This window comes from Haemaphysalis longicornis, unplaced genomic scaffold (genome assembly GCF_048455015.1).
Source record: "Haemaphysalis longicornis isolate Haplotype H1 unplaced genomic scaffold, Haemaphysalis longicornis Haplotype H1 scaffold_8, whole genome shotgun sequence".
Taxonomy (NCBI): Eukaryota; Metazoa; Arthropoda; class Arachnida; order Ixodida; family Ixodidae; genus Haemaphysalis; species Haemaphysalis longicornis.
This window is the reverse complement of record NW_027526445.1, coordinates 140,879,913-141,024,091: the sequence shown is the minus strand read 5'-3', so window position 1 is coordinate 141,024,091 and position 144,179 is coordinate 140,879,913. Positions and strand designations below refer to the sequence as shown.

Sequence of the window (144,179 nt, the reverse complement as noted above, 5' to 3'; positions counted from 1 at the left end):
GACTCCATACTACAATTTGCGCTAGTAATTCCTCAATGTTTACAAATCACTTTCAGTTTTGGTTTAGGTTCTGGGAAATAACATGTTTGGCACCCGACGTTATCGTTGGATGAGCATTCCCTATATCTCAGTAATCGGTATACCACGCTTCTGCCATGTTTTCGGCTGTGAAATGCGTCAAGTAAGCCTGACAGCATGGCTTGGAATCATAACAATCCCTAGCTGAGGCGTACGCAGTAGATAAACGCCCCTTGCTTCCCCGCTGGCGCTCAAATGCGATGTGCCTTTCCGCCCTCTTTGGAGCTTGCCTGACTCGTGCCTATATCGTGAGAGGCGTGTTCGCACCACGCCAATGTTCGGCTGATTCGGGCCTTTGCCCGCGAGCACTCTGTGCTTCTGGCAATACCACGCCAATGAGAACTCGCCAGTGCGCCGGTGTCAGTCTGCACCCGTTCTGCGAACTCTCTCGTGGAGCAATAAACGTTAAAGCGCAAAAATGGTGATTTCAGTGTAGAGACAATTGCCCAAAAGCAAATAAATCAAATTAAAATAACTGCACTATCGGAGATTCGAACTTGCGAATTTCAATATAAACGCATTGCTCCAGGCCAGTCGGCCACACGCCAGGGATGCCAGGACCGCAAATAAAAGGTATATGATGTAAAGCCAGTTTACATTTTCATTCAGTTTTAGCGTTCCAGGCAGCTTACTTGATTATTTCTTGTATGGCGCTCGTGCAGTAAGCGTCCTCCAAATTTACACAATATTTAATGTCTAGCGACTGCATCCCTGCGACGAAAAGCGTTCTTAGATGTGTGGTCGTGCTGCTGAGCGCTGTGCTAGTTCACCGAGGGCAAAAAAGTGCTTTCTGCCCCCTGGTTTTAAGTTATACGTTAAAGGTTCCGGTTGATTTCAATTCCTTAGTATCTATATTAACTTCGCTGACTCTTCTCCCGCCTTCAATTGGCCTAGATTTTTCTACTAGCGTACCAGTCAGCGAAGCGTCGCATGTACGCTTCTGTGGAGCGACTTGGACTAAGAACTTGATATAGTCTACAAACTAATAAACTAAAGGCCCATTCTTCTTGGCTTAGTTTTAACTGAGTGAACGATTTACGGCGACCCGCCGGGCCGCCTGCCGAGACCGACTGAACGCTGGGAATTCCGTCTAAGGGTCGGCAAGTCGTGCTGTAGCCCGGTCAGGCGAAGCCATCTTTTTGTGACGTCCACGAAATTTCAGAAAATCCGCGAGAATGCAGACAGGAGGACCGCATTTTTTAATAGATTTTCCTACTGAATAAACTTGCGTGGGCCCAGCGGGAGCGGTCGAAAAATGGCCTAGAGACTCCAGAATACAATTTGCGCTAGTAATTCCGCAATGTCTACAAATCACTTCACCGTCCCTTTAGTCTTCACAGCAATTCACACCGCAATAAAAGACATAAGGAGAGTCGTTTCAGCGGCCTTTTTGCGTTAGATGTAACACCTAGAAGGTTTTTAATCACGAAATTGTTTTATGCCTGGGTACAGAAAGATCTTGGTGACGTGATATCCGTCACGGAAGTGACGTTGGAAGTCGGAAGTTGGAAGTTTATTCATCATGGTTTCAAACATACATCACTTATCCAGAGGTTGAATGGAAAGGGGTGGTGAAAAGGTAACTGAATGCCTGACAATGCACCGATCCCAGCCCAGACCACAATAATGCACAGCACTCAGTATGTTTGTCTAAAGCATGAATACATAGATTCAATAAAGTGAAATATACTAAGTGAAAATATATAGCGAAGAAAAGATAAGAAATAATTACACATCTATAAATGCACTCTTTACACATAAAAGCCATTTAAAAAGCCTATAAAAACAAAACCGTAGTTGTGAACAGTAGTGAGGAAGTGAAAAATTTACAGTCCGTTTCAGCAAAGGTACACGAGTAGCACATTTCAAAAACAGACAAAAAACATATCACGTTTGCAGCGTGAGTAGATAAGCGTGTATCTTTTTTTGAAAATTGCTGATGATTGACTTTCATTCAGTATGGTGGTGGCCATGGTGTTTGAGTTTAAAAACGAAGGAATAAGGTGCGCTATCTTTTGTCTACCGTAGTTGGTCCGAGTCCTCTCACTGTAATAGGTGGTTCTTCTAAAGCTATACATTGGTAGTTTCCGAGAGTAAGCATCATGAAATGTAACTGCGTTTGATTTGATTTGATCGTAGATGACTGTCGCTAGCTTTTTATGAAAGATATTTTCAATTGTTAGGATTCCATGCTTAAGGAAAAGGGGAGCAGAAGGCGTTCGACGCGGAACATTCTCGATTATACGTAGCATTCTTTTTTGCAGTCTGTGAATACTGATTATTTGTTTTTGTTGTCGAGCCCCAGATTAACCGGCAGTATTGTATGCGGGAATAAACTACAGCGTAGTAAAGTTGCTTTGTCACCCAAAGGGGTAGAAAGCACCTAATTTTTCCAATCACACCAATGGACCGTGATACCTGGGTACGTGATACTGGTCCTGGGTCACAGGAAAAAGTGCTATTGACGAGGCAGCCCCAGGTTTCGTGCCCACGACTCTCTGGTCGCAACGGGAGGTACGTGGCGCTCTTCCCACTGCGCTACGAACCGAGACGTGAGCAACTGTACGAACGCGCCTTATGTCCTTCCCTATGACTCACTCAGATGCTGCGCGCCCTTTAGAAGAGGCGAAGCGAAGTAGCACATCATGATACTAATGAGCGCCGACAGTTGGCGCCTCGATGCCAGCGCCTTCGTGTACGAGGGACCCGCGTGAATTGAGGCACCCTCCGGTATTTTTTCTTTCTTGCGTGCCGGCGTCACTTCCTCTGGCGGAGTCTGGCTTGCGAACCCTCCGCACAAAAAGGGGGTTCCTTTAACATTCAACTGCTCGAGTGAAGTCCCCTTTCACTTTCGTGTTCTGCCGATTCGTATGCAAGAGGGATCAACTACATTTTTTAGAAATGTTTGAAGTACTTACCAACATAGTGAGGGTCTTGAAAGAGAAACACGGAATGGAGAAACAACGGAGAGACATCAACATTAGTTTTGGCTCAATCTTAGTCAAGTTACAGATTACTCAGCACAGAATTCTACCCAAACGTAACGGGCCAACAGTGACTGCTCTTGCAGTGAGCCCACCTGAATTTCCCCATGGGAAGCCTGTTTGATAAGTGTTATATTAAAGCGACGAACAGGAACCAGACAACCCGCGAGATCATTGAGGCCAATGAAATAGCACGTGCTGGCGACTGCTGTGTAAGAATTCCCTCCCTCGCACTTACGGAAAAGCAGATGCACTTCCTTCGGCAAGACAGTGGTTTATCGTGAAACTGCAATCGCAGAGGCATGTGCCCTAAAAGTGTAGTAATCCAAAGAAGGTAGAAGGTGTTTTTTTCTTGTTTTTTGGATGAGTGTGTATGAGAGACAGTGGGCAATGTAAATCTGTGATTCCTTCTTAATAAAGTTTGTTGAAAGTGCACTCTGTCTGGTGTCGTCTCTCTTCAGTCTTCGTTCCTTTTCTGCGCAATTAAAGTATAGCTGTCAGCCTCCTTTGGAGCTTGGCCGCCTGGGGCGTAGCTAGGGGGTGTTTGGGTGTCTGAAAACCAACCAAATTTTATTCACAGCCAAAACTGACACATTGTTCAGGCGGACTGCGCAGTCAGTGTTCCTTTGTCTTTTTATTTTCTCTGTGGCAAGACAACGGTAATACTACAAACTCGATTGAAGACTTTGTTCTGACGCGTCCCACGCCCTTTTTCAAGCGCGAAGCCAGCGGTGGTGTGGCACATACATCGAGTTATCTGTGATGTAGCTTGCTCACAATCGAATTAGCGGGCTTTTTATGCGAAAGCGTCAGTAGATCTAGACAGTACAAAATTTTCTAGTTCTAAATTCAATATATATATATATATATATATATATATATATAGTATAAGTAAAGAGTCGGATACACAGCAAGAACAATAACAAACAATGTTTACTTACGTAGCGGCAACGGGACTTGCCTTCATCAGAGTAAAGTTACATGATTTTGCTGTCGCAAACATTTTAACACATTTCTTATATAGGTTTGCATAAAACTGTGAGAAGGAGCGGAAAATGTTTCGGAAAAGGAGACTGGGCATACAGTCAGACAACGCCTATGTTAGAACATCAACCAACAAATAAACAAAAAAACAAAAGGGGGGGGAGCGAGAGAGAGAAAAAGGGGTCGTGTTAACAATGCAGCGTTCAAGGTTGCACCATGACGGGTCAACGTATGCCGCGCGGGCTGCAAGTTCAGACAATGGGGGAAACTGGACAACTGCGGTTTGAAAAGAAAGGGAAGAGTATACACTGAGGTATTCAGTGACTGCTGAGACTGGTTCGGGGGGAAGCGAAGATGGGTGTGCCCCCCGCTGGTCAAGAGAATAGATAGGGGGCTCAAAAGAGCATTTCACAGAAGCTAGCAATTTAACAGGAAATAGGGTCACAAAAGGTTAAACATGTATAGATCACAAAGAGATCACAAACATGAATAGATCACAAACATTTTGAACACATTTCTTATATAGGTTTGCATAAAACTGTGAGAAAGAGCGGAAAATGTTTCGGAAATGGGGAGTGTGCATACAGTCAGGCTACGCCTATGTTACAACATCAACAAACAAACAAGAAAAATAAAAGGGGGGGGGGGAAGCGAGAGAGAGAAAAAGGGGTCGTGTTAAAGCAGCGTTCAAGGTTGCACCATGACGGGTCAACGTATGCCGCGCGGGCTGCAAGTTCAGACAATGGGGGAAACTGGACAACCGCGGTTTGAAAAGAAAGGGAAGAGTATACACTGAGGTATTCAGTGACTGCTGAGACTGGTTCGGGGGGAAGCGAAGATGGGTGTGCCCCGCGCGGGTCAAGAGAATAGATAGGGGGCACAAAAGAGCATTTCACAGAAGCTAGCAATTTAACAGGAAATAGGTAGGGTCACAAAAGGTTAAACATGAATAGATCACAAAGAGTTAAACATTCTTAAGTGATGGTGGGAACGAGGCCTCCCTCCCCAGGACAAATGGCATTGTTGAGCCGCATTAGGCTAATAAAGCTGCTGTATTAGGAGAGTTTCTGCGAATTCTGATGGCAAACTTGAGGGTAGGAATAATAAAGCTGCTGTATTAGGAGAGTTTCTGCGAATTCTGATGGCAATCTCGAGGGTAGGAATAATGAACATAGTGATAAAAATTATGAAGCCACTAATTTTAATCGAGGGATAAGCACGTTAGTTTTCCGTAACTTTCATTAATTCCAAGCGTGGCTGACCCAAACTTATAAATGAGATAAGATTCCCGAACCTCGCGATCGTGGTGCGTTTTGAAGGCGGATTCTAAAATCGTTGCTTTAAGATGTTCAAATGCATGCCCGGGACTGTTCACATGTCTTGACAGGGGCAAATAAGGGCAGCTTTTTGCATGAGAGCGGTGATTATTGAACCGTATACGGAAGGGCGTTTCAGTTTGGCCGATATATTGTTGCCTACAAACAGTTACGGAAAACTAACGTGCTTATCCCTCGACTAAAATTAGCGGCTTCATAATTTTTATCACTATGTTCATTATTCCTACCCTCGAGATTGCCATCAGAATTCGCAGAAACTCTCCTAATACAGCAGCTTTATTATTCCTACCCTCAAGTTTGCCATCAGAATTCGCAGAAACTCTCCTAATACAGCAGCTTTATTAGCCTAATGCGGCTCAACAATGCCATTTGTCCTGGGGAGGGAGGCCTCGTTCCCACCATCACTTAAGAATGTTTACTCTTTGTGATCTATTCATCTTTAACCTTTTGTGACCCTACCTATTTCCTGTTAAATTGCTAGCTTCTGTGAAATGCTCTTTTGTGCCCCCTATCTATTCTCTTGACCCGCGGGGGGCACGCCCATCTTCGCTTCCCCCCGAACCAGTCTCAGCAGTCACTGAATACCTCAGTGTATACTCTTCCCTTTCTTTTCAAACCGCGGTTGTCCAGTTTCCCCCATTATCTAAACTTGCAGCCCGCGCGGCATACGTTGACCCGTCATGGTGCAACCTTGAACGCTGCTTTGTTAACACGACCCCTTTTTCTCTCTCTCGCTTCCCCCCCCCCTTTTATTTTTCTTGTTTGTTTGTTGATGTTGTAACATAGGCGTAGCCTGACTGTATGCACACTCCCCATTTCCGAAACATTTTCCGCTCTTTCTCACAGTTTTATGCAAACCTATATAAAAAATGTGTTCAAAATGTTTGTGATCTATTCATGTTTGTGATCTCTTTGTGATCTATACATGTTTAACCTTTTGTGACCCTACCTATTTCCTGTTAAATTGCTAGCTTCTCTGAAATGCTCTTTTGAGCCCCCTATCTATTCTCTTGACCAGCGGGGGGCACACCCATCTTCGCTTCCCCCCGAACCAGTCTCAGCAGTCACTGAATACCTCAGTGTATACTCTTCCCTTTCTTTTCAAACCGCAGTTGTCCAGTTTCCCCCATTGTCTGAACTTGCAGCCCGCGCGGCATACGTTGACCCGTCATGGTGCAACCTTGAACGCTGCATTGTTAACACGACCCCTTTTTCTCTCTCTCGCTCCCCCCCCCCCCCTTTTGTTTTTTTGTTTGTTTGTTTGTTGATGTTGTAACATAGGCGTTGTCTGACTGTATGCCCAGTCTCCTTTTCCGAAACATTTTCCGCTCCTTCTCACAGTTTTATGCAAACCTATATAAGAAATGTGTTAAAATGTTTGCGACATCAAAATCATGTAACTTTACTCTGATGAAGGCAAGTCCCGTTGCCGCTACGTGAGTAAACATTGTTTGTTATTGTTCTTGCTGTGTATCCGACTCTTTACTTATACTATTTCTGCGCGCTTTGTGAGTTTATCTTTTTCTAGATTTATATATATATATATATATATATATATATATATATATATATATATATATATATATATATATATATATATATATATATATATAGACGGAAACAAGAATTGGCAGTCAAGAAACCCTTGCAAAACAAAGGGGAGGATGTAGTAGGTCATTGAAACAGATACAGAATTTGGAAAATAAGAAAGTGGAGAAAAAATGCCCGCCAGGTGGGATCCGAACCCACGACGTCCAGAATACCGGTCTGGTGCGATGACCACTACGCTACCGGCGGGGCTGCTTTAGCCTCCACTTTCTGGGGTATGTGATGGAACATACCCGCGAAGGGGACTGACGCCGTATTCTACGCGAGAAAGACGAAGTGCAAGGCCAAGCGCCTGCTGAGTAGTTGGGAGAAGAAGAGGTGAAGGAGGCACGGGCGCAGAGAGCGAGACCCCAGGCAGAGAGCGAGACCCCAGGCAGAGAGCGAGACCCCAGCCAGGGAACGAGGCGGACTGAACGGGGCACGGCTCTGTGCGACCTCAGGGCGAGACGTCTGGTCTATGCGCCACAGTGAGGCAAGGCCGTCGCGAGTCTCTGCTACGGTTCCGGGCGTCGCCGCCAAGGCCCGGGACATCGTCGCCAGCACGGGCCACCATCGACCGGGCTCCGGCGTTCCGAACAGCGCGTGACCGGGCTCGAGGCGGGAGCAGGGCCGTCAGCGGACCCGGCGGAAAGTCTTCTGGCTACGGAACCTGGGCATCCAACCTCAACGACGCGGACACCGCTACGAGGGCGACGTCGGCACCCGCGTCCCATACAACCGATGTGAGCGTTTCCTGCCCCGGGACGTTTACGCGGGGACGGTGCGCGGACTTTGTAGTTGCGGGCGCTGCAGCGGACCGCGTGGGCTGTTTTATCATCTGAGTTTCCCCTAACGCTTTGAGAATTCCCTTTGTCATTAATTCAACCCTCTGTGCTGTCCAGTCTAAATACAATGTCATCTCCTCATCCGCACTAAGAGCGTTCCCTCCGTTTTGTGTGATCCGGCCCATTTCATTACAAAAAGTGGCGAGCCTGCCAGGATCCTATCATTAACATCTGCGGAAATTGGTTGAACGCTGTGTGCGGACGAGTGATCTGACAGTTTGAAGATGGATTTGGAAAAGTTAATGGCAATAGGGTCACAGTTAGGCTTGACGGGACCCGAACTTCGGGAGTGGATTGAAAGCAAGCGTGCGGAGGAGAGGGCTCAGAGGGCAGCTGAGAGAGAAGCCCTTAGAGAAGCAGCGGAAAGGAAAAAGGAAGCTGACGAAAGAGAGTTGGCACTCCTCCAACTTAGGCTGCGCATCCAGGAAGGGGCGCAAAACACTCCAGCAGTTACTGGAGAGAGTAGCGCTGGCCCCAACACGCTTGTTATCAACCCACAGAAGTTGCTACCCTTGTTCGACGAGAGGCGAGACGATTTGCACGCCTATTTGCAAAGGTTCGAACGCGTAGCAACGGGTCAGGGTTGGCCCCAAGACAAATGGGCTGTTGCCATTAGTATGTGTTTGTCAGGGGAGGCACTTTCAGTTATCGGCCGGATGACTGCAACAGAGTCGTTGGACTATGCGAAAGTCAAGAACGCTCTGCTGCAACGGTTTAAGTTTACTGCCCAAGGCTATCAGGACAAGTTTCGCAAAGCACGAGCTGAGGATGGCGAAACAGGGAGGCAGCTAGCAGCAAGGATATCCGGTTATTTCGATCATTGGATTGAAATGACCGGGATACCAAAAACATTTGAGGGTCTCCGCGATCACGTCATTGCCGAGCAGTTCCTCCGCTGTTGCCATCCGAAGCTCGTAGTCTTTTTAAAAGAGCGCCAGTGCAAAACTCTGGATAACTTGGCAGATTACACCGACCGGTTTCTGGAGGCGCAAAACCTCCCAAATCTTGGGAAAGGCCCAGATGACGCAGATCAACCGCAGAAGGATGCGCAAGACGCGCAGAAGAAGCAAGCTCCCAAGTGCTTCTTGTGCAACCGGCCGGGCCACCGCGCTTCGGACTGCCGCAGCACCGCAAGGGATCCACCGAAGTGCAGCGCCTGTGTACGTGTCGGACACAAAACAGAGGACTGCCAACCTGGGTCAGACGGTGAAGAGCAGTTTGCTGCTTGCGCACTGACCATGGCCTCTCCAAATCATCCGGTGTGTAGCCAGCGGAGTGCTTCCGGAGCAAAAGGTTATCCTTTCGGCCACGACCGCGGTCAAGGCACTGGAAAGGGCGCGTTTTGCGTGAATGGCATGCCTGTCGTGGAAGGCCGTGTTCAAGGGAAGCCTGCTACAGTGCTTCGGGATACTGGAAGCAATACCGCCATCGTTCGGAGAGATTTGGTTGAAGATGGTTGCTTAACCGGAAGAACAACCCGTGTATCACTTATAGACGGCTCCATGAAGCAATTAGCCCAGGCGAGGATCCATGTCGACACTCCGTACTTCGTAGGTGAACTCACCGTATCGTGTATGGAGCGGCCGATCTACGATCTCGTCCTCGGGAACCTTCCAGGTGTCAGAGCGGTGGGCAACCCGGATCCTCACTGGAAAGGTCCAGGCGGGCGTTCACTCAATCTAGTGGAGGGTATCACCAAGGAGCTTGTCTATCCGAGCAAGAACGTTTTGGTGTCGGCCGTCGCACAGGTGACCTCATCAAACATCAAGGCCTGGAAAGCGCTTGTGATTCCGACCACGGACACAGAAAGAGAACAGCTCGCCCGGGAGCAGCAAAGCGATCCTTCGCTCAGAAGCTGCTTCCGCAAGGTTGGACAAACGGTCTCATCAGGGAAAGGCGGGAGCTACCGTTTCGTCAAGACCAGCGACGTCTTACATCGTCACTTCCACCTTTCAACGGGTAGAAGATGCACACAGGTCGTTGTGCCCAAGTCGAAAAGGGAACCTATCCTTCGATTTGCACACGAAGGCTTCGGCGCAATTCATCAGGGCTTACGAAAAACCGTCTACCGCATCTTGGACGAGTTTTACTGGCCGGGTCTGCGCGGAGACGTCAAACGCTTCGTCAGGTCATGCGACGGTTGCAAGAAAACATGTACGGACAGGGTGAATGTGTCCAAGCAAGGAAAGTGTGACTTCATAGAAACGAATGGGTCTTCCCTAAACCACGGTATAAAGGGCTCGAACCTACCTCGTCCACAGACCTTAAGGAAGATCGTGAACTTTGAAAGACCTACAACGAAACGGGGCCTCCAGTATTTTCTCAACTTGACTTGGCGCTACCGGAAGTACATCCCGAATTACGCTGCAATCGCCAAACCCCTCACTGACCTGATGGACACAACAGAGAGAAACAGGGTTGCTTGGGACCAGTCTCAGGAGGCAGCGTTCAGCATATTGAAGCAAAAGCTTTCGTCGCACTTTTGCTCTGACGACAATCCTTTGCAACCTGTCTCTCCGACTCTTACCAAAACAAAAGAGCGGGAATAACCTATTTTTGACAATTCCTACAATCGGCTAAGCATGTCCACAGTTTTGCACTGTCGCTTTCCATTGTACGAGAATATTTTGTGTTAATCCTGCCAAGAACTTTTTTACTGTATGAGCTTACCGTTCTATTTGACGTGCCTTAGCAACTTGCATGCTTCCGTAGGACACAATTTTTGTGAGGACAATGTTTTTGTGTACCTGTTGGACTTTTTGGGACTTTGCTTTGGACTGTAGAATAGTTGTTCCCCGAACAACTTTCTTAAGCGGGGGGTAATGTGATGGAACATACCCGCGAAGGGGACTGACGCCGTATTCTACGCGAGAAAGACGAAGTGCAAGGCCAAGCGCCTGCTGAGTAGTTGGGAGAAGAAGAGGTGAAGGAGGCACGGGCGCAGAGAGCGAGACCCCAGGCAGAGAGCGAGACCCCAGGCAGAGAGCGAGACCCCAGCCAGGGAACGAGGCGGACTGAACGGGGCACGGCTCTGTGCGACCTCAGGGCGAGACGTCTGGTCTATGCGCCACAGTGAGGCAAGGCCGTCGCGAGTCTCTGCTACGGTTCCGGGCGTCGCCGCCAAGGCCCGGGACATCGTCGCCAGCACGGGCCACCATCGACCGGGCTCCGGCGTTCCGAACAGCGCGTGACCGGGCTCGAGGCGGGAGCAGGGCCGTCAGCGGACCCGGCGGAAAGTCTTCTGGCTACGGAACCTGGGCATCCAACCTCAACGACGCGGACACCGCTACGAGGGCGACGTCGGCACCCGCGTCCCATACAACCGATGTGAGCGTTTCCTGCCCCGGGACGTTTACGCGGGGACGGTGCGCGGACTTTGTAGTTGCGGGCGCTGCAGCGGACCGCGTGGGCTGTTTTATCATCTGAGTTTCCCCTAACGCTTTGAGAATTCCCTTTGTCATTAATTCAACCCTCTGTGCTGTCCAGTCTAAATACAATGTCATCTCCTCATCCGCACTAAGAGCGTTCCCTCCGTTTTGTGTGATCCGGCCCATTTCATTACAGGGTATTTATGTTCAGGCATTTTTGTTTCCTGCGCTTGGGGGTGGTAGCCAGCGCCACTCGGACTACTCGGGGTGAAGGGGACCTTCTTTTTAACCCCCGGGCCGTGACTCGAGCGTCTACGACATTCAGAATTAACGAGCTTTTACTCGACTATCATCGTGGGTGACCAGGGATTAGCGATTTAGCGTGAATCAACGAGGACCTTTTCTGGCCAGGCACGTATAGCGAAGTTAGACGCTACAATGTTGGCTGAGAATATTGGTTGACAGACAAACTACGGAGACTGTTTCATACACCCAAGACACTCGAAAGCTCTCAGGGCACGAAAGAGCTACGGAGCATGAAAGACGCTTAAAAAACGAACAAGGCCTCTGACACAGCATAAGCACAATGAAAATAGCACGAAAAATGCAGAAAAGGACAACACTTGCCCAGCCTCTAAGACAGATGCGCCCGAAATCCGAACTCTAGTTATATTGGTGAAGGGACTTTATTGTTCCATTACATCTAATAAAACCTCTGTTTTGAGCATATACCTAAGAAAAGAACCTGAACATTCGCTTCATAAGCAATCTGGTGTTCTCTACACATGTACCAGTCGCAGTAATTGAGTTCAAGGATGTGGCACCAAGAACCTTTACCACCAAAGGTGGGGCCAGTTCCTACGGCCGGAGTTACAGTCTAGAAATGGATTACATAAAAATTAGGAATCAGTAAAATTGGAACGTGGAACTGGTATAATATTAGTGCGGGATGTGTGTGGTCTTCAGGAGTTAGCCATTATTAAATTGGAGAATAAACGCGATAGAGAAATTGGTTTTGTGGGATGCGGTTGTGTGGGGAAATTTTATGAAATGTTCGAAGTTCGAAGCTTGGGTTGTTGATTACCAAAGAATAAGGAGTGGAAACTACCTTCATTGCTTACTCTAGAACGTTATAATGGGAACGGTGATATGTGTAGTGGTGTACGGCTAGTACGCTTGACTGACAGCTGTAGAAGTATCAAGTAGTGATCCTCGAACGGCAAAATACTTACCTGGGGTAAAAGTCCTCACGGATTGAGTTTAGATTCTTGGTGAAGTGGGAACTCGGCATGCTAAGTGCTGATCATGGATAGTGTAATAGGAGGGGTATAAAACTTTTAGTGTCAAAGTACATCAGAAGCATACAGCAGCTTTATCATTTAAAACTTCTTCGGTGGTGGGGGTAATACCATGTGGAGAATAAGGAGATAAATAAGCAACCCGAAGGAGAAACAAAATATTTTAATAGCCCTAGGGTGACTGCCAAAATGAATAATTGATCTGGCGAGACTGAAAGAGAAGAAAACCCAACCACTAATGCGATGCCCCGGCGCGAAATGCAAATATTATGACCAATGAATTCCAGCTGCCATAGTGGGAAACAAATTTTGTACGAATCAGTTCGAGACACGCTGAAATGGGAACTGAAGAGGTCGAAGACGAGGGAGGAGTGCAGAGAGTGGGACGGGATCAAAAAGACAACATTTGCAGGTTCGAAACGTGTGTCAAGGATCCAGTACCGATGTTACAAATGCTCCAGCATTTACAGCACCTGTTCCTGCAAATGTACAGCCGATTCAGACCGCTCGCTTCAAGCTGTTGTGTGGCCCTGTGCACCAGTGGATTGGAACCCTCGGTTTCCTGTGGCTCCGCACCCCCAACGGCCCCAGCACCATCAGTAATGGTTGCCTCAGGAGCGATAGAGACAAGCCAGCTTATCACACCATGACATCAAACCCAGGGCCACTTGCAATCGACACACGTCGCACGGTTCCCTCAATGCACTGTACCACAAACCACCAAATTGAGAGAGTCACCCACATTAAACGGTTCTCCCATACCTCGGCGGCGGAACACATACTGTTGTTTCTTGCACAGAGCCGACGGCTATCACATACAGTTGTCTCTCGAATAGGAAAGTGCGACTAATGCTCAATTTATGCGTGCATTTTTCCTTTCGAGCCCACTACCTTAGTGCCGGTATATTCTAACCGTTTTAAATATCATCTCGTAAATACCATGATGCGTTTTTATGGAGTTTCCAGAATCGAGCCTTATATCTCGGCCCAGTAAGACGTCTGACACACAGACAATAGCTGAACCTGTATTTATCATTTTCTCTAAGTTTTTAAGTTTTGCTCGGGTTCATGACGCGACCCCTGAGCAGCAATACGGAGTGACCTGTACAGATATGAACGAATAATTGCTGCGCACAGTATACATGTTCCTTCACTCTGTACCGCCTGCTTCACTACGCAATATTCCGTGAAACTCAGTGACATCTGAGTGGCGTAATCCCACGTAGGTTCTGCCACCTCAACTCAAGGCTTCATATGCCGCGTGTCGTGTAACTGAACTTCAAGAATTATTCTCGGGTCACAAGAAATTTAACGCTATAGTAAAGCACAACCAATACTTACCCCTAGGGCTTGCTCCTTGAAAAAATACGGAAATGGCAGAGAAATAAAGCACTCAGGGATATCTTCTTGCAGAAACGGGCTCAAGTTAAGGATTACGAAACTACCCCGATTTCTGCCGATACTCTTGATACGCTTGTGTGCCCTATGTAAACAAACAGAGCGTTTGGAAATTCGCTTCCTTTAGGCTTCGGAATATAAGCTACACAAACCCTTACTTTAGGATAAGACTGTCTGCAATAAAAAGGAAGCTTGTTACAGAGCGATGAAATCTTTCGCTCCCACGAAATTTTGCCCCTACGCAAGTGGTGTTGTGACCGGGCGGGGGCACCCGATCCTTGTTCCGTGGCCTCCAACATACGATGGGTAGCGTGTATGATGCGAGCGGCCAGCCGCTGTTGCAGCCGTGAAGAAGTCCAGAGCAATAGGATAACGTAACTGTTTACTTCATAGCGAGAGGTGAGCCGAAGCCAAAAAAAAACATACAATGCCCTGACGGGCGAGGTTACAATACAGGACACGAGCAGAGCGACCGCATGGATTCGCTGCTCAGACAGGAATGAATTTCAGCGGTTGTGCTGCTTCTATTTATACCCAAAAAACTCCCCCAAGAGTAACACGCCACGAACATCACAGACACACACACACACACTCCATAGTTCGCGAGTCATGGCTTCGCCCCTCGTGGCGTCCGAGAGAGGGGAGAGAGTGTCCTTGAAAGGTGCCGGGGTCGCGCTATCTAAAGGTTGATCGTGCCGATAGCGAAACGTCTGAGCCGGGTATGTCGGGGCGTGACTCACCGACGTGCAGGTGCTTGAAGGGTGTGGCGAACGTCGTGGCTTCGCACGTGGAAGCTGATGCGGGAAACACGCGGCGGCCGATTCGGGAAAAACGTGGCGTTGGCCGATCGTAACAGCTAAACACGTGGCGTTGGCCGATTCGTAACAGTGGCTACTGTATTGGGACTGTATTGGCTCAAGGCCAAGGTGGTGGTCGAGTGACGCGTACAGCGGCTGCCTCTGCTATCTATCGGAGCGAATTACTCTTTCACTAAGCGCGAATGCCTTGCTCTAGTGTGGGTCATATGCAACTCCGATCCCTACGTTTACAGCAGGCACATCGCAGTCGTGACTAACCATCACGCAATGTTCTGGCTGCTCTCCTTGAATGACCCTACTGGTCGCCTTAGTCGCTGGCTGTTTCGCCTTCAGCCATACTCCTTTTCCGTCATTCACCTCTACGGATGCCTACATGCGGACTCCGACGGTTGCTCCCGATACCCGGTAAGCCCTCCGGAACAATCTGGGGCTGACACTGACGCTGATCTCCTACTGTTCTCCGACTCCCCCAATGCTGAGGAGAAGATAGACGGAACCCTTCGCTGCGCTCCATCAAAGGGCGGCATTCACTTTGGTTGAGCCGACTTCCGTTTCCACGAGAGGTTGAGCCTTACATCGCCGAAACGTTCGCACAGACGATCCTTACAACCTACACGTCGTTCCGGTGCACCTGCATCCGACTGTGCATGATGCACCCATGCCCGGCCGTTTCGAAGTCACCGGCACTTATGACCGCATGTGATATCGTTCTTTTCTGGCCAGGACTCTACCAGTCACTGCAGTGTTACGTGCTTGAATGTCGCCTGAGTCAACATCATGAACAAACCATCAAGCTACGACCGGGATAGATACAACTAAATGACATTCCTGCAGAACGTTTCTTTCGAATAGGGCCTGATTTCCTCGGCCCTTTGTCTTTGTCTACGTCCCGGAAGAAAAGGATTTCGGTCACTAGAGAATGCGCTACCCGTTTTGTCATCAGTGCTTCTCGAGCTGTGCAGCTGACGCAGCTGACTTTCTCTTTACAATGTCATTTTAATCACTGTACTCTTGAGCAGCTCCTCACAGATGGCGGTCGGTATTTCCTGCCCTAAGTCATTGCCAACATACTTTGCTGTGCTCGATTCGCCTCAAGCTCACTGCAGATTACATCCCACAAACGGTATTACTGAGCGCTATAATAGGGCCCTTGCGGGCATGCCTGCGATGTACGTGCGAGGGAACCGGCCATGCCTCTAGATACCTTTTTTGCCATCTGACACACACCCATGCACCTAATATGGCCACGACGCCCTCACCCAGGCCAATTAAGCACGTCAGATTGCCCATTCCCACCTTCGCAAGTCAGCGAGAAGAACTGCTATGATGAACGTCACCGCGTCATGCACTTTTCGCCGGTGTCCCTCGTCCTGCTGTGGTGCCCATTCGTCGCGTGAGACTCTGAGATGCTTATTTCTTGATGTTCTGGGTCTTGATGGGTCTTGATGTTCTGGACGGAGCACTCAGTGCTCCTTCATGTCACGGACATTACCTATGAGATCACCCATCCGTCCCTTCTAGCTCTCAATCAACTCTTTGAAGTGAAATCATCCATGTCGTCCGCCTGAAACCGTACTACCAACTTGACTCGGCTTCATCGCCATTACCACAAAGCACGCGTCCGGGGGTTGCTCCTTGGAAAAAAACACGGAAACTACAGAAAACTGAAATACTCAGCAACATCTTTTTGCACAAAGGTGCTCAATTTAGGCCTTATCGAAATTCCCAAAATTGGCCCGATACTGCGAATACGCGTGTGGGCCCAATGTATACAAACCGAGCTTTTTGCATTTCGCTTTCCTTACGCTTCGGAATATAAGCTAAAAAAACTGTCTGTACACCAGGACTCTGCTGAAGAAAAAGGAATCTCGCTCACGATCGGTGAAGGCCCTGGTGTTGAAAGCTTAGTAAGGCTAAATGTAGGAGTATTTGTGGCGGACGTCGCGTGCTACCCGTGGGCGGACTCAGGTGCATCCCCTTCCGCGCATGCGCACTTGTGTCTCGTCGGTCCCCAAAGCACCGCATGGCTCAACATTACTTATCATGAATTGCATAACAGGTTTTGCGGTGCCTGCTAGGGATATGAAACGAGTCGATGCCCAGCAGTGCAGGCCACTATACCAGAAGCCAGAATATGACATTGCCGTGCCCAGTGACTCAACGGCTAAGGCCTTCTGAGGGTGAGCTGCACGTTGGTGGGGACAAAAGATCGGCCGCGGGTTCCTCCTGGATGCATGCGAAAAACTGGACACATGTGTCGCAAAATTAACCTGTATCAACATGATTAAAAAATGACTCCCTCTACCAACCTGATATAAAAATGGCTCCCCAAAGGACCCATGGTCCTCTGGAGTCTTCCAGATGCTTTGTTGCTGGCTACCCCACCCCAACCGTGTAAAGAATTCTGCCTGTGTTACGTAACATTCCAAATGTATTCACACATTTTTGTGTCTTCGTTTACGCAGACGGTTGTTTACTGTTTTCACTGTTTTTTACACGTTTCCTATTGTAATACTCAAACATTTGTATACCCACCCCTCACGTAATGTCCCGTTCAGGGACCCTTGATGAAAAAAAAATAAAAGAAAATACATAAATAAATTCGACTCAACCTGGTTGTTATCTGCGCCTCTTCGCACACACCATTATATTGTACGGCTTTATACTGAGTGCATCCTGCCTAACAGGCTGTAGGTTAGGGCGCGTTAGTACTCCATGCTGCACTTCATGAAAAAGTGTCGGGTCGTCTCTCCTCAGTCTTCGTCTTTTTTTGCGAGTACTGCTTCCTGCCCCCTCATCTGGCGTCCTCATATTCCCGCGCGTCACCATAGTTCGAATTCAAGGATTAGTTTTATATAAAAAGGGCCGAAACGTAACACTTACCAGCGGAATGTGAATCTTTAAAGCAGAAACACGGAAGTAAAAGAGAACAATTACTTGTTGTGCAGTCTTATAGCAGTTTAGGATTGCCAAAGTACCCAAACTTAACAAAAATCAACCATGGACCCCATCTGAAGCCCCCGTAAAAATACGGTGAACCTTTCTGGGAGGTTGTGACGGACTGCTGGGCAGGTGCCCTTAACTTTTATTTATTACCAGACCACAGAGAAAAGTGGAAAAACTGGATTTTCCTCAGAAGGACAATAAACCTGCTTAAGTGAAGATGTTTTGGAACGCACTGATAACTAACAATTGCATCGGCCACGTCCAACCCAACATTCTGCATCCCCTTGTAAGCTTAATTTGTATATACAGTCGAGACTCGTTACAACGAAGCAGTACTGCGACAGCAAATTAGGTTCGTTTGGCAGATATTCGTTATAACAGTAGAGGTACAAATCGGCTATAACAAATCGACAGCCTGGCTCCCGCAAAAATACTTGATACGAAAATGCATTTTTTTGGGCTTCCAATTCACTGTAAACAAGGTAACCCTTACCTTTCTCCTTGTTGCATTTCAAGCTTAATGAGCCAGAGCATGAGTACGTCAAATTACAACAAAACAGGGCTCACTTGAAAAAACGGCTCATTCTATATATCTGATGAGGGATGTGATCGTCTGGTGGCTACTCAACACCGAGCAGGATAGAGGTTTCGACAGTGTCCATGAACAAAACTGCCTTTACATTTCTGCAGTTTCGAGTGTCGGAGGGTTTTTCCAACTAGCTGCTCAGCCTCCTTGTGAAATATTTCTTCGTTACATCGATATCGCGCTACACCAAACGGATAAAATTGGGAGAACAAAGTTCGCATGGAAGGCAGTGTATTCAGGCTATGCACGGTAATGGTGTGCTGCCCACAGCGGCACCTGCCCAGTGGGACGCATGTGAACTCTCCTCCGCCTACTCCTCGTAATAGTAGTCACCATCATTTTCCCGCTGCGATACTTTGCCACCCTTTCACTTCCAGTAACTCAAAGGCATGGCCAATCGCCGTGTTTTGCATACAGCGCAAACAGAGGAAACGTGCTGTTTGTCTAAACCTAGTCGCTGTTGTTGTAATTACCACCATCAAGTTACTTGCGCAGTACTGAGTACAAGTCTCCAACTCACTCTTGTAACTGTACGCCCGCCATCGCTTTTCTAGGTTTCATTTTTGCAATCCAAAATCATCGACCTGTGAGGGATGGTCCAGATTTTCGTGGACTGTTGGGATGGGATGTTACATTGGGACGTTTTGCAGAGCACACTAAAAAAGATTTGATTTCCCATTTAATGGCCACGACACCAGGTTCTTTGCCGTTGAAAACGAAGGCAGCGTCCTGTATCATCTTTTTATGTTGCATAGCACACAGAAATTTGAAATACCAGTTCGGCAAAATGATGCTAATATGTGGCCGAGCAGACAGTTGTTCTGCCAAAGTGTACAGAATATATTGTAAGTACACAAAGCACAGCATTGCCCACCCGATTGGTTGAACAAGTTTTAAATGGTGGCAAGGCTTCGGCCTTGACTGGTTGAACAAGGTTTAAAGGGTGGCAATGCTTCGGCCTTATTAACAATAACACATCAGCAAGTGATGTGCCAGTGCTTTCGCAAACTTTGTAATCGTTTTCTCTTTCTTTTGTAACTTGTAACCAAAGACAGGCAATATAAAAAAGCTGCGATGGTCCAGGGGTTCCAAGGTCATCTCGTTGGACCATGGATCGAATGACATCCAGTGCTGCATTTACCCATTTGTTTCTAACTCAATTAGTGACTTTCTTTAGAGACGCGTTCCTTAGAAACAGAACGTCACTATGAGATTTCGTTGACATGTTTCCTTTCCTTTGAGGAGTCAGACACCTACCATAGGTCCACAGTTTGTGTGCTGTGTACTTCGAAATTTCGCTGAAATAAATTGTACTATCGCATATTAATATTACATTTTATTAATACCTCACACTGTCCGTGTTGGCACGTCTGGTTTGTGGTAGAGCCTGACTTTACCCCGGCAGCTGCGGTACCATTCGCTTACAATATTGGATAAGTTCAGTTTGGCATAGACGCTCTGACCTTACTAAATGCTTTTGTGACAAGTGAGCTTGCTACCTTTTTCGGAGCTTATTTGAAAGTAAAAAGAAAGTTACAGCTATACGGAAGACGCTCTTTCACTCCATGCGTATACGGCACCTTCTCCTCGGGACACTTATGTACATTGATGGCAGACTTCGCTAGTGCCACATCGCATTTGTACCCCCTTCTTCGCTTTCATTTCTTTCCCTTTTGTCAGAAATTACCCCAACCAGTTTGTTTGGAACAATGTGTATGCGTCTTTTCCCTCGCTATTGTTTCTTCGTCATACGGCACGAACTACGTCAGCAAGCACAGTGGCGCACTCCACAGGTTCCCTGGAATCTCGGTTCTGGGTGGCTGCTGTCACTTGCTCTACTCATGTGACATCACGTTCAGGTGCCAGGTGGCATGCACTGTTCTACTTTTACATTTCCAGTTCATTGTTTTGTGAATTTTGTGAAGCGGGCACACTGCTCCTGAAAGCTCTGTTCTTGACCAATCACCCAAGTGTGCATTTCCCACGAAGGAAGGAACAACCTGTGTTCTACGTTTGGAACCAGCAGAGATAGCAGTTCGCAGACGCTCGGGTTGCTACTGTGCATACTCTACTCGGGGTCGATTATCATTGGCTCACATTTGCTTGTTTACTTTTTGCAGCGGTGGCCATTTTATTGACCGGACAACAACAACAACGGCGTTTGTTTTTGTTTTTTTTTTTGCAGAATAGGGCACCTAAGACATTCCAAGGACTCTAAAAATCGTCACGACTAAACATTACACTCAAAATATTTTTAAAATTCAATACTTCCCGGACGTCTATTTTCATCAAATGACCCCTTGGCGGCAAAAAGCACGGGCTTATGCCGACATAAGCCATTATAGCTGCTCTCAGTAGCCAGTATCCTCCTTTCCCTTCCAACTGATTAGCTGCTGGTTTCCAACGTCATGTGTGTCTCCTCGCACACACCTTTCTATAGTACGCTGCAATACCAAGAGAATCTGCCGCTTAATCTGGCGGCCTCATGTTTGTGTGAGTGTCCCTTCAAAATCATTTTTAGATTTAAAGATCGCAAGGTTACTGTGAAGTAGAATAAATACTTACCCACGTAATGTTGAGCTTTTAAAAAGTGGAACATGCATGTGAGAAAAGCCAATAACACATCGCCATTTCTTTTCGCGCAAACGTAGTCAAGTTAGAGATAACTGAACCTACCAGAAGTCTTCCGGAACTTAACATGCTGTGAATTATGTATCCAGCACAAAGACTACCTTAATTTTTTTACCGCTACAAAGCGAAAAAATCAACAACAAACAAAAAAAACACACGAGAAGCGCTCAATTCCACGTGGGAGGCGGGTCAACGCTCGTGGGAGGTGAAACATTATTGCCGAACAAGTGACCACACTCCTAGTTTGACTACCCTACATGGCCGAGGGGCAAATCCTACTGGCTGCCGGAAACCTCTCCCGGTGCGCTCGATTTCTTCTGCGGTCTCGCGCGATTCTCGCCCGGGTAGTTTTTCGAGGTGCTTGCGGGCGTTCAGCAACCGGAAGAAGACAAACAGGGTCACGGGAGACAATGTCGCTTACGCCTATCGACCCGTATCGTGTGAGACAACTCCAAAGCGCCAGACTGCTGTGCTGCTACAACAAGCATAGTGCGCGCAGAACCAACAGTACGCATTGGTACTTCTATGTTTATGTGTACTTTCGTAACTTCCATTGTTTGCGCTGCTGAGCACGAGGTCGTGGGTTCGATTCCTGGCCGCGGCGGCCGCTTTTCTGGTGGAGGCGAAAAGCAAAAACGCCCGTGTGTTCGAGATTTCGGCGCACGTTAAAGATCCCCAGGGGGTCAAAATTAATCCGGAGCACTCCACTACGGCGCGCCTCATCGCCTGCGTTGCGTCGGCGCGTTAAACCCTACAATCAATCAATCAACTTCCATTGTTTACCCCACCATTCTCACTGCTATCAAAAGAATACGCATTACATTTTGTGAGGTGAGGTTCCCGTTGGAACGACAACGACGACAACCTCGCGGGAACGTACCCACGGAGTACTTGTGCGGGGATTTCCCTTGGTGTGACTGCGCGAAGAAGTGGCAAGCCACACCAGAGGCTGACGTGGGCCAATGGGAAGTGGCCCCAACCGAGGAGATAGGGAGGCCAGGGGAGAACAGAGGAGAATGCCGGGAGGAGTGGATGGAGCAGGTTGGAGGAGCGCGACGTCCAGGTGGAAGACTCCAAGCTCGTCGGGTTTTCGGGACCCGAACTCGAGAGGGGTCTACCTAGCGCATTGGCATCCTGGAGCCCACGCGCGACTCCTGACTCGTGGAGGCGCGCAACCTTGGCGTGCTCCACCCCTGGGACGACCCGCCGCCTGCTGCCCGTCGGCGACCGGCAGTGCACGGCTGCACCCTGCCCGCTGCTACCGGGCGCCATATCATGAGCGGCTGCCAAGCAGACCATTGTTTACGAGGACAACGGTGCTTCTTCCTCGTCGACGCTCCGGCGTGTGCGACGCCGTCGTCACAGCTTCGCAACGCTTCATCCCGCCTTCTCCCCAGCACCCACGACGCCCTGCGGACGGTGCCTCATCGCCCTGAACGTTTGGTGGCGACTTTTCTTTGTATTCTCTTTATAACTGGTGGTTCTCGGAGTTATGTACATTTGGCAGACCCTTGAATTGTAATTGGCTTTTCGGTGCAATATTTTGCAGTTTGATGTTTATCGTGTTTTCCTAATATATTTTTCCTTTTGCCGTTGTCAAGCGCCCTCGTATAATTATTGGCTCTGTGGCAGGTCCCAGTCGCCACAGAATACCTGAAAAGAACTTGCGAGGGAGTTTCCCCTCACCACACATTTAAGAGAGAATAGCTTCTCCTGCAAGCATATAAGCTTCGCCTAACCTGCGTTTGCTTTTGCGGGCCTCAGCCAACCGCACGACTGTGCTTGTGACGTCGTATGTTCTAGTGCAGGAAATGAGCTAGTGATTCGAATCACCATGCGTTTTTTTTTCTGATAACGTAGCTTATTTGAGTGACTGTTACGTTAAACGTGGTGCAAGTATGAATCTAACGAGGCAATCTTTCGAATGAACGAAACGTGTTTTATCTGCATGGCGCCTGTAAGCGCCCACTCCTGTGGTTTTGCGTCGTCTCTCACCGTCGTCCCTCGTAGTAAGCGATCGAACGAGGACACCGTAGCGAGAGCGAGGGGAAAGCGGCGAAGGAGAGAATGGCGAAAGTGTGAGGAGGAAGGAGGTATGCCGAGGGTGCCGCACAAGACGCGCTCCGCGTCGACGACCCGCTACGAGATAACGCCTGGGTAGCGTTCGCCGTCGTGCGTTCGCCGATGACGCGATCACTTCCTGAGTCGAAGGGAGGGCTTTCTGAGCAGGGGCTCAGCTTCACCGACGCCAGAAACCAATGGTGCACGCCGCAGCAGCGGCAATTATGCGCCCTCGTGGAGGGGACTGCAGCTCGCGCCTCCGACGCACAGGCTTACCGTCGTGGCCCGTACAAATATGTTTGCCAGAAATTCTCCGCCTCAACATATTTTGCAAAGTCGAACCAGCTAAACAGCCGCGCTTAGATTTCCCATTATGGAGTATCGTAATAGTCAGCAATTTTGTCCTTTATATTCATGTACAATTAAAACTCTTAATACGCGTTTTAATGTAAACATGATCAGGCAACCCGCCTGTATGTAATGCTTGTTGTCAAATTTTCTCATCTGCGACCGTCCTCTTTCCCTGTACAAGACCGCTTATATTGCCCCTGAAATTGTTTTTCGACACGCCCTTGTGTCACGGTGAAGCCGACTTTAAACAAGCTCAGTGTACAGAGTTAAGTATGCACATAGGGTTTTCTGGATGCACTTTATATGGGAGCTCAGTGCCGTTATTGGGCATATCAGACCTCTTATTATTTCCCCTGAAATAAAATTTCATGCAGGCCCCAGTGCAAGTTCTGGGGCAAACGGATAAACCAGGATTTTTAAATTAGCCTTCAAAACTATGCATGATGACAATGATGTACGAACATTTTCGGGCCAAGTATGCTCAGTCGAATACCAACCAAAAAATACCTAGGCCCCGTTCATACATACATCAAGACTCCTTATGGAGCATTACATAACAGCCCTTATTGTCGGCTTTACTGCTCACAGAAACCCTTTGCTGGGGAGACATTTCTCAGAAGCGTTGCAAACTGGGCTGGTTGGAGAGACATTCGTGGATGTAACAAGCGCGAACGTAAACGAAGGCTACAGTAAGATGAACACAAGGACGGCCGCTGGTCTAACAACTAAAGTTCAATATCAAGAAGCGTGAATATAGAAACACAACACAAAACAATAAAACCACTAGGAATGAGAGAAAGAAGTTGACAAATACCCCGGTTAGGAGTCAACACCGGCTACTGTCAAGGCACGCATCGATGGGCAACCCCTTTTTGGGGGAGAAACACACTCCCTCGGGAAACACACTTTTCTTTCCGCAACATGGAGCGCTTCCAAATTTTCGCCGGGAATTTGTTGATGGTGCACAATAAAATTCACTGGCAGAAAAATTCGGTTTACAGCCGCTACACTTAGTACAGTGTGACGAAAGGTGGGATAATGAGCGGCTTTTTAATGAGACCTCATGCTCTCTCAAACGCAAATTGGTGCAACATCCACTTTGCTTCGGCCACAAGCTAAAGGAATGCTACGCACAACACCCATTGCTCAGGCGACGCAAGCGGTTCTCATGCTTGACACCACAACCAAACCCCTGCTTATCACTTCCACGCTTCATCTTTTCAACAAGCCTGCCACATACAGAACGAACTTGTTGCGAGCCATAATAGCCACTTGCACTCCATAGCGCCGGTCGTATTTTCTAGACGTTGCGTGATAGTTCAATGTATGGGACGATGGCAACTTTTCGGGGATTTTGTGTATCCTCTGTTACATCACAAAAGCCGGCATTTTATTTAGCATCGTAAACAAGTGCCCCGTGAAAAAATGGAAGCGTTCCACAGTACAGAAAGAGGTCACAATTGTGCTGCCCAGGCGAGTGTGCATCTCAATAAAAGATATTGCCTATCTGCATGGGACTTCATTGAAGCCGGTGTTTACCTAGTTGACTCCTCATCTTGTCTGTCAACTTGTTTCGCTTATGCGCAGTGCTTTGTATTGCTTTGTGTTGTGTGTTTATGTTCAGCTTTCTTCATATTAAACTTGAGTTGTTCGACCCTCAGAGTGACCAACCCAAATTTCGGCCCTCATTCCCCAGCAGGTGGAGAACACCTGACCACGGCGGCGGTCAGGCCAGGGTCCGGACAGGCCGCCTCTGGGGCTTCAACTTGCCAACGTTCAAAGCACGAAACCTGTCTAGCAAGGGTAGCGTATCGAAAAATAAGATATCATTGGGCTGAGTGACTGACGTTAGAAGAACACGAGAAGGCTTCATAGAACTGGCTAGCGGACATATTCTGTGCATTGGGGGCCTCACGAAAAGAAAGAGCATGGGATAGCATATTTGCTCAACAGCGAAATAGCAGGAAATGTGGGAGAATTATTCAGTGTTAACGAAAGGGTCGGAGTCGTTGTGATCAAGCTTGACAAGCGGTACAGGGTAAAGATAATACAAGTGTATGCACCAACAGCTAGTTACGAGGATGAGAGAGTAGATAGTTTCTACGAAGACGTCGAGTCAGCAATGAATAACGGAACTGCACAGTTCACAAATGTAACGGGAGACTTTAACGCGAAAGTAGGTGCAAAGACAGAAGGTGAAATATCAGGTGGAAATTTTTGAATAGGCACTGGCAACTTTCGAGGTGACACACTGGTTGGATTTGCAGAGAGAAATAACCTCAAACTACTGGACACATTCTTCCGGAAACGCAAGAATAGGAAATGGGCTTGGAAAAGTCCTGACGGGATTAAAAAAAAACGAAATTGACTTCATTCTGAGTGACAATCCAGGTATTGTGCAAGACGTGGCGGTACTAAGCAAGATTCGGTGATGTGATCATAGGATGGTAGGGTGTAAATAAAGCTAAATCTCAAAAAGGAAAGCAGGAAGCTCGCAAAAAGTAAGAAGCGCAGCATACGTCAGTCCAAGACAGGATGCAGGAGTTTAAACTAACCCTTCAGGGCAAATTCGCGCTTTCAGACCGTCAGAACCAGCACAGTGTTGGCACCCTAAATAATAACCTAACTCCAATCACTGAGTCAGCAGTGACTAATTGAAAATCAGCCTGTAGGAAACAAACTGGAAAACTATCTCAGCAAACAAAGGAGCTCATTTGGAAGCGTCAGGACATGAAATTGTCGAATACGGTGGATGAAACTTAACTAGCGGAGCTGTCAAAATTGATAAACAGAAGTACGACAAATGACATTCCTGCGTACAACATGGCGGTCACCGAGAAAACGTTTGAAAAAGGAGGAATCTTGAAGGCAACAAGAAGGATGCTGGCTGTTGGCAGAGACAAAATGTACGCACTTGGAGATAAACAGGGTACCATTACGCACACTATCGACGAGATGAAGGAAGCTCACATTAACGCGTAACACTTGAAGGTAGGGAAGCTGTACGCAACCTTCACGACTATCACGAAGGTTTAGGTCTACGATTGCAGCTGATTTGCTTCTTCCCTGCCGCAACGTACTTACTCCATTATTGCGGCTTTAAGTGTGAGCTTGCTTCATTTTTTTGTAAGTGATCATCATTGAAAATCACCATGGAGGGGCGTACGCTAAATGACGTTTCATTCTCGTTCCAAGCAAATGTTGCTGCAATTACGGTGAACGCTGGCCCTCTTTCTCGCTCCGAGCAAGTGTGGCCATGATTACGGCGAACACTGCAGTTTTTTTCTTTATCATGGCCAATCCCCTTGTGTGGGTATGCTTGGCTTGACAAACGTGCACCGGGGACGCTGGGCGGTAGCCGCGAATCCCGCACACCCGAGGGCTTGGCATTTTCTATGTTTTTTTAACTGCCGGGCGGTCACCGCAATCTTAGCCGATCTCCCTAAGTGTGCATGCTTGGCTTGACAAAGATGCGCAGTGGACGCTGGGCTCTCGTCGCGACGCACGTACACACGAACGCTAGGAATTTTCTTGGTTTGTTGGATATCGGACGGTCGTCGCTAGGCCCGCGCTCACATGCGCGCACTCGGACAAGAAAAATTACGATTTGCTAAACAGCTTCGATGTTAAAAATCTCAGAACGATTCTACATCAGGCTATATGCCAGCGACGCTAGAGCGAGGGAAACTGCCTAGCCTACAAGCTATGCTTGCGATGTTCCACCAGTAGCGAAAGAGGAAGTAGAAAAGACACTGGAGGGCATGAATAAAAAGGAAAGCTGCAGGCGACGGCGGCATAATCATAGACATTCTCAAAGAAGTTGGAGATATAATACTGGAAAAGCTTGCTAAACTATTCTGAGAATGTTTAAGGACTTTAAAAGTACCAAAAACCTGGGAAAACGCCACCATAATCTCAATTTATAACAAGGGAGATAACAAAGATCTTAAGAACTACAGACACATCAGCCTTCTGTTGGCTGTATACAAGCTGTTTACCAAGATAGCAGTTATCCGCATAATCACCAGCCTAGTCTTCCAACAACCCAGGGAACAGGCCGGGTTCCGAAAGGACACTTTACAATGGATCACATCCATGTCATCAAACAAGTAATAGAAAAAAACGCAGAGTGTAATAAACTTCGATTCATCAAGCACCGCCGCAGTCATGGACTCCTTGAAGGACCAGGAATAGAGAAGAACTGCCTAGTACTCCTAGACGACACATATGAGAAATGCATGGGCAGAATTACCCTTCATAAGGAAAGCGATACATTTCATAGAGAGTGCCACAACCACGCCAAAATTCTTCGCAGCATGTCTGGAAAGTGTATTTAGGAGGCTTGACTGGGAAAACTTAGGCTTACGGAAAAACGGCGAATACTTGATACATTTAAGGTTCGCAGACGACAGTTTTGCTGTGTGAGTCTACAGTGTAACCCCAAAGCACGATTGAGGAACTACAATCAGCGAGCTTCGCTGTGCGGGTAAACATAATTACGAATAAAACTGAAGTAATGACAAAGATGCTTAACGTGCCTATTTAGCATAGGTGACGAAACACTGGAACAACTACAAGAATATACCTACATTGGACCGGTGGTCAGTGCTGACCCACACCACGAGAACGAAATCAGGCGCAGAATCGCACTGGGACGGGGTGCATTGGGCAGTGAAACATGGTTAAGTAGCGCGGTAGGGACGGGACAAAAGTAATGACCACAGACTAGCGCTACCGTTTCACAGTTCGAACCAACTAGCCCACATTTACGCATTGACATGCATTGGGCAAGCACTCGCAAGTAATGAAAGTAAGATACCTCTATCACTAAAAAGAAAGGTATTCAACCAATGCGTCCTGCCGGTGATGACATGCGGAGCGGAAACTTGCGCCTTACCAAACAATTAGAAAGCAAACTTAGGGTCGCCCAACGTGCCATGGAGCGAATAATGTTAGTAGTAACGCTTAAGGACAGAAAACGAGCTACCTGGATTAGCGAACAAACTCGGATATATGATATAAAAGGACTTGGACTGGCCACGTGGTACGACGAACTGACAACAGGTGAACCAGAAAGACAACAGAATGGACACCGACAGACGGGACTAGAAGAAGAGGAAGGCTATTTTACTCGATGGAGAGATCAAATATTAAAATTCGGAGGCAAAGAGAGGACCTGGGCATTGGGCAGCACAGGACTGAATCGGGTGGAGGTCAGTTTTGGAGGCCTTCGCCCTGCAGTGAACCTAAAAAGGCTGTTGGTGACGTCGATTATGATGTTAGACCTGCGGCCGTCCTTGTCTTCTACTTCCTCTTGACTTTCGCTTAAGTTCGGGCTGGTTCTATCCACGAATATTTCACAGGGAAATCTCAGCTATCTGATAGCAAAGTATTAATGTCTGACCGCCTTTTAACACGTACCGCCATCAGGCACCATTTGCCCGAAGAACACCCTACACAGGTCCCCTTAAGACGCGCTTCACTCCTTTACACACATGCATTGCTCGCAACAAATGTTTTCAGGGGTAGCGAAAGGAACTGGTATGAAAATATCGCCTCTTAATATTGAGGACTCAGGCACAAGGTTTGCTCGACGGCAAGAAGGCCCTTTATTCGGTGAGCAGAAACCAGAACCTAGACAAATAGATGTCCTGATGTTTTGGCAAAAGGATGCAGTGAGGCGATGAAGGTAATCAACTGGTGAGGAATACAGGGTGATGCTCCAAGTACGTTGGCGCTAAGTTCTTTGTTACTTGTTATAATAAATATATTCGTCAAGGGCGAAGATGTGCAAAAACTAGCGTTACAGACAGGCAGTCTGGCTTTTACGCCGGAGCTGTGACATAAAGCTAAAGGGCTATAATATAAAATAAAAGCCCACCCCGTACCACATACGTATCACGGGTGACGCCAATTAAAAATAAACAAACTGGACCGAGGTCAACTAGAGTTTTGACGAGGAGGAAATACCCACCGAAGTGGAAAATAAAAGGGAAAAATGCTACACAGCAACACCACAGCCAGGAGAGCGGGCCCGGGGAGACTCCCCTGATCTCACCTGGGACGGTAGCAGGAAAGGTTGGGATAAGGGATGTGGATGGTTGTGATAAGGAATGGGTTATGGGGAAGCTGTGACAGGCTACTTCCTCCGTTTCCTGAGTCGATAGACGAGGAGTAGCCCCTCCCCTTCTCCTCACTTCGTCGCGCCCTCTCCCTTCGGCCGCCTGTTCCCCTCCGTCGCTTCATACTTTGACATGGCATGTATATTGCCCCCGGAAGACTGTTTACCCAGCACGCATTTGTGTTTACAGGAGAAGCAGACTTCAGAAAAATCGGCATAAAGTAGGTGTTCGTAAGCCGTCTTTCACACATTCAGCATTGCAACGTGGAGCCTACACGTCAAAAAAAAACTGCGAACTTGGCGTAAGGAGGTCACCAACGACTATCGGGCCTCTGACGCCAAGTGTAACCGAGATACCCTTCGGTACATGGAATGCCACGAGGCAGGGAACGCAAGACGTCGGTGTGGCTACGATCTCACTGAACTCCTCCCCAGCGCGACGGCGCGGTTTGAGCGGGAGTTTGTGACCAACGAAACACCCACAAATAGAGTTGAACCTCGTTATAATGAACACTGATATGGCAAATTATTGGTTATAGCGAACTAAATGCGAACTTTGGTTGGCCACGCTTTATTTCAGTGACACTTATTCTGTTTATAACGAAACCGAAACCGGCAGAGTCGCGAGCGATGTCGGCTTAGCGAAGAAAGATTTTAGGAAGGCTCATAAGCTACTTGGAAAACCTCCCGATGTCCAAAAATGCGGAAGTAGAAAATGCCCTTTCGTGTGTGGACAATGTGGAAAGCTTCACCCTGATCGGTGCTGTGCAAAGCCAACTGACGATGATCACATCCTACAACCAATAAATAAGAACGCACGTCTGTTTTGTCGAACGCACTCTGTTGTATTGTAACTTCACTTTCTCGCGTTCCGGTCCACCTACTTCGAAATGCCACGAGGAGGCAGGGGACGATTACCACGTTTACAGTGGGTTCGAATCCTAGCGTATGTAAGATTTTTACGCTACCCAGATTGCTCATTTGTTTAAGCCGATTTTTACTCATATCGTTACAACGAATATTGGATATAACAAACTGACTTACTGCCCCATACTACTTTGTTATAACGAGGTTCGACTGTAGCTCCACTGTCCATCAACGCTCACGGAGTGCAACTGACACTGAATTTTTCTTCAATCATATAGAAATGCTTAAATAAGCATCTACAATTTTCTCAGTAGAACGGAGAGTTGAGCTAGTTGGACCTGATTCATATTTAAAGCGCACAGATGATACAGAAGAAGAGGACAACACGAGCGCTTTCTATCAACTCTTTATTTAATAAAACGGCGCATTCACAATTATACTCGATCGTTCAGTCCGGACACATGTGCAAGGAACATGAAGACAGCTTTTGTTTTTTTTTTTTGTTTTTTTGCCTTGCCATCCCGCGTGACCCTCCATTGTTCCATCCAAAAATTGAGCTTTATTCTCGTGTAGTGAAACCTATGGTTGGACGGAATCCCGTATGGTCGGGGTGGGTCCCGTGTGGGAGCCGAAACGTCTTTTATTTTACGAAATATATTTTTTGGTCGCTGTTTTTATTCCTCGTTGTATCACTCTCCTGTAGTGTTATCGACGTATGGGCGACGCACGTGTCTCCTGATTTCCTTGTTTTGTAGGTTTCCACGATGAGTCGGCACATCTCATCTTCGTGCGCATATTCTGCTGTCGCACTCCTACAAGCTGGTTGACACCCTTTGCAGGGTTTACAGTGAAGTGCGAGATTCGATTTCGGCGTTCCTTTCGTGAAATTCTCATGCTCGCGCAGTCTCACACCCAAGCAGCGACCGGTTTGACCGATGTAGTGCTTTCCACAGTCTAACGGAATGTTGTGCACATCCCCTTTTTTGCACTCTACATACGGGTCCCGGTGCTTGAGGACGCATTCGTCGGAATCTCTGCACTCACCACCCATTCTCCAGGCAACGCTTCCACTGATCCTCCCGAGCTTGTTCCGAGAAAAAAAATTACACCATCTTCCCGAGGGGAACCCTGAGGTGATGCGAAGCATCGCAGAGTTCCAATACAATCCAATCCAACCCAAGCCAAGCCAATCCAAGCCAATCCAATCGAATCCAATCCAATGCCCCTCGCGACAGAGTGTTCGCTATCGGAGAGGAGAGGGGGTGAGCGGCGGAGCGCGCAGCTGGCGCGGCGAGGAGAATGGGGGAGGGGTGGACGTCGACAACGCCGACAACAACGCCGGATGGATGCAGGGACAAGGCGAGTGAATGAGATGCGTTGCATCTAAAAAGGTTACTGCGGGCTATGGCGTCAACGTTGTGTTTACGGCTCGGAACAAGCTTGGGAGGATCTGCGGAAGCGTTGCCAGGAGATTGGGTGGTGAGTGCAGAGATTCTGGCGAACGCGTCCTGACGAATGAGTCTGACGAATGCGTCTGACGAACGCTGTGCACTTACTAAATGCTTTGGGGACAAGTGACCTTGCTACCCTTTATGGAGCTTATTTAAAAGTAAAAACAAAGTTACAGCTACATGGAAGATGCTCTTTCATTCCACGCGTATATGGAACCTTCTCCTCGGGGCACTTACGTGCTTCGAAGTCAAAACAAAATAAAACAACATTCAGGTAAATTTTCATCATGGCACTTGCAGGTGTGGCTCAAAGCCACCAGTAAATAAACTATTATAATATGCTCTGTATTAATTGTAGCAGTTTTGCGGACATTCAGTGCCGCTGGTCATCAGTTGAAAGTACTTGACTAGGTCCGGTACGGTTGATAAAGTCAAGCGCTCAAAGGCAACATCAATAACTTGATGAAAGTGGGCTCAGGAGAGTATCATTTTTTACTAAAGCCTGATTTGTTGGGTGTTAAGACACCCCGTTTATTGGGGAGTGCGATTTTAACGCGACCCCTGTGCAACAACACGTCTAGAATACCAGAGAATTTTAAGTACAGCAGCTCTGCCCGCGAAAGTTTTTGGTGAAAAGTGGGTTTGTCACACACTTCGTCACTCATTTAAGTTTGAAAACAAACTAGCGGTTATCTATTAGATGCCACCTCCTTCCACGCGTTTACGCAGTTTTCTTTAAAACATGCCAAAGGTAATAAAAAGCGTTCAACCTGAACACCACCTTAGAAAATATTAAAAGCAATAATTTTCCACCAGGTCTGGTTAGTTTCCCGAAGCAGCCACCTTTCATTATCTATTCATACATGAGCGTAATTAGGCACTGAAGGATCTCCTATAAACTAACTTTTTTTATTGTTTGCAGCGTTGTTCTCTTTTTAACACGAATGTGTTTTATTCCCGAGTGCACGAAGATTTCATTGACGTCATATCCGACACGGAAATGCTGCAGTAGAACGAAACAAGTGGCTTGTAAAGCGTGCACGCCTGCACACAGATCTTCTTGCTGGAAAGCAACCTTTAGTACTTAAGAGTACATTATACTTAGGGTTGTTATTTTTCGGGTTTTATATTTTAAAACGAAAGTGTTTTATACCGGGATACACGAAGATTTCACTGACGTCATATCCGTCACGGAAATGACTTACCGGGATACACGAAGATTTCACTGACGTCATATACGTCACGGAAATGACGCCAGTACACCTTTGCCGAAGCGACCCGCCAGCAGGACGTCGCTCGCTTAGCACACCCACAAGGTAGCCGCCGAAAGCAAATCATGCTCAGCTGCACATTTTGCTGTACATTTCACATTCGTGTTTTACCGATTCCTGTTACAGAGGAATCAACCAATTTGTTTATCCCACCTCTCTCTGTAACGCCCTTGGCCGTGCGGGTAAGATAGGTAACTAAAATAAAACATGAAATAAGCGATTTTTGTCTCGACTCTGCCCTATTCTTGGCTTCTGGCTTTTTGTTGCAAGCGAGCATTACCTAGGTCTCTTACTACACGACTTCCTATTATGCGACCTCATAGAAAGTATTTTCTGCCACCTTATCTGGGCGCATATTACTCCTCCAGTTCCCCCTATGTCAAAAATCGATCGATAAAAAGAAGTAAACGTTACCGTAAAATTACTTACACATGGTTGGCAATTGCTATAACGTGGCGATTATGCAGAGACCAAGAAGAAATGCCGGGTGCGAGACGGCAGTCTTGAGCTGTAGAACAAATAATAGTGCCAGGGTTTAGTAAGCTTATTGTATTTCAATAATCACTGCGGGGGAATGAGGGTGACGCAGAAATGTACGCCGTGGCGGACAATCCCCATAGTTGGCATTTATAGTGAAGGGAAAGAAAGTGCGTGGGAACGGAACCAGTCGTTTTAGAGAATTCAATAGAAATCTCGAAGAAAATTCCAGTAGTTTTAACCAACTAACATAAACAGTGAAACATGGCTAAGTAGCGCGCCATAGACAAGACAAAAAGGCAGCGCGACCACACAGGCCTAGCGCTGGTCCTGTCTACACCACACTTCTTAACCATATTGAACTGTTCGAACTAGTCGACATTTATGCATTCACAGCATAAACAGTCACCACACCAACCTAGTGCACGTAAGACAGGGTAACTCGGGTTGCCTAGAGCCCCTACTTCAAAAACGGAATAAAGACCACCTGGCACCCTTCCTTCCCCCACTCCTAGGCATGGTTAATGAGCTACATAACGCACAAGAAACTACACCTGCCACTTAGCAATTCCAGTGAGGTGTTAACCCCCAACTCGTGCATATACTACTAGATAACGCGTGACTGGCTTCTGAACTCGAGTGATACGTAAAACATTTGGCTCCAATCCACGCTGTGAAGGTTGGTGGAAAGCAAAGCTGTAAACGGCACTCGCAACAATTACCCATGCGACGCCACTGGAATTCACACACATGGCTCCACAGAGTGAAACCATAGATTCTGCCAGCCTTTACCGGGGTTTCACTAGGGCAGCGTCCCCAACGCAGCAGCGTCGGCCACGGCCGGGCTAGAGTGGCGGATGCTGCCGCTGTAGCCCGGCCGTGTGTCGGCAGAAATAAAACGAAGAGGAGCGTCTTTCGAAGAGGGAGACAGCGGAACCTGGCAATCCTGATACGCTAGCTCGGGGCGACACCCCCGCGCGACAGAAGCGCAGACACCGGAACAATTTGGCATGTGAGCTTAGCGATTCCCATTTATACCGTTTTAAACTAGTCAGAAAGCTGAGGGAACTTTTATAATCGCGATTTATCGGAACCAGTTGCTCCTTTCGCTTTTTGTAATGCCTTTTAAAACACAACTGAATTGGTATTCAGCAATATAGGAAACGAAGTCCCATTCGTGACCAGCAGTGCGCAAAAGGTAGCGTTTCTCTAGAGGCCAGATGTCTGTGTGTGAACCAATCCCTAACGTATCCTTGCCGTACGACCACTCAATTCCGTCGGATCCGGGGTACCCACGTGGCGCTTTCGAACAAATTAATCAAGTCGTGCGAAGGAACCGCGCAATGGACGCGAATCTGCGCCAAAACAGGCCCAAAACCACCGTATCTAAAGCAGGCGACAAAGCCGAGAGAATGGGTTTCGCCGTCGCGCCCGCCGGCACGAGCAGGCTCCGGTCCGCGGGGAACGCTGAATAATAGCGCCCATTCTCCGTGCCGTCTAAACTGCGCTCCGTGAATGAGGGACATTAAAGGGACACTGAAGTGAATTTGTCAAGCTCCCGTTTTTGCTTGCACTGCGTAGACTGGCTCAAATTAGCACACTTTTCATCGTTTATCCGGTCGACAAATCGGTAATTATTTTACAAAGCGCGAAAGAAGAAAAACTACCATGCGCGGTTTGCGGCGGACGCACCAACTAAGGCTGTGACGTTGGGAGGAGGGGCGCCGTGATTGGACAATGCCCAAGGTTAGCAATCAAACAAGTTTCGGTTTCGGTTCTGTAAAACATAACCAATGGCGTTGTTGGATGGGCATTCTCAATATCTCAGTAATCATCGTACCGCGCTTCTGCCATGTTGTCGGCTGTAAAATGCACAAGATAAGCCTCCCAGGACGGCTTGTAGTCGTAGCATTCACTAGCCGAGACCTACGCAGTGCATGAACGCCATCCGCGTACCCGCAGACGCTCAAATGCATGCGCTTTTCCCCCATATTTGGAGCTTGCCTCCCTCATGCCTGTATCGTAAAAAGCGTGTTTGCACCAGGCCAAGGGTCTGTTCATTCTGGCCTGTGCCCACTGCCTGCAAGCAGTCGGTGCTTATGGCAACAGCACGCCAACGAGAAGTCGCTAGCGCGCCAGTGCCAGCCTGCGCGTGTTTTGTGAACTAGTTCGTGTAGACATGAACGTTGCGGCCCAAAAAAAGGTGAACTCAATATAGAAAACATCGGCGGAAAACAAAAAAGTTAACTTACAAAAAAAAGCACGTACCCGCGGGGATTCGAACTCGTGACTTGCAAAACACTTGCGGTGACATACCCAGCGCCTCAGACCACTGAGCCACGGAGCGGGATGCGAAAGCCTTGCTAATATAGAGTATATATTGTATAACCGGTTTACACTTATTTAGTTTTGGCATTTCAAGCAGCTTAGGTGACTATTTGTTGTACTACGCTCGTGCAGTAAGCGTCGCCCGAGTTTCCACAGTAGCTCACGTCTAGCAATTGCATTTCGTAGACGGAAAAGCGTTTGCAGATGCGTAGTCGTGCTGCTGACCGCTGTGCTTGTTTACCCGGCGCAAAAAAGTGCTTCCCGCACCCTATTTTTACGCTGTACGGTAAAAATATCAGTTGATTTTATTTCCTTAGTACCTATATTGACTTCGCTGACTCTTTTCCCGCCTTCAAGAGGCCTTATATTTTCCTACTGGCGTACCAGTCAGCGAAGCGTCGCATGTGCGCTTGTGCAGCGCTTGTGTGAAGCGACCTTGACTTGGAGCTAGATACAGTGTACAAACAAATCAAGTAAAGAAAGGCACATTCTTCCATTCACAAACGTGTCCTGGCTTCGTTTCAACTAAGCGAACGAATTGCGACCAAGCTATTTTTTTTAACCTCCTTGATTGCGACGACCCGCCGGCGGCCGGCGGACGAAACGCTGGGCCGACTGACTCTGTCTGAAGGCCGGGGAGCCGTGCGATAGCGCAGCCAATTGCCAGCTCATCCCCTCCTGACGTCACACGAAAACGCCACAGAAAATGGGCGAGCGTGAAGAGAGGAGGACAGCATTTTCGAATTAGTTTTTCTACTAAATAAAATCGCGTAAACGCGCCTAGAGTGGTCGAAACATGGCCTGGGGACTCCGGACTACAATTTGCGCTAGTAATCCCGCAATGTTTACATATCACTTCAGTGTCCCTTTAAAGGCCCGTTATAGAGAGCGAAGTCGAGCAGTTCTTTATCGTACTCCAAAAAGCGTGCTCCCTCGCCCTAGCCGCTGAATCAAAACCGGCGTCTGCCTTCTCGTCTCCACGTGTTCTTGCATAGCTTTGTTGCTAAGCCGACCTGATCTCGCCGCGCTTCTCTTGAGGTTCAGGTTCGATCCCTGGAGGTGCCAGTAGTTTTATTTAGCCTAGTTTGGAGTTTCTTGCGGTGCACACAACGACGAAACCATTGGCTGCAGAAAGCTTTGCTTTCAGAAGCTTCGTCGAAGGAAAAAGTTACCTTCGCAGAGAAATGGGGATTTCTGTAAGTACGAGACCACGCTATTATTTAGATGTCGCTGCTGAAGCTTGAGTCATGTTAGATGGATTAACAATTGCGGCCTCGCGACGGAGCGACAATGCTGGAGTAACCACAAGCCTCGATGGGGACTGGGAACGCTTCCTCCAAGCCGGAAGTTAACAACCGGAAGGTAATAAAGTATACACAGGTATTCATTGACTTCCTTTCATTTACCATCGATTGCCATTGACAAAAGGCCACTCTTCCACCTGTCCTACGCGAAAGAAAGCGAAACCTTATGTTACCATACATTTTTTTATGTGCGTATACTGTTATCCTTCTGCACGCCTATCCACAGCCTTGCGCCACATTTACCTCATCTGCCCTTCTCGGGTGCTCCCATCACGAAATACCCGTGCAAGCATCTACCCTACAGTTGCGGCATCCTGCAACTTAAGCAAGCCCTACAGCTCAATAAGAACCACTATCTGGCTATTTTTTCTCCATACCAACGCGCCATCGGTGTGTCTACTATCTGTATTCACAAAGGCAGCTTACGCCAATTTTTTTTCAACTTTTTTTGCATTCACAATATTTTTTTTTCTAATCGGTGCCCATTTGCTAAAGTAAGATTCTTCCACACACAACTCTTGGTTCAAATGGTGAGCCAATACCAACTCGCCGCAGCCCGTTTCGAACACGCTTCGTGCGCGTCATCCACTGAACGAACAATTTTCGGGAAGGTGCAGCGCCTGTCTACTGCTTTGAAGATGCACTTAGTAGCCTTGGTTGCCTTGTGCCTCTGTGTATGTGTGTGCGCCCGCATGTGTGAGCGTGCCCGTGCGTATGTGTATGTGTGTGAGAGTACCTGCGTGCGTGCCTGCGACTGCATGTACCTGAGTGCATGTGCATGTGTGTGCGTGTGCGTGTTCGCGCGTGTCTGCACCTGCGTCCGCGTGTCTGTGCGCGTGTCTGTGCGCGTGTATGTGCTTGTGTGTTCGCATGCGAGTGTGTGTATGCGTGCGTCTGCGCCTGCGTTCATGTCTGCACGCGTACGCGTGCCTGTCTGTGCGAGTGAATCTGCGTACGTGTGCATGCGCGTGCATGTCCACGTGAGTGCACGTGCATGCGTCTGTGTCGACGTGCGTGTACATGTGCGTGCACCTGTGCGTGCGAGTGTATGTGTACGTGCGCATGCGTGTGAATATGTGCGTGCGAGTGTGCGCGTGCGTGCGCCTGTGGGTACACGTGCGCGTATGTGCGTGCGTCTCCACCTGCGTCCGTGTGTACCCGCATGCGTGTGCCTGTGTGTGCGCGTGCATGTGTGTATGTGCGTGCGTCTGCGCCTGTGGGTGGGTGGGTGAGTGTACACGGCATGTGCCTGTGTGTGCGCATGCCTTTGTGCCCACTTGCATGTATGTGCGTGTGTGTATGTGCTTGCGTCTGCACCAGCATATCTGTGTGCGCCCATGCGCGTGCCTGTGTGTGCACGTAATGTATGCGTGCGCGTGTGTATGTGCGTGCGTGCATCTGCGCCTACATGGGTGTGCCTGTGTGTGTGCATGCATGTGTGCGTGTGCGTGTGAAAGCATATAAGCATGCGTCTGCACCAGCGTGTGTGTGTCCATGTGTGTGCGTGCATCTTCGCCTGCGTGTGTTCGTGTGCGCGCATGCGTTTGGCTTTGTGTTTGTGCGTCAGCACGCGTGTGTGTATGTGCATGCCTATGCACCTGCATCCGTGAGCGTGAGTGTTTCCGCGTGTCTGCCCCTGCATGCGAGTGTGCGCGTGTTCAAGCGTGTGTGTAAGTGCGCGCGTCTGCATCTGCGTGTGTATGTGTGTGCACGTGCGTGGACCTGTGTGTGCACGTGCTTGTGTGTGCGTGTGCGAGCGTGTGTATGCTTGGTTCTCCACCGGTGAGCGTGTGTCTGCACGCGTGCATGCGCCTGCATGTGCACACCATGTGCGCGTGCCTGTGTGCACGCGTGTGTGCCTGTTTGTTGCATACATGTGCGTCATTCTGCGTTTGCGTTTGCCGGTGTGTGCGTGTGCATAGGTGTACGTAGGCGGCCGTGAGTGCCTGGCGTGTGTCTGCGCCTGCGTGCGTATGTGTGCGGGCGTGCGTGTGCCTATATGTGCGCTTGTATGTGTGTCCGTATGTGCGTGCATATGTGCGTGTTTGTGCGTGAGCTATGTGCGTGAGTCTGCACCTGCATGCGTGTATGAGCACGGGTGGTGCCTATGTCAACGTGAACATGCTTGCGCATGGATGTGCATCTGCCCTCGTGTGTGTGCGCGCGTGTGGGAAACTCTGTGCGCATGCATGTGTGTGCATCTGTGTCAGTATGTGTATGTTCGCTCGTCCCCACCTGCATGCGTGTGTGCACACGTGCGTGTGCCAGTGTGTGCGCGTACATGTGATCGTTTACCTGTGTGTGCGTGCGTCTACTGTTGCGTGCGTGTGCGCACGTGCGTGCATATGCCTGTGTGTGCATGGGCTTGTGCGTGTTTATGTGCGTCTATCTGCGCCTGCGTGTGTGTGCGCGTGCATGCCTGCGTCTGCGTGTGCCTGTGTGTGTGCCTGCAAGTGTGTGCGTGTGCGCGCGTGTGTATTTGTGCTTGTGTCTGCCCATAAGTGGCTGCACTTGTTTGTGCGTGTGCGTCTGTGTGTGTATTTGCGTGCTTCTGAACCGGAGTGAGTGTGTACACGTGCATGTGCCTGTGTGTGGGAGCGCGTGTATGGGTGTGTGCGTGCGAGTGTATGTGTGTGCGCACGGACACAGTGTACAGGCGTCCCTGGTCGAGTGCAGACCCTTGAAAGGGGAACTCCCGCCTGAAACGCTACCTTCAACATGGCGAGGGCTTTTGAACCTTGTCCACCTGGCGGGGCCACCCGCCCATCATGCGACGTTGCCGCATTGCCGGGGGTGAACGAGTCTAGCAGCATGCACTGCCAAAGATGGGTCACCTAGTTGAGCATTCCCCGTGGCTGTGGAAGTCACCATGTGCATTCGCGTATCTTAGTGGCGCAGGGCACCTACCGGCCTGGCGCTCGGCCCTTGTGTGGGTCTATATACAGCGCTTGGTATGTTTACCTGGCTTGTACGCGAAATCGCCCCTATGGAATGCCCCGGGCGGCTGCCAAAATGCAGGGACCTTTTTGTGCGCGTGCTTGTAATGTGTGTCCATGTGCTTGCGTGTGTGCGCCTTCCCCTAAGTGGGTGCACTTATTTGTGTGAGTGCCTGTACACACATGTGTGCACCTGTTTTTACGTGCGCCTGCACCTTAGTGTGTGTGCGCGTACATGTGTGTGCGTGTACATGTCTGTGCGTGTGCGTGCGAGTGTGTATGTGCGTGCGCCTGCACCTGCGTGCGTGTGTGTATGCACATGCATGTGCCGGTACCGTCGCGTACATGTGTGCGTGTGTATACGTGCGTGCGCCTGCGTGCGCGCATGTGTGTGTTCGTGTGTGCCTGTCTGCGCGCATGAAAGTGAGCGCGTGCGTGTGCCCGTGTTCACGTGTATGTGGGTAGATCTGCACGCGGGCGTGTATGTTCGTGCATCTGCACCTGCGTTCATATGCATGTGCTCGCGTGTGTGTGCGCGCGTGAATGTCTGTTAGTGTGTGATCGTGTGTATGTGCGTGCATCTATGCCTTCCTGAGTCTGTGTGTGCATGTGCGTGTGTCTGTGTATACGTGCATGTGTGTAAGTTAGCCTGTGTGTGTGCGTGCATGTGTGCGTGTGCGGGCGTGTGTGTATTTGCTTGCTTCTGCGCCTGTATGCAAGTGTGCGCGCGTGCGTGTGCGTGTGTCCATGTGTGTGTGTGTGCCTCTGTACGCGCGGGAATGTGTGTGCACGTGCGTGTTTATGTGGGTGAGTGCGTGCGTGTACGTGCCAGCACCTGCGCGTGCGTTTATGAGTGTGTACGCGTGCATGTGCCTGTGTATGCGCGTGCTTGTGCCTGTGTATGCGAGTGCGTATGTGTGCGTATGCATGCATGTGTGTGAGTGTGTTCGTCTGCACCTACGTGCATGGCCTGTTTGTAGGTATGGGCGCGTGTGTGTGTGTCGGTTTGCGCCTGCATCCATGTGTGCGTTAGCATCTGTGTGTGCATGCGCGTGTGCCTGCTCCTGCCTGAGTGTGTGTGCGCGCGTGCATGTGTCTGTGTGCGCGTAATTTGTGTGCGTCTGCGCCAGCGTGGGTGTTGCTGTATATACGTGTGCTGAGTTTGCGCATGCATGTGTGTGCGCTGGCGTACGTGCGTATGTGTACGTGCCTGCGTAATCGCCTGCGTGGGTGTTTGTGTGCTGTTGAGTGTGCCTGTGGGTGGGTGTATTTGCGTTGGTCTGCAACTGCGTGCCTGTGTGTGCGCGCATGCGTGTGCCTGCTCGTGTGTGTGCATGTCTGTGCGTGCGTGTGTATACCTGAGTGCGTCTGCGAATGCGTGCATGTGTGCGCGCATGAGTGCCTTTGTGAGTCCAGCGTGTGTGTATGTGCTTGCGTCTGTGCCTGCGTCCGTGTATGTGCAGGTTGTAAGGGCTTGTGTGTGTTTGCGCGCTCCTGTGCATGCGTGCGTGCGCGTGCGCGCGTGCGTATGCCTGCGTGCGTGCATTTTTGGGCATTCATCTGCCTGTACGTGTGTGCGCGTGCATGCTTTTGCGTGTGCTGCGTGTATGTAATGCGAGAGTTTGTGCCTGTGTGATTGTGAGTACGCACCTACGCGTGCTTGGGTGTGGGCGTGCATGTGTGTGCGCGTGCGTTCGTTTGTGTATGTGCGTGCGTCTGTGACTGCCTACGTGTGTACGTGTGCACTTGCGTGTGCCTTTGTGAGTGCTTGCATGTGTGTGTGTGCGTTCGTGGGGGTAAATGCGTGCTTCTATGTCTGGGACGTGTGCCTGTGTGTGCCTGTTTCTGGGTGTGCGCGTGGATGTTTGCATGTGCGTGCGTGCGTGTATGTCCGTGCATCTGCACCTGCGTGCGGGTGTGTGCGCGTGCACGTGTATGCAAGTGAATGTGTGTGCGTTAGTGTGCGTGTGTAGGCGTGTGCGTGCATCTGAATCTGCATGTTTGTGGGTGTGCGCATGCATGTGCCTGTGTGCACGTATAAATTTGTGTGTCCGTGCATGTGTGCGTTTCCGTGCGTGTGTGTATGTTCGTGCGTCTGCACCTAGGTGCGTATGTGTGGGCGCGTGCATGTGTGTGCGGGGGCGGATGTGTGTATGTCCGTGCATCTGGGTCTACCTGCGTCGGTGCGCACGCGTGCTTGTGCCCCTGTGTGCGCGGGCATGTATGTGTGTGCGTGTGTACGTGTGTGCACGAGCATCAGTGTGCGTGTGCGGGAGTTTGTGTATTATTGTGCTTATGCGCATACTTTGTGTGCGTGTACCTGTGTGCACTCGCGTGTGCCTGTGTGTGCACCTACATGTGTGTGCATGTGCGTGTGCCTCTGTTTGCGCGTCAATGGTTGTGCGCGTGCGGGCGTGAGTGATGTGCGTGCTTCTGCGCCTGCTTGCGTTTGTACGTGCATGGATGTGGCTGTGTGTCCGCATGTGTGTGTGAGAGTATGTGGGAGTGCCTGCGCCTGCGTGCGTGTATGTGTGCGCGCGTGCGGGTGGCTTGGTTTGCGCTTGCATATGTTTGCGTCTATGTAGTGCGTGCGTCTGCACCTGCGTGTGTCTGCGCCGACATGTGCCTGTGTGTGCGTGTAATGTTGTCTGCGTGTGCGTGCGTCTGCGCCCACGCCCGTGTGCCTCTGTTTGCATGTGCCTTTGTGTGCGCGTGCAGGTGTGTTCATGGGTGTGGGTCCGCCCCTGAGTGCGTGCGTGTAAGCGCATGTGAGCGCATGTGTGTGCGTGAGCATTTCTTTGCGTGTGTGTGTGCGTGTGCCTGCGTGTGTGTGCGTGTCTGTGTGTGCGCGTGCATGTTGTGTGCGCGCATTTGTGTGCGTGTGTGTATGTGTGCGTCTGCTCCTGCGTGCACGTGTGTGCCAGTGTGTGCGCGTTCATTCATTTGCTTGTGTGTGCATGTGTGTATGTGCATGCGTTAGCACCTGCATGCGTCTGTGTTCATGCATTAGTGCCTGCTTGCGTGTTTATGTATGTGCGTGTGCTTATGGGAGTGTGTGCGTGTGCGTGCGTGAGTTTTTAAACTCGCATTTAGTCTTCCTTCTACCAATCAATCATGAAGAAAATGACAAAACCGGCAGTATGTACAGGGCTTAGTCAAAATTTTCCAACTATATACATTGAGCTGAATCGTGGTTGCGGCGGGGCTATATGTCCCTGCAGCAAGATTTAGCCTCTTGTGTTAGCTGACCTCGGAAGTCGTTCGATGGGATCTTTCGCATATAGCCCGCAACCAGTGTCACTTTTTTTTCTTACAGTACAATAAAGTTTTTACATCCCGCTTTATTCCTACCATAATATTATCGAATTCCTCTTGTAATACTTCTCGCATCACGTGACATAGTTATAGGCCCCCGCTTAACGTCTAGCTCGGGCAAAGCGTCAAGCACAAACAGCTTCGCTAGTGCAGAAAGGTTTTAGTAAAATCTCCCTAATACATTCGGGCTTTATTGCATCCACATCAACAAAAAGTACGCCTGCATAGTTTTGATACATATGTATATCTGCGAATAGGAAGCACAAATTCTCGCATTTCAACTCGTGCCCAAAGGTTAATAAACGTAAATTTATCACTGTGCATTGCGGCCATCACGGTTATGCTGCACGTCGCTATCAATGGCATCCGATTTTTCCGCGGGTAGCGCAGAAAAACGAATCCAGGACAGTTTTCTTCCCGACCGTTCGCCGTCGTCAGATGAATGCCCCCTGCCGGCAAAGAACTCTGGGGCGAACCCTCACCCCTCTGCTACTTTGAACCAGGGGGCGGAGGGGGACAGCCTCCCCTTCTGAGGCTATGAGCTTAGGTGTGGCAGTGGCCGTGCACGTTGCTTTTCTACGGTAGGAAGTGTATGTTTGAACCACTTTGTTTAATCTCGTTCAGAAAAGCATTGACGGTGGACTCTGGTAAAGTTTAGGTTTAAACTCATCGGTTCGTCCCGTTAACTGCCAGGATGCCAGGCGTGTTTGGTGTAAGTCGAGCGTTCCCGGTAGGACCTGCACAGGCCTTGACAAAATTGTTAAAATTTGCATGCATGGCTTTTTGCTAGGAAAAGGGGGCTGCTGTTAAATACCGAAATAATTTGGCCTTTTACTATTCAAGGTGTTACAGTGCCGCCATTATAAACCGAATATTTGAGAACGTAGCAGTCATTAGCGTATCGTAAATGAAGCAGGTGGCGGGACTGCAGCGACGCGGTCAACAAATTGTTATATCTTTATCGTACAATAGTTCAGAAAGTATTGCTAAAACAAAAAGCGATGCCTCTGGAGTGCCATCCGACGATACTATAGGCGAGCCACGAAAGTGACGTCCAGTGACGTTTTTGTTTGGAAAAGCACATCTAAAACTACTTCGCTCTGTTAACTTACCGTAACTTAGACTAATGGGGCAGAAACCGAACATTTAAAACGCCGAATACTAATCCCTGCTGCCAAAGTGAAATTGAAAACAATACAAGAAAAAAAGTTGCAAACTTGGGAATCGAACCACCGCCATTCGCATTCGGGAGATGAGGCGTTACCCTTACACCGTTTAGCTAACGTTTCGATACATGCAGCCATGCCTCAAATTTCCACACTATTGTATGCCACACTATAGCGAAGCCTTAACGCTTAGCGCCGTCAGAGGCGCTCCAGACACTTATAAAAAAGGTGCCTCTTACTCTGTGCATAGAAATTCTCGTCTAGAACTCGCCCACGTTAGAAAACTGGGCCTTCAGAATAAATTCTGAATGAGAATGTTCCCAATACTTTTGTCATTTTCGTGAATTCTACGAATAGAAGAGCAATGTTTACGTCTAGCGTTAATAAAAAAAACATGGCTGCGGCTTAGCTCAGCGAACCCTGAATATGCAAAACGAGAGCTCGGCTTAGCCTGGTCAAGTCTTGCTTTTACTTGGTTAACCTTTGACTTAGCAGTAATTATTATACTATTTCGGATGTCGATTTTTATTTCTTGGCAACACCAAGGGGAAGCCTGCCTTTGTTTACGGTTGTGGCGCCGCTTCGGGCGTTTTTCGAGCCGAACAGCTCGCTCTTCCACAGTCACGGACGCTAGGTTGGTGCGCTTGGCATAAAGCAGCTCGCCGGGCGATATCCGCGGGGTGGTCATGCGCTAACTTGCCGGCGACGGCTCAAAGCCTCCCGCTACCACACACGCTCAGAGAAGATGGGCGGACTTCTCTCTCAGCCACGGCCAAGCTCGCATGCACGCAGCGAGTCACGCAGTCAGGCGGAAACCCACCTACCCCACTTGAGAGTTGCGCATGCGCCAAGCCCTAAGCGGCGACGGCGGCCGCTTGCGAACACAGCCGTCGGCAGATATCGACATGGCTAGTCTAGTGATTCGTTGCTAAGGGTACGGCACAGCTGCGGTCAAATGAAGGTCTTATTCCCTGCCACGGTGAAACGGTTCGACGGGATTGGCAAAGCTTTGCTTTAAAATTTTCGCAACGGTTGAACGCGGTAAAACCAAGTTGTCAACTGACAGCTCTGTTTTCGCGCTGAGCGCGCACAGCGAACGCGCACAGAATTTCACCGCAAGAGAACACCGATGCCACTCGGCGCAGTAGGCATGCACGCGTTAGCGAACTTGGATGCCGCCAACGCGCCCTTACCCTTCCCACCATCTTCTTTTTGCACACCCCTCCCCTTGACACAAACGAGCGCTTAGACGGCTTCGTTGCGGGACCGCATGATGCACTGGCTTGACTTTGACCGAGTCAGATTGGCGGTTTGGGAAACGGGCAGTTTTCTAGGTTGCTACCAGTAGCAATAACTAGCTTGCACTGACGTCACTGTAACTGCCTTTTTGGAGCACTGGCACGATGGAAGGCTGCGAACTTATCTGCCGCTGGTTATCTCGAGCAGCTCTGGGAAAGCTCAGATACGCGAGCTCCAGTAATGGGTCACGAGAAAGCTCTGTACAGAGCTTGTGCTCTGAACTTCCACTGTACAGAACCGAGCGTCGAGAAAGAAGCCCAGGCGGTATACACTCACCGTAAAGCAGTCAGCAGTGGCGATTAACTGCGTTGCTTGGTGCAAGGGCCGAACGAGAACTCATGCCGGGGTCAGTTGGACGTCCCGTAGGAGATGCGACGATGCGACGGCGTTCCGAGCGCGCCGTTACGGCTTCGGAGAGGATGCGGGGGAAGAAAGCACCGAAGCCGTGGTAGAACTGCGGGCGTCGAGAACCAGCTGCAGCTCCGCGAGACACGTTGTTGTTGTTGTTGGTCCAAAAAAAATGGCTCGTACCCAATCAGGGGGATTGGCCAGGAAATGGGCACTAACTGAGAGAAGAGGAAAAACTAATTTGGATTAAAAGAAGAAACCTGAATAAATACAGAAAAAAGTGAGTATAAACGGGAGTAAAAAGATAATAAGTAAACTGCCAGGAAATAAGGTGCGGTAGCAGATAGAGCTCACAAACTACAAAATCAGCACAAATGACGAGCGCTCGGGTGATAATCTTCTTCTTCTCCGCCTTACTGTATTGGCTTTTGCTAGATTAGCCAGGGCATGTGGGCGGGTATTGTGGGCGGGTATGGAAGTTATAAAAGGGTAAATATAGAATGAACAAATCAAGAATTACCTGACCCACACTGTAAGGGGGGGGGGATGAAAATATAAATTTAACAAAGGAGGCTTCCGGTGGTCGAAATAAAGTCAAGTAAAAGTTATACATTTCTTTTCTTCTTTTTCCCTGGCTGCTAGCACCGAAGGAAAGCAGCGCTGCAGTTTCTAGCTCGAGGTCGAGTCCTTTAAAGGGGATAGTGCGATACGTTTTTCTCAGCTAAGCGAAGCGGCGGCATCCGAAAAACTAATGTTCTTATGAAGCTGTTTGATGGCAAGTCACGCAAGCGTCCATTGGTGCCAGGCTAGACCTGCTCAAATACAATTTTAACTCAGGAAATCGGCATCTCGGGGCTGTGAAGAACACTTCACATTGATGATGGTGATGGCCCCGAAGGGCGCGATACTAAAGCCCTGGAAGAAGACTGGGACTGTCTTTGTAGGCTACCGTACCCCGGTTAGTGTACATAAATGGCGTTTGTTCAAGTTGAACAAGAACAGCAGGAATAAACTTTTATTGTGCACACCGCGATGTGCTCAGCCTCCCAAGTCCAGGAGGACGCGAGTCCGAGCTGCGTCCAGAGCTCGTGGCACCAGGGCTTGCTGTCGCTCTGGTGCTGAGCTGGTCAGCTCGGCCTCCCACTGCTCAGGCTTGGGCGATGGGATGGAGTTAGGATGGTGAGCAAAAGAGAAAACAAGGTGGTAAGTGGTGAGAGGTATGTGACAGTGCGGGCAGTTGTAGGGAAAAAGGGACAGCGGGATGTGGTGTAGGATGGGGTGATTATAGAAGATTTCCGTCTGGAGGTGGCGGTAACGGCTGGCGTGTTGTGTTGGGAGGGAGGGAAGGGTGGGGCGGGGGTTTATTCTTCATGTGTGTCTGTAGTGGGACAGTATGGAACAGAAGGTGGAATCAAGGGGAGGGAGCGTGTCTTCAGTGGTGGGAAGGTAGCACCTGGTGTCGGTCCTCGAGATTGATAGTGCCCGGCAGTGCAGATCGCGGGCTGCGGAATGAGCCGCTTCATTCCCAATCATGCCGGCATGGCCAGGAGTCCAGACAATGTTCACTTCTAGATCCGGAGGCAGGCAGCGTAGCTACACGGACAAAATTATCATCATCAATATTAACGTCGTCGTCGTCGATTGTCTTGAGCCCCTTTGTTTTATTTTTTACATACTTTTCAGGATTTTTTTTCGCTATATTTTTGTAAGTGTTGATTTCTATTGGTTTCAACGCTTTCCTGTGCTCCATCTCATGTTCGGGCAGTTTTATTTTTATTTTTATATTCCCCCCTTAACGCCTATTTTAAATCCAATTGTTAAACGTATTTCTTCAATTACTGAGTATATACAGTTTATCTCGGAGCGCCCCTTTCATGGCCAATCCCCCTGTGTGGATATGAGCCATATCTTCTAGCACCACCACTACCATCACCTTCGAAGCACCTCGGAATCTCAGGCGACAACTGTCATCAGAAACACCAGTGAGAGAAATTTCGCAAAGTACTCTAAAATGTGGTTGATCCTTCTTTCATAGGAATCGGTAAAACAGGAAAGTGACATGTGCTTTAAAGGGACACTGAAGTGATATGTAAACATTGCGGGATTACTAGCGCAAATTGTAGTCCGGAGTCCCCAGGCCATGTTTCGACCACTCTAGACGCGTTTACGCGATTTTATTTAGTAGAAAAACTAATTCGAAAATGCTGTCCTCCTCTCTTTACGCTCGCCCATTTTCTGTGGCGTTTTCGTGTGACGTCAGGAGGGGATGAGCTGGCAATTGGCTGCGCCACGGCTGCGCTACTGCACGGCTCCCCGGCCGAGAGAGTCAGTCGGCCCAGCGTTTCGTCCGCCGGCCGCCGGCGGGTCGTCGCAGTCCAGGAGGTTAAAAAAAATTGCTTGGTCGCAATTCGTTCGCTTAGTTGAAACGAAGCCAGGACACGTTTGTGAATGGAAGAATGTGCCTTTATTTACTTGGTTTGTTTGTACACTGTATCTAGCTCCACTTCAATCACACAAGCGCACATGCGACGCTTCGCTGACTGGTACGCCAGTAGGAAAACATAAGGCCTCTTGAAGGCGGGAGAACAGTCAGCGAAGTCAACATAGCTACTAACGAAATAAATTCAACTGATATTTTTACCGTACAGCGTAAAACTAGGGCGCGGGAAGCACTTTTTTGCGCTGGGCGAACAAGCACAGCGGTCAGCAGCACGACTACGCATTTGCGAACGCTTTTCCGTCTACGAAATGCAATCGCTAGACGTGAGCTACAGTGGAAACTCGGGCAACGCTTACTGCACGAGCGCAGTACAACAAATAGTCACCTAAGCTGCTTGAAATGCCAAAACTAAATAAAAGTGTAAACCGGTTGTACAATATATACCCTATATTAGCGGCGCCATCGCATCCCGCTTCGTGGCTCAGTTGTCTGAGGTGCTAGGTATGTCACCGCAAGTGTTTTGCAAGTCACGAGTTCAAATCCCCGCGGGTACGTGCTTTTTTTTTTTGTAAGTTAACTTTTTTGTTTGCCGCCGATGTTTTCTATATTGAGTTCACCTTTTTTTCGGCCGCAACGTTCATGGCTACACGAACTAGTTCACAAAACGCGCGCAGGCTGGCACTGCCGCGCTAGCGAGTTCTCGTTGGCGTGCTGTTGCCATAAGCACCGACTGCTTGCAGGCAGTGGGCACATGCCAGAATGAACAAACCCTTGGCCTGGTGCGAACACACTTTTTACGATACAGGCATGAGGGAGGCAAGCTCCAAATATGGGGGAAAAGCGCACGACATTTGGGCGTCTGCGGGTACGCGGAGGGCGTTCATGCACTGCGTAGGTCTCGCCTAGTGAATGCTACGACTACAAGCCGTCCTGGGAGGCTTATCTTGTGCATTTTACAGCCGACAACATGGCTGAAGCGCGGTACGATGATTACTGAGATATTGAGAATACCCATCCAACAACGCCATTGGTTATGTTTTACAGAACCGAAACCGAAACCGAAACTTGTTTGATTGCTAACCTTGGGCATCGTCCAATCACGGCGCCCCTCCTCTCAACGTCACAGCCTTAGTTGGTGCGGCCGCCGCAAACCGCGCATGGTAGTTTTTCTTCTTTCGCGCTTTGTAAAATAATTACCGATTTGTCAACCGGATAAACGATGAAAAGTGTGCTAATTTGAGCCAGTCTACGCAGTACAAGCAAAAACGGGAGCTTGAGAAATTCACTTCAGTGTCCCTTTAACAGGAGCAGGTGAATGTTTATAGAGCATCGATATGAATTTGCACATCCCTATTTATATTTCGCCGGTATGGCACCGTTACACGCATCAACATTAGGCACTGGGTTACATGCGCTGGAGCATCGCGTAAATCCGATTGAAACACCAAGTGCTTGGAAACCATGCTTACGAAACCGGACGGGTTGTCAGCGAATCGTTTTGTGAAGTGACGGTCTGCTACAGCGAAATAAGCATGATTTGCGGGTGTGTTTGGCGAGCGACGACCTGCTAGCGGGTAGCTTCGGCAAAGGTACCACAACATTGGTCCTGCTCCGTGGCGTGTACGGCAGACGATTGCGTTGCGACGTGCACAGCTTGTGGAACGCGAGAACCAGAGTTCGTACACGTTCGTATACGGGCGGATAAACACAGCAGCTTCCGCTGCTATACGCTTCCCTGTCGAGGCGCCAACTATCGGCGCTCATTATCGTCAATTTCGCACTACTTAGCGCCACCTCTCCTAGACGGCACCACAATCTGAATGGACAAGTGAGAGGAAAGGACATAAGGCGCGTCCGTGGAGCTACCCGGGCGCGACCAGACGTGATTTCGTGGCTCAGTCGGTACAGCGTTTCACACCTCCCATTGCGTCCGGAATTACTGTGCACGGCCGGACTGGAGGAGCGGCGAGCGCGCCCTTTCATACGGCCTGCGCACCCAACAAGGAAACAATACAGATTCTTGGCAGAGTGAGGGCGCTTCGAACCAACCCTCTACCCTCCCAACCCTCTTTTTTCTTAGTCGACGCATCGCCTCTGGCCGAGGGAGCCGATAACGCTTGCCGCACGTGTTTTGGATCTGCCGCGGAATATCACCGGTACCAATGAATGCCATCGCCACTATATCTCACCAAAAAGAAGACTCGTTGTGCACTTCAATTGCATGATTAAGAGTTTTAGCTGTATGTTCTTGACAGTGCGCTCGCTGCCAGCGGTCCGCTCAGCCAGATCGGAGCGTGAGCAGCAGAAACACGCTTAGCTAAGCGATAACCGTATCTCCCTCGGCGGGAAATCATTCGCGTCACGGGTCGTGCCCTGTGCGCGTGCAAACCAAGGCATCATCCGAAAGGAAAAATGAGAACTGATATTTCAATCACGGAAAATGGCGCGTTTATTGCCTGCCTCACCATTTTCATATAATACAGTCGCTGATAAGATATGAAGGCCTCGCATATTTTTCTTCATGAGCCCTGAGTTAAAATGTTTCTTTCAATTTTTTGATTAGGCGCTTCCGAGTGACAATGTTAGGCTGTTTACCCTATTAGACCGAAAATTCAGAAGGGGGAAGGAGTCGCCTATTTTAATGACGCACATGTAAATTTACACGGACAGGTATCACGTGTAGCCACGGCATGGCTGGGGCAGTGGCAAATGCTTGCGCGCCGCCGCTCTACCCCGCCGTGCTGTAGGTCAACCGGCGAGGGTTGGTCCGCAGCGCCACGAACTAGCGGCGGTGAAAGGTGGGAACTATACACGAAGCGCAGGCCGTATGAAAGTGCGCGCCCGCCGCTCCTCCAGCCCGGCCGTGTATTGTGCATAGAGTTTCTCACTAGCTTACCTAGAGTGGAATCTGGCGCTAGCGTCAACGTGATTCGGCGAAAGCGCTCCACGCCTCCATGGGTGCCGCCATAGTGTGTAGTTCGGCCGGAAGTTTGTCGCGGCATGGCCGGCAACGACTTTGTGGCTACGCAAATTGAGTTTTTGTTTTAAAAAATTGCTGCCAAAAGTACCGCCGTCAACAAATTTTATTTTGTATAGAGACCGGGCAGCTGGACGGGTAGCGCCACCACTCGGCGCTCCCTTCGTTAGTGCAATGAGCCGGTGCATTGGCTACGCAGCCTCCCGCTGTTTTTGTCGTCTTTACCTCGGTGCTTTGCACGTTTTGGTGGTGTTGTGAGCGGAAATGTGCGGTGAAATGATGTTTAGACCGATGTGTTGAGTTCTTAGATGTAATAACGGCTACGTAAACTTGTCAGACGCTTTTAAATTTGGGAATGGGCTACAATGACATGAGCACTTTTTGCAGTGATCTACGCTTGGCTCCATCCGTTCTGAGTACGAATAAAACTACTATTATTTGTATTCATTTCTTCTTAAATGCACTAACTGCTACGTAAACTTCTTTGAAGTGTCTTAGTTTGGGAATGGGCTACATTGACATGAGCGCTTTTTCCAGCGCTCTGCACCTGGCTCCGCGCGATCTGAGTAGGATTAAAACTATTAATATTAGTATTTACTCCTACTATTTTAAATTATGTTCACGGGTTTCAATGTTTACTGTTTCCACTCCAGCCTTAACGCTGGAATACCTGGATACGTGGGCTTTGAAGAGAAAGGCACCTACGTACGAGATCGATTACCGTGTGGCCATGAAAACGTTGTCGCAGTTTACACTTCCTTTCTGTAACCGTGAGCTTTGTGCCTTCGGTTTTGGTGAGCGACACTGTCACAGCATGGGAGCCTGAGAGCCGAAGCGGAACTCCCACGTTTGTAGCGGTCATTCTATCAGGAGCCAAAGTTATTCAACCACCCAACAGCCCAAGCTACAAACCATGCCTCCTTCCCTTCCCGTTTTACAATTTGCGTGGAATAAAGGCTGGAACCGATAGAGTTTTAAAAATGTGGCAGTGTTAACTTAAGCCCGTGTTTTTTAATGCTCAAGTATTCTTTACTGAGCACCTAAAAATTGTGTAATGCCTTGTGAAGAAACCAAAAACGCGCGATTAGTTGCCTCAAATATAAATGCATCAACCCTAACCCGCAGCTGTCCCGGAGTCTACTCAAGTAGACATGGGTTTCTACAGAACTTCACCCAGGATTCACGCCTGCAATTTCATGGTTGCATTGTTTGGGCAAGTGCCGCAACAGATAAGTAAAAAGAGGAAAAAATGAATCAATTCAAAAGAAAGCGGCGTCAGTAAGTAAAAACACATAGCAGGAAAGATGTAGCAGCAGCGCAGCACAGAGCAGCACAACGCAGAACTGTGATGGAAAGATTGCTTGCGCATGCAAGCGCGGGAAGCAACGATCACTACAAGCGTTGTACGCAATAGAGAAGGCACTGAAAATAGAAAATTAAAGCGAATCGTTTGAATATGAGTGGCGCACAAAACTTGCGCTACTGGAATACGCTGAGAAGTCCTAGAGTATTTGACACCACTTGCTCCGAGCCAAACCTGAGGGGAAATCAAGCGATAACTGTGGCATAACATAATGCTTTAGACCCGTGTTTTTTAAGCACCATGACGTCCCCTTACACAACCCCCCGTGCCCGTATTAACAGTACTATAGTTTTTTTGTGGAAGTTTGCTATTTAGAATAAGGAAAAATAAATATACACATACACCCCGAATTTGCCAAGGAATCGGAGCAGGGGGCCATGATGTCGTCCTTGTATCCACGCCATGAAATCTGGCGGACGTGCGGGCGCTGGCCGCAGGTGGCGGTGTGCACAGCCCATAGGCTTCGCAGAGCAGGGCAACTCCATACCACGTGTTCTGCTGTAGCCTGTTCAACTGGAGCGGGGCAAAAGAGCGCAAGTGGAGTTGAACGGGGCACGGTATTGAGGTGGCCAGGACCTCGTCAGAGCGGGCGTGAGGGCGACTCCCAGCCGAAGACGTCTTAGCAGGACATCATCTTGGCGAGACAAGCCGCAGGGAGATTCGTTCCGCGCGGGGGTATGAGAGCGTACGCGGTGCTTCGTAGACGTTCTTTTTCACTGGCAAGGCGAACACCGTTTGACGAAGGTGCAAGAGGAGCTGGATATTGCACACGCACGGGGTGTGTTCCCGCATCTGCAGCCTGCATTGCGGGGTGGCTGTTCCGTTGGCGCCATGACACGCGCACACTACGTGGATAAGTGTCCATTATGTCATGGATTTCTAGCAGAAGTACGCTGGACGTGAGTTTTACGAAGCTCTCTTACAGCTGCCGACGAATCAGTGCAAATTGTACACTGTGGTGAAGCGTGTTTAATTATTAACGATGTGTATAGCAGAGCATCCCGCACTGCAAGGAGTTCTGCCTGCGTTGATGGCCACTTCTCCGTTGTTATGTAAGTGCAGGTCACTGGATCGGGATCCACAGTCGGGCAGAGTACAGCGGTATGAAGTAAGGTATCGGAAGCACTGGCGTCGACAAACATCAGCGTAGGGGAAAGGCTAGCAATGTTCATTAAAGGCGGAATCGGAGTATCAACTGCCCGGGAATGAATACGGGCAACAGGACGTGTATCCGTTAATTGGTGGAACTTTTATGGGGGCCGTATATTGGTGTTTGATAGTGGTGTGGCTGGTGAACCAGTCATGTACGCTGCAAGAGCGGCGGAATCAGGGTCAAGGGCTTGTTTTTGGAGGCGGGTTTGTCGACGCTGATGCACTAGCTCATCAAACGTGTTGAGCTGCGCTTCCTGTTGCAGAATAGGGACGGGGGTGAGGGCTGGCAGACCAGTTATAGCTCGCATAGCCGAATTGTTTATTGATTCAAGTAGTGCCCAGTCTGCCTTTCTAAGAAAGTGGAATTGCGCTTGATAAACTATGCGAGGCTGAAGAATGGCTCGGACAAGCATGCGGGCCATCTTGGAGGCTGCACCACCGGCTTTTTGAGACATGCGACGTAACAGATGCAGCGATTCTGAAGCTTGATGCTTTGCAGAGCGAATCCAAGGTTTTGCAGAACCAGTGGCCGTAATATCCAAGCCCAACACCCGTAGGGTAGATGCTGTTGGTATAGCCGTGCCTTGAACCGAAACACGGATAGGGGAGGTTGCCAGGCGCCGACGGCCCCATGCGTTGGCCACGGTGAGAAGGGCTATTTTGTTTGGAGACAGCGTGACGCCAAGATACCTGCACCAAGAACTGGTTTCATCTAGAGCTTGTTGCAGGCGGACACTTTGGACGCGAAGGTCCTGGTGAACATACCATACCGTGATGTCGTCTGCATTTATGATACTATATACGTGTGGAACCGCCCCAAGTCGCCAGGCAAGAGGTATCATGGCCATGTTAAAAAGCAAGGGGGCCAGGACAGATCCCTGAGGCACACCACGGCGGGGCTGGAAGGAACCTAAGGGGGATCTGTTGAGGCGTATGGAGAATGTGCGGTTTCGTAGGTAGAAGGAAATGAAATCACATAGGCGGGATGGAAGGTGAAGGAAATGAAGCACCGCAATAACGGCGGCGTGGCCAAGGTGATCGTACGCTTTGTGAACGTCCATGCCCAGCACAGATCGAACACGGTGGGATCGACCGCCAATAAGGATCATCGAGAGGTGGCCCAGACCATCCTCTGCACCAAGGTGGGGATGAAATCCAATATGGCATGGGTGGTATAGACGGTGCTCGTCGAGCCACCACTGAAGGCGTGTGGCAATCATCCGTCCCAACAGCTTCCAAATGGTCGCCGTAAGCGCTATTGGTCGGAGGTTGCGGATGTCTGTACTCGATTTACCGGATTTCGGGATAGTGATAACATCCGCTTGAAGCCAGGCCGGGGGATTGTACACGTGAGCCAAACCCAGTTGTACACTTCTAGGAGTTCTTCCAGAGAAGAATCGTCGAGGTTCTTGAAAGATTCAAATGTTAATCCGTCAGAGCCGGGCGCTTTGCGGAGTGCAGGCTTGTCAATGGCCGCGGTTAGTTCCGCAATTGTAAATGGTGAGAGTATATCCTGGGTTGCTACTTCCGGTGGCGGAGTACCAGCACCGGACGGAAGTGTGAACTGAGGGTGCATGATGGCTGGGTCCAAGTCAAAATCGGGGTATAAAGTATGGGCCAGCGTATCTGCAAATTGCAACCAACTCTGGTTGGACGTAAGGAACGCTGACGCAGCAGAATCTGGGGATTGTGGTGATCGCTCAAAAGAATGAAAAATGCGCCATATGGAGTGTAGTCCAGACTTAGGCCCTAACGAAGCGCACATGTCAAGCCAGCGCTGGCGGGACAGCCGGCATTCATGGTGATGAGCCGCGGCTGTGAGCTGTTTAAGGCGGATTTGGCAAGTCGGAGAGTTGGGATTGCGACAAACACTTCCGCCTGGCGGCGCTGCGCCCACAGCTGAAGGAGGCGCAAATCAGGGTTAGGGCGGCTCTCGTCAACCCAGTTTACAGTTGTAGAATCTTCAAGACCCCTTTGTATGGATGATAAAGGGTCCTCTTTGAATGCTGATATCTGCCTAATCGACTTCCGAAACTCGTCCCACTTGATAATATGGCATTTACGACGTAGGCGACGAGAGGGCGAAGATGATATATCTAGGTAAATGGGATGATGGTCGCTACCCCCAGCAGTCTGGCTCCCGCCGCCAAGTAACTGCCGATGGGCCAAGCCACCAAACTAGGTCTGGGGAACGTGGAGGCATACGAGAATACGTGGAGCGGCGAGTTGACTGGGACCTGTCATTAAGTAGAGTGAAGTGAGCATGCTCCATAATCTTGAGGAGATCTGAACCTCGTGCACTCGCCATGACATAGCCCCAGGCTGGGTGCGGAGCATTAAAGTCACCGGCGATTAGGATGGGACAACCGGGATGTTGTGCTCGTATATGCGAAATCCACCCAAGCCGAACACGCGGGGCATGACCACTGCGAGGACGCACATAGCAGGATACGAGGATCACTGCATAGTGACTCAGTTGAACTTTCACCGCAACAGTTTCTTGCCACGGGGAGCACCAACTTTGAAGGTCAGTGGCTTGCTGGAGAAGGCGCGTGAGGGCATACCCCGCTTTACCCCATGGCGTTGGTGGGGCGTTACGGTGGTCAGTGATTGTTGCAGACGATAGCCTGTAAAAAAGGGGATACGGGGTAGGCCATTCGCTTCCTGAAGCAGTAGCGCCCATGCACGAAGTGAGCCTAGGCGAAGGCGTTCCTTAATAAAGGAGCCAGGAAGACAAAATACAAGTTGGGTTTATTAGAAAGACTGCTTAGTCCCGATAACAATGATACCAATATCATCGCAGTCTTCGAACAAATAACGGAGATATGAAAGAAAACGTGTGAAGCAATCGCGACCCCCTAGCCAATTTCCCACAACTTTTCTATGACATCACGGAACCTTATTTGTGCGAGTGGCGGCCGCCTAACTGACCTGTCGCGACGACACATGACTGGACGTCTGTAATGGGGCCTCTAGTTCCATTTGACCGCATCACTTGAATGCTAACGTGCAGTTAACGCACTGAAAATTGTGTTTTATTCTTGACCCGTATAACGTCATTCTTGCTCATAACACGTCACTGTGGCGCAAAATTTGAAAGTTTTTAGCTACTTCTTGCATTTTTTTCGTTAAAAAACATCTTTTTGGCTGTAATGGAGCTGAGTGAGATACTGAATCCTAGTTCTTTCTAATTAAACGAAGTTGTATTTTCTCTTCATGGCTCCTTTAAAGTCACCAACTTTTTGAGGCAGACCCCGACAGTTCCATTGTAGTATAGTGTCCTTGCGTGTGGTTGCAGGTACAGCAGGTGCATAATTTAGTGGAGGCATGCTGCAAGAGTCGTGGTTAATATGTTTAGCTGCTGCACCATGTAGTTGAGAATGAAGCGAGTGTCGGATGCTGATGATATCGAAGCTGCTGCTGGTAATGATGCCGGAGGAGGTGAAGGTAAGGGAGAAGTTGACAGTGGAGGTATAGCTTCACATGAGCTTTCTTTTGCAGCAGCACGCTTTAAGCGTCTCTGTGCCAGCAACTGGGCACGACGAGCGGTAAAATTCGCAAGCTCCGTTTGTAATGCCTGGAGGCGAAGATCTACCTCTTCTAGGGCCGGGGAATTCTGCTCGGCCTCTTGAAGACTGACGATGTCGACGCAGTCGCACCACCTGGCTGTATGAAACCGAATTCATAGGTTGTGTGGTGGAGAACGGTTCTGGTACGTGATCTGCAATATCGTCGTCCTCATTGGAAGCTAGGAGTTTGTACCGGTTTGAAAGCGGGAGCCGTTGATCAATCTGGGACCTCGGGCAGCTCTTCACACGCGTACGTGGCTTGGCGTTAAGCTTCGTCGGGCGCTTCCTGTGTGTGATATCGTGATCATCAGGCTTGCACAGCCCACAACGAAATTTAGGGGCATTTTCATTTCCAGCAGTCGCGTTCGGAGACGCCGAGGTTTGAGCAGGCGGTGGATTTTGGCAAGAGGTGCGCATGTGACCCTGTTGCAAGCAGTGATAACAAAATACGGGTCTCGTCTTGTAAGGCCGGGGGCGAAAGATGCATTCATTGTATATGAATCGCACCGGTGGTTCCGGAGGACCAAGAACAGTCACGAGGCATGTACGACGACTGCCAAGATACCGGGCTAGGAGCACTTGGTGCGTCTCGCATCGGATGGTGTCCCGGAGCGCGTCGGAGGGCTCACCGGCATCGACGCCCCAGGCAACATAACGGCGGACATGAGTACGACCTAGGAGGTAAGCTTATACCGGCAGGTGAGCTCCGGGAGAGACGGGTATATGAGTGAGGCTGTAAAGCTTGTGAACTGCCTCTAATGACGCTACCCACACAGAAATTGAGTTGGTATCTCGGTGGAAAGTGTAGCCATTATGAGTTTGAGGATGTAGACATGCTGATAGCGTTTGTAGGAGAGCTTGTGTCGTGATTTGGCGGATGTTGAAATTCTGCTTCGGTTTCATGGCTACCTTGAAGGAAGCTGGTTGAGCATCTTTAGTGCTTGATGGGAGGCCAGCGGGATTTAGGCGGCAGGGCACCTTACCGTCAGAGTCAATACGGTTGCCTGTTGGAAGGTCCATCGGGGCATTAGCGTCCTCAGACTGAAGTAGCACTAATGTTGAAGACTCGGTGCAAAGGCGTTTGTCGGGGGGTTCAGCAGACTCGCCAGTGACATTACTGGGCTCTTGCGGCCCAGGAGGGTCGCTGCTAGCATCCATGGGGAGCTGTCGTCGACCTGCGGCGCCAGAGGCGTCGATGTTGGAAGGGTGACGTTGGACACCAGTTGAGACGCCGGTTCCATTTGCTTAAGCAGCTGGTCTTGAAGTAGCGCCTGCTTGCGGGACCCAAGAAGGCATTGCGCGGAACGGCAGCCACAGCTTGAAGAGGAGGTTAGGCCTAGCCGCTGCTTAGAGGCGATGCCGTTGTGATGCTTGCTTTCGTGGACATTCCCTGGGCAGGTAGTAGCCCTTGATGGCGCCAGGAACTGGAGGTTATCGCTGGTACTACGGAAAATAGCTGGGAACGTAGAAACTGCAAGAAATCGCGTCGAAACACGGAGCCGAAGAAAAGACCCGTCGGAACGGCGGGACTTCTTCTCCTTCCGACTATAGTTTTGCATTACCTTGTGGAAATGAGATGAAAACGGTGCAGTGAAACGCCAGGCGTACGGGAGTTGCTCCCCTCAAGATTTTCCGGAGGGGGGGGTCTCCCGGCGATGCTGGCTCCGCCCACCCCCACTCCCCGAAGTTCCATTGACAGCGACATTACCAGTTGGGGTTCGTTTTGTGTTCCCTCTACCTTTTCACTTGAAAGCCTATGGTGGCTAAAATCTTACTCCATCATTGTTGGTGCAGACGGCCACGGCTTACTTTCACACTTTCCATTCCTTCCTTCAAATCCGTACCACAGAAGCACAAGCGTTCTAGAAGCACCAGCGGCGGTTAAGTCTTCCATATTTTTATTCCATTGTTTGCAAACTTTTCACTGTGAATCCATGTACGCACAAAATTTATTTAAATATATACACAAGAATATTTTATATTTTTACAGAGAAACGCGGAGTCTACTAACCATCATTGCCCAACGTTAGGGATAGCCTATGCTCAGGGAAAGAATATGTTGCTGTATGTTCCCCTCGCGTTAAATTGTTTTGCGTGCTTTCTTGCACATGAAAAAAGGCTGCTGTCTTCAGTGACCCCTTCGGCAGTTTTTTGTCAGTGGCTTATCAAACGCATTTAGGTGTTCTGTGTCTCAGTATTGCTACTCTTTCTAGTAGGCAACCATGATGACTCAAGGAAAAAAAAGCTCTTTTAATAATTTACATCTCTTAGGGACACAGACATCGTCACTTGCAGGCAGAGGTCATAAATATATATATATAATTTATTAAGTACTGAAAATGAGGCCAAGCCGGATGCACTCAAAATCAATCAGATTCAGATTATGCACGCGCCGAATTCTGCACACAGGTTTCAGGCACTCTTTAAGGCCGCGGGATACTGCAGGCTGCAGCACTGAAAGACGAAGAGACGACGGAAGATACTTTTCTCACCAACAACTTTAGAAACATCATCGTCGCGAGCACCCCCAGCATGGATCGCTCAGCGAAGTATAATAGGATCACAGAACTGTCCATTGTCGAACAACCGCGCGAAATCACGGCCTATGTAACGCCACCTGAGGACTGCACAATATTTCGCGGTTTACAAGCAAGCCTTGGGTATCCCCATAACTACACCCAATAATAAATTCGACGCACTCGGCCTACATAACACCCTAAGCGAGTTAATAGAGGCCCAGCAGACATCGCAGCTCGAACGACTTACCAAGAGCAACACAGGAAGAGACATACTAAGAAAGCTCAACATCTGATACGACGTCCAACACACAGCCAAAAAAAGAAATCCAACCTGAAATCCGGACACAAATATATGTACCTCCGCTACCCCGTAACATGCACCCAACTCACAATTAAGAATAATGGGAAGAGCGAAGCCCTCCATAAACGCTTCATAAACCTTCAAGAGGTCGTCTTTGTAGACGCAGCAGATTACGCTAATCAGGCAGCCATGACAGTAGTGGCTGTAAATCAAAAGGGACAACTCCTTACCTCAGGGACAGTACTTACCACCACGACAGAGATCGGAAAAGAAGCAGCAATATCCTTGGCCATTGCCGCGACCCAGGCTAAGTTCATAGTTAGCGACTCCAAGACGGCGATACGTAATTTCGCAAAGGGCGCATTTCTAACATCGCACTAAAAATACTCAACAGGAACGGTACTACCAACATCAGAAACATTCAACTAGTTTTGGCCCCAGCGCACTCTGGTCTACCCGGAAATGAGAACGCTCACCAGCTAGCCCGAGGACTCGCAGACCAGGCTAGCACCAATGAAACCACCGAGCCACTCACTCTCCCCAGAGCAGACAGGAATCGCATGATAACCTATGGAGAAATACTTGATCATCACAGAGAATGAAGACTTTATTACCCAGAAGCGCATAAAACCCTCAACAAACAGCAGGCCACAGTTTTGAGATGGATTCACACTGCGATATACGCAAACCCAGTCTTACATAGCTATTACTACCCAGGCATACAATACGACAAGTGCACAAACTACCAGCAGGGAGCGGGTTTAAAACACATCATCTGGTCCTGCTCCAAAATACATAAAATTGATCAGACAACACCCATCATAAACACACCCGAGCAGTGGAAGGCAGCCTTGCTCAGCTCGGAAGCTGACATCCAGCTACAAATAGTCCGGATGGCCGAATCCGCCGCCAGGGTCCAAGGACTCCTGGCTGGTGGCTGAGGGGGAATGGACGGGGTCTCCCACCTCCTCTACTCCCAACTCCTTACCGGGCAACAATAAAAGTGTTCTTTCTCTCTCGCTCTCTCTCTCTCTCTCTCTCTGGAGTAATTTTGACCATGTGGAGATCGTTGACGTGCACTGAAATCTCGACATACCATTATATGTGCACACGAGGATGATGATAATGATGAGTACATTTCATCATAATCCTAATCATCATCAGCATCATCTTACCATCATTCTGGTACAAGCGAGATGATATATATATATATATATATAGTCTGGAAACAAAAAACGCACACAGAGCGCGAAAAAACAAGGTAAGTAGAGACAGAGACACACGAGAAAGACATTAAAATTAAAAATAAAAGTTTACTGACGTTTCAGGAAGAGGACTTCCTTTCTTCAGAATATCGAGAAAGGAAGTCCTCTTCCTGAAACGTCAGTAAAACTTTAATTTTTATTTTAATGTCTTTCTCGTGCGCCTCTGTCTCTACTTGCATTATATATATATATATATATATATATATATATATATATATATATATATATATATATATATATATATATATATATATATATATATATATATATATATATATATATATATATATATATATATATATATACTATACACTCTCATACCTTCTCTACTGACACTGCGCTCGGCGTGTTGAGCAAGAATTGCTCTATTTAGTGACACTAGTATTCACAGATAATCTGCAAACATAATCTTTACCAGGAACACATGGCGGTGGTGGTGATGGTGGAGGGGGGGGGTGCGTATGGTTCACAGGCGCCTTATCATCCATAATACAGTTTCGATGCTTCTTTTGTCGTTTCCGTAAACGAGTGCTGAGCGCTATGCTGTATGCCTGATTATCCTGACACAGGCGCTCGGCCTCTTAGGCCTTGGCGCCTTGGCATTTTTTGCCCACGGCGATGAAACCGTCGGAGGGTAGAGGTATAAAGCTTGGCTGTAAAAAATAGCAGGAGGAGGTAGTCCTGCACTGTTGTAGTGTACGTTACAAAGACGGTGCAAGCAACTAATTTATCACTGTAGGAAAGAGCCACAAGTGTTGTGATAAAACATTTATTGTTGCCAAATTCTAATGTCGCATACATCTTCTATTCACGAACAACATACACGTAATAACAGGGAAGTGTTCATTGCATAACGTAGCAAACATTAGTCCTACCCAAGTTCAAACTACAAAGATCCAGCAGTGCATTTAACAAATGACTGTATCCCAAACTTGCACTCCCAAACACTTGCACTCCCGAAATAGCAATAATAACCCTACTATTGTGGGATTCACACGACGGAGAAACCCTCTCTTTTTGGCCCGCGGGACCCGCTCACGTGACCGGTTTTAGGCTCCGCCCCTCGGTGGGGATAGCCCGCGGTGGCTCCGCGAAAGAAAATGCATCCGCATGTTTTCGCTCGACGGCGGTGGCCCTCGGCGGGGAATGGAACCTGTTCCTCGGCGCTGTCGTCTGCTAGTCACTCCGCGTAGCTCCGCACGTGGGGATGCGCCGCCAGGCCGGATAATCCGGTCACGTGCTGTTGACGTCACATATCCGTCCGCCTCCGTGAGAGGGTTTTTCCGTCGTGTGAATCCCGCTTAAGCAGTTACAAAAGTCACACTTCAGTCGCACTGTCCGAAGAATGAATGTTAATACTAACAAGAAGCGTCTCCTCCTGATCCTTACAAAACCTCAACTAACTCAAGAACGGCGCCACCTCATGTAGTGTATCACTCCGCCAAAGCGCCGGACCCGTGACGTCAGTGCGCGCGCGTTTTGAAAGGGGTTTGCTATGAATGCGTGATATCGTCTGCCTTGTCTCACGCAGTTTGTTTGTCGTCACTGGAGTCGTTTATAAGCATATTAAGTCCAAAAAATCACGGGAACGGCTCACGCCATGTTCAAAATATTCCCAGTAACGCCCTACTTGCGCCGCGCGGAGAAACATCCGGCTACGGTGATAAGGCACTGTGCCTTAGCCGATTGCAGCGGCTAATAAATATTAGCGGCCAGGAAGACACCGACCTCCGTTTAAATTTCAGTGCAGAAAAATCAGGAATAATGGTTTTCAATGATGCTACCCCTGATGTAGCGTCTATACAGCAAGGCGAATTACCTAGAGTGAAGGAGGTGCCGCCGATCCCGAAACACATGCATCCCGAGGTGGACCGAGAGCGTCGACTGGCGAGGGCGAAAGCTCTCACGGCCACGCACGCGTCGGACAACGGAGCCTTCTACGTCGACGTGGCGAGGTACTCGGACCGCCCGGGCACGTACGCGGCGGCCGTTGTCGCGGCGACCTCCGGGGAGCTGTGCGCGGCGGGCAGCGTGCGGGCGCGGAGCCCGGAGCATGCGGAGGAGCTGGCCATTGCGCTGGCGATGACGAACCCGAGGTGTACGATGGTGATAAGCGACTCGCGGAGTGCGATCGTGAACTTTGCGACGAACAACGTGTCCCCGTGCGCGGCGAGGGTGTGCGGGGCCCTAGGACACAGAGCGGTGCCGGTGACGGTGAAATCGTTTCCGGCACACATGGGCCCGGTGAGCACGGGCGAGAACCGCAACGAGGAGGCAGACCGGGCGGCGCGCGCGCTCACCAGCCGCAGCGCGAGCCCGAGCCCCCGACCTGCGGAGGACGACGACGAGGTGGTGACGATCGCCTCGTACAAGGACGCGTTAGATTGGTACCGGGAGGGCAGGCGAACGTACCCGCCGCCCCACCGTAAGCTCACGAGACAGGAGGCGGTGACGCTGCGGCCGCTACAGACGCGAGTGGTGTGGACACCGGTGGTGGCGAAACGTATGCCCGGAGGTGTACGCGAGTGACGTGTGTGCGGTGTGTGGCGAGGACCGAGCCACCATGGCGCACATGCTGTGGAACTGCAAGGTGGAGGACGGTGTTACAGACGCGTTGCCGCCGCGCCTAGCGAGTGCGGTGGCGAGTGTGGACTACGACGCACAGCGCGAGGTCGTCCAGCAAGCGCAAGCACTGGAGGCCCTCGAGCGCCAGCGGCCGACAGCACTGTCTCCTCGGAGGCTGGGTGCGAGTAGGTAGCGAGTGCCGGGTGGCCGTCCAGCGTGACGTTTAGGCCGCGTCTTTTTGCCGGACAATAAAGATGTTGTTTCTCTCTCTCCAAAATCTCACTTTGCACTTACCATGCCCCCTGTATATCCTTTTCAGGAGAGTGCATGTTGCGGCCCACTTGACGACCGCATCCCCATCGACCCTGCCTACGCATGAACCAAAAACTGCACCAGCGGAAAGTCGTCCGTTGTTTTGCTTTGTCATAATTGAAATCAATATAGCGCAGGAAATTAATCGAACCATCTGAAGGTTTTCCTAAATTTTCGTTTTCGGGGACCATTTCGTTTCCTTCACTCTGACTATATTCCAAGCATTTTTGTTGTGTTAATTCTTCCTACCATTTTTGTGAATACAGTTATGTTGTTCTCACATCACCTTGCAAATTTTGCCGCTACCCGCCGCCCCACCGTAAGCTCACGAGACAGGAGGCGGTGACGCTGCGGCAGCTACAGACGCGAGCGGTGTGGACACCGGTGGAACCACACCGGTGTCCACACCGGTAGTGAGTAGTGAGGCCGCGGCCGGAGTAGAGGCACCAACCGCCGGGAAGACGTCATGGCCGCGTACGGTGACGCCTTCCTAACATGGGATGGCTAATCGTTCTGCAAGCATTTTCAATAAAGTTGCTTCGCTCACTCGCTTCCCTTGAAACTGGCCAATTCCTTTAGATGCAGCATCATCATCATCGCCTCATTCCCGCGCTTGTCGTGCTCCTCGTACCACAATTGGACGCGGGTCAGCGTGATTGGTCAATCATGGGCAACTATGACGTCACCTCAAACCATGGGCAAATATGACCATATTTGGCAGCGCCGCACGTGACGTCGACTTCCTTGCCACCACTGACGGCAGCGCGCCGCGCAACGACAATGGCTATATTTGGCAGTGATCTAACCTGTGACGTCATTTTCCGTGGCGCTGCCGTAGCCACATGAGCTGTACTACAGGCTAGCGTTCGGATGTGAGCTCGCTTCATCCCCAAGCACTGATCCAATTCGGTCCTTCTGGTGAGACTTCCCTTCAGTCATTAGTTCAACGCTAGCAGCTCCTGCAACACACTTACGAACAACAGCAGCGATTCCACCGATCGTCATCACAAGCCGCCGCCATGCTCTGCGGGCCCTCCGCCTCGGCAGCCTTCCCTGCGTGGGCCTGCCGTCAACCACCCGAGCGCACGCGGAGATTTCAACCCTCACCGGGCTTTCGACCGCATTACTTGTGGTGGGCGCGCAACCCGCGTCCACCCATCGAGCGGACCCGGGGGATGATGACCCGGCTCCCGTGGTGCACCGCCAGACAACAGTGATCGGCTGTGAGAGCGCGCCGTGGCCGACCCACGACGTGCGACCTTCTCCACCCGTCGCAGCCGAGACGGTGACGAGCCTGGCCGTCCAGGGGGCCAACCGGCAGCTAGGTTTCCCGGCCGGGCTTGAAGCAGAGACCTACGGTCGCCGCCCCATCATCGCGCTGCTGGTGAGCTTGGCAGGTTGGGCGCAGAACTCCCTCCCTAGGGCAAACCGTGGATTTCGGACCGGATCGCACGGCGTCGCAGTCTGAAGTCGACGTCCAATGCACCGCAGCCACACATACCCGACTTCCCGGCAGCAGGGACTGCAGCGCGTGGCGTGCACACCGCTGCGCGCTGCATGCAGGTCGCCTCGGCGACACTGCGGTCGTTGGACTACGGCATTAGTTTACGCACGTAGATTGCGATTATATTGACACTGTACGATATTCGTGTTTACGATTAATTATTACACGCCGAATTATGGGGACATCTAGGATGTTATTTAATGTATTTAAGCGCGCACTTCAAGTGACTGTGTACCACCATTTAAATCGATTCTAATCAACCAATTCATTTCGCGCTTTCTTGCATTTCCCAACGGCTTCTTGGTTCAATGGAGCAACAATTAAGAAATTTATGTGCAGTGTGAAACAGCAGTGTCATCTTCAGTGCTTTTATCAATGTGAAGCTATGAGTTAACAACAGTGCTTATGTGAATAACAGATCTACGATGTTACAGCTGTCATTACATAGTTTGCGCATTCCTTGTGAATAAAATGCATAATGACATTATTCATGCCTGCAATTTTATCAGACCGGCAACTCCCATTTTCCAAACGGTATTACTACGGTTTTCAACAGCATGGCAGCCATTCCTTGACACACCAACCCTCAACACCTGCGCAGTGATGCAGGGATGCGATTGAGTGCGAACGCCTGGTGGTTCGACGAGACACGTCTCTAGTGGATGGCCCCCTATTGCTTCAGTGCCCAGCAGATACTGGCTAGCCCATTTATGATACAATTACGCAATGCAGGTCATCGCAGCGTCCCTTCACCCGTTCGTATGTTCGTTTAAGGAGTTAAATAACTTTTAGATGCAGAGCATCTCTTGCTCGGGGCTATGTCCGGCATCCGTCCGTTGTCCGCACCTCTCCCCTTACACTATAAAAAAGAAATAGTTAACGGCGGCCGGTTTCGATCCCACGACTCTCTGGCCGCAACGGGAGGTACGCGGCGCTCTTCCCACTGCGGTACAAAACCTAGGCAGGAGCAAGTGCTACGAACACGCCTTATGTCCTTGACTCATTCAAACTACGTCAAGAAGCTACTGATACAACGAAGGCACGCGAAGCTGAACGTCAACGGAAACGACGAACTGAAAACTTTAGAGGAGGATGTTGAATTTCCCGTGGGAAAGCTGTGGCGGGAAGCGCCACGCGCCTTGCAGCTCAACCAGAAAAGAGGACGAAGAGGGCGGGCAGCGGGGTAGGAGCGTGAGCACGCAATAAAGACGAGAACCAGGAGGTGTTCGATCAGGTAACGCGGGTTTCGGTCTCTTTGCTGTTTCTACATTTCTTTACATTCCTCTGCCTCTACATGGGTGTTAACACTACGTTCCCATTCGTGCTCCGATAAATGAAACAACATAACGGCAACACAATGGAACCTACACGGAACCCTCTATTGTTGTTGCGCCGTCCACACCCCCACTGCAGTCTGCGCATGCGCGTCTCTCCTCCATTCTCCTCTCGTCCAGCTGTATAAAAGCAGGTGCGCGCGCTGCGCTGCATTCAGTCTGCTCCGAGACACCGCCTGCGCCGGTTCTGCTCCGGTGTGGAACCTACACGGAACCCCCATGCTTTGCATCACCACATAGTTCCCTTCGGGGAGATGGTGTAATTTTTTAATTAGGTACGTTCGCCATAACAATTTACGAGGCTATAGCCCTTCCTGTGCTAGCTAAACGTTTTCCGTGTCTTTCCGTGTATCTTACTCTCACCTGTCCAAAGTGAAAATAGTCCTAGCGCAAGCATGGGAATTGATGGTGATTGTAGCAGTAAGGTGGCTCGTACCCGCTAAGGGGGATTGGCCAGGAAATGGGTGCCTCACCGAAGAAAACTATGCAGTTTTTGGGGGGGAGAAAGAAAATTGTTTAAATATTAGAATGGATTAGCACTATATGTCTAGAGAAATAACAGTGAGGAGAGTATAAACATTAGTTAAAAAAGTAAAAAACACCATTGCATGAAAATTAAGAAGAACGGAGAGAATGTGAAGCAGACAAAGCAGTGGGCAAGGCGCGCATAGGTTTGACAGGGGAATCCAGCAGGGCCAAACCGTACCTAACACGGCGGACGGCCTGATCATAGAAGGATTGAGTGTAATGCACGGCAAAGATCTCCGTGGCAGAATCCCAGGTGTTTCGTCCCAAATGACAAAATCAGTGTAGAAGACAGTGGGAGGCTTACACACTTGCACGTGTCTCCTAAGTTCATTCGTCTCGTAGAGGAGAACCGTTGGCAGGAGAAGAAATGGTCGATTGTTTCTGGTTCGTTGCAGATGCGCATAGCGGCGACAGGGCCAGAACACAGCGGTGCAAGTAATAATTCAAATTTCGACCACAAGAAATTGCCCTGAGCACGCGGAAGTGTCATGCCTGGTAATATGGTTAGTGAAACCATCAACTCTAAAGTTGACAATCGAACCCCTTGTCATCGAAAATTTGTTTTGGGGGGCCGTTTTTTCTGTCTCTGTAGTCGTATTTGTTTTTTGTTGTGTTGCTATTGCGAATACCGTAGTATGTTTTTCTGATATCGTCTCCCTGTCATTGTAGCATTCTTTGGAACTCGCTCATCTTACAAGGGTATGCAGCCTTATCGCTTGGGCCTGCATCACCATATCCACATCCCTGCGCTTTTCATGTGCTTCTCGTACTAGCTATGAAATCAACTGAAGCCCTGCCCGAGTATGACCATATTTGCCAGTGATTTCAGCTGAGACGTCGATTTCCGTAGCACCACACCACGCGCTGGACCAAGATGACCATAACTGGCAGTGACCTGCCCTGGGACATCATTTTCCGTGGCGCTACTGAAACCAGAGTACTAAAAGCGGGCTTTCGGATGCGCGCTCGGTTCACCTGCAAGCGTTCTGGCGGGGCTTCCCTCAAGCCACCAGTGCAATGTTACTGGCGCGGTCCTACAACAACGTTCCGAATTACGGCTTCCCAGGTAAAGCGAGCGCCGGACCTAACTGTGCTTCCACCGCTCGCCAACGCGTTACCGCCATGGGCCCTCCGCCTGCAACAGCGGGAGACCTCCGTGAGCGGGCCCGTCTTGCAGCAACACCCCAAGCGCACGCAGCAAAGCTTCGATCCCCCCACCAGGCTGCCGAGCACGGGCCATGTGGTGGGCGCGCAACCCGCGCCCACATACACCACATAGTCCCAGAAGACGACGACGCATCTGTGCTGCTCGTAGCGCGCGGTGATCGTCTGCAACGAGTGCGTGACGTCGCCGTGCCGACCCGTGCCCTTTCTCCATTCGCTGCAGTCTTCCATGAGGCGCGCAGAAAAGGTGGGGAACAAGGGGTGGTACCCTGCAGGACGCCATCGCCGAGCGGTTGCCTGCCCCTTCCCACCTTGGCGCTTCTGGCGAGCGTGGAGGGCGAGGCTGGGCTCTCCCGCACCATGGCCGACGTACCGCCAGTAAGACTCGGCGACCTAGGTCCGACGTCGCCCTGCCTGGACTGCAGCGCGTCGGCGTGTACACCGCCACGCTCTTTCGTCGTCCACGCCTGCAGCCGTTTGGCTGCGGCATTCGTTTAGACATAGATTCCGACTTTGTAAATGTAGTTTTTACTCATGATTATTCGTAATTATACGCTCTATTTTGGCAGGCATATTGCAAGGCAGGCATAATGCAAATTAAGTTACAAAATATATAATTTTGTTGTATAGCCAATGTAACAGCTCGAAAATGAATGCAGGGCACCCGCTTCGTTTACAAAGGAGTTTCCGTTTGCAAGTTCCTGAGATTGCGATGGTTGAGACTGCTCTTTGGTCCCACGATAGGTGTGGTTGATTGTTTCAGTGACTGTGTACCACCATTGAATCCTCTTCCGTTGCGATTAGAGCGTCGCTCAGAGGAACCTAGCATGCTCTGAGACGGGCGCCTTTCATAAGGGCGCCTCAAGGAAGGTTCCTTTAAGCGGCCGTTTGAAGTTCGGGCTTGAAAGGTGGCAACTAAAAAAGCCGGTTTTGCCTTCCAGGCTCCAACGGTCGTAACTTCTGCTGCAGACCAGATAGAATGATAATGGTGGTCTTATTGCACTCCTTGATTTGTGCACAGTTCACTGGTACCTTGTTCAGCTGCATCACTCCAGCAGTTTTTTTACAAAGGCTGTCAAAAAATCAAATATAAAAATCCGGATAAATCTGAATATAGTCGGTTCACACAAAACCAAATTTTATATCTACCATCATCAGAATGCAAAACTACATATGATCCCCAATTTTTATCATCATAACTGTAAAAAATAATGTTTTTGATTAAAGACCCATTAACAGCCCTCGCCATCACCTAGATGCATTTTGTTGCCAAAAAAGCGACATGTGAAGAACAGAGACACATGTAAAAAAAAAGTGCCTGCCATTCTTGGCAGGCACCTGGTAGGAACAGAGGTTTATTCCAGGTCAGAGGCGACGCTGTTGCACAGGCCTTTCCACAGTGCATTCACAGCACCCTCAACCAATGACATCCAGAACGAAGGCCTTGTCTCCGGAGTGTCTCAAATTGCATAGTTTTAAATTAAATTCACTTTGATTTAGTTAGGATCACCACTGCAGATGGGACCAGGCCTGCGGTGAAACAAGAAAACAAAACCATAATTAGTGGGGACCACACCAAACGACTGCTTCTTTTTACAAATGTGCTTGAGATAAACATTGCCCAATTACTTCCCTAGCCTAGAGTTTTGACTGAGTACACTGTCTTCCATTGACTTTTTGCCGAATTGCCACTCATTCTTTTTGCAAAAGGAGTTTGCTTACATTTGAGAAAGACACGCTCTCTGGAGGACCCAAACCGACAATTTCCTCACTGCGTGTCAGATTCCCTCCTAACTAACTTGGCAGGCAACCAGGGAGGCTCCATTTCCCTCCACTTTCTGGTGTATCTGTGCGAATGCAAGTATGTCCTACACCTGGGAGTGGTAGCCAGTGCTGCTCTGACAACTTGGGGTGGAGCGAACCTTATTTATTTATTATTTTATTTATTTATTTACACAATACTGCAGACCAAGTAAATGGTCCAAGCAGGACGGGCAGAACAAAAGGAATGTACACGCCCATACAATGCAATACAATGCAATAAAAAACAATGGGGTAACATCAACTCAGAATTCACTTGGAGACTACAAAATAAACAGGCCACGGTGAAATTAAATTTTCGTACTAACATAACAGGGTTTCCAATCCAAATAAAACTAGAAAATCATGTACTACTTTGAGAAGCGTCGCTAAAAACCCGAACGTCAGTTAATTAAAAGTTGCTAAAGTGATCGTGTAGGGCTTTCGTGAAATTTCCACTAAAAATTCTTTCTGGCAATTTATTCCAGTCATCTACCGTGGCTACGGACAACTTATTTTTGTGGAGTGTGTGTCCTCTAGCTCACATGAAAGCCAACATTTTATGTAGTGGGGGGGGGGTAGCCCCAAGGAATTGCTAAATAAATTGGTGAAAATAATTTTAACTTGGCATTGAACTTTCTGTAATCGCAAAAGTGGTGCCACGTGGTGTCTAAACGTGACACTTTGCTTTGTGTACAAACAGCCCAGGTTAAGTTTCAATGCGTGATTCAAAGACTGCATAAAGCGATAGGAAAGACCGCAGTTTATGATTGTTAAAGCTGGGAACGAGTTTTATCACGAAAGTGTTTTATGCCGGGGTCCATCGAGATCTGACTGACATGATATCCGTGACATCGCCAGAAAAAGTTCCACTGACACGACTGTGCCAGGATTCGACGCGGAAACTCCGTCGCCGCTACGGGAAGTGCCTGCCGCTTCACCGACTGCGCTATGAGCTGACTCGCAGACAGCTGCATGAACGCGCCATATATCCTCCCTATAACCTCGGCCATTTAGATTTAGATAGATGGTGGTGCCATCTAAGAGAGGTTAAGCCGCGGAGGAAATACTAAGGAGAGGCCCCTGGCATCCCAATGCGTTGCAAAAAGTGCGGTGGAAGTGACGTGATTTTTCATGAGCCCATAGACAGTGTTGCCTACTTCTTTACGGCTGCGGCGGCCAAATTTGGGCGATGCTGCGGACAATTTTTGCAGCGCTTTGACTGTGGCTGCCTCGCTACGCTTGCAAACCAGCGCAGTCGCTAAGGCAAACATTTTCACATTAGGTCAGTTTGAAAACTCTGCCGTAGGATGCGGCCATAAGGGAGGACACTGGTTTTGAGGACCGAAAATTTGCCAAAAAATCAATTTTCTGTATTAAGGGGAGACGTGGGTCTTGAAATGAACTTTTTTATTAATTGGTCTGTGATAATGAAACTCGCTGTGCATATGTGTTTTGTCTTCCTCATTTCAAATATGTAATTAGTTTTCAAGTGGTATAATTATTTTCTGAGTTATAAAGAAAACACTGGAGCCTAATTAAGTAATTTCTTACGGGCCTTTAAGGAACTTTTATTCAACTTTTTTTAAAAACAAATGGTATGGATGTGTAGCTTAAGACCTGCCATGCATGCTGAAGCTATTTATATTCCTGTAAAGCTGGTTGATTGGATAAAATTAGTCTCATTATGCCAAGTACAGTTTTCAGAAAACTTAATGAGCTTATATTATTACTCATAACATTTATTTGGGGCAAAATGAGCCAATTAAAATAGCATCAGCATGCAGTTCATTTTATCCCGAATTTAACGGTATAACACTTGTAGAAATCCTTTGAAAAAAACTATCTCAAAACCCCTGTAAGGCTAGGCACATATGCAAAAAAAGGGAAGCCGAGAAAATCGCAGTTGAAGTTTTATACAAGTGACAGTTTTATCTATTGAGCATATGAAAAAAAGAAAGGTTCTAGAATGTAGCTCACTTTTCGCTCAACACGAGCATACCAAGTTTGCTGAAATCAGTTGATGGGAAAATTATGAAATCCTCTGTCTACAGATGGCACTTGGCAGAAAAACTGAACAAAAGCACAGCCAGAACGTTGCTTCAATTTTTATGCTGTTGGCAGCGCGCCGTCACTCTTTGGCGACTAGGGCTGAGGTGCCGATCGTGCACCACAGTTGTAAATGTTTATTTTGTTATGTTACTGCTTCATTTGTAGCAATCAAATCGGATTTGCATCGCGTGAAATGAGTTGCAGCAAAGGGGCTGGTAACGGAATGCCCGCCACTGTTCTGTAACGTGCATGCGCTTGGCTAGGTGGGATAACCACGTTTTCGGTTTAATCTACTCGTGTATCACGTCACCAACGCAGATTGTGCACAGTGCGAACATTTATAATTCTCAAATCGCTCATCTATATGGTAAACTGCCGACGAGGAAGCGCGCGCCGGAGTGCGGGCCGACCCGCCGCGGCATCGTTGATAACAGAATGAACACACTTCCCTTGCGACGTCTGCATGCGGCATCCTCCACTTTATCATTTCTTTTCTTTCTATTTGCTGCTGATCGAAAGATAGACGCACCTTAGAGCCCCCGCAGGCGTAATCATATCGCTACGCTATCGTCTCGGCAGCCCGCGCGGGCGCTAAGCCTACCTCCGTCTCGGCGCCGTTCTCGCGATAAGTCGTCGTCACACGAGCAGAAAATCGTATTTCAGGCGCTTTTAATAATGCATGTTCTTCCTTTCGGTTATCGATAGACATATTTACTTTATTTTTACGCCATGCGGGGCTTTTGCCGGTCCTCGCATAGACGAACACATGAGCCGTTGCACTGTGATGAGAGTGCCGAGCAGACGACCCACGGCGCCCAGCCAATGAGGTTGCGCCCTGCGGTCACGTGCAGTCAGTAGCCAATTACGCGGCGCGTTCCGTCTCTTTTCTACCCCGGTTTTACTCGCAACCAACGGACGAAACGGAGTGGTTCTGGCGGGGAATTGAAAACGAAAAGACGCGCTTTCGAATGAGACCAAGATGGACGCCGTGGCGCACGTAGAACACGAGGGGCGAGTCGTCGAAAAAATGCTATTTTCGCGTCGAATCTTGGCCGATTTTAGCGGTCGTCGGTGCTATAAATTGATATTATGGCTCAAATACGTACTCCTGGGTCTGGATATTTTGCTAACAGGTAGAAAAATAGCTCTACTTATCGAAAATGGCGATTTCTAAAAATCGATTTTCTGGCCAAATTTCGGGATTCCAAGACCCGCGTCTCCCCTTAATTTTATTTACAGTATACAGGTCCCAAAGAATGTACCTGCAAAATATCATAGCTGTATCGAAGTATTCACAAAGCTGTCGACCTTTGAAGTCGCCTAAATGACCATTTTTGCCTATGTTTGCAAACTTCGTGCCCTGTTTTTTAGAACCAATTTTTTCCCACATGGTCAGCTGTCGGGTACAATATCTTGGGATGTACTAGTTCGATCTACATCATTTTTGCTGCATTTGAAAGCTTATGAACTGAACAGTGCAATAAAACCACAAAAGTACAGAATTTCTTTTTGCTGGCACAACATTTTATGCAGTTTTACAAAAACATTTAAAATTGTTTTCATGTCTACCGTGTAAAAAGTAGCATTGTCATCAGGTTATCAGCGACTTTTTTTTCTTCTGGCTACTTCTTTTTGTTTTCACAATTTTTTGATAAAATTCTTAATGCATCTGTTGTTTGACATTATTACTGTTGGAAAGTCCCATTCTTCCTCTATCATTTCGTAACTTACACTTTAGCATCCATCATTTTCTGTGGCAAGAAAAAAAATATTTCCTGGACTACCGCACTTACCCGATTCTAACATGCACTTTTTTTTTTGGAAAAATAGGCCGACAAATCGCACGCGCATAAGAATCGGATGCGAAACCGAAACCGCCAAAACAACGAAAATTTTGTCTCACCCATCGCCATCTCAAGATGGCGCCAAAGCTTTTAGCAACGATTTTTCAGACGCAGGCAGGGTACGCAGGAAGCCAAGGCGCCTACGCTTTTCTATCAGCGCTCGCACAAATCGTCAAATCATTCCACTTGCGCGCTTGATAACTGCAATGGCAGTAGCAGCAACGACGGTGTGCCGCTACCACGAGTGGCTTACGAGTGGCTCCCACACATTCACGAGTGGTCGGCTGAAGCGTGCGCCTCTGGAGAAGTTCACGGGATGGGCGTGCGAGGCGTGGGCCACGATCCCATAGACCATGGTTGAATGTTCATTCAGAAGTGTGGCATCGCGAACGCGCTTGACGGCTCCGAGGACGAGATGTTGCAGTCAGCGGAAAGCGACAAGGAGCTCTCGGAGGGCGACGAGGAGTGAGATTACTTTGGGAAATAAATCGCCCGTTTCTTTCGCATTCGTTTTTCTTGGCACTAAGTTCCGTGTGCGTTACAATCGGAGGCATGTTAGAATCAAGTAAGTACGGTACCCAAAAAAAAACCAGTAGGCACTGGTGTTTATATAATTGTATGTATGTAAATAACTTTAGTACTTACAGAGCACATTTTTGCAGTCTTACTTTAGAAGAGCCTTATGTTCAAATTGTATATTTCAAATTTTTTTATGTCTACCCTATGCAAAGTGGCATTGATGTATTCGTCATATTTTTTCCTTTTGTTGCTTTTTTCGTTTTTATAATTTTTATAAAGTGCGAAATAAACTTGTTTGCATTTAGTACTGTTGGAAAGCCCTGTTCTTTCTCTATCATTTTATATGTTACACTTCAGCATCAGTCATTTTCTCTGGCAAGAAAAAAATATTTCCTAGAACACCCAAAAACAACAAATTTTTCCACGGTCACTAAAGTGTTGAAGAAGTCTGTGTCCCACTGTAGTTGGTGGCAAATGGCAAACGTACTCCGCAAACCCCCTCAACTCCGCATCTGCTTTTTATCTAAAGGCGCCATTTTACTTCGTACAAGACCAGCAAAGGAAAGTTTGACATCCACCTGAATGCAGCCATACGGCTACAAAGGAAAGCTACACAGCTTCCTCAGAAACTTCGCAGTTGAAGAAAAATTCGTTCTGGTTCAGGATTCGAACCCGGGACCACCGTTTAACTCTTTCGTTACCACGCCTATTCAAATCGATCACCGGTGATCGATGATTTATATTGCCTATTTCGACATGTTGTAGTCATTTCTCGTGCACCTAATGTGGTCAGTGGTTAGTCTAGGCACTGCCCTTTTAGAATCAGTTTAAATTTTTCCGCTCCGGCGACAGTGAGATTTTTGACGGCGTTCTTTGCGAGCTGAGGTGCGTGTGTTTTTGAGGAAGGGGGCGTGGCTGCTTCCCTTGAGAAAAAAACATGTATATCGTCGCTAGGCTGCATTACCATAATATTTTTTTTGTCAAAAGGCTCCCGGCAAGTCAAATACCAAATAATGCGGTCAGCTTTGTAGTCCGACAGCGTTGAGCGGTGATAATTACTTGAAAATGGCCCCAGCTATTCACTAATGATCTTTGGTTGGGACAAAGGGCAGCTTTATTCTCCCAAAGCTTATTTCTGATGGTCCCCCGCATGTCTAGCAAGTGTGCCTGCCATTTTCAACCAGTTTCCAGAAGTTTCGGTTTCGTTTTTGCATTGCGAAATTCATATTTGGCGCTACTACGCAGTTACCCAACTACAAGCTCATTTGCCATGGCGCCTCCGTTGCCCGCTACTGCTCCTCAAACAAGCATGCTGCTCGCGCTTCCACTTTATCTACGCCTTGCTTCTGCGATAAGATCTTCCGCTGAAAGTCGAAACGATAACATCAAGTCGTCGGGTGTCAGTTCAGACGAGGAGAACGCTTCCAATCGGCCTTGAACACCGCCAGCTGTTTACCGGCCAGTTTCGGTTTCATACGAGGGTATTTCCGGAGGTCTAGTGTCGCTTCTTAGTAGTACTGTCTATTCTGACAGTCTCCAACAGCCTTGTATTTGTTTCTCTTCGAAATTGTTAGGTGGCGCTGCAATGTAGTAGGCTCGGAGTGCTGAACTCGTTTCACAGCCCGATGGCGGCTTGGTGGTGAAAGCTTGCTGGGCATGATTCTAGCGCATCGTACCTTATTCCTGCAAGCAAGGTTACCACAGTGAGTCAGAACATGATAATAAACCGCAAATGAAAGTTCTGACTGATAAGTGATCATCAGAACGTCAACAAACATCCACCAAAGAGTTTGGTTCTCAACTCCAAGTGGATTTTTTCACATCGCTTGCTTGCCTTCAATATTGTGCCGGTCATAATCATTGACAAGGTGTTTTTACATCACGTGGAGGCTAATTTGGGCCTTTAATAATGTCAAACCATCAGATTTCTTCTAGAGAACCATCCAAAATAGCAAAATTTGAAATAGTGGTTGGGCTTCACCACATGGCACGGGCACCACGCGGGCTAACATTTTCTTTTATATCTCACAAATTGTACTGCGCAACTCAATTTTTTTTTCTAGGATGGGTTTTTGAAATGTCTACCTACAAAATGTATATTCTCAATTTTTTCTACTACCGGTGGTTTATTGTACACAACCTACGTTTTCTTATTTTCTTCGACGCGTGGACAGAAATTTCGAATTCGATAATTTTTTTCGCAATCATTATTTAGGAAAACAGTATTAAAACTGGGTGTCGTTGGAAAGCGCGTGGAATAATCGGCATTTTATGTCACTGCAATGTGTGCCCAACCAATATGTACAATGCAAAAAAATGTTTTGTTAGACCCTAAAAATTGGCCAATTTCCCGCGGTAACGAAAGAGTTAACCGGAGCAGTCGCTCTACCAACTGAGCTAACCAGGAGGCTGGTCATTTGTGGCGCGAGAGCGAATCGATCAACAACTCGAAGTGGCGGACAGTTGTTAATCGACCAGATTCAGGAGAAATGCCCAAGGTGGAGTAAGTTTCTGCAAAGTAAGATTTGACATCCACCTGAATGCAGGTGCGGCTGCATTCAAGTGGATGTCAAACTTTCCTTTGCCGAATGGTGCCCAGTGAGGAGGAAAAAGAGGCCCACCGAGTGCGCTGAGGGGCTTGACGAAGTCCTCCTCGGCAAAGACCTTCCGCGGGAAGCTGGTCATGAGCGTGAAGGGCTGGTCCCCGTCCGTCCGGTTCAGCTCTACGTACAGCCGCACCGCTGCCAGCTCCTCGTGCGCCCCGAAGGTCTGCGTCAGCGTCTCCCCGTTGGTCAGCCGGATCTGCAGTGAGGGACCGCCAGAGGACATCCCCAGGACGACAATCACTCGCAACACCCCACCACGGGCGAGCGCCAATCAGTATACTCGGTGACAACCTAAGAACGGCACCGGAAGTTGCCGCTGTGCCTTATCACCGTAGCCGGATGTTTCTCCGCGCGGCGCAAGTAGGGCGTTACTGGGAATATTTTGAACACGGCATGAGCCGTTCCCGTGATTTTTTGGACTTAAAGGGACCCAGAAAAGCCTTTTGTAAAAGTTACAAAAGGCCTTTATTGTCGCGTAGTACCAATATAGCGATGCAGTGGCGTTGGAATTATTGATCTACATTCAGTATTAGCTGCGCCAGAAGCAATTAAGTGCACCTCTCCCCCCTTGCCGATCGATTCCTCCTCCCTCTCTGCTTCTTTCAAAGCAGCTGGAAACACTGGGAATAGCCATGTGACATCACGATGCTCGACGTCCGTTCTCCGCTAGCTACATTCCTGCACCTAGGCATGCGTCAATCGCTGCAGACCCGCCTTTGCCTCGGGATCGCGCAGGAAGGAGGAAGAGCAACCGGAAGCCAATGGCAGTGACGTTGCCGGCGACCGACGATCGGCCGAATCAGGGGGGCGCCTCGCCGTTGCGTCAGCCGTGGTCGGCGTTGCGTCAGCCGCGATCGGCTCGCTGCGGCGGCGCGCTCAGCGGCTGAGAAAGGCGATCTTCAAAAATTGTTTACAAGTTGTCCGTACAACGTATAAGGCTCACACTTGGCTCAAAAATCCCCCGTTATGTGTTCTACCACCTGAATGCATTTGATTGCCACCTTCACAAAGCTTTTCTGGGTCCCTTTAATATGCTTATAAACGACTCCAGTGACGACAAACAAACTGCGTGAGACAAGGCAGACCATATCACGCATTCATAGCAAACCCCTTTCAAAATGCGCGCGCACTGACGTCATGGGTCCGGCGCTTTGGCAGAGTGATACACTACATGAGGCGGTGCCGTTCTTGAGTTGTAACCGAGTATAGTGGCCAGGAGGCTCTGTAAGCACGAGCTCATACCCCTGCCACACGGCGAACCTAATCTCATTCAAAGTGAACGACATCAGCTGTTCATGACAATTTGGTTTGGCCGTGCGGGTCTACGTGGCGAAATAAATGTCATTCGATAGTGATAGCGGTGACGATTAGCGAGCTCGCAAAACTATATTTCAAGTTCATCTGGAATGTTTTCATACAAACATTTTTTTTTTAAATGTAACAAAGGATAGTTTATAAAAGTAAAAATAAAAAAATCACTGGTGGGTCATTTCAGATGAGATCAAACAAGGCATGGCTGGTCGACCGCTTCAATTCGCTTGATTTTCACCTCCTTCCCGCATGTATGTAATGTGCGGATTCCCAAATGTTTTCGGCGGGAAAAAATTTCAGCTGACTGAAAAGAAAACTTGGAACGCACCCCGGCCGCTACCTGCCCCTGCGCTGCGGCCAAATTTAGCGACGTCTACCAAAAAATATACTCATCAGGCGGGAATGGTAATTTTCATGCTTAATCTAAGCCTGCTGTACATTTGACCCCCAAAATTTCGTTGGCTAGAAAAAGATATTTTTTGTAACAAATTTCCAATTCTTCCTCCGAGCACATTTTGTTTTGTGGGCCAGTATTATCGCAAGTACTGGAGCTAGAGCATTCCAATTTTAGTGAGGGCGGCTCCTGGCAAGCACAAATAAATCGCGTTTGTGCAAGCTACCATTAAAAAGCAACTGGCGCACAAGTTTGAAGAAAAACGAAAACCTTCCAAGTTCAGAGGGTATTAAAAAAAAAAAAAAAAACCTTCTTCGATTTTGCTGAAATTCTCCTCAGATGTTCACCCCCTGTGCATGTACTTCAATGATCATTAAAACACATGTTGCATCATTTTGTTCCCGACACGCCTAGAGCACGAGAAAAAAGCCTCGACGGCCAGGCCTTTTTTCACAAGGTCCTGAGACATGAAACAGTGCGAGCAACTTCCACCGAATGTGCAGACATTTTATAATTGTTTGTACCAAATGAAGGCAGACGATTACTCATAGATAATATTACGTAGAATTCAGAAGTGAAACTGAAATTTTTTTATGTGAATTTTGGAACAAAAATAAACAATCTCCACAGTGCTAAACTTGTACAGTTTGAAGAAAAACCGGAGCTCGCGGCTCACGCCTATTAAAAAAAAAAAAACACTATAAAAAAAAAAAACTGACAAAACGTCGTGGCGCTGACATAGCAGGCTACGCAAATTTAGCATTGCATGCTGTTACCTGTTAAAACTAACACATGGTGCCACATTGCTAAGAAGAGTACACCAAAGCGACTAAAATCGGACTATACATAAGAAGAATGCAATTGAAAAGAGTGTCCCTGTCGTCGTCCGCGCTGCAGTTGCGCTGTCCACTAGACGTTTTGTAGGTAAAGTAAAAGGCCGCACGGCACATTGACATTGTTTAACCACCATCTCATGTCCTGTGCGGTACCAAGATTGACGCACAGAGAATGGCAGGTAACGGAAGTGTAAGCAGGCAAGTTGTTTTACCATATACACCGAGTGCGCGGCCAGTGGCTCCTCCTGCTGCAAAGGTTCGCTCGGTACGTCTTAGTTTTCCTCCTAGATCACAGAACTGTCTCACTTGCTTCCGGAAACCGTTTACGTCACGCGAAACATTACGAGATGACGCGAGTAATGAAATGTGTTTTGCAACTGCTAATCTCTCGGCAATTAAAGCATCTTTCCCCACCGAATAAACGCTGAGAGGGCTTCGGGGCAGTCGAACCTTCACCTAGCAGTCAAGATGTGACTGTCATCGCTGGAGGTGGAGATGCCGTAATGTGTGACGCTTCCTTGGCTAAAACAGACTGTGCTTGACAATGCACAGACTTTACTACAACTTGTGTGCAATGAACCTGCTCATTCATTTTCTCATGTCTGGAAGGATGTTGTGAAAGAAGCAGCCCTGCATCTCTGGTGCCTGACATCATGATAATGACTACATACATTCCTGATCACCGGAAAGGGTTTCACAGGCCCGTCCCTTTCACAACACCCTCTCTGGCTTCCGAGCCACCACGGCGGCTTTCAATAGCCAGAGGAACGGCTATAGAGTGTAGCCCGCTTAGAGCAAACCCGGTTTTAACGAAACTGGCCATAAGGAACAGGCGTCCATTTCCAGTTACCACTTGTATACAAATATTTTACGCTCAGATATAGTGAAAAACAGACCAAATGAACTGATTTACCCTTATCGATGTGTTTGTTATAAGCGGGCTGGACTGTACACGCACACACACTCACACCAACTCCCGGAGAGCTGGCATGCTGGTTCAAGGGTACAAAATGCTTCACAATGGTGGCCCACCTGCAGCCTGCACTGGTCGTACTCCTTTTGGGGCTGGGGCACCACTGGGGCGGCGGGAGGGGAGGCGACCACCTTGGGGGTCCCAGGGGGTGGGCCCATGTTGAACCTCTCCCTCCGCTCCTGCTTGTCCCTCTCAATCTCCTCCAGGACCCGCTTCCTGTTCAACAGGGAGTGAAGGAGGGAAAGGGATTGCCGCGTTTGTCACTGCCGACTACTCCCAAAACAGAACAAAGTGTCACAGAGAGAGAGAGAGGGGCCAGTGGAAATCCCCTTCATCCCTTCCACGACTCCCGCGATGACACCTTGCTTCCCAGTTGTGTTGCTTTTCTTTTTCTAGCTTCGAAGTACAAAAAATTAGCCGGTAAAAATTACGAGAGTTGTACCTCAATTTCATTCGATGGGAAGGTAGCGATCAGCGGCGACAATACACCGAAAGATTCCCACGGGTACTGTTTGCTAAATAAATGTTTTAAAATAAAAGAAAAAGAACAAAAAAGTTTTGAATTCGTGCCCCATCCATAGGTATCTTAAGGGTGGTTGGTGACACGTGACGGTATGACTTTGCGCCATCTTTGAGTATTTTCTGCCACAGAAATGTTTAAAGAAAAAAGGGGGGAAGAATAAAGATTTGTTTCAATTCAGGGTCCCCTACACAGGCATTTTAAGCAAAGTTGTGATCATGTGACTATGACGCGCCATCTTCGGCTGTAGTTCAGGGTAACATCAGATTTCGTCAGCAGATTGCTGCAGGCTGGCGCAAATATGTCCGACTAGGTGATGCGCAGAAACAACACACACACGGAGGGAAAAGCTTTCCCAGGATGCAAGTCAAAGAAAGTGGGTTAGAGACAATCAAGTGCTCGACCACTATTCCGCAATTCCGGCCTGTACTCATGACTGCTCCCACATTGTGCGGGTTGGGGTGCTTTCAGAATTAGAAAGGAGTCGTTTCTCTATTCCTGCCTTTACAAGTCTGGCTCAATCCCACTCTTCCCACCCTTCTCCTTCCCTTCAACACTTCCCCTCCCCCACCTTCCCTTCCAATATCTTCACCCACATGCCCCACTTCCCTCCTCCCCCTCCTCTTCGCATTTGTCTGATCTTTGGCCCCTCCTGCCGATGTGAAATATCTTCCGCTTTCTTTCCCCTCTCTCTTCCGCCTTGTACTCTACCCCTATTTTCCTCGTTCTCATAATCTGCCGACCTTGTTTTATTCTTGATTCCTCTTTTCTCGCCCCTCCCCTTGCACCACTCTTCCTCGCCCCTTTCCCCCTTTCATCGCCTCCAATTCCTTCAAACACTTCCTCTCCTTCGTATCTTTCATTCGCACATTTTCACTCGCCCACCCCTCTCCCCCTCCTCTCCTTCCTCTTCCCATTACACCATTCTCCTCTAATGCCACCATTAATTCTTTCCTCCCCTTCATCACCCCATCTTCCCTGTACAAATGCTCCCCTCCCCCTTGACTTCTTTCCCATCTTCCTCCCCCTCCGTTTCCTCTTACGTACCCCTTCTACTCTTACCACCATTGCAACCCCCCCCCTTCTTCCCACCATACTCTCCCTCTGCTATCCAATGGTGCCACTGATGAACGGTGATTTGGAGCAATTTTTGTATCAGCAAATTATTAATTTTGGAGCAATTTGGAGCACCTAAATGCCAGTTTTGGAGCACCTTGGAGCAACTAAACATCAACTGCTAGATGTGTCCAAAGCATCTCTCAACACTAAAGATTGACCAGTATCGTCCAGTAATTGATGTGTAGGTCGTCATGGAATGCGCTTCAAGGTGCTTTTCCCACATGTGATCACAAATGGACGGCACAGCTCAAGAATAATGGTCTTCTTGTCCCTACTAGGGGAAGTCTTTTTCAAGGAGTGATAGTTGGCAGGCTCGAACATGCATTAAAAATAACTTTCACAGTCAGCTCTCCCAATAGCCCAAGAAATAGCAAAATAGCCAATAAAGAAAAGTTTTACAACCACGAGAAAAAGTAGCCATATTTGGCTCTTTATAGCCCGACCTGTCATTCCTGGGGCAATGGGATTTTTTTTTTCACTTATTTCTAAACAGTCGCTAGAAGTCGCCAGAAGTTTGATGCAATTAAATCCTCAAGTATCCACGCACTAGCAAAAATGCAACAAAACATAATTTGCAAGGTATTTAGTTCCTTTCTGGTGTGGATTGGTGTGGATAAAAGACAACGTGCAACACGATAATAAATATTGAAATGCTTCGACAAACCTGCCTAGCAAAAAAACAACGCGCCTCTTTTCTAGTTTATTAATTGTTGAGGCAAGCCCTCGTGTTTTACTTTTTTCATTTTATTAGATGCAGGCGTTGCAGGCCTGCAGATGCAGGCGTCGGCATTGCGCGTGCGATTTTTTCACGCCCGCATGCGGCAGTTTCTATCACGCTCACAAAATGACGCGCGTCGCGCGCGGCAGTGGGAGGAGCCTGGCGACTTGCGCCAATGGGGAGGCGCGTGCCTCGTGGGGGCGGTTTTGAAGCGCTCGAGACAGCCCGGTCACGGCCGGCTGGCTCCGTCGGCGGTTTTTAGGCTTACTACCCCGGCAGGTATTGCATGGACGTTTTCACTAGCGACGCGGATGATGTTTTATAGTACCGATTTCGCCCACATTATAAGATCCTTTACCACACAAGCAACTTCGTGCGCGCCTTGAACGGTGCTTTAGAGAGCGCTTAAAAGTGGTCGCTCGAGCTCCCCACACCACTTCGCGGCCGAAGCCGCCGCCATGTTGCCACGCCGCGCGCAGAGTGCGGGTGCTTACGCGGCGCGTTTTTGCAAGCAGAAAACGCTCCATGAGGTTCGTGCTTTAGAGAGACTGGCTGTTTTTCACAGCCTGCTTCACTTGCGGCGGTCCCTTACGCGAGCCCAACAAGCGAAGCGAGAGCTTGCAGCCGACCGCGTCACGCATGCCGCGAAACGGCGCTCCCGCTGGCTCTCGGAGCGGAGAGGGCCGGCAATAAACGCCACCTAAAACTACCTATTGTTTATAGCAGGAATTATTGGAAACTACAACAAGAAGGAAAGTTTTTAACAGCGGTACGCCAGCGCTGCAATGACTTGCTAGACGAAAACACTGTATCGGCGGTACAGTGACGGCACCAACCAAACTCACCGCGGAAAACGATTACGGGTGCAGGGAGTTCAAGTTATCAACCCAATTTAGTTACAGTACATGTCTAGAGACCACTGCGAAGTAGTGCTTGTAACAGGCTGCACGCGATTGGCGCGACACAAATGTTGGTGCACTTGCTTGCAAAATCGTGGTTTTTTATCAGGATGGCGCAGGATACCTCATCTGGCGGAAATTGGCGCATTTGGTGCAGGAGTGGCAGCACTGGCTATCCCCCCCTGATACTTTGCATCCCACTTCCTCCCCTTCTACTCGCAACCAGACTCACCAGCAACATTCGTGGCCGATTCAAGCCAGACGGGCAGACCAACAAGTTCCGCAGAAGGCTGGAAAGAAGAAACGCCTGCACTACTCACTTGGCCAGCATGGCCTCCATCTTCTCCCGCCTCTTCTCCTCGGCAAGCTTCATCATCTCCTGCTCCTCGATCCTGGAAGACAGGGGGGGGAGAGAGAGAGAGAGGGGTATGTCACAGCTCCCACACCCTCACCTTCCCCCCACTCCCAATTTGAGGCCTCTCAAAGATGCCCCCTTACACAGCACGGCTGGGCCTAGCTGTAAAGGTGAAAAATCTTTTCGTTCACACCTTCCAGCAGCTCGCACAGTCTTTAGTCACCATGACAAATTGCAAAGAACTAGGGTTTCGAGATCTGAATTCAGAACGAGATGCACCGTGGCCAAGAACCTGGTGTTCGGCACGGAACACTACTTGGCGCGAGTTTGCGACCGTGTTGCCCGACGGCTGCGACCAATGCGCCAGCCTGCCTCCTGAAGCCAATCCAAGCCATGACCCGTAGCTAAACTGACCACTTTGTGGCTCCAACTGAACACTTAGTTCTGCAATCTAATCTGTAGCACGTAAAAAGACTCCATTGGCCGGGTAACCATGGAACTGCTTGCATGGTTAACTGCTTGTGAGAATAGTCAGTTGCGAATTGCACCAATCAAGTCCAATGCGCAAGCCCCCTCCTCTCCCACAATTTTTATCGATTGATTGTTGGGTTTAACATGCCGACACGACCCAGGCGATGAGGCGCGCCGCAGTGGAGGGCTCCGGATTAATTTTGACCACCTGGGGGTCTCTAACGTGCGCCAAAATCTCGTACACTTGGGCATTTTCACTTTTCACCCCCGTCAGAAAAAAGGCCGACACAGCCGGGAATCGAACCCGCATCCTTGTGCTCAGCAGCGCGACGCCTTAGCCACTGAGCCACCGCAGTGGGTCCACAATTTTAATCGACACAAGACTTCCGTGTTCCCTAAAGTGCACGAATTAAAGGGGCCGTGAAGAGAAAGTAAATTTGGTTCATGACAAAGACTGACTGCTTTCCCCAACAACCATACTACCAATCTTATCCCAATCTTCAAACACGTGCGACCGAGACATTAAAGGAAAAACTCCGCAGCCCCTTTCCAGCGATCTCTCTACGACATCACAGAGCCATGTTTGTGTGATTGGCAGCCCCCAACCCAAGCCCCAGCCACGAACCATGGCTGGGAAATTGTACTGGGGCCTCTGGTGCCATCTGACTGTATGTATCACTTGAATGTGAATGTGCAGTTAACAACAAACAGATAGCGATGTCTTTAGTGCCAGCCCATGTTACATCACTCTCGCACATATTTCATCACAATAGCGAGACATTTGGAAGTTTGTAAATACTTCCTGCATTATCTCAGTTAAAGAAACACCTTCCATGGCTGCAATAGAGCTGAACGAGTCACCAAAGGTTGGTTCTTCTAAGGGTCAGGACACTGGTCTTAAAGCAGCTTCTTTTAATTTTCAAGTAAAGTTTGGGAAACTTGTCCATCTTGCTGCTTTTATTCCAACCCATTTCAAATATGGAATTATTTTTTGAGTCAGTCAATGAGTTACCAAGATAATTAGATATAGTTAGCCATTTTTGGAGGAACAATGGGCAAAACAGTCGGGAAAGTCACATAATTGAAATCTTGTTATTTTCCGATACTACGACGCCTGGTGAGTGCAATAAGAGAATCGGTTTTTTGATGCATCCGCTTGGAACTAATTTTCGCAGCTCATTATTAAACTTCGGTGCCACCAGTGGCAAGAAACCATTTTGAGTGCCCATTCCAAACAGCAAAGTTTAATGAACTGTAAAATTAGTTCCAAGCGGATGCGTCAAAAAACCGATTCTCTTATTGCGCTCACCAGGCGTCGTAGTATCAATAACAAGATTTCAGTTATGTGACTTTCCCGAGTGTTTTGCCCATTGTTCCTCCAAAAAAAATGACTAACTATATCTAATTATCTTGTTATGGTAACTAATTGACTGACTAAAAAAATAATTCCATATTTGAAATGAGTTGAAAAAAAAAAAAAAAAAGCAGCAAGACTGACAAGTTTCCCAGAGGTTACTTGAAAATTACAACAGGAGGCTGTTTTTTTAAGAGCAGTGTCCCCCTCTTAATGTTGTGAGCGAACAGACTTTGCCTGAAAAAAAAACAATGTGGCGTTGGCCGTTTACAGAGTGACTGAATCGGCCTCACTTTTGCCGTGTGGTGGCGATCTCCTGGCCAAACTTGCGCCGCTCCTTCTCTCGCTCGATGGCCTCCTTCTTCTCCTTCTCTTCCCGCTCCAGCCTCCGCTGTCGGATCTTCTCTTCCAGCCTGGCGGCCAGAAATCCAAGAGTTTTAATCATTGCCAGCCACCGATGATACTGACAAGCTGAAGGATGCAAACCAAAACCCAACTTGGCCTTTCTCAACAACAGACAGGGCGCTGTTGCCAGCACCGCAACTATCGCGGCAATTCACTCTTCGGAAGCACCGATACTGGTAGCGCTGTAAATCAGATTGTAACGTCCGACAACACTGCCTCGACAACTACCGCAATAGCTCGCGTAGTGTATCACTCCATCAAAGTGACACACCTGGATGTCAATGCGCGTGCGAGTTTTGCAAGGAGACTGCGCTCAATGTGCAACATCGCCCGCTTTTTCTCACCTAGTCTGATTGTTGTACCTACAGTAGTTCGTAAGCAGATTAGGTGGAAAAAAAAAAAATATGGAACCAACTCGTATCACGTTCAAAATACTCGCAGCAATCACTTCGTTGTGCCGTGCGGAGGAACAGCCGGCGGCGGTGACTTCCGTTGTCGTTCTAAGTTGTACTCGAGTATAGCCAGCTTTTAACAATGCTTTGCACATGTCCACCCATTGTGCCTCGCTCGGAAACTATACCGGATAAAAAAAAAACGATGATACCGCCTGGGCGAGCTGCAATTCAATGAGCGCAGCAGCGCTTGGGAAAGCTGAAAAGAGTGTTCCATTCTCGCTTGGCTTAGCTTGCAAACAATCTCAAAAGATGCCTCTGGTTCCAAAAACAGTAGCTTTTTTTCTCAAAAGAATAAATTTCAAGTCGTCTCTTCGAGACGATAAAAACTGATGCAGTTACAATTTTTAAACACCACATGCCACTTACAGAAAAATGTTACCCGTGCCGTTGTTATTTCCGCCATCAGTTACTTTGGCCGTCGTCCTGCTTTGTATCCTCGTCAGAGCATCTACCGTGGTGACAGAGCCAGGTGCAATGAACAATAAAGTACAATCCCAGAAACAGCGAACTATCGCCTCCACAAGTCCTTGTGCAGGGAAGTAGCGTGTAAGCAATGGTGTAAGCGTGTAAGCAATTTTAAATCCCTGTGGTGCTAGGTCTGTACTTAACCCTTTAATGCCGGTTGTCGCGAATTCGCGACATACTGAATAAGCTGGCCAGGCAACTCGCGCAACCTTTGCTGCCATCAGCGGCGGCTGTCATGTGTTTGCAGCAGATGTGGTGGTTGCGTTCCAGACATGTAGCGCCATCTGGTATAAGTTGTTGAAAATAAGAACCCAGAATGTCTGTCGGTTGGCGGACAGGGCGAGCCACGTGTGACAGCTTCCACTTCTTCGTCGTTTTCTGCCTAACCAAAGTGAGCACAAGCTCTCCGAATTTTTTTTTCTATTTGCACGAATTTCAGAGGCTGTCCATAAGGTGTTACATTGAATCAAAATACGTTTTTTGTTGCAGGCTTCATGCTTTTCTGGTATGTCGCGAATTCGCGACACTCGGCCATTTAGGCACTTCAGCGGCGGCTGTCATGTGTTTCATTCAAAGAGGGGGTGGTTGCGCTCCAGGCATGTATCGCCATCTAGTACAAGATGTTGAAAATTAGAACCCAGTAGATCTATCGGCATCCTGCCAGTTCTGTGCTATCGGTTGGCGGGAAGCGCGAGCCACGTGAGACAGCTCTCACTTCTTCGTCGGTTTCTGCCTAACCAAAGTGAGTACAAGCTCCCCAAATCTTTTACCCTATTGGCACGCATTCAAGAGACTGCCCATAAGCTGCTACATTCTCTAAAACTGTGTTTTTTGTTGCATGCTTCTTCCTTTCGTGGTATGTCGCGAATTCGTGACACTCGGCCATTTTGGCACTTCGCGGTGACTGCAGGTATGACGTTTTTTTTTTATTTTTTGGCAGAGGATGGACGTTGGATCGTTCTATGGAAGAAAAGGGCTTCGCACACGACTGCCACCTGAGGATAAGAGTGACGATAGCTGTCTTAGTGACAGTGATGACGACGATGTTGACTACGATCCGTATGCACAAGCACGGGCTGCGCCCTTGGGAGAGTCTTCGTCTAGCAGTGAAGATGAAAACGGTGACGTGGTGGCTTTGCCAACTGCCTGTGCAAAACAGACCGTGAAGTGGAAAAAAACAGACTGTCGAGAACAGCGGGAAATACCGTCCTGGAATCCTAGAGCCGAGGATTTTATTTTCAAGACAGTTGATTTCTTGGGCTTGGAATCTGTGAAATAAATGTTTTTCATAGAAGCCATTGTTTCGCAGGCCTGCAGACATCCCCTTTATTCTTGCGGCAAAACTTCCTCATATTGACCCAAGTGCCAGTTGTCGCGAATTCAGGACAAACCTAAAAGCAGGTGATGAAGTTCTATTCGAGATATGGGCTTAAGTGCCTGTTGTCGCGAATTCGCGACAAACCTAAAAGTCGGCGATATAGTTGCACCCCAGATAAAACAAATGTGGAATGTGATCACGGTCCCTGATTAAAGCCGAAACACACAAAAAAAAATTTTTTTGTGGCCTATTTCATAATTCAGGCATTAAAGGGTTAAGGACATATTAGTAGAAATTAAGAAGAAGAAATGGACGTGGGCAGGGCATGTAATGCGAAGGCAAGATAACCGTAGGTCGTTAAGGGTAACAGAGTGGATCCCTAGAGAAGGCAAGTGTGGCAGGGGGCGGCCGAAAGTTATGTGGGCAGATGAGACCACGAAGTTTGCGGGGATAAATTGGTCGCAGTTAGCACAGGAGCGGTATAACTGGAGATCCATGGGAGAGGCCTTTGCCCTGCAGTGGGCGTAGATAGGCTGATCATGATGATGATGATGATGAGTGTTAGGTCTGCTTTATCAATAAATCTGTACTGACAATGTCTAACCATTAAAATATGCATAATACTTCAGTTGTACACTGCTAAAGAGCACAGCCCCACTTTCAAACCCCATACTCCCTAACCAAGCGAATCAACGATTGAGATTCAGACTTAGGGGGTTCAATGAGCTGAAGCTCCATCTGGGATATGAAGTGCCCCGTAGTGGAGGGCTCTGGATTAGGTTTGACCACCTGGGGATCTCTAATGCCTGTAGAAATCTAGCCACACGGGCTTTTTCGCTTTTCGCCTCCATTAGAACAGCAGCTGCCGTAAACTTGCTTTTTGGCTTTCTCTATCTTTTCCTCCTCGGTCAGGGGCTTGACTTCCTCGGTTGACTCCGAGAAGCTCTGGTGACCAGACTTGACTGCGTGGAACTCCACTTCGGGGGCACTCTTGAAGAGCTTGCCGCAACTGGAGTGAGAAGCAGCCAGAAGGACCAAACGTTAGGGCGTACTTGCTAAGCAAACAGCATAACTACTGGTGATCACTGCTCATTACAATGACGTAACCAAAACAGTGCCGAGAAGACAAGATACCACCTCGTTTATATTGACAGACAAGTGCAAATTTTAACCCTTTTTGGCATCAGTGACAAAAACAGTCTGTCACAACATTTCCTCTGAGCGGCGTCACTGAGATACCTGTGTGTTCTACATTATCTTGCTAAGCAAACAGCATAACTACTGGTGATCACTGCTCATTACAATGACGTAACCAAAACAGTGCCGAGAAGACAAGATACTACCTCGTTTATCTTGACAGACAAGTGCAAATTTGACCCCTTTTGGCATCAGTGACAAAACCAGTGTGTCACAACATTTCCTCTGAGCGGCGTCACTGAGATACTTGTGTGTTCTACATTATCGTTGAAAAAAAAAAAAAAATTCAGTTCTAAACACACAGCTGCCACGCATAGAACTACCCTACCCTCTGTAGTAGAGTTCTGTTTTCTAGTATATAAGCTTGTCTTATCCCCTTCTGTCTGCTTTTGCTTAGTGCGGGTCACCTGCTTTTTGTGGTGACGAAATGGTTGTTGTGCGGTGGGCGCGTGTATGACCTTAGATGAGGATGGCAACTCGCTGTTTCCTCACGTTACACTGGCAATCCCTGTTCAAAGATGCCCAACACTGCACTCGGTCCCCGTGCATACGGCAGCGCTGCCACCCTCTGTGTCTTCTCCAAAGATTTGCTTTCCTAACTCTGCTCCGTGCTATGAAACTTCCATACTTGCCCGGGGCCATCTGCTTCAGGGCCACTCTTGCCTGCAGTCTTCCTATCCCATCTTTCTTCTTTTATCTATCTTCCGTCTCTCTCTCTCTAAATCACCTCTTGTCACGTCTGCCACGGGCGTGAAACTGCCACCTCTGTTAACGCATTTGAACTGCAAAACCTTCGAACGAAGACTGGAGTGGAGGCTCTCCTAATTACAAATGCAATCCAAACTTGGATTCGGAAGGCAGCTGGTCATTCGATCAGGCGGACAAAATATCCAGCCCAGCCCTTTAGATTCTGACCTCAGCAAGGCACCACCACCGCACAAGCCCGTGTTACGGTCGGATCGGAATTAAGGAAGCGAGAGGCAATTTCTCGCACTGTGTGCAGGTGACACAAGCGAGAAACTGCAGTTGCAATAGTTCAGATCACCTTTTCCATGTTTAAAACAAAAAACTAAAAAAATACAGAAAAACAAAACAAAGGAAATCCTTATGCTCACCCCCTGATTCAACCCTGAAAGCGTCAACACCTAAATTTTTAGCAATTTTTCACATAACACGGTACAGCCCCAATAATTTTCATGGCCTCCGCTCTCCACAACTAAGCATAAGTAGTGCCCTTCTTGAGGCAAAAAAAAAAGAACACAATTACAGGGGCCATGAAGCCAAAATATAACCTAGTTTAATTTTAAGGAGCTGGCCCCATCCTGGCTTCAAATTGATGGTGATTATGATTTGATTTTTATGATGCAAGGCTGACTATGAGCAAAGAGCGCTAAAAACATAGATATGTGATGGAGGTGTTGGGAAAGTATATACTAAAAAAGCCTATCAGTAAAAATAGATGTGCAATGACATAAAAAGACAATGACGATGGCTGGTGCAGAGGGCAACTTCTTGATTATGCATGACATGATATCAGCCGTAAAAATTTACTTCCCAATGAGTACTTAGAAACCCGTTTAAAAGATATCGGTGGCATCATCTGACAAGAAGAGCGTGAAATTGGGCAAAGTGCCTCAAATGAATTATAATGTGGATTACAGATTGGTGTTCTCCACACCTGCTACACAGAGGTAGGTGGTGAGGAACAAGTGAGCAGATGCGAGTGTGTTACATGTGTGCAGCCTATCCGCGTAACATTGATAAAGCAACTTCTGTGTTGTTTGTTGTGCGAGCCAGTTGTGTATCATCACAAGATTGTTTTTATTACGTGTAGTTTGTAGTGTCCCCCTCCCCCAAAAAAATTCCAGAATTTCTCGCTACATGATGTCAGTAGGGACATATTAATGGAAATGCTAAAAACATACTAGTTGTCAGTGTATTAACTGCCCGTTAGCATTAAAGTAATCTAGAGCCACCGCTATAAAGGCACAGTCCTGTTGCTTGGAGGTAGCTTTACTAACTTATCACCAATTACACAAAAAAAGTCCCGTGACATCAACAACAACCAACCAGAAAGTACCTGGACAGTCACCATAGCTTCGTCTGTATTCTTTGACATCTACGTTATCTGTATGGAGCTTGAGAAAAAATGAATATCGTTGCTACCGGGACAAAGCAATCTTTGCAATGAACCCGGCTTGTATTTTCTCTTCACGGCCCTTTTAAAAGACATAATACAAGTTTGTTTTATTTGAAAGATTTCGTGTTCTATATAGCTCCCAGCACTACTTGTCCAGAAGCAGACGATGCTTTATTCACTGCGAAATTAATCAATTTAAGCTAAAATTTTCATTCTCACGCCAAAATGTGTGTTTGAACGACGTTTGCAATGACATCATACGAACAGGTCCTTCAGCTAAACTTGGTGTGCAGCGGAGACTTGCTTAATGTTAGTCAACCTAGATGGCGCCACCACACCGCGGCAAGCCGTTTTCTGCCTTTGGTTTGTTTGTGACCGTATTTGAACTTGGCTTGTTTTTGTTCATGGAGAAAATAATCGTTCCGTGAAACATGGTGCTCCCTCAACAAGTACGGTCACATAAGACACCGTCGCTCGCGTCAATCGGCCAGTGTCGTCTGAGACTATCCCAAGCATAGTGTGCGCAGTACGCATCGGTACTTCTATGTTGAAGTGTGGTTTCGTAACTTCCACTGTTTATCCCACCATTCTTACTGCTATAAAAAGAATGTTCCCTAAATTTAAGCGCAAATAGCTCATTCAGCAAGCTTATAAGCTCTGCCTAATTTGCATTTGCTTCTGCCGGCCTTTGCCAATCGCAGAGCAGTCTGGTATAACATCATAGGTTGTGTTGCGGGAAATGAGCTAGTGAGTCGCACGACAATTCCATTTTTCCTAATTATACAGCTTATTTGAGCGAAGTTTACGTTAAAAGTGGTGTCAGCATGATTCTAAAACGAGGCAATCTTTTGAATTAACCAAACTTGCATTTTGTCTTCATGGCCTCTTTAAGCAGCATTTCCATCCCCCCTCTTGGTCCCACTGACAGAAGGAATTCCCCCTCCTCCTTTGAAAATCAGTGTGCATGCCAAAGTGCATCAATTCCACTCACTCGTCACACTTGTAGCTCTTGGCAGACGCCCCTGGCGAGACCGGTCTGTCTTCGGATGTGGCTTCCTTGCTGGCTTCTCCCGGGTCATTTTTGGCTTCTGCAGCATGGGCATGCACAGAAGATGGTCAGGCGTAATCAAAGATTACAAGCCACACAGTAGCCAACACTAACCAGTATCTGGCAATGCAAAGTTTTACCCGAATTCGCACATGCCAGCGGGAAAATGGCAACTTCCATCAACATATGCTTGAACTTGAAGAAAAACAGGCTCGCTTGCAGTGCACACACCTTCCAACTGGTGTTAATTGAGTGAATGAGCTTACAAACACAAAATAAGCACAGTGACCATTTTTAGAGCCACCAAGGTTTAGGAGAGTTTCCTGACGCGCTTGTAATAGCTACGAAGTGAAACAAAACCTTCTAGACGTCAAATCTGCTCGCTAGAGCACCGAGCACGCGACAGTAATATTACGGCCCCCAGTAATATTTGGCTCTACTGCCGAACGCGCAGTAGCTTTGCAAGTTACCTCGCCGACACGCGCAGAACACATTTTTGGTTGCTTGAAGCGGAACTTAACACTCTTCGCGTCTTTTCCGAACCGGGACCGCCCAAATTCGGAAACAACACTCCGTGCCTCGATCTAGTGTTAAAAGCAAACAGAACGCGGCAAGCCTACCGCAGGCGGCCAACCCCGAACCAAACACCAGCTTGGAGACAACGCAAATCGCCGAAAGCATGCTGTTAACACGACACAACACCAGATGAGGGACGCAAACTTTTTCGCGCTTAGCCAAGGACCAACCACAATCGCGCCAACCGCACAAAGAAACAACAGAACACCACACAACACTTGTCAAGCACGTGCCGTTCGAATAATGGATGCGCGTTTCGTATTCGTCACCACGAACCACATTTATTTTAAGACTGCTCATTGAATGAAGCGCCGCGGACGGAATCGAGATATACGGCCTTAGACCGAGCAATTAAGTTTGGTTTGATTCCGTTCGATTCAATCGTCGCAACCTAAACCATTACCTGATTCTGGCCCGGGTTTTGCAGCCGGCGGAGGCGGTGTCGAGACAGTGGCTACCGCTTGGTCCGTCTCCATGGGTTCATCGGCGTGGGCTATGAGCCTGCAATTAGATAAGTAAAAGAAATGGACTCCCACGAATAGGCGACTTCGCTCGGCGACACCACGACCAATTTTAGCGCAGACATGACCGCGCCTTTTGCGTAAGTGTAATAACTAACCATTCCATCGCAGCCTCGACGGTCTGATCTCCGCACACTTCCAGTGCCTTTTGCCTGCACAAAAAACGAGAGAAAACGTAACGCGACACACCGGGGCCCTTTTTCCTCCAACAAGACGACAAAACATTTCGGTGTTGACAATCGGCCGCTTACGCTCTCTCTTTGGAGAACCCCATTTCCTGCAGGATATCCAGTGCGGACGACATGACTGCGTCTTGGTCTTTTCCAGGCTCCAACCGTGGGGTTCCAGCACAATGAATAATTGAAAAACAAGCCGCGAAATTATTTCATCGGCCGTAGTCCTCGCAAAACACCTAATTCTCGCCGCACAAATGAGTTGATACGCTGCCGATGCGGCTGCCGGAAAGGCGGACAGCCCTGCCGTTTCCTTTGGGTCTCCTCCTTTCGTTCGAAAGTAACCACGCAGCTAGCATAACCATAAGTGAAGCCAAACAGCGTCATTTCAGTCATAATTAATTTGTATTTGCATTATTTTTTTCATTTTCACGATGGCCATTAGCTTGCCGTCTCGCCTTGCATGTTCGTGTTTCTGGGTTCGAACACCGAGCGCAGGGTTCAAACCTTTATGAGTTGCCGGGAAATATAAAACTGGTGTCGAACTGCAAAGTCATGTGCAAAGTAACAGCAACAGCAAGGCCGATCCTGCCTCGTGCCTAGAGACGATTTAAAACGAAGGGCGTTTTCCTGCTCTGCCTGTTCCTTTTCTGAGGTCTGATTTTTTTTTCTATGGAAATAGGGAGCGTGAAAAGCGTAATGTTGCACGCAAACATGTGCTTGAAGTCACAAATGCCGAAATAAAACCATTTGTGGCGGCTACAACCAGTCGGCTCGGCGATAGAACCAAAACCAATAAAACTAGTAAAACAAGCAAACTACCAAATTTCTTTATTTATTTTTCGTTATTGCAGAAAACTAATGATTATGCGATGATGCATAAAATTTATACGTGTATGTGTCAACGCCAACTACCTACGCGCTTCGCTGGCTTCACTGCGCTCGTAGCGGGCTGGCTCTCATCCAAGGGGGTGGATTCGGTGGATTCACCTGTTTACGCGTTCCGCACTTGCCGTACTGTACGGTGCGTGAGCTGTCAAGTCTCCGTGTTCTGTGGTCAAGTCGGCCTGGCACGTTTTACTTACGCCGGCCGCTTGAGACATGCCAGCGGTCGACGCCTAGGCAATGGAGACGTGATCGCTGCACCTACAACCTGCCTTGCATCGTGACAAATACTCCGAGACGTCATGTTCAAATCGTACGCGCGACTCCGGGAAGGCAGCGCAGCGACGCTCCCGGCATTCGGCGCTCGGCCAAGTGACAACAGGTAGCGAAGCGCCGAAATATCTTCCGTTCTCTTTAATTATGATCGCGAGAATGCGCTTCTAGTGCACGGCCCGAAAGTTGCTATTTTCAAGCCCGATCTTTGTCGTCAGTGTGGTTGTAATAAAACTCGAAGTTTGCGGCGTTCGCAGGATTGAACTGATGTAGACGTGCGCGCGGTGCAAGGGCTTGATCGAGACGTCTTCCCGCTGTCGTGAGACGGCAACAAGTGTCTTGGAGAGCGCTCAGAACGAGCGGACAAGCCATGGGCGAACAAAGGGGGCGGTCGTCATTTCGTTGATGCGTGCGCCCTTGCCCCTTCGTAGCTGTTCCCACCCGCTGTGAAGCTTGCAATGAATGAAAGCAGAGACAAGACAGAATTAAGAAACAATGCTGCGCTGCTATGCGCCGCGATCGCGCACTGCGCGCGAGCGTCAGAGCTAGATCGATCTTTGAATAGTGCGCATACTGTCGCGGTTTTGTGACTTTTCGCCGGCTCTCCTGCCCAGTGCCGCGCTGTATTTGCTGTTTGTGTTGTGAATTCGCGCTGGCACGCCCAGCGCCCAAGTCAAGCAACCAACCATGATGCGAAGCATGATTCTGGTAAGATCCTTTACTTTATAACTTCTCGTCTCAATCTGTGAAGACTGACTGTGCAAGACAATATTGCCTCTTTCAGTTTGTCCTGATGTTTTTTTTTTATTTTGTTTAAATTTTGGGTAGCACGTAGAAGTGTTCCTTCTCCCGAGTCATTAAATTCTCTCTGCAAAAAAGTTTGAGACATTAATGCCCTTTAGAATTCAAACTGAGCCTATGTTGGATCGTTTCAGCCGCCGTCTCATTACATCCGACAAATAATCTCAGTGCCAATGATACATGCCTTCAAAAGTTTAATTGATAAGGTTCAAGACCCGATAAGTGAGATAGGGCATAGCGGTGGAAAATTGACTGAATGCACGGTTGAGCCTCATTATTTTTTGCTTGTCTTTATCATTCGTAATAAGTAAATTATAAATGACAGATGACAGACTCGTATAAACAACAGGTGTTCTCTACTTTACGAAAATATTTTTAAAGCTCTGCTGCACATAATTGTATCTTGTTGGCATCCATGTGGATCAGATTTTGTAGTCTATTTTTATAATGCCAAGGTCGACACTAGTACTTGCTAGTCTTGCTAATGACAAAAAAAAAAGCCTTTGTATCACTGCAAACCGTCTCTGCACCATAAAAAGCTTTGTGCAATGGTGATTGTCCATGCGTTCAGCAAACGTTTAGTGTACGGCTAGAGCGTTGCACACGGCACACAACAAATATGAAGCGGCCTTTTGCGACTACACGCAGAGTATGAAAATGCATACAATAGCTGTAGTGCGAAAAGACATGATGTGGCCTCACGTATTACCTTGCATGATCTATTAATTCTGCACCGAAGCAAAAAAAAAATCGGTGTTGCTTAAAGCTGTTGTGTGCACACACTTTCAACGCTAGCATGTGAAAGCATTTTTACTTTTGTCACTACATACACTGCTCTTAAACTTCATACTTCCCCCAGCCGAGAATTCAGTCGCTGATTGATTGATTGTATGGTTTGAGGCGCCGACGCAACGCAGCAATGAGGCGCACCATAGTGGAGGACTCCAGATTAATTTTTACCGCCTGGGGATCTTTAACGTGCGCCGAAATCTCGTACACGGGCGTTTTTGCTTTTCACCTCCATCAGAAAAGTGGCTGCCGTAGTCCGGGAATCAAACTTGAGTCCAGTCGCAGTAGCACAAGTGTCTTGTGCCTGTTATGTGCTGCCTCAAAAGGAAAACCGAAAATTTAAAACATTTATACCGTAATTGAGTCCTCCATGTTTGTTACCGCAATGCTTTGAATGATTTTATCTGGCAGTCTTCACGGAGATGTCACATTGTGTCAGACCATACAGATGCCGCATTTCTAGAACAGCATATCTGGCTGAGTGGCTTGAGTGTGTGGAAGGATAAGGCATTCAGCAACATAGGACTCAAAACTTGAATGCTGATAGAAACTGTGAAACTACGCTGATTAGGTTTACAAACACAAGCAGGAGGAGAAGAGAGATGATAAATGGTTGCGCTTCCGTGTGCATGTGTTGTCTCTTTCTTCCGCCTTTCGTATTTGTAAACCCAATCAGTGCGGTGTTCTTGCAGTTTAGATGTACCAACCCTCAAGCAAGCACTGCTGGAAGAACTGAAGCTTTTTATTAACCAGCCAATCGCTGTGACGCAATAAAAGAATTAGATGCAAGATATCGATGCACAAGCTGTCTTAACTACCTTGGCACCACCACCAATGGTACTCTTGTCTTCATACACAATTTTTCATCATACAAAACGTCCTAAACAAGCATAGGTGAAGAAAAAAAACTGCAGAAAACAGTGCTGACTCTCAGCTATTGGTATATCAGGTATATCTGGCTGAACGGAAGTATTGTGAAGTAATTTAGGAGGTGTAGACAAAATCTAGGGGACTCAGTGTAAAAAAACGCATTTGGTCTACCTTAGGTTGTGTTGTTTTGAGGCATGGTTTAGCCCCTACATGTTTGAGGAGTCATGTCCCTGTTATTTTTAGAGAGAAAGCTCTACTATGTTGTTTCTCAAGGTCATTCATTACGTCGCAATGACCTTGAGCTGCCAGAGCGCAAGTGTGGCAGGTGTGACTAATGTTTAAAATTAGGCTAGTTGGTTCTGCATATTTTGATGAAAAACAAGCACCTAAACAAGGATGAATTAAGGAATCCACAGCTCAGGTATTCAGTGGTCAAAGGAGCTCAGCACAGTTCAAAGGAATTCATCACTTGTGAAGTCCTTTCTTCATCCTCGTTGGATGCTGTTTTTTATCAAAATATACAGGTGGGATGTCACGCCACGCGATCTCCTGCATGCCATGTCACTCACTGTCACTGCAGATAGCGTGCCGGTTAGGCTGTTTGTGCGTGCCTTTCGGCAGAAGTGACAGGCTGCATCCAATCAACCAAACCTTCAGGAAATAAGTCCATTCTGCATGGTGTGACTTTCCCTGCGAATTCGTTGCTGCCAGAAATTGCAAAATTTTTAGAATGGCTGAACTTACCCTGTGAATGCCGCTTGGCGATTCGCGGCAGCAACGAAAATCAGTCTTTTTGCTGCACAAGCAGGGAATTCGTGGTGAAATTTGCACCAAGCAGCACGGACTGTACTGTGTACGCAGTCCTTGCGAACTCAAGCCAAATGAACCTTTCGCGCGTGATTACTAGGTTTTAAAGTGGCATGGAAAACCGGGCTAGTTGGTACAGATTCATCTTCACAGCGCACAAATAACGGGACAAAGGGGAGGATAACACTTGTCCAGTGTTATCCTCCTCTTTGTCCCGTTATTTGTGCGCTGTGAAGATGAATAGGTTTTATACTGAACTCATTTTTTTTTGCTCAAACCACGAACATGATGCTAACAGCCACTGCCACATGGCGCGTCTCCCCCCCCCAGTCGCAGATGATGTCCGGTACCCGCCGCGACAGCCTGGTCCCCGAGGGCTTTGTCGCCGCCCGCCGAGAGAGCCTGTCGGCGGCCACAGCGGCGCACTCACTCTCCGTGCGGCGGGAGAGCTTGTTGCCGGAGCGGCGGGGCAGCTACATTCCCCCCGAACTGTTCCTTGGCCGCAGGGTCAGCCTGGCTCCGGAAGCGTTCAACCGGAGGCTCAGCCTGGCGGCCAGCGCGCTCAAGCCGGCCGGGACGACCACGGCGAGCTCGGCCAGCCCGACGGATGACAACACCCCGACGGGCAGCTACTCCAGCTTCGACGCGGTCGTCCGCGAACGAATACTCCGAGACAAGAATGCGGAGCTGGATGTCCGCGGGGAGCCTGCGGTGACCTTCCGGAAAGATGGGGAGCACACCGGGATCGACCTGGATGCGAAGGATGCCCTGGCGCAGCTTAGGGAAGGGGAAGGCACTCCCGTGTTGGAAAGGGTGAGGGCGCCGGGTGGAAACTTTGTGGCGTGTTGTCCTTTTAAGTGCAGAGCGCTTTAGGGGCTCGCCTTTTCGTTGTAGCTCACTCGCCGGACCCAGTAGAGCCATACGGCGTTCTGTCGTCACGTCGTAACCCAGAGACTTCGAAAGCCAAGCGGTTTATATAGTCATAAGTGTTCGAAGCTCATGAACCGCTGGCGCTTGTCATACATCTCCCCGTTTAGCGCAAGGAAAACTGCAGGTACATTTGAGGCAAAATATATGCGATTAACCGGTAGCGCCCGCGTTCATTTAGTGATGTCATTTAGGTTGGTTTTTACGATAGTAAGTGAAAAAAAGTGGCAGTGCAACGCCGGCACGTGCGGGAGGAAAAGCAAGCACAAAATGAACAGAACTCTCCCGCTGGCGCAGTTTCAGGCAGGGGGCGCACAGGCACTGCGAAGGCGGGAAATTTGAATTGTATTGGGTGGTAGCAGCGAGCAGATAACGGTACTACAGCTCGTTATGGCGAATCACTGCTCTGCACTTCGAACAGCTTTCACGTTGAGTAGAACGCCTTCAATTTTATTGTGGAATGCAGTGCGTGCCTGGCTGACAGAGTTAGAAAGACGTTGCGATCAGCGTTCCACTGCGCAGACAAGCATGGCGTGGCTGCGGAGTGAATCCGTCATCATCTCATCCATCTGGTGCTCGTTTGGTTGCCTTTACCATTGCAGCTGCAAAGCTTTGCAGCCTGCGTTATTTTTCGTTGTGATAGTATCTCATCGCTCATCTGTGCCCACCGCAATCGATGTTTTGCCTTATATACTTGCTGCGTGGCCTGGCTTTAATGCAAAAAAAAAAATTTACCGACCCTTTGATGACGCTGGTGGTGAATAGATGCTGAAATTGTGTCATTATTAAGTTTTTGAAGCTATAAGATAATCTAAAGAAAGTTGAGAAAAGTGCAAAAGCTAAAAGTGCATCCAACCACCGCTGAAAGGACATCCAATTGATCGTCAAGCCTTGTGAGGTTTTATCATAGCACACCTTTCCATGGGTGTCTGCAAAAAAAAAAAAGGCGGGGTGGGGCAATTAGACTTTTTGGGGGTGAAATTGATGTTGCCTGAGAAGAGTTTTTTTACTTTTATTCAAGAAAAAGTAATGCGGCACGCACTAGCAGGAGGGGTGGTGGTGATACCAGCAGCATACGTGAGGTCGCGAGCTAAAATTTACAAACCAGGAAAGCGGCAGCCTCAATTGACCGCCGCATTACCTGATAGCATGGCCCTGTTATTGAGATCCGCGCACAGCGCAGGCACGTCCTACAAATGTTGCAGGCTTTTTCAGAATTGGTCTCTTGCTTGTGGTGCATTCCTGTTGTAAAGGATCGACAGCGGGGGCATGGCACAGGTTTCGGCACCGATTTAGCAATGTCAATAACAGCGCGGATTGGGTTCTCTGCTTTACTGGTATGGTTTGAGTGTGTTTGGGTCTATTTTAATACTCTCGATTCGGTCTGATGGTGTTTTATTATTTGCAGAAAGAAAGAACACACAGTGTTTATGAACAGGAGGAGGTCCCGATGTCAGAGACTACAGGGTGACCTCCTGTAATACAAGTATCAACAAATAAATGGTTAAAGGGATCGACCTGGTTGCTTGATGACCGTTGCTTGATGACCGAAAATGTTGACCGAAAATGTTGATGACCGAATGTTGCTTGATGACCGAAAAAAAAAAATCAATTTTTGGTATTAATCTTATTTGCAGTCTGTAGGTCCCAAAGAATGTCCCTGCAAAATATTATTGAATACTGTCGCCCATTGAAGTTGCCTAAATGACCATTTTTTGCCTATGTTTTCAAATTTCGTGCCGTGTTTTCTCAGAACCACTTTTTTTTTTCCCGTGAGGTAAATTGTTGGCTGCAATATCTTGTGGTGTACTGGCCGGATTTGTGTCATTTTTGCTCCATTTGAGAGCTTAAGGGGGGACACTGGTCTTAAAACAATTTCTTTTAATTTTCAAGCAACCTTTGTGAAACTTGTCAGTCTTGCTGCTTTTCTCCCACTGATTTCAGATATGCCATTATTTTCTCAGTAGGCCAATTAGTTCCCAAGATAATTAGCACTAATTAGCCATTTTTAGTCAAGCAGTAGACAAAACAGTGTTGGTCATAAAACTGTAATCTTTATATTTTTCCAATACTATGAACCCTGGTGAGTGCAACAATCGAAGCAGTTTTTTGATGCATCGCTTGGAACTAATTTTACAGCTCGTTAAACTTTGGTGTTTGAAATGGGCACTCAAAATGGCTCCTTGCCACTGGTGCTACCAAAGTTTAACGAGCTGTAAAATTAGTTCCAAGCGATGCATCAAAAAACTGCTTCGATTATTGCACTCACCAGGGTTCATAGTATTGGAAAATATAAAGATTACAGTTTTATGACCAACACTGTTTTGTCTATTGCTTGACTGAAAGTGGCTAATTAGTGCTAATTATCTTGGGAACTAATTGACCTACTGAGAAAATAATGGCATATCTGAAATCAGTGGGAGAAAAGCAGCAAGACTGACAAGTTTCACAAAGTTTACTAGAAAATTAAGAGAGGCTGTTTTAAGACCAGTGTCCCCCCTTAAGAACTGAACAGCGTAATAAAACCACAAAAATAAGGAATTTGTTTTTGCTAGCACAAGATATGATGCTGTTGCTTTTATGAGAACATTGGTAGTTGATGACCTGACATTTAAGAAGTTTACATTGCCTGGAGAAAGAAGGCTGAAATTACTTCCGTGGTTTAGTTGCACTCCCTGGTCCTTCTAGAGCACAAAAGGGTAAAAGGTATTCGAGCATTTCATAGGTAGGTAATGAAAAAGTTGCCGGAAACGGAATGGCATAACACGTTGCACAACCCTAAACTTACACCCCAGGGATGAAAACTGGGTGCATATTTGTGCTCAGGATGTTAAAGGGACCCAGAAAAGCCTTTTGTAAAAGTTACAAAAGGCCTGTATTGTCGCGCAGCACCAATATAGCGATGCAATGCTGTTGGAATTATTGATCTACATTCAGTATTAGCTGCACCAGAAGCAATTAAATGCACCTGGGGGTGGTGGGGGTGGTGGTGATTTATTAACAAAGGAGGGAAGAGAAAAGGCCTGGGGATATTGTTGAACTCAACGGGGAGTTCACCCTCATACGACCCAGTCCAGGGAAGGGGATTGGGGCTTCAAAGGATAGGAAGAGAGAAGGGGGAAGAGAAGAGCGGTAGGAGAGTGGGAGATAGTCTATATCGCGTTCGTTTAGTCCATGACTCGATGGCTACAAACGCAGCGCTAGTCCTGTTGTAACCAGGAAGTCGACTACGTGCTGGAAGACCTCCCGTCGGATGGCGTCCGGTCCCGTGGGGAACAGGAAGTCTTCTAACTTGTGGCTTGGGGCACCAAGTCGCTGGAGTGCGGCCCGGAGTTGTGCTCTTGCGGTGTCGTGCTGCGGGCAAGAGCACAGCAAGTGCTCTAGCGTCTCGGGCTCTGGGCAGTCGGCGCAGGTGGGGGATGCTCGGCATGCACCTCTCCCCCCTTGCCAATCAACTCCTCCTCCCTCTCTGCTTCTTTCAAAGCAGCTGGAAACACTGGGAATAGCCATGTGACATCGCGACGCTCGACTTCCGTTCTGCGCTAGCTACATTCCTGCGCCTAGGCACGCGCCAATCGCTGCGGAGCCGCCTTTGCCGCCTTTGCCTCGGGATCGCGCAGGAAGGAGGAAGAGCAGCCGGAAGCCAATGGCGGTGTTGTCGCCGGCAGCCGACCTTGCCGACGATTGGGCGAATCAGGGGGCAGCTTCGCCGTTGCGTCATCAGCAGCGATCTGCTTGCTGCGGTGTCGCACTGAGAAAGGCTATGTTCAAAAATTGTTTACAAATTATCAGTACAACGTATGGGGCTCACACTTGGCTCAAAAATCCCCCGTTATGTGTTCTACCACCTCAATGCATTTGATTGCCACCTTCACAAAGCTTTTCTGGGTCCCTTTAAAATGCACTTCATCTTTTAATCGCAAACACATAGACTAAAAATAAAAGAAATGTCCTCAAGACCACTGTCCCTCAATAATAAATAACAATTGTAGTATTATGCAACTACTGTTACATAACTACCCTAAAAGAGTTGTTTTCTTTAGTGGTAATAATATTATCGCTTTTCGTGCATACCCATATTGGTTTTCTACAGTGCGAACTGCAAGCTTTCTTTGAGTGTTGCAATTCTCTTTTTTTATTTTATTTTTTTCTCCCCTTTGCAGGACTTAATAATAGCGAGTGCGCTGGTTAGAGACGCCATGGACAGCTATCACTCAGACTTCCAGATGACTGAGAAGGCGGTCAGGTGGGCTGCTGCTTTCTTTGCTTCGCATCTGCGTGGCCTTGGCGGGAATCGCCTTCGTGTTGAGTTGCGAAGCAGAGGTGTCAAAAAAGTGCTGAAATAGCACCGGTCCAGTTTGTGAAATTTCCGTCTTAGTAGCAAATGGGCAGCTTTGCAATGCTTCTAACCTTTAACCAAACACTGTGTCATTAAGGGTACAAAACAAATTAAACAATAATAGTTTAATGGGTACTGAGTAATTTTACCAGTAGAAAAAGCGTTACATGGCAACGTTAAATTGAGTCAGTTGGATGCTTCCATGATAATTTGATATCTTTAATGCTGGCCTAGGCAGTGTAATGTTGCCCTTTAAGCTGTGTGTGTGTTTGATATCTGAAGGCAAATGTTGCTATTGTAAGGAGACTGTTTTGTACTCGCGCTGTTTTTGCCTCATTCATGCAGTATACTAGTTTTGTTTTCGTACTCGCAAATAATGCTGAAACCAACAACAAAAATGTGCCCGAGTCAGGAAATTCGGTATTCAGGGTCCGTGTATTCTATAGCTAGAGTCACGTTCGAATTTACTGCTAAAATATTTATACGACCTGTGATATGCATCACGTCAAAAAATGCTGTTATCAAAGTCAAAACCCTCATCTTTGGGTAATAAAAAATCTATGAGGGTGCTGGTTTGGGCCTAATTATGGCTACTAAACTTTTTAAAGAAATTTCCTGGAAAAATTAAATTTATGTGCGGCATTTATTTATAATGTACAAGTTCTAAAGAAAGTACTAGCAAAATACTATTGCAGTTTTATTGTGAGTGTCTGCCAAGCTGTCACACTACAAATCCCTCTCAATGACAGTTTTGTGCCTACAGATGTAAGCTTATTTTCTCGTTTTCTCAAAAGTAACTTTTTTGCTATGGAACCAAAGCTATCTCTGGATGAACTTGGGAAATTTGGATAGTTCTTGCTGCGGTTGGAAAGCTTATCTACTGAATAGTACAATACACGTATGAAAACTTTCCACTTGTTTGCACAAGTGTAAAAAAAGCTCTCTAGTTCACTTGAAGTGAATATATATATACTTTGGGGCATCAGATTTCATATGGTTGAACTTTTTGCATTGAAAAATCTAAAATAATTGCTGTGCGTGGTGTAGTTTCCAAATTCCACCGTTTGAAATTTGGGCTTGCGAACAAGACCAGTTTTTCTGGTTCCCACCTTCCAGGCCCAAGCTTCAAACGGTCGTAACTTCTGCTACAGTCCAAATAGAGTGATAACGTTAGTCTCATTGCACTCCTTGATTTGTGCACAGTTCACTGGTACCTTGTTCAGCTGCATCACTCCAGCAGTTTTTTTTTTTACCAAAACTGTTAAAAAATCAAATATAAAAATCCAAATAAATTTGAATGTGATCGTTTTGCACAAAAACAAATTTTAAATATACAATCAGGATAAAAAACTGCATGTGTCCTCCACTTTTTATCATCATAACTGTACACATAAACTATTTGGGTTTAAGACCAGAGTGCCCCTTTAAAAAAGAGTATGGAGACTTCTAGGCAGGCCGCCATTTTGGGCATAGGGGATCAAAAGTTTCTGCCATAAGGATGGGACACAACGTATTGTGCAAATTCAAAATTATGCTGTATGAGCAAAAACTGACCACGTGTTTGTTCTTGGCATACCCACAGACACCTAGCGGGGAAAGTGCGTAAGCTGTAAAGTAACGAAGATGGCTTAAAGCCCATGGTATCTCTCCCATTAATCTCGGCATTTGATTCGGCATACACTACAGGTATGTGTATGCTAAAATGCTGCTCATTCGCACTCTGTTAAAATGCGCTAGGCTGCTGTCATGGTATTTACAGGGCAAGTAAACGGTGCCACACTGGAGGAAAAAGAGAAAATAGCGTGTTTAAAATAGAATGATAACAACAAGAAGAAAAATGCAGTTTTTTCATTTATTTTCGTTATTTTCTTTTTAATTTTATTTCCTGTAAAACAGATTACGGTGTTTTTGCATCTTTTCTGTGTCACAGGTTGTTCAAGAAGCACATTGTACATCTTTTCCCCTGTAACCCCCCCCCCCCCCTCCCCAAATTTTGATTTAGAGTAAAAATTGTGATTAAATCAAACAAATACTAATAACCAAACAAGCTAAAAGTCTATAATTATAAGCAATGAGAGCATGGTTCAACAGTTCTGGCAACTCTAGTCCAGCAAAGTTCCGAAATTTTGCTGGTGACTAGACGGACTGCTTCGATGTTCTCTCGGTAGGGACTAAACCAAGGCCGGTCTTTTATTTCCCCTTTCTTCTGCAGAATCTACAACGTCTATCATCACTGGGGCCTGCAAACCGTCCTGTACATCTTCATCATGATCAATCACCTGCTTGCCGTGTTTGAACGGCCCGCCGTGCACGGCTGCGAACTTCCCATCTGGGTGAGAAGTCACTCCGGTCGGGTGTAGAATTGGTGTCAGGTGCATACGGCATGGTAGTGCAATTTCAGCTGTGTTCAATGGTGTATTTCGCTCGGTAAACAGAGAGATATTAGTGGGATGTAAGCAAAAGCTTTCTTAGTGGAGCCAGTGGCGTCCTGTCAAAAAGCTAATGCAATTTCCTGGAGACCGGTTGGTCGACCGAAACGATCTGATAAGATCCCTAGACACACAGCGCGTCCGTAAAAGCGGTATTCCCTTGTATCAAAATTGTTACTGGAAAAGTGTGAAGAAGGAACGGTTCTAGATAAAACAGTACACGCATCAATCACAAACAACGAGTACTATAATAGTGTGCTTTTATAACGCTAGACAGGCTGCAACTTGGAGTACAATTGACCCGAAAGTACCTCCACGCAATCAGACACGATGGGTAGTTGTCCAGAGACTATCGAACAGTTGCTTAGCATTTGCCCAAGGTACTCTAGTGAGCGAAAGGATCTTCAGACAGCATTACTATGCTTGCAAACTCTCCCTCTGTCCAAAAAAAAAAGATTTTGGGCACGTGGGCTGACAACAGGAAGCAAAGCCTAGCAATTAAAGTTCCGCTTATATTCCTTAGTGACTCCTCTCTGGGTTCTCGGCTCTAGGTTGCGACAGAATTTAACAGACTGCGGAATAATGTCTCATATTTTTTTTTAATGTGGATGATGATCATGTGCTGAAAAGTGGACTGTGGTAACCTGATTCGGTGCCCCGTTGTGTGCAATACGTTTAATTCGTCTTACTGCATATACATAGTTCATTCGTCGATTTCACTGTCATTTCATTCCATAATTATTCCTTTCTATTTTAGTCCCCGGTACCCTTGCCCCAGTGACAAGTAGCAGGCCCAAGATCACTTTCTCAAAAAAAAACCGATTCTCTTATTGCACTCACCAGGGTTCATACTAGTACTGGAAAACAAAGATTGCAGTTTTATGCCCAACACTGTCTTGCCTACTGTTCCTCCAAAAATGACAAATCATCTCAAATTATGTTGGAAACTAATTGACTGATTAAAAAAAATAATGCCATGTTTGAAATCAGTGGGAAAAAAAACCAGCAAAACTGGCAAGTTTCACAGAGTTTACTTCAAAATTAAAAAAAAAAATGTTTCAAGAGCTGTGTCCCGCCTCAAACCCCATAGTCAATCAGTCATCAAATTTACTTACCATATTTATTCAAAAATAAGACGAGGTTACTATTTTCCAAAATCCGTAGTCTCAAAGTCATACCCCACCTTATAATCAAAGCACAGCATATATATATATGGTGATTTTTTTTACTCTCCAAGCTGCACCCTCGCCTTATAATCGAATAAATACGCTATACTGTCACCGCTGTGTCATGTGCTAAGAAGCTTCGCTGGTCGTCCACCGTCACAGAGGAGCGGGATGGCTCGTGATTTTCCTTCCCCCTCGCCACCTCTTGTTAACCCGCAGGCCACGATGCTGATAGAGTTCTGCTGCCTGAGCTTCTACACCTTCCGGCTGGTCCAGGCGGCCAGCTTCAGCCGGGCCGAGGTCTTCTGGAAGGACCCCAAGAACCTGGTGGTCATGGGCGTGGTGGGGGTCACCCTCATCGACATGGTCATCTTCGCCGCCATGGAGATGGGCGGCTTCCCCAACGTGGGAATCCGCTGCACCCGCCCCCTCCGGCCCTTCCTCATGGTCAACTTCGCCGAGAACAAGCAGGTGTGGGGGGGGGGCTTCCTAACACAGTCTGCGGGGGGGAACTTGATTACAACTGTGTTGTGGAAACATTCTAGGTGATAAAAATTCTCAGTGCATGATGAGAGCCTCGTTTGCCATGACTACCGTAAAGCTTCGAGTGAATGCCCGCCCCCGAAACATTGCCCACCCCCTTTTAGGGGTGAAATATTCGATTTACTAAAAGACCCCAATGACCGTTCGCCCCCTAAAATCGATTACTTTAGCGCCGACGAGGGAACAAAATAAATGGTAATCATCTATTCGTGTGTTGATGTGGTCACTTAGTTGTCCTTGCCACACTTGAGCCAGAAGTTCGCCCATCTGCTGTTTTTTCTCGACACTTCCGCAGTTTTGGTCAGTGGTGCGGCCAGTTTTTGTAGTTTTTCGCACCTGACCCAAAAGATCACCCATTCCGTATTTGTGAAATCTGGGTGGGCGTCGTTTTGGAACTTTATGGTAGTGTTTTTAAAGTGGCCGTGAAGACAAAATACGACTCGGTTCAGTTTCAAAATGCTAGCCTTTGACAACTCGCTCCTCTCCATCTCAGCAGCCGTGTGAAGGGTGCTTTCTAACCGGAAAAAAACGCAAGAGATATCGAAACACTTTCGAATTGTGTGCCGCAGGTATGTAATGTAGACGGGAGGGACGTTATATGAGCAAGCACTAACAACCTAGTTATTAGCGTTTAACTGCACATTGGCATTCTAGTTATACAATTAAGCGTAACTAGAGGCCCCACTACAACTGCCCGGTCATGATTCTGGGCGGTGGCCTTGATCGGCAACCACCAATCGCACAAAGTTTTATGTCATCATAGAAAAACCACCGAAGATTGGCTGGGGAGTCACCACTGCTTTGTGCGTTGTTGTTAACATTTCTGTGATTTGTTTGAAGTTTCAACAAAATTGGTAGTATAGTCTACTCCACTTATAACAATATCCAAGTGCCAAGGAAATTCCATCGTTATAACCAATACTTCCTATAAGTAGTTTGCGAAAAAAGGACAAAACGGAGCTCAAAACATTCTATTTGCATGAAAGCAAGATCGCACTACAACTTATTTGCACAAAAGAAGACATACTTAGTCATCTTTGTTTCCTGCACACAAAGTTAGCGCACATCTTCTTCAAGAGCATGTTTATTAAGTGCTTCGCCGGGCTTAGTGAAAGGTCCTTGGCGGAAACAAAGTCCTTGAGGACTGTTTGTTTCATGTGTTAGGCCTCCTGTGAAGATACTGTCTGAGTAGGCTGCACATCCACGTCGTCAGAGCTGGCACTGTCACCACTGTCCACAGCATGTATCCGCGAAGTGGTCGCCTTTTCAGAGAGGCACTCAGACGTTTCCAAGACATTGGCCCTGACATCCCTTCCACGGAAAAACGGAGGCAGTTAAGGAGGCACCCAGTCAAATTCAAAGCAGTGCAAACGTGACACAAGTGAACGTGGGAGCGAGCGGGCGCGGGGACAATGCAAAAATGACAGCGGCGCCAGGAGGGGGGGGGGTTCAAAAAGAAAGCTGCTCCCCTCCTCTCCTCGCTTCCTCGTAAGCAGCAGAGTCGACTTGTTTTCTGAAGGGTTGAAGGGATGCAAGATGCATCACAGCTGGCAGTGCAGGCCATTGGCACGGTCGGCACAGAGAGCTGACCCAACTGTACTGTTACTAGGTCAAAGCAGCCTTTTCAATGAAGTAAACGTGTTTTATCTTCATGGACCCCTTGACAAGTTGAGTGTCACCGGGCTATGGGAGGGGAGCTTCAGCATTCGTACCTCGGGATTTGGTGCACTATCTGTTTCTACTTGTGGTGATTTATTGCCCAAGGCTACTTCTTTTTGTTCTTGTTTTTCCAGGTTCGTCGGGCCGTGCGCAATATTCGCAACACCTTGAAGGAGATCGTCTATGCCCTCATTCTGCTTTTCATGAGCATTGCCCTCTTCTCATTGCTGGCGCTAAAGCTGTTTCAACGAAGGTAAGTGTTTCCACTGACGGCATGCTGGTGTATTGAATGTCTCGTTGACTTCTGGTCAGCAATGTGCAGGGAAGAGAAATTAAGTCTCAGCATAAGCATTCAGGGACTAAATTTTTAAAAAACACAAACTAATCATACCTATTAGGCGCAAATGCCGCACATTCAATGTTTGCTCTTTTTTTCTGCATTTCTTCCAGTCATCTCTGGCTTATTCGTTTATCCGCTGCCAACACTCGGTTTTTTTTTTTTTTTTTTTCATTTTGTCCGCATTATTGAAGCGCTGTTTTTTCTTCTAGTACAGTCTATAAAAGCCGAGCTTCAAGCTTCTCTAAAAAAAAAACAGTGACAAAAAAACTGCATTCACAACTATGGGCCCTATTTTCAAGCTTTATATACCTGAATTCTTTGAGTGTGGCCTTGATTGACTCATTTCTGTTTGAGATTCCAAGTTTCTTAGTCACTGCGAAATCAATATATAGTAGCGATGAAGCAGAAGATTTAAAAAAAAACAAAGAAACTCAAAAGTGTACACTCGCATGGTGCCTTGCTTCCTCTACACCGTGAAGCCAAGAACAGGCAATGCAACAGCTACATAATCTCGATTCACTTTTCTCTTCCATAGCGAATGCATGTTTAGAGTCATTTTTACATTTATTACATTTATTTTCAATTCAGTCGCAATTTGGAGTGCCCTTGTCCCCTGAAAGCAGAGCTTTTGGAGTTTTTTGCGGATAAACAGTTCTGAGAGGAGCATTTTTATGTCCTTTTTTTTTTCCCCCAACCAGGTCCCTGTTCTACCCGGACGGTCGGCCCTACTTCAAGGACTACTTCGACATCTACTTCAGCCTCTATGTTCTAGTCACCACTGCTAATCACCCGGACGTGATGTGAGTGAACTTTACGGGCTCCCGCTACTACTTCTATATACCGTATTTACTTCAAGAAAAAGAGTGCTACACACCACGACAGAAAAAAATCACGCCATATCCACGGAATGAATGATGATAAGTGGGGCGAAGCTCGAGAGGGGGAGATCATCGGTAACCGTAACTCTCCCGTGAAAGCTCGCCCATTACATCATTAAAAAAGACGTAAGACTGTGTGCGTACATTGTACAAATCAACTTTTATTTTCGGAGTCAATGCTCCCAGGCCCAGACCTGGTGAAAGACCCCGCGCCATCGAGGACTACCCCGCACCTCACCACAATTTGTCACGTAGGATGGGACACAACGGTAAAGAAAGAACTTTTATTTAGGGCGAACTTGTGCCCGAACAAGACGAAAGGAAATGAGCAAAGGTCCTTGCGTCTCGTTCGATCTCCGAGAACGACTGCCTGCGTTCGTGGCGTGATCTCTTGCGTGATCTCCCCCTCACAGTGCACGTGCGCTCGCACCTCCGTTGGCGAACACAGACAAGCTCGCGCTCCCGGTGCCGAGTTTGCGCTTCCGGTTGCAGCCGGTTCTGGCACGTGCAACGCGGCCCACTTTGCGACATCTCCGAAAGCATGCGGCGGTCACGTACCACGAGACACAAGGGATGGACAGACCCATGGCTTTAGTAGCTTCGCTCCTAAAAAAAACAGCGCAGGCTGTGTCAGTGAAGCATCGCTATCACTGTTTCAAATAGAGTACCGGTTCGTAGACAGCGTGCGGTTAAAAGATGTGATTGTTGTCTTCAGCAATGGCTACTTTCTTTTATCGCATATTTTCAAATCTCGTATTTTTTTGTGTGTGTGTTTGTAGACAAGCTACTTATACCCCTGTCTTTCCTCGTAATGGATCGGTTGCTAGTAGCGCATCTGTCTCATCTTTCTTCGTTTTTTCTGTCGTGGTTTTCAGCGCTATTTTTCTCAAAGCACTATGCACCAACTACCCCAACAGCATATTTTACCGTATTTACTCTAGCTATTATTGTTGACAGGCTTTGAAAACACTCTGCACTCTTTCTTTAGTGCTTTACCGCAGCTGTCAGGTTGTCTAACCAGTTGGCTTGCTGCATTAAGGAGTGAATAAGGGCATCTTATTGACAAGCTCACCTATATTTCAGGACCAGGCTGTGATAGTTTATAGTTAGTTAAAACTACTGCGTTGTAACGGTTGATTTCAAGTGGAGTCGGTAATGGCACCGCCCATGAATTTTTCGGAAAGTGATCTTTCGCTGAAAAAGGTGAACCCATTAGAGCACAAGGGAATGTTTGATGAGTTGGTACAGTGGCGTAGTTTGTGGATAGTATTCCGAAAGGTTGCCAAAATCGCAGTGTAAAGGCAGGAGTGTGCATTTGGGCAAGTAGGCTGGAAGCGAAATGGGGGAAGCTTATAGAAAGTGCAGAACTACAGACAGTTTAGCTAGTAGTTGGGATAGTTGGGAGGTATGTGTTTGTCTCAGTTGAAAAAGCACTCAGACAACAAGAGAGAAAGAAAAAAGCAGATTTCTGGTTCTTTTTTTCGTCCCCGTTGTTTGAGCAGTTTTTCCACCGAGATGAATTATAAAAATTGCCCCCCAACGAAGAACGCTCGACTTCACGATACTCTCGACACAAGCTGCATATTTTAGTAGAGCTGATGTCTGGTCTACTTGACTGAGCACGTTTGTGACTACAGCGCAAAGAGCAAAGCTCTGGTAAAAAAAATCGGGGCAGATTTTGAAAGCTAAAATGCCGTGTCTCATTTTTGAAGTGAGGCGTTGTTGGGCAACTCGTGAATCAAGAAGGGGTCGGCCAGTCATGGTCTGTCGATCCTTTCCAACTAAGAAGCAGAGAGGGCAGCAGTGCGTTGACCTGTCTTAACACTGGAGTGAAGCCAAGATGGGAGGAAGGTGGGGGTATTGGTTTTGATTGGTGAAATTGCCCAACCAATCCAATACAAACGTGAGTAATTGCAATTAATGCCAAATTGCTTGCTGAACAGCCGTGTTGCCGAGGGGAATGCTGAGTTGTGAGGCAAAGCGAATGTAAAACCAGGAAGATAAATGTTTTGCTTCAGCTAACATTGAGAATGGGTCTTTGGGAGTACCAAAAAATTGCTTAAAAAAGCATCTTGTGAGGATCACTTTTCGCTCGATTTGCACAGTTTTTCTTCTGAAAATTCCATACGTGGAACAGTACCAAGTACTTATAAAAGCCATGTAAAAGCCATAACAAAGAAATATCGTAACAGTTTTCTCATAATTCCCCACTTTTTCGCCATGAGTGGTATTGCAGTGATAGGAAATTCTCGAGAGGTACATCCCAGCATGTAGTGCAGCTAGGAGGATCATTTCTTTTGCACTGTGAAGCTGAATGTTTAATTAAACCGTCCAATATGGGAAGCAGATTTGGCATTTTGTGGTTCAGTAGTTCTTTAATTAGCATTATTTTTAATTGGTTAGCAGGAGTAGTTTAAGCCTAGAATATAGAATTGGTGTAAACGTGTATGTGATCGCAAAACAAAAAAAGCTGCTTCCCACATTTCGTTCTCCACAACTTCTGCTATCTATTCATGCCTTGCTGGTAATATTTTGCTGTACAGTTTTTTCCCTATTGTTTTCAAGAACAATCAAGGAAAATTTTTAATTAACTCTGAAACTCGCTACCTCACATTGAAACTAATTAGATATTTGAAATCAGCTGAAAAAACTGAACAAGCCCATGAAGTTTTGTCAAAATTGGTTGGAAAGCAAGAGAAAAAGTTTCTAAGACCAGTGTGGTTTCGTACATGGTTTTGTGCAGTTCATGGTTCATGCGAGCTGCCGTTGAAGTCTGGGCAGTCGAAGGTTCACTTGCCTCGGTTTGCGATTCTTGCCTGAGTGGACCACCAACGGCGAAATGCCAAATGTCGATAGGTCGACTTAACAGTCGTGAGTTGTCAGAAAAGGAAAGCTGCTCCAGACATGGGCCCACACGTTTGGACTAAGAATGTTTTGGCGAACAATGTTTGAGCCAGTTGGTTGCTAGACTGACACGGAAAGATTCATCTGGTGTGAGAAAAACAAAACTGCCCTACGTACCAGCACTCAACCTACCCCTGTTCGGGTCATTGGCTAGGAAACAATGCGAACTCCATGCGTCATGCCACGAAGGCAGACTTGTTTCTCGCTTGCTTTGCTTCCGTAGTAAGAAGTTTTGGGCCTACATTTCACGCACTCAGTGACGTTCTCTTGGAAAAGCCACCTGGCGTTGTAGCTGGGTCTGTTGTTGATTCCAAGAGATATGAAGCAACAACCTTGCGAGTACTTTGCGAGTAAAGGCCAATTGCATTGCAAAGGTTTTTTTTTCCCAAGCGAGGAATTTTTGTCGCATCAATTTGCAGCCATGACTTGACAAATGAAGTATATTTTCTCTGACGTGGCAGGGAAAATACATCAAATAAAGCAATTTTTTTTTTTTTGGTCTGGGTGTGTTGAAGATGTTATCAACCAACTGACTGATTTCGAATGCTCTTGTTCCTTTCAGGATGCCCGCGTACAACGACAACTCCATGTTTGCCATCTTCTTTGTCGTCTACACTCTTATCTGCCTGTACATATTCATGAACATCATTCTGGCCGTAATTTACTTCAACTACCGCGAGAATCTCAAGGTAAGCACTCGGGTCTCGTTACTGTCTAGACAGGAAATAAAATTCCCGCTTACTGTCGAAAGGGAATCAATCAGCCATGACAGCCAGTCAGTGCCTCTTGCAACGCGGTTTGTTGCTTTTGTCTGTATAAATCACAGGAGCTTTTAAGGCTTTATCTCGTTGTGTGCTAGACTGCTGCTGTGATTGCAGGCCACAGCTGCTACGCTTCTGGTAGGGCCAGACAATTTGGTACTCATCAAAGGTCCTCAGTTTGTCTCAATTTATCCAAGGCACTTTCTGGCTGTACTTTAAGTGCAGAGCACTTTAGGGGCTCGCCTTGTCGTCGCAGCTCGCTCGCTGGATGCAAATAGAGTCCCACAGCGTCCCACAAAGGCTTCAAAAGCCAACGGTTTAAATGGTCATAGCCGTTCGAAGCTCGTGAACTGCTGGCGCTTATCATACATCTTACCGTTGTTTAGTGCAAAGAAAACTTCAGGTACATTTGAGGCAAAATATGCGTAATTAACCAGCAGCACCCACGTTCATTGAGTTAGGAACGCCTGTTGGGTTGGTTTTTACGATAGTAAGCGAAAAAAAGTGGCAGTGCAACGCCGGCACGTCCGGGAGGAAAAGCAAGCAGAAAAGGAACAGGACTCTCCCGCTTGTGCAGTTTCAGGCAGGGGGCGCACTAGCACTGCGAAGGCGGGAAATTTGAATCGCATGGGGCGGTTGCAGTGAGCAGATAACGGCGCTACAGCCCGTTATGATGAATCACTGCTCTGCATTTCCTACAGCTTTCACATTGAGTGGAATGGCTTTAATTTTGTGTCTGTAAATCACAAGACCTTTAAAGGGACACTGAAGTGAATTTGTCAAGCTCCCGTTTTTGCTTGCACTGCGTAGACTGGCTCAAATTAGCACACTTTTCATCGTTTATCCGGTTGACAAATCGGTAATTATTTTACAAAGCACGAAAGAAGAAAAACTACCAGGCGCGGTTTGTGGCGGCCGCACCAACTAAGGCTGTGACGTTGAGAGGAGGGGCGCCGTGATTGGACGATGCCCAAGGTTAGCAATCACACAAGTTTCGGTTTCGGTTTCGGTTCTGTAAAACATAACCAATGGCGTTGTTGGATGGGCATTCTCAATATCTCAGTAATCATCGTACCGCGCTTCTGCCATGTTGGCTGTAAAATGCACAAGATAAGCCTCCCAGGACGGCTTGTAGTCGTAGCATTCACTAGCCGAGACCTACGCAGTGCATGAACGCCCTCCGCGTACCCGCAGACGCCCAAATGTCATGCGCTTTTCCCCCATATTTGGAGCTTGCCTCCCTCATGCCTGTATCGTAAAAAGCGTGTTCGCACCAGGCCAAGGGTCTGTTCATTCTGGCCTGTGCCCACTGCCTGCAAGCAGTCGGTGCTTATGGCAACAGCACGCCAACGAGAACTCGCTAGCGCGCCAGTGCCAGCCTGCGCGCGTTTTGTGAACTAGTTCGTGTAGCCATGAATGTTGCGGCCCAAAAAAAGGTGAACTCAATATAGAAAACATCGGCGGAAAACAAAAAAGTTAACTTACAAAAAAAAAAAAAAGCACGTACCCGCGGGGATTCGAACTCGTGACTTGCAAAACATTTGCGGTGATATACCTAGCGCCCCAGACCACTGAGCCACGGAGCTTGCTCAGTGAGCCACGGAGCTTGCTCAGACCACTGAGCTTGCTAATATAGGGTATATATTGTACAACCGGTTTACAGTTTTATTTAGTTTTGGCATTTCAAGCAGCTTAGGTGACTATTTGTTGTACTGCGATCGTGCAGTAAGCGTCGCCCGAGTTTCCACTGTAGCTCACGTCTAGCAATTGCATTTCGTAGACGGAAAAGCGTTCGCAGATGCGTAGTCGTGCTGCTGACCGCTGTGCTTGTTCGCCCAGCACGAAAAAGTGCTTCCCGCGCCTTAGTTTTACGCTGTACGGTAAAAATATCAGTTGATTTTATTTCCTTAGTACCTATATTGACTTCGCTGACTCTTCTCCCGCCTTAAAGAGGCCTTATATTTTCCTACTGGCGTACCAGTCAGCGAAGCGTCGCATGTGCGCTTGTGTGAAGCGACCTTGACTTGGAGCTAGATACAGTGTACAAACAAACCAAGTAAAGAAAGGCACATTCTTCCATTCACAAATGTGTCCTGGCTTCGTTTCGACTAAGCAAACGAATTGCGACCAAGCAATTTTTTTTTAACCTCCTTGATTGCGACGACCCGCCGGCGGCCGGCGGACGAAACGCTGGGCCGACTGACTCTGTCGGCCGGGGAGCCGTGCAGTAGCGCCGGTAGCGCAGCCGTGGCGCAGCCAATTACCAGCTCATCCCCTCCTGACGTCACACGAAAACGCCACAGAAAATGGGCGAGCGTAAAGAGAGGAGGACAGCATTTTCGAATTAGTTTTTCTACTAAATAAAATCGCGTAAACGCGCCTAGAGTGGTCGAAACATGGCCGGGGGACTCCGGACTACAATTTGCGCTAGTAATCCCGCAATGTTTACATATCACTTCAGTGTCCCTTTAATTCAGGTTTTAGCTCGATGTGTGCTAGACTGCCACTGTGATCGCAGGGCACAGCTACTACACTTCTGGTAGGGTTAGTAGCGATAAAAGTTCATGCCCAGACAATTTGGTACTCATCAAAGGTCCTCAATTTGTCTCGATTTATCCGAGGCACCGTATTTTGGCCCTGCATTGTCATTGCAGTTTTATATTTGTGGTTGTGAAAGCATCTGCTAACTTTAAAATTAAAGAACTTCTTTAAAAGGGACCCCGAATATGCGTCCAGTAGAGCTTATCAACTGGGAGTTTGAAGCTGAACTGTTGCGACCAGTCAGGTTAAATCAAGTTGGGCTTTGGGAAGTAATTTTTAATGAAGTTCAGACTTTGTATCTGCCAGCGTATATGGCAGTTCAAATTCTTTCTTGTGTGTGCTCTTTAATGGCATTTGAACATGCAATGAAATGGCATTGGACAGAGGTTTTAGATATGATATGACTGTACTATACGTCATTTTATTGTACATCAGAAATGGTCAAATTATCAGGGAAAAAAAAAAGGTTTGTATGATGTTCTCATCAAGAGAAAGTGTGATGCATGAAACATTGGTTTTAAAAAAACCAAGAGCCTATATCATTCTTTTGTTGTGCTCATTCGAGAAACTTGAGAGCCTGTTTTTGAGTTCTGCTATGTGATACTTTCTCTTTACTTTTCTTTAAATGTCGCGAACATAAAGTAAATCAGGGCATCAAAAAGGATGTTTTCTTTATTAAGTAACAGTGTTTATAAATCTTCACATATATTTCAGAAAAAAATATTAGATTTTCTGCAGGGTTTATGATCCACTCTTAGGTTGCATGCAGCTAATCTAACGTGGTTGCTCAGTAAATGGCATGTAACATTATGTGGTTTTCCTGTTCACACTGACACACCCCCATTCCCCCACCTTTTAGACATGTAAGCATTTCTGTGTACACTCAATAATAAAACTCGTCCGTCTGTCTGTCTGTCTGTAACGCTTCATGTGTCACATTTTTGCCATATGAGAAACTGCTGTTTTAATAACAAAACTGACATAATACATAGAGAGGAATTAGTTGGGTATAAATAAACGTTCGCGGTATTGAGATTCGAACCCGGGACTTCTCGTTGCAGGTCGAAGTTCAGAACATGGTAGCGGTCAAGCGGGACAATCTGTCCCGCGCGTTCGACCTTTTGAAGGTCCGCGACGGAGACACGTTTGTCATCACCTACAGCCGATTCGTGGCCCTGGTGGACATGATACCACCGGCGAGGAGTGAGGTGACCAAGAAGATCCTCTGGTACGTCCTCGACCAGAACGGGGACAACAAAGTGGGTGAGTGTCCGTTCGGCCGGTGTTGTTAGTATTGCGTAGTATGTGGTAGTACTGTGTTTTCACGTGTATAACCAACACCCTGCATGTAACATGCAGCTCCATGTTGTATCCAGAGAAAAGCAAAAAAATAATCTCGCCAAACAAATGACTGTGTAACAGGGGTTTATCCAGAATTTCAATTTTGGGGGGGGGGGGGTGTATAAATCCTTTGGTTCAGTACGAGTTAAAATAAGCATGATCTTGCAGTTGTTTCTTTCAACACCCGGCCGTAGTTTTCTTTTTCAACTTTATTTTTTCCCCAAGCAACATTTTGGGCACCTGTGCCAGAAATAGCAGCAGTTTCTCGAAAAGAGGATTTTTCATAGTTGAGTGTCTGCTGCTGTTACTTTCTTCATTTCTTTCTCTTTTTTTCCTTTTTCTTCTTTTCTTTTCCCTCTGTCTCTCCCTTTTTTCCTTTTTTTCCCCATCCTTGTGAGAAAATTGCGGGTCGCAGGCACAAAGTGAGTCCTGACCTAATTGCTGATGTAATTTTATCGAAATGACGTATCTCGCATCTCACCTCCAAGAGACAATATGTCTGAAGCAAACGGGGCTCTAATCACTTTCACGTTTTAAATATGTTGCACCAATTGCGAAATGCCGTCAGGAGATGCGTCTCAATGGGGCATTGTGTGTGCATGATACTGTAGGTTTTGTGAAACTGCTTTTTATCCAGAAAATGGGGCCTGCTAAGTGTTAAGAAGTGTGTAACAGCTTGTTTCCGTGCCGTGATTACTGGGGCGTCAATCATTTGAAGGATCGTAGATAATTTTATCTTTGGCGTGCCACTCACCTGCTTTGTCAAGGGCTTTGCATTGTCTCTTTGGTTATCTCGTTATCAGTGGCTGGGCGATCCCTGTCCAGGCACCTCGCTAGATTAACACCGGAGATAAGGACAGATAACCTCCCTTGAGCCAGTTTGTCCACAATCACAGCAACTAAGGTGTGCGAGCTTGGGGTCGCGTTTTATCACAGTGAGGTGTTTTGTATACATGCACAAACGGGCAGACAGAGACAGTCAGACAGGAAAGCCAGCAGTCTAGAACACCTAGTAGAGCATAGGGAAAGTTATTTGACTTTTTTCTGTTATTTTTCTATTTTTTCTGTGTTAGGAAAGGAAAGAAGCGGAGAAAAACACGTTCCTCGTGTGGGACTCGAACCTTCAACCTTCTCATTACATTCTTTATTGTCTACCATGGTGTCCATGTTGTTCCAGCTTGGCTCAGGGGCAGTGCCTAAGTGTACAGTACACTTAGGGGCTACACCCTGAAATATGCACATCTCTTTTTTTAATTCGGTTTTGAATTGAACAACAAAAATGCTGTCCTGGCGGAAATAATTTAATCTGGCTATTTCCCCAAGCTCTCAGGACTTTTTGACTCAATGGGCTAAGCCGCATATAAGTTTAAAAAAACTGGGGGTGTGCGAATATTCGAAAATTTTGAATATTACTTGAATATTAAATGTTATATTTGTATTTGCTTTGAAAACTGCGTATTTGAAACATTTCAAATAATTGAAAAGGTTCGATGAAGTGGCTATTATCGAATATTTGGATTGTTTAGTTTAATTATTCAATTCGATATTCAAAGCTAGATATTCGTATTAGATTCGTATTCGAAAAATTCTGTATTCACACACCGCTACAAAAAACATATCTTATTTCTTTCGTAAACGCAATGGAAATAGGAAAGCCTTATGACTTATAGCAAATGACTTATAACAGATGTGGTCAGTTTTGTTAGTGCAGAAGGCTGCTATTTTTTCAAAACTGCTTGGTATGTGAGGAATTGAGGTAACCCACGTGCAGTTGGAAACAAGTGAAGCGCAAACACAAAATATGAAGTTGAATCTGCATATTTTAAAATCTATTTTCATTCACGTGGAACAACAGAATGAATAGCTAGGTTATTAGGTACGAACTTGATTTTCCCTATGCTGTTGCAACGTTCTACACCCATCGTTCTACACTCTACAATGTTCTACAATGTTCTACACTCTTGAAATTTATCTCTTATTCGTGTCATTTTCAGTGCCGCTTTCTTATTTTAGTGAAGTGGAGGAAATTTTCAACATTTCTTTAGTGGCACCGACTCTTTATGGTGAAAGCGTACTTGCCAGAAATTGGGATGCCTTCCCTCGTATGTCCACCTGTGCGTTCATTTTGATCTTAAATGTGGAGGAAAGTCATTATCCTCATGACTTTGATCGTGATACTACTCGTAAACAAAGTTATGACCCTCATGATGAGGTGACAGTTCCCTCCTTGCACCCCCACCTCTATTATACACATGCACATACACACAAAAGAATGGCATTCCTTGCTTGCCAAAACACATGTTCTAGTGATCCGACAAACCAACTTCTCAGTTGCAATGTTCATCTAATGTGTTGATGCAAAAGAAAAACTTTGCATTTTCTAGTCTTCTTGAATGTTCATCTAATGTGTTAATGCAAAAGAAAAAACTTTGCATTTTCTAGTCTTCTTGAATCTTCACGAAAGAGGGTTTCTATCTGCGCAGACCTCCCAGACTTCATGTACCTGGCCGACCTTCTCAACGTGAAGATTGTCGAAACGGAAGAGACCCAGAACTGCTTCGAGAAGTGCATGCCGCGCTTCTACAACAGCTATGCATCCCAGATGATTCGCACCATGACGGCACACGTGTAAGTCGCGGTTTGAGGCCTTGCCATATCCGCTTTGTCGCTATCTAAAGTGATCTTAACGTAGGAAACTGCGTCCTCCGAGGTCAGGAAACAGCTGTAGTGTGCTACCGTATTTGCACGATTCTAACGCGCACCTTCTTTTTTTGCTAAAAGTAACCGTAAAATTTTTTGTGTGCGTTATAATCATGCTTAAAGCCAAAACCAGCTTTCAGCAGCATTTTCATGTACTCGGATGCCTCCAAAAGTACACTTCAATCCAGTGTAAACAAATTTTTTTTCGAAATTGCGTATGTAAACTTTTCTGCATGTTACGGTTGGGTGCGTGTCAGAATCGCGCAAATACGGTAAATCCTCTTTCTAATACGTATACCACATATCGTGCTGCATGCAACCAAGATTGATGGCATTGCATGCACACTATGAAAAATGAAAAAATATATGCTTAGAAATATACTAAAAGCAAAGTAAGGTGCCTATCTAGAATGTACAGTCGTGTACAAATCTGCCTGGCCCTCCAGAAGTTCAGTGTTAGATGCCTGTTTCTCTTTAAAGATCACAGTTAGTACATTTGTATGGCATTCGTGGCTCTTAAGACAGAGATGGTAACTAACGGTTTCTGTTTCTCGTATACTTCAAGACTGCATGCTAGTGCACGCAAGTGCATGTGGTTAGCCAGAAAGTCTTTAGATACACATATCTGCTTCTCTTTTCTTCACACCAGCAGCTGCACTATTGAGTGCTGGGGACGGGTAAGGACCCCTTTGATCTACTCTTGTTCTTTTTGCTTTAGAGAAGAATCTCTATTGCTTCGATGAATCGCAAGCCTTGTTCTGATTTTTTTTTTTTTTTTCAGTGTTGCTCAAGCTTTGTACAGGTATATAATTATTTGAGGCCTGCATTCTTACCTTGCAAAGCTTGCTAAAAAGCTCCCCTTGACACCCCCACACCACCCCTAAAAGAAAAAATTGTTTGTGGTTAAGAGTGGAAAGACGTGTCATCGGCGCCTTAGCAAGCCGTCATCTTTCTTCTGAAGTCTTCAGAAATGCCCCATACCTGTAATAATATTTCCCTTGGCACAATGTGCCTGTGGTTCAGTCTGACAAAGCTCTTCGAACAGTGAAATCCGAACTGGGTAGCTTTCATAACAAGGCTGCAATGTATGGTGTAGACAGCTTCTGTTTCGAGTTTTGTCTTCATAACAGCATCATCATTCATTTATGAAAATTCATTATAAATGAAAATAATAGGGGTCCTTTTAGCTGATTTTGTTTGCATTCAGAAGCTAGAAACCAACTTATCTATGAGTGGCCTCAGCAACTCTCCATGATAGACAATCGTGAGCATTGGTCATGAAATAGGGAAATGTAGAGAAGTTCTACTAAAGAAGGGGACGTGTTGCTGGTGTCTTCTGCTGAATGATCAAAAAATGATCGACCATGGGTTCTATTCTATTCCCTATTTGGCGCCATCTTAATAGCCCCATCAAATCATGAGCGTAGTTGTTTGACATCTTTTTCGTTTTCAGACACAGCTATTTGTGAGGGCTTCATTCATTGACACGGACAGTTGTCGCAGAACTCTGTAGGAGAGATTTTAGTGATCTTTCTTGAGAGCTCTAGGAGTAGTGTGAGCCTGCTTGTGCTTGGCTTAGGATGGGAGATAGATGGGGCCAAATTTTGTTGTCGTAGAGTAAACCACTATTGCTCAAGTTAATCGCCTTAAAGAATTCCAGGAGCAAAGGCTTGTCCGGCAAAACAAGTTTGCATGAAGGTCTGTAGAGAAGGCTTCGTAATGGTGGGTTGGGGCTTAGACTTGCATGAAAAAAAAAAAAAAAAAAGCATGGGCCTCCTATCACTGTGTTTACCTTGAAAAGAAGGCAGAAATGTGTCTCATTGACGTACAGGTTCAGTTAAGTGCTTGGCGTACAAAAGGGGTTGAGGAATATGTGTAGCTTGAAAACAAGTAAATGTAGCAGGTTGGAACTGCCATTGACGGTGGCACATTTTTAGTTTCAGAAAGGTGGAGCCCATCTGGGAACACAAATGGGCAAGACGGTAAAGTCGATTAATAGTGCTGGCAGTTAAGTCGACTAACGAACTAGGTCGATTAGTGCACGCGCTTAGAACAGTGGCTTGTGCTTCAGAGAAGTGGCTGATCCCAGTTTAGCCTGCAACGTAGAAGAAATGGAATTTACTGTAGTGTAGGGGGCAGACCATGGCTTGGAAGCTTGCATGTTTTAATTCTCCTCGTGATTCTTTCTTATCAACATTTATGGGAATTTGGCTTTTTGAGGATTATACAATGATGTGGGCATCATGGTGACCACAATATCATTAGGGTCATGTGATTACCACATCATTAGAACTGCAAGTGTAGAAGCCTCCTCTCTCTCTCTCTCTCTCTCTTAAGGTAGTTGCTCATGCTGCTTGCATTGTAAGCGCTTAGTGACTTGTGCCCAAAGCAAATGCATGCTAGCTGGGGATACTGAGCATGGCATATATGGCTTCATGACACTTAAAAACACATATATTTGAAGACACAACTGTTTGTGAAATATCTAAGGTGTTGAAATGTACCCGTGTTAACAATTTTGCAGTCAATCTCGAGCTTGTGCGTCTTACAGGATTTAAAAATGAATTTAAGACTGCTTAGACGTAACTTGTTAGCGTTAGTTTGAATCAGTGGAACGATTCTCCCTTTCCCGCATTTTTTTATGGCAGCTATACCAGCATATTCTTGAATACTATCGTAATCTCTCTATCACTGCAACTCATGGCATGCTATTGCAAGTTCTTCTGAAGCCGACAGCATGCCTAATGAAGTGAGATGCCTTCACACCAAAAATAGAAACATCCTAAAGGCGTAGTGTTTGTGGGAATGTCGCACATTGTTTGCCCGCAGCAGTGCCAGGATCTTGCCTCAGGGATGCATTTATTTACTATTTTGTTTGCTCCGAACAGTTTTTTCAGGTACCTGTTCGACCTGCTCATCCTGGTGAATGCCATCGTCATTGGCCTGGACGTCAATGAGGCTGAGTGGTTCTTCTTGACAGTCTTCACCCTCGAGATCCTGCTCAAGATATACACCTTCGGCTTTGTCAGGTTCATCAAGCAGGCGTGGAATGTGTAAGCAGCTGCTCTGAATGCACTAACTCAGAACTTTCTAACTGCGCTTTGTGCGTACTTTGTCACTTACCTCCGTTCTCTCCTTTTCAGTTTTGACGTTGTCATTATTGGCTCTGCGGTCATCGGAACGCTGTACGAAGTGGCTATCGGAGCATCACGTAAGCTAGTCAATTACCTCCAGGGCTGGTGTCGTAGCTGATCCATTCCATGTTCAGTTGGGGGTTAACTAAGGATTACTAATCACCTAATTGTAGTACTACTAGTTCATTCATCTGGTATCGTTGATGAAGGATTGTAGTCCTAAGATTTTAGTGGTTAATAAAGTATCCCTAAATCATTAAGGTGTCTTTATTATTTTAATTTCCTCCTTTCTTTCTTTCTTTCTTTTTTGCGTAGATATCGGTGAATTTGCTTCACATCAAATAGCTTCGTCTAATGGAAGTAACAAACATTGACCAGTTGCCTCCATTTTTTTATTTTAACAATAAAAATGTTCTGCCTGCCAGAGGGGAGATAAGGTTTGTCTCTGTGCAATCACCCATCTGCCACAGTTCTATGGGAGAGGAAAATGCACAGTGCAATAATAAATTCTTATCCGTAATGCCGTCGGCTGCAGTATAAGCATACTTTTCCTAGAAATTTAGCTGCCAGGTAATCGCTTTTTAATTAACTACACTTTATGTTGTTAGTTTAACATCTCAATAGCTATGGTGCAAGGCCTGCATGTGGCATTTTAGACGTTCAGTAAGAACTCTGTTGGAACTTCAGATAGGTTTCTCTCTCGCTTATGTGCAGGTTTATGTTTGTACGATTAAAAAAAATAAATGTAGGAACGAAAAAAAATTCGAGAGGAGTTGTTTCAGGCGGCACTTAAAGACGCCTGCTGTGGCAAGTCAATCAAAAGTGGTATTCGTAACACAACACATTTTATTCCCCCCCCCCCCCTTTTTTTTTTTTTTGTTCACAGACAATAATAGAACTCTGACCCTCGACATTCTTCTGGTGCTGCGAGTCCTTCGATTGGTCAAGTTAATCCGCAACTTCAAGAAGTAAGTGGTGTTGACGTTGTATCGGGCAACTTTTGTTATTTTAGTTTGCTCCACAATTTCTAAACTGTGATAAAGCAGCCTTGTCCTCTTATCGTAAAGGCATTGGTGCAACTGTCGGATTTCCCTTGCTTAATAAGTGTGCTGAAAAGAAATGTTTTCTGTTAGAGTCTGCAACTTACTTTTACTACTTTTTTTACTGTTCAAAGCAGTTTTTTTTCTTTCTGTCAACTTGTTGTTAACCTGATTTGACCTAGGTTTCAGAAATTAACACTGAAATTTGAAGAGTGTTAAATTTCACGAGGCAGGAAAACTTATTCTCCTCGGGTGAAAATGACGAGTTAAGTCATTTTTGCAATGGCAGTAGTTCGACAATTCACAGCTATACCTTGGTGCTTCCTTTTTGTTTAGGATTCTCTAAAAGCCAGGAAAATTACTGCCAAGATCTTCCCATACCCTACAAAACATGGGAAAGAGTTTTATCAACCAGAGGACATTGTAGAAAACAGCTGATTGCAAAAAAACTCGTTTGCTGCAAACTGTATTTCTCTATGTTATGGCTAAACCGAGCTCTAAATATGTTAAAACACATCAGTGTAATGACGTTTGCTAAAAAAAGAAATTGCGACAAGCTTCAACGGATTTGACAGTGCAAATAATAAGGTGACCTAAATACTCCACTGCATTAAATTAAGTAAAAAAAAGTCTTTAGTTCGCTCGTTTTGCTTGCTCTGTACGAATCCAAGCTAAGTGAGTTATTTGTTACTTTCATAATTTCTTTTTCAGCCGCAAAAATACGTTGAAAAAACTAAGGAAACCTGCAACGAAAAGAATAGAAATGGCCCCAAATCATTAAGGTTAAGGGTTCAGCAATGGACCCAGATGTTTAAGGGCCCAGCTAATCACAAGGGAGGGTGCCAAGAAGTTCACGGGTTTACTAATTGATTTTAGTATGGCAGGCATGTCTCTATTTATTTGACGAAAAAGTGACAAATAGTTGGCATTTTTGTCAAGCGAGAACTAACTGTTCAAACAAAGGAAATTTCTAAACTCCTCCCCTAATTGAGACATGCTACTGTGTGGGCATGTGCGCATACCTCAACCACTTCATATTCCCTCAGGTTCCGCGGCATCATCAACACTATCACAAACCTTGGCCCATCGATCCTGACATTTGGCGGGGTGCTCTTTGTAAGTGTACTTCTGAATTGCTTATTTGCAATTGTTATGGCGGTCAGCTGGTGAATTCGTTTGATTATTACATTTCCTCGCACGGATATCTTACTGGTTTCTTTATGCCAAGCTGACCGTTATTGCTTGGGATTTCAAAAGTTTCTCAAGTGCCCTAGTGTATCCATCACAAAGCTGGCAAACCTCTGCATAATACAAGTGTGGAAAAACCTCATCACAGGAGATGCTGTCACAAGAGACACTCTGTCATAAGAGGCATTTCAAAATGGTTCAGTTGGTTTTCTGATGTTCTCCATGTTAGCAACATTGCATACAAGAGACATGGTTACAAGAGGCACTCTGCTACTAAGGGCAGCTTTTTGAGCTCCCTAGAGCAAATTCTTCACTATTTATAAGAGACATGATAGAAGAAGGGGCTTTTATGCAAGGTCCTGTGAAAAACCGCGTTGGATATGAGGCGTGGGCCTACATCCAAGAGACCACAGAAGCTACAGAATCTTTTGAGGAGTTTGTGTCTGCAGATGTGGACCTTGTGTGCTCCGAAGTATTTGCAGGTCGTGTGATCCTCGCACACGTGATCCTCGCAAAATAGGTAGTTGAATTTTAAAGTGTCATACATCTGTATGTGCGTTTAGACACAGGAATATGCGACGAAGTCACATCTGGCAGTATAGTGCATTCACAGCAAGCATTCTTTTTTTATTTTTGTGAAAGCATTAAATGGCCCTTTGAGCAGGAAAGCCATCATCTGGCGTCTGTAGCGCCGAAATGGCTCCCAAAATGGCCGACAATGCTAAGAGAATAGAAGTAAAGTACTTTGAGTAAAAAAAAACGAAAATTTGCTCCTAGACGGCAATCGAGCCTAGAACTCCATCATCATTATCACCAGCCTATCTACACCCACTGCAGGGCAAAGGCCTCTCCCATTAATCTCCAATTTCCCCGGTCCTGTGCTAACTGCGACCAATTGATCCCCGGAAACTTCATGATCTCATCTGCCCATCTAACTTTCTGCCACGCCCTGCAGCGCTTGCCTTCTCTAGGAATCCACTCTGTAACCCTTAATGACCAACGGCTATTTTGCCTTCGCATTACATGCCCTGCCGACGTCCATTTCTTCTTCTTAATTTCTACTAATATGTCTTTAACATCAGTTTGCTCCCTGACCCACTCCGCTCTCTTCTTGTCCCTTAATGTTACACCTATCATTTTCCGCTCCATTGCCTGCTGAGTCGTTCTCAATTTAAGTTGAACCCTCTTAGTGAGCCTCCAAGTTTCTACCCCGTAGGTGAGTACCGGTAAGATGCAGCTGTCGTACACTTTCTTCTTCAGCGACAATGGTAGGCTGCTATTCATTATCTGAGAATGCCTGCCATATGCACCCCACCCCATTCTGATCCTTCTAATTATCTCTGCCTCATGGTTGGGATCTGGGGTCACAACTTGGCCTAAGTAGATATATTCGCTTACCACTTCCACTGCCTCGCCACCTATCTCAAACTGCTGTGCTGTCCCGAGGTTATTGATCATTACTTTAGTTTTCTGCATATTAATTTTCAGGCCCATGGTTCTACTCTGTTCATCCAGTGCGGAAAGCATGCTTTGCAATTCGTCCCCCGAGTTACTTAGCAAGGCAACGTCATCAGCAAATCTGGGGTTACTGAGGTGTTCTCCATTAACCCTTACTCCGTAAGGGTTAATAATAGAACTCCATAATGCAAGTTCAACCCTCGATCCCCTACACCACTAGGGCTCTAACTGAAGGTAGACATAGTGAATGTTCGCAGCCTTTAATTTAGAGTTTTTTTTTTTTTTTTTTTTTTTTGTACAGCAAAGCTGTATATGTCTAGGTTCCGACATAACTGTGTCCATCTACAGAGCTGTATGGAATAAAAATTTTCACCCTCACAGCTAGTGTAAAATGATCTGTAGCTCTCAACCTAATGCAGCCGTCCAGGAAACAACCATACTGGAATTGGGCACTAAGGCTACTTTATTAACGCAAATGTTGATTACTCGTAATTAGTTCCCAGTGAAGTTGTAAATGTTGAAGAATTTCTGTCGGCTGTCAATGGATGGCCGTCTGCAGAGAGAGCCTGGTTACGGAAAATGCGCGTAGCTCTTGCTTTGTCGAAACTATGCCGAAACAAATTGTATGAAAATTGGCCACTGTGGCAGCTCTAACAGTGTACCGAGTTTCGTCTAGTTTTAACAATTACGTAGTTAACAACAGCGATGGTGTAAACATTACAGAATTCCCGTCTGCTACTAGTAGATGGCCATCTGCAGAGGAACTGTGGTTACGACAATAAATGGCTGTAACGCTTGTTTTATTGATGCTGTCCCAATATAAATTATGGAAATTAATTTGGAATTGACTCTAGGGAAGTTATGTGCATGTGTCTTTATTCTTTCAATGTAGTAAGTCATTATACAGAACTAAATACCATATTTTCGCACATATAACCTGCCCTTGCATATTACCCACACCCCCACTTTCGATCGACAAATAAAAAAAAAGATATCCCCGCATATTTTATACATAAGTGGATGGACCAGATCAACTGTTAACTAAGATTACACATTCATTTATGCAGAAAAACTTACCTAGCTGACTACGTAACTAGATGACTTGCCGCACCCATTTTTTTTTCAGGTTGGTATATTTTTGAGCTGTGTGTGCAAAGTAAGCACTGTCAGTTGTATAACAGTGGCTTAGTTGCTATTACTTCTGTAGGGGCATCACGGCCCCACGTGCATTGTGGTGTAGCTGCACCAAAGGAAATACCTCACATATAATCCGCTTCTATCTCTACTGCTTCACCCCTGAAATTTTCGAATCTTTGGTGTGGGTTATACGCACGAAGATACGGTATATGTGATATGCCAATACAGCTTCGCTGGTATTCCTTCTTCACAGTGGTGGAAGGAGTGTAAATTTTGTTCTTCCGCCCTTCCTTCCCTCTTTCTCCTCCTCCGTCGTTGTCCTGTGGTAGGCGGTGTACTACGTGTACGCCGTGATCGGCATGGAGCTGTTCCGGGACAAGATCAGCTTCTACGGGGGCCTCAACGAGACGGTGCCCTACTGCGGCAACCCCAAGCTGCGCACGTCGGCCTTCTACGCCACGGGCTACTGCAAGAACAACTTCAACTCCATCTTCAACTCCTTCGTGGTGCTCTTCGAGCTCATGGTCGTCAATCAGTGGCACAATATCCTTTGTCTGGCTGGCGCTGGCTGGCTTAGGGCACGCGGATTCGATCTCGGCCACGGCGGCTGCTTTTCAAATGGAGGCGAAAAGGGAAAACGCCTGCATGTTGAGGTCTTGGCACAGGCTAAAGGTCCCCAGGTGGTCAAGATTAATCCGGAGCCTTCCACTATGATGCACCTTGTAGCCCAGTTGTAGCTTCGTTGAGATAAACCCCGCAATTTGATCTAATCGGCTGTGGTAGGCTTGTGTGCACCCAGAGGGCAATGAGGGTGGCTCTTCTTTCTATATTGCTTAAGACACCCTGAGATAGTAACAGGAATCTTTTGATTCTGACTGTGTTGGAAAAATCTGTTGTCAGTAGGTGCATGCGTTTTGAGAACTTAATTTTTAAGGCAGAATCAGCAGCATATGTGGTTGCACGTTGCAGTGATAGTCTGCGAGACCTTCCAGATGAAGGTTTGGGGTTCCCAATTTGAATCAAATCTTGGAAGTTTGTTCCCTTAATGTTTGTCCTCACTTTTGACCGAGGGGTTCGTCCACGTCACCAGCAAGGCAGCCCGGCTCTATTTCCTGCTTTTCCATCTGTCCTGCGTAGTCATCGTGTTGAAGTGAGTCAGCTTCCTTTTTCTTGGCCTCATTTCGTGCATAGTTGGTTGTTGTCTAATCTCTAAGAGTAGCAGTGCTTTGCTTTCGTTAAAAAAATATATTACGGATGTCACTTTGAGAAGACGCGTGATCCACAGTGCTGTAGTTGCGAATCTGCAGTCCTCGAATTTTGGTGAAAAACTCTAGCATACTCACAGATAAGAACGAACATTGATGCTAATCAGAGAGTTGTTGACAAAAAAGTAAGTGCTTTGGACTGACTCTCTTGAATTCAGATCGCGAAGTTCAGCTTGGACGAGAAAAAACAGCAAAAAAGGCTGAATGCTTTTTCTGCTTTGTCTTTCATGGGAATTTCAGCGTTGTGCCAACAGAAATGTTGAAGGTTAGCAGATGCCGCAAATATTATGATTTTTGGGGTGTGCGTGTGGTAAGAGTCTTTTGTGGTTTCTCTGCTTTAAAGCATGGCCCAACAGTGTTTGAGAAACGCGCGTGGGCTACGCATTTTCTTTAGTATCACCCTCGAGGGCACCACTGGTATAGTTCTCAGGACACTATACAGGACTGAATTGTTGTCATGCCTGTGTAAGGCTTTACAGAACCCTTGGAAATTGACAGTTATGTCTCAGAAATGACTTTACATCATCTATGCATTTAAAAAATAGGCCGATCAGATCAATTATTCCTATATTGTAGTGTAGACATGCAGAAACATTTCTTCTTCTTTTCCACTTTTTTTTTTCCTTCGTCTTGGGCTGTCCAGCATTTTCACAGCGTTTGTGCTGGAAGCCTTCCTGCTGGAGTACACCCTGGATAAGACCAAGATTGAGAGCGCTGTGGAGACCAAGATCGGGGAGATGGGCCTCAAGTTTGGAAAGTGAGTTTGCCTCTGAGCATGTCTTAAGAAAAGTAAGGAAATGGAACCTTGAAGCAGTGTAGTTTCTAAGGGAATTCATTTACAGGCCCCTGAAAAACATCACATTGGCAGTGTGGGTCACTGATTAAAAATGTGCTGAAGATATTGTCACGTAGTCAGAGATAGCGCAGTGTTTCTGCAATAAACTTTATTAGTTCGACCTAGTGCTCCTGAATAAACTAACAAAAGAGCAGACTTCGAAGGCGCAATTATTGTTAAAGTGCAACCTTGACTAGAAACATCCAGTCAGGTGTAAAACATTGTTGATCAGGCTAGAATATTCTGATGAGTGATGGGGGCAGCCTCTTTCTATGAAGCGAGATAGCTTGGTGTGACTGGATGCCAGCAAGGCCAAGCAAATACTCTCCTCTGAGAATGAAATAAGGTAGCTATACATGGCCTGGTGTAGGCAGGAAAACGTAAACAAACCATTAATGGAATGTACTTTGCAGCAATACTTGAAAAATGGGATGTTCAAACAAAATGCAATTTTTGTATGTCTCCTGTTCGTCTCATGGGAATAAGACCTGCGCTTGCATTATTCAAACAGAGTTGCTTTAACTTAAATAGAACAACCGACTTTCAACTGGCAAGCGCTTTACATGACATCAGTTGTCCCTGTCTTGCATGCGTGATGCGACAGGCTCGTGCAGTGAAAGCACCCGTGCAGGTGCTAACAGCGCCAACACCCGGAGTATTCAAAAACATTCTGGCATCTTTGCCAAAAACGGCGCTGTGTTTAATGAACTGGCAGAATTCAAGCGACAGGTGTTACCAAGCCTCTAGCAAAGCTGGGAGAAGTTGCATTTGTTGCAATCTGTGGTCATGAAGCTGGGGGTACCTTTTTTAGGGCAGAAGTATTCCAGATGTAAAAAAAAAATGTAATGAGGCAGAGAACGGAAACATTCCGGTGGGTTTGCTTAGTGGATTAAATCACTGTTTTGGGCTGTGGCGTGTATTATCGGAGGGAGCGCTCACAAAACAGGGACGAAAGTAGAAAGAACATAGACGACACGGCGCTACTTTCTTTCTTCCTTTCTTTCTTTCTTTCGCTATGTTCTTTCTACTTTCGTCCCTGTTTTTGAGCGCTTCCACCTTCAAGATGAACAGCTACCAACTAGCCCAATTGTCCGTTCTACTGCAGTACATTATCAGAGGGCACTTCTGGTTTCCATGGGTCAGCGGTGGGCCACTGATTCGCAGGGCTGTTTGTCGCTCTGAATAAGGTGCCAGATTGTGGCACCAAAGCACATTCGTCCATTGTCCTCTCAGTCCCCAGTTGAGTGCCTCGTGCCAGCCCTGGACCTTTTGTTGCATGTGCAATTGGCCCACACACTTGGTTCATCATTAGGATCAGCCTGTTCTGACAACCCGGGCCAGTGCGAGGGCACACATTAAAATTTGTTTTAGGTGCATTTTAATTCTCCACTTCAGCCCCATTGTCAAATGGGGCTTAATAAAGGCCTGTTGCTATGCTGGGGGGGGCCTTTTTTTTTTTTTTTTTCTCCCCCCCAGGGTTTTAACTTCAAAGGTTTGATCAGAAAGCCTTACTTTCTTCGGATCGAGCCCTGTACACCCTTCCTTTACCTTGCCAACTAAGCACAGTGAAACGCAAAGAGGTGCTGTGTATGTTGGATACAAGATGAGTGAAACAGGTCGCACCGGTTTCGGCAGCCAGAGAGTCTCACTCTTTAACGGAGGACCAAACTGGTTTGTTTTTCTTGTTGCCATCCTCATCTCTAAATCCTTGTGCATTTAGAGTGCACTGCCATCTAGTGTGGCAGCACTATCTTCTAGCTGGAGCTCTCAAATCACTGGACAGTGAGCGCTGATCAATGACTGCATGAAATACCAGTGTGTGCTGTCTTGATTCCACCTCAGGGAAACTTCAATTCCCATGATGCCCGGCAGTGTACTTTTGTTTTGTAAACAGTGTGGCACCTAGCATTGTATTCTGGATCGTTCAGGGGGGCGCACTGCACGTAAAGCAATGTGAAACATACCGAACGAGTGTTATGTACGAAAAAAAATGGGTGCAAGCATCGATTTACAAAATGTTTACATAAAAATCACTCATGTAAAAAAAAGGTAGCATGTAGGATTTCAGAGGCTCGAACCCAAACTGTTAGAGTTCGAACCAGAGAATCTACATCGATGCTGCAATGTTCAAACGCGTGCTCTTTTTGGAAGTTGGTAAAAAGAGTGTCACCAGTGTTTGATATGATCCAGTAGGTGGCACTAGGCCTTTCCGTTCTGCGTCATTTATGAAAAAGAATTACACCGCTCAATATCATGCCCTGCCGGCTTAGTAAGCCCCACAGCCAACCAGGCTTCTGTGGGTCACCCTAGCAGTCGAGTTGTGAACATGGGGGCATCACCTTATGACAGAATTGTGGGAAAAGCTGTCGTGCAGCGCCTCTGTCATCCACTCTTTCCGCTGTTTGCTGTGAATGATCCCTCATCGTTCATGGACTGCTGTTAATTATTGGCTCCCCCTGCGTTTGTTGCAGGAAGCCCCGCAAGAAGGCCTCCAACGACGACAGCAACGACAAGGTGCAGTTTCCCTCGATGCAAGTCGACTCGGACCACAACGCCCTGGAGGACAGCCTGGAGAAGTCCGACAGTGCACGGAACCCCAACATCCCGGACATGTCCGACAGCGTCAGCAGCAGGTTCCACATCATGAAGAGTGAGTGACCCCCCTCTTCAGCAGCAATTCCTTATCATCGTAGTATAATCATCATCATCATAATAATAATAATAATAATAATAATCATCTGAACACCTCTCCTACTTTCGTTCCTGTCTTTCGATGCCCTCTGGCTTCATCCCTCCATCGTGTTACTGGTCTTCATTTATTCCTAGCGCCGTTTCATGTTAGCCATTTGTTACCCTTTACCTCAGTGGTCCACCAAAACGTCTTTTTTACCTTTTTTGATGAGCATTTGGTCAGCGATCACACGTTTTTAACTGTAAATCTTCGACCCGGCCAGATGAGATTTCGTCAAACCTTAGATGTCACGTTTTCTAACTATGGTCCACTGGTTGTCATCTATCCGCATTACGTGTGGTTGGGCACAGTTGCACGAAATTTATCTTATAAAGGCATTTGCTGCGTTAGACGTTGTATACAGTATGTGCCTCGTTACAACTGACCATGATATGGATCATGATTTCAGTCTGCAGTTAAACAGGTACGAACAATCCAAATACTGTTACTGCAGACTTTTTCGGAATCATGGATGGCGTCTGTTATAACCAGAGTTCAGACTTTGCAGCAGTAAAAACAAAACAAAAGCAATCAAAGTACGCCGTTCATTTTTTGAGATTCAGTTACAACTGAAACAGGTTGGTATTTAAGGCCCATAAACATTTATTAAGATGACATTGGTTTTTCAGCGGTTCCATCCCCAAGACGCTATGAAGCACAACGCGTAATCACATGCATGTGTCTTGCTACATTTGCTGTGCTCCTGTTGCATGGCACCCTCTACATCTTTTCACTCGCTCATGCTATTACATTACTAATCTTTCACTTCTTCAACCTCCACTTGCGTTTCCGCCATCTCCACGTGAATATAAGCGAAGTGCAAGTACAGGTCTTCTTGCTATGCTGGGAGACCCGGCCCTGTATACTGTATGAGGGCTTAGATTCTTTTGTTTTAACCATGGTAACTTTCATAGATAAATGTCTGGTCTGTTGCACTAACATTGTTAAATTTTAAAATCTATCACACGAGTGCACAGACATCACACTTGCAGATGCTGCAAGTGTATGAACGCATGCACTTAACAGTCCTAGTTCTTGGCAAGCAGAAGTTTCACTTCTACTAATTCACAATTATTTTTAGTCTGTTGAAAATTGCTTTTGTTCACTGCACGTGTATGAAATGAAAAGTGTACACTTCGAAAGTCCACTGTAGAGGTGCAAAGATAGACTTAATAACCCTTTTCTAGTCTCTCATATCCGAATGTATGTTGTAACATAATCTGCATTAAAGGAGGTTCTGGTATGCTGTATCTGAAAATCTGTTGTAAGCAGAGCTGTTGTAACGAAGTTACACTGTACTACAGAATTTCTGCAGTGCCCTCAAAGGGGAAAGAAAGGAACCTGGTCTATATCAAACAGCCAACTTTTATCAGTAGGTTAAGTGAACTGTGAAAACTCTGCTACACAAGTTTGCTTTATTGGAAAAGTGTTGATACTGGGTTAACATACATACAAAGTTAAGCAATAACTGCATTTAATTAAGTGTCTTTGCTAGCACCAAATGTCCCCCTATCAGGGCTAAACAGTATGCAACGAGCAGTTTAAGATAACAGTGGAACATGCTATGTTATTGTGACAAGTGGGCAGAACTTTTATTAAAGCAGGAAAGACCTACAAGCCAGGGCTGTATGTGAAAGCATACATGCATTAAGAGGTTTATTGGCTATCGGCTTGTTTTGGGTACAATATTATTTCTTTTTTATTTCTTTAGGTTGAGTAATTGTATTTGATTCACTTATCGCTGAGTATGGCACTCCTGTTGTCTAGCCTCAGCCAGTTTACTATAAACTGGTTTTGTTGTAAAGCACTTGCAGTGTGTTACATTGCTTAAATGATGTCCCAACCACGTCCTGGTTGGGACATTTTATAACTACACTCAAGTTTGGTTGTTCAGTACCCGCCAGTGACGATTGTCTTTATAGAGGCAAAAGACAGATTTCCGCATGGTGGAGTGTTTGGTGCTTTGTGAGCTGCCGAAACTATAAATCAATCCAACAGACCGCATCCAAAACCAGGTGTTTTTCAGGAGTCCAAACTGCAAGTGTGTCCTGCTCTTGCGTCAGAGCTGCCAACTATGACATTTTCACCATTACAACTACTCTAACCTTTAAAGGAGCACTGACACGAAAATTTTATGTTACACTTTTATTGCTTTTATCGATGCTTAATGGTCTCGCGAACCTGAAACAGCACTTCAAATACTTCAGCGCGCGATAGTTAATTACATTTAACGGCCTGAAAATCGTTTGTTTCAAATTCCCGCGCTTTCATCCCGAACGGCGCAAATGACAGCCTCCCGGTTTGACCTCACCGCTTTGTGCGGACGTCACCGGCGCCCGCTTGAGAGGGTGTTGCGCCCGCTCGCCGCTCGTGGGGCCGCGCACGTGAAGTGACGTCACGAGTTTTTGGCGAGCGCTGTCGCGTCACTTCTTTTTCCTCTCCTGGAGTGATGTCACGCTGATGTCCATTTGCTGAGTGCCGCTCCGCGCGCTGCTCCGTCGGCGCGATAAATGCGATCCAATTGAACTATGTTCTTCGCATCGCAGGCCGCTCATATTTCAGCCAGGGTATTCTGTTGAGTGAAGGAAGCGAACTGTGCAATTATATTAACGCCGAAAATTGGTGTCAGTGCTCCTTTAAGGGGGGCACTTACTAAGTCTTTGAGACCGAAAAATTCCGCAAAAAAGCCTTTTTTTAGGTGTCACTTTTCTCTTGATTTGCGCAGCTTTCCCTCCGAAAATTCCGTACTTGGAACAGTACCAGGTACTTTTAAGAGCCAAAGGAGGCCAGATCTCAACAAAAAATTAACAATTTTTTTTCCATAATTCCCCACTTCGTCATGCAGTGTATTGCGGTGATAGGAAATTCTCGAGCGGTACATCCCAGCATGTAGTGCAGCTAGAAAGATAATTTCTTTTGCACTGTCAAGCGGAATGTTTGAACCATGCAATATGAGAAGCAGATTTTACACATTGTGTTTCTGTAGTTGTTTAATTAGCATTATTTTAATTGGTTAGCAGCAGTAGTTCAAGCCTAGAATATAGAATTGATGTAAATGTGTATGTGACTGCAAAACAAAAAATGCTTCCCACATTTCATTCTCCACAACTTCTGCTATCTATTCATGCCTTACTGGTAATCTTTTGCTGAATATTTTTTTCCTATTGTTATCAAGAACAATCAAGGGAAATTTTTAATTAACTTGGAAACTAGCTACCTAACATAAAAACTAATGAGATATTTGAAATCAGCTAAAAAAACTGAAAAAGCCCATGAGGTTTCGACAAAATTGGTCAGAAAGCAAAAAAAAAAGTGTGGTTTATTTCTATATCATAGGGATAGGTAAAACACAAAAGTGAAATGTGCAGCGAAATCTGCAGCTGAGCATGATTTGCGGGTCGGCAGCTGTCTTGTGGGTGTGCTTGGCGAGCGATGTCCTGCTGGCGGGTCGCTTCGGCAGAGGTGTACTGGTGTCATTTTCGTGACGGATATCACGTCAGCAAAATCTTGGGGTATCATGGCGTAAAACACTTTCGTGTTAAAATATAAAACACGAAAAAGAACAACCCTAAATATAACGTACTTTTTAGTACTGAAGGTTGCTTCCCCGCAAGAAGACCCTGTGTGCAGGGGTGCACCCTTTACAGGCCGCTTGCTTCGTTGTACTGGTGTCACTTCCATGACGGATATGACGTCACCGAAATCTTCGTGTATCTGAGAATAAAACACTTTCACGTTACTACAAAATTTCTAAGACTAGTGTACCAACTTAAATGCAAGAGCAAATGCATTGGTGAACCAGAAGTATGATGAAATTTGATCGAAGCACCACTTTAAAACAGCGGCCTAAGGCTTTTGTGGCATCCCCGAAATATTGCACTAACATGAATAGGAAACAAATGAAAAGCAGGCTCTTGTTGTCATCTACATGCTCACTTTGAGGAAACACACTATGTGCGAATGCCATTTTTCTCACAGCAGAATGCCCCTACTCTTTGCAGAGCGGCGGGTCGAAGACATCCTGGTGATGATGTTTGAAGACGAACTCGAGGAGTTGGAGATCATGGCCATGGCAGCAGCGAATGTATCGTGCACGTGTCCGTGCACGTGCGGCAATAAGCAGGCGACCACTTAACTGTCTTTCGCTCAGCTTAGCGCGATGGGGACAGTGTTTTACACGACTGTTTGCGTTTTTGTACCTCGAGGATGACTCCCGACTTCCTAGTTTGTCTCCGTAGCATTCAATGCCATTTAAAAATACCAGCCCTCAGTGCGGCAGAGGCAGCTTTCAAGCTGATGAGTGCTGTAGCAGCCATGACACATTCCGACTACAATCAAATTTTAGTGTAAGTTATACAGCCTAGTTTTGGAACAATCAAATATATACCATGTGATAGACCAACGACGTTCGAATTTTTATACTCCGCGTTATGTGTATTCATAATGAATGCGTGCTTCTATTGCTTGAAATGTTCTACAACCGCGTTCGCTCGGCGTTCGCTCGGCAGCGATAGCTTGAAGTTCGGTTTCCCCCGAATCTGGAACGACGTAATTCTTTGATAGACGGCCGTACCTTAGGTGCCTTTCCTATTTACAAGTGAGACACCGGATGCCTTGTATACACGTATTTTCATTCCATTTTGATTCCTTGCGTTTAATCAAATTGTGCGTGCGGCGTAATACAACCTGTACATATTTACCTATACAACGACCCAGGAAAGGGAATAGATGTATCGCGGCGCACGGCCCTCTGGAGCTATTTGGCCGCACTGGTACAGCTAGAGTGATTGACGCCGATTGTCGCGAGTAGCGTATATTTAATAGTTGAGTGCATGCTACTGTATTTAAATAAACTTTACACTGTTGATGGATTCCTCTACACTGTTGTCTTGGTTGCTTTCTTGCACACGACTACAGGATTAATGTTTGAAAAGCTGTTTTTAAATTCGCCTTATTTTTGTCTTGTTTTTCTGTTATTTTTAATGTGAGTTGATCATTTGTGGAATCATGAGGAAAGTAAAGGGACAGATTAGGCATTCATTCCATTCCATTGGATTCCAATTGGTTGAGATAAAAGGAGCTGCAGTAATGCTTAAACTACCTTTTTTGGCATGACATTTAAGGGCCTGTGAAAAACTACTTTTTAAGGAAACAAAATAAATTTTAAGAATTTGAGGTGACATCGAGGGAATTTATTTGTCGTTATAACACCATGAATGCTCTTTTCTCCTCAGCATTTTAAGAAAATGCATATATCTATTGCCGCCATTTTGCCTACAAAAAAAGTATTTACAAAAATACAGTAATGCAACAATAATTTTTTGGTTCGAAGCAGCAGAATCAGGCAAAATGTCTGGCACAAACTGCGCTGCTTGTAACGAATACAATAACTTTTCCGTAACTGAGTCCTCCATCCACGAATAAATTTTGACGAAAAGGAACAGAAGCAGCTTCTCTTTCAGGTACAGATTCATCTAATGCAATGACCTGCTGTTCTGCTGAGTTGATGCTTAATCTGTTAGCAGTTACATACAATAAGCATCAAATCCGGAAAGGTGCCACCACTTCATATGTAGGTCATCCCATCTGCTTTTTGGTGCCTAGAGATTGTCATACTGAAATAAGAAACAAGGGTGATGGGGTGTCATACTGCTATTCTGCCTTTATTATTTGTTCATTCACCAGTTCATGCCGTCAGCACCAGCTGCTTGAAATTCCCCACATTTGCTTCACCCGAGCCATTGAAACATCTCTGCAAAGAAAGTAAAGTTTTTTGTGCAAACATTTTTTTAGAGGTTCAGCGGCAATGAAAAAAGATTAGCACAAGCCATCGATGACCTATGGCAACGCGCAGCACTGGTATTGGCAACCCATTTCAAAGTGCGCACTCTGTACAGATGCCGCAAAAAGTAAACGGAGCACGGGTTGGAAATTTTGACGGTATTTCTCTGCCATGTGCCCAGCCAGCAACCTCTAAGGGATCTTTCAAGAAAGTCATTCTAACTTAAAATCGGGCCGCACATATTCTATTTATGGTGGCAGCCGCATTAAATAGAAATTATTCTAATTTCACGAAGCCATGCACCATTTTCCTTTTGGGGCCTCTGTACATGAATACTGACCAACTTCTAGGCAGTTTGCAATGCATCGTCATTGTGCACGAGTTCAGTTCTTACAGGAGCCATGAAGGCAAAACACAAGTTTGGTTCATTCAAAAGGTTGCCTCGTTAGAATCGTACCGATACAACTTTTAACGTAAACTTCGCTCAAATAAGCTGTATAATTAGGAAAAAAAGGAAAGGCCATGCGACCCACTCACTCATTTCCTGCAACAGAACCTATGATGTCATACCAGCCAGCCATGGGACTGGCGGAGGCCGGCAAAAGCAAATGCAAATTAGGCGGAGCGTATAAGCTTGCCGAACGAGCTGTTTGCTCTTAAATCCAGGGCAAATTCTTTTTAAAGCAGTAAGAATAGTGGAACCCACAGTGGAAGTTACGAAAGCAAACGTAAACATACAAGTACCAATGTGTACTGCTGTTGGTACTGCGCGAACTATGCTTGGTTTAGCTGCAGAGCAGTCCGACACTTTGGGGTAGTTTTAGGCGACACTGGCCGATCGGCGTAAGCGATAGCGTCTTTCGGGACCATATTTGTCGAGGGAGCACTCTGTTTCCCGAAACAATTATTTTCTCCCTTAACAAAAACAGCCAGGTTCAAATACGGTCAAGAACAAACCGCAGTCAGATAAAGGCTTGCCACGGTATGGTGGCGCCATCTAGGTTCACTAACGGTAAACAAGGCTTTCCAATTGGCTGCAAAGTGGTCGGTTCCCGTGATGTCAATGCAGACTGCAAAAACGCGATTTAGCGGGAAAATCAAAATTTTAACGTAAATTGATTGAATTCTCAGTGAATAAAACATCATTTGCATCCGGACAAGCGCTGGGAACACTATAAAACACAAAATCTTTTGAATAAAAGAAACTTGTATTCAGTCTCCATGGCTCCTTTATAAGGATTCATCATCACCAACAGCCTACTCAGGTTCAGTGCAGGACAAAGGCAAGTTCACTCTTTGCTCCTTAATTTCCTTATTGCTTCCCTCCATCTGGTTAACGGCCTTCCCTTCCTACACCCATCTCTCTACCCTGATGTTACCCTGATCAGGGTAACATTTGGTCAGGGTAACATCTACCCTATGTTACCCTGATGGTTCACTGGTCGATCGTCATTTTTCTTCCTATATGGTCAGCCCAAGTCCATTTCTTTTTATTTGTTTGAACTGTGATAACATGTACTAGAGTTTGTTCCCTGATTGAAAAAGTGCATTTCCTGCACCTCAGGTACTGAGAACAAATTTTCATGTTGCGTTTTTTTTTTCCGCTGCTATGGATGCCTGCGCGCCAAGTAATTATAGAATGGCATATTAGATGGTCGATCGCAGTGTAAATAATTATTTAGAACCTCGTGTAAACGTGTCAGTATCGGTTTTGATAAAACGAACGAGGCAGCCGCCATGACAGGAGGGAGCTCTTGACGTCACTGCTCACGTCTCACCACGGCCGTTCAGGACACTGCGCGCGTCCGGTCCGGCGGAGGCTGCAACCGCCCGGGCAGAATGACGTCAGTCCCAAAAACTGTGACGTGATGGAAAAGGCGGGGCAGCGCACTCCGACAGCAACCAGCGCCTTCGCTACGTCACGAGAGCCCTGACGTCGGCAGTGTGAGGCGCGACTCCGTGCGCCAAGCTGATGCCGATGTCGAAAGAGTATTCTTTCTGAGCTTTCTCATGCCCGTAAAGATTAAACATGATTTTAGGTATGTTATACTGCACCAAGTCAGTTGAAGCTTCCTGGGAGGTGTCTCTTAAATCAAGGAACCTTAACACAGTTATCTCTAGCTTTGAAATTTCGTGTCAGTCCGCCCCTGTGTGTTGCCCAAATCAGCCAGAAATGTGGTGGCTATGCTCAGTAGTGAGTCGCTGACTGTGGTAAGCAGTGTGACCGGTCCTGTGCGTGGATCGCACTAACAAGAACCTTGCGAGCCGTTATAGTTACATCTGAGGGGTGACCATTTGGGCATGAATTGCAGGCAAATCCTGGAGGATGTTGGGGGATCTGGAAAGGGGCGAAGATAGAGGGAAAGGGGGAAACAAAGGAAGGAGAAGGCGCAGTAAGCAGAAATATGGGTGGGTGGATAGAAGCAGGAGGTAGTGGGAAAGGGAAGAAGCGTGTTGGGGATAGGGGAGTGTAGCGGCCGGGAGGGCTTGGGAAGGAGGAGGAAGGATGTGAGGGGCAGGCAAAACCGTTATCATTTATCGACATCATTTGCAGACACGAAGGAAAGAATAGAGCCACTAAATAGGCTACGCATAAGAATACCAACACTTCACGGCCATTTTAGTTTTTGAGCAGTGTTGCCGGCTCTACCCACCCAAACGCCAGCATTTTTGGCAGGTTGCCTGAAAGGACAAGGGCAGCACTTGTCAACCGTTGGGCACTGTTTACCGTCAGTTTGCGAGTACGCAGTGATGTTCATTAGCTCTACACTTATTTTTGAGAAGTGAATGATGTTTCTCACCACTGTTTTTCTACTGTCAGGCGCATGGGGCGGTTGACATTGTTGAACTGTGTCAGTCTGGCAAAAACAAGGCATCGCGAAAGCCTCATTGGCATTTCCGAGCGTTCGGTTGTGTGTGAATAGCTGGTTGCGACATTTCACTATGCAATGTGTAGCGATAGTGACCACACGGTGAAAGAAATCTTAGTTTTGTTTAGTTTTGTTTGTGTCTTGCGAACAAAACAAGCGTGTGTCCTACTCCATTCGCGAGGAGAGAACTTGATGCATGAAAACATTCCCAGCCGTGCCTATATATGGTTCAATTTATCAAAGAAAAAAAACACAATGAGAGAGTGCAGTACAAACAAGACAGAAGAAAAATAAGGAGTAAGACACCTCCACTGCGACTTTAGTTGCGAGTTTATTCAGCTCTATTTCTTGTGGTCCACACCTCCCAGGGCACTCTGACTGTTTTCACTTTATAATGGCAGAAGTAACAGACACTGACACACCGGCAACGTTTAGGATAGCCCATGTAGGAAATGCTATCGTCTCTTGAATTGGAATGGAAACAAAGTTAAACCCTTTAATTAAACGAATACAAGAACATTGCTGAAGGGACGCCAGGGCGACCCGCACAGCGCAGCGGTAACACACAT

General features: G+C 47.0%; 2 protein-coding genes across 5 annotated transcripts; one reads left to right on the top strand and one right to left on the bottom strand.

The window, feature by feature from the left end:
- Positions 1-70,452: 70,452 nt before the first annotated feature.
- On the bottom strand, positions 70,453-95,517 carry LOC144150235 (UBX domain-containing protein 1). Of its 2 annotated transcripts, XM_077682091.1 has the most exons (10): positions 95,296-95,517; positions 95,143-95,196; positions 94,927-95,024; positions 93,891-93,987; positions 90,440-90,571; positions 87,213-87,332; positions 85,060-85,131; positions 81,543-81,699; positions 77,985-78,165; positions 70,453-70,678 (listed from the first exon to the last, which is right to left on the bottom strand). In XM_077682091.1, the coding sequence occupies exons 1-10, from the start codon at positions 95,346-95,348 to the stop codon at positions 70,635-70,637; spliced, it is 1,008 nt and encodes a 335-aa protein (XP_077538217.1). In that variant the 5' UTR covers positions 95,349-95,517; the 3' UTR covers positions 70,453-70,634. The 2 variants fall into 2 exon arrangements, with proteins under 2 accessions (XP_077538217.1, XP_077538216.1); XM_077682090.1 differs by lacking the exons at positions 94,927-95,024; positions 95,143-95,196; positions 95,296-95,517 and adding an exon at positions 94,568-94,643.
- A 674-nt stretch (positions 95,518-96,191) lies between these two features.
- On the top strand, positions 96,192-139,837 carry LOC144149907 (uncharacterized). Of its 3 annotated transcripts, none has more exons than XM_077681633.1 (19): positions 96,192-96,484; positions 99,973-100,455; positions 104,733-104,815; positions 107,121-107,241; positions 108,723-108,974; positions 110,840-110,958; positions 111,744-111,845; positions 115,390-115,516; positions 119,191-119,392; positions 121,954-122,098; positions 125,059-125,223; positions 125,314-125,381; positions 126,191-126,272; positions 127,391-127,460; positions 130,457-130,670; positions 131,187-131,277; positions 132,036-132,149; positions 134,699-134,877; positions 138,960-139,837. In XM_077681633.1, exons 2-19 carry the CDS (start codon positions 99,979-99,981, stop codon positions 139,091-139,093), a joined length of 2,745 nt encoding a protein of 914 aa, XP_077537759.1. In that variant the 5' UTR covers positions 96,192-96,484; positions 99,973-99,978; the 3' UTR covers positions 139,094-139,837. The 3 variants fall into 3 exon arrangements, with proteins under 3 accessions (XP_077537759.1, XP_077537760.1, XP_077537758.1); XM_077681634.1 differs by having other exon boundaries at positions 96,194-96,484; positions 100,149-100,455; XM_077681632.1 differs by lacking the exon at positions 96,192-96,484 and adding an exon at positions 96,606-97,083.
- Positions 139,838-144,179: the final 4,342 nt, after the last annotated feature.

Coding starts and splice junctions, on each gene's coding strand:
- LOC144149907 (XM_077681632.1), top strand. CDS start 97,063: ATGATGCGAAGCATGATTCTG. Junction 127,461..130,456: donor CATTTGGCGGGGTGCTCTTT/GTAAGTGTACTT, acceptor GTCCTGTGGTAG/GCGGTGTACTACGTGTACGC. Junction 130,671..131,186: donor GGTCGTCAATCAGTGGCACA/ATATCCTTTGTC, acceptor GTTTGTCCTCAC/TTTTGACCGAGGGGTTCGTC.
- LOC144150235 (XM_077682091.1), bottom strand. CDS start 95,348: ATGTCGTCCGCACTGGATATCCTGCAGGAAATGGGGTTCTCCAAAGAG. Junction 95,025..95,142: donor GTCGAGGCTGCGATGGAATG/GTTAGTTATTAC, acceptor ATCTAATTGCAG/GCTCATAGCCCACGCCGATG. Junction 81,700..85,059: donor ATGGAGGCCATGCTGGCCAA/GTGAGTAGTGCA, acceptor CCTGTTGAACAG/GAAGCGGGTCCTGGAGGAGA.